This window comes from Xenopus laevis, chromosome 8S (assembly GCF_017654675.1).
Source record: "Xenopus laevis strain J_2021 chromosome 8S, Xenopus_laevis_v10.1, whole genome shotgun sequence".
NCBI classification, from domain to species: domain Eukaryota; kingdom Metazoa; phylum Chordata; class Amphibia; order Anura; family Pipidae; genus Xenopus; species Xenopus laevis.
The window spans coordinates 1,294,212-1,438,390 of NC_054386.1; the positions used below are offsets into that span (position 1 = coordinate 1,294,212).

General features: G+C 39.3%; 1 protein-coding gene across 5 annotated transcripts; it reads left to right on the forward strand.

The window, feature by feature from the left end:
- The first annotated feature begins 39,705 nt into the window (after nt 1–39,705).
- On the forward strand, nt 39,706–99,539 carry nova1.S (neuro-oncological ventral antigen 1 S homeolog). Of its 5 annotated transcripts, none has more exons than XM_018232194.2 (5): nt 40,360–40,772; nt 42,528–42,671; nt 88,556–88,722; nt 89,581–89,652; nt 95,391–99,539. In XM_018232194.2, exons 1-5 carry the CDS (start codon nt 40,634–40,636, stop codon nt 96,396–96,398), a joined length of 1,530 nt encoding a protein of 509 aa, XP_018087683.1. In that variant the 5' UTR covers nt 40,360–40,633; the 3' UTR covers nt 96,399–99,539. The 5 variants fall into 5 exon arrangements, with proteins under 5 accessions (XP_041430336.1, XP_018087683.1, XP_018087685.1 ...); XM_018232196.2 differs by lacking the exon at nt 40,360–40,772 and adding an exon at nt 41,410–41,506; XM_018232195.2 differs by lacking the exon at nt 40,360–40,772 and adding an exon at nt 41,518–41,665.
- Nucleotides 99,540–144,179: the final 44,640 nt, after the last annotated feature.

The following is a 144,179-nucleotide window of genomic DNA, read 5'->3' on the forward strand; positions in this document are numbered from 1 at the left end:
CAACAAGTTTTTTTAAACTTGGATTATTTTGATTAAATGCGGTCTATGGGGTCTGACCTTCCATTAATTTGGACTTTCTGAATAAAGGGTTTCCATACAACAGATCCCAAACCTGTATTTAAATCTGTTCATGATCATTTCTGGCGGAGAAGCCACATGATGTGGAAGTAGGAGAGACATAGTAGAAGGGTTAAAGCTGTATCCGAGAAAGCAACTGGAGATTAGAATTTTGCAGCGTTTATGGATATATTATAAAAGAAATCAATGACCCAAAAAATATGATACCCCTTCTGACTTTTTCATGCCTTAATGGAATTTACTGCTGCCTCAACTCCCAAGCATTTTTTGCAGCACTTTCTTTACAAATGCTCACGTTTCAAGTGAAAAGAGGCAGCGGATTTCTATTTCATTAAATGTCATTAAATTATCTTCTATAATTGTTTAATCATTTGATGTGTGTTCATTCTCCTGTGAGGTAATTAAACCTAATAAAGTTGGTGCAAATCTTAGATATTGTGTACGGGGAAATATAATCTTTCTCTTCCATTCCTTTTTCCTCTGCCTGTGTGTGTTTATATCTGTGCCATCCAAGAGTATTTGGAGCCAAGCAAAGCTGGTGCACAATAGACTATGAGAATGGTTTTCAGACCGTTGTACAACACAATACTCTGCCTAAAGGTGGCCATACATGGGCCAATAAAAGCTGCCGACAGACCGAGTTGAAAAAAGGAAGGTACACTGCATCTTTAAAGTAGGGATGCACCGAATTCATATTTTGGATTCGGACGAACCCCCAAATCCTTCGCGAGAGATTCGGCCGATTACCGAACTGAATCCTAATTTGCATATGCAAATTTGGGGTGGGAATGGGAAAACATTTTTTACTTCCTTGTTTTGTGACAAAAAGTCATGTGATTTCCCTCCCATTGCATATGTAAATTAGGTTTTGGTTCGGCCAGGCAGAAGGATTCACCCAAATCCGAATCCTGATGAAAAAGGTTGAATGCTTGCCGAATCCTGGATTCTGTGCATCTTTACTTTAAATTGAATCGACTGCTTAACCAAAGAGTAGAAATGGAAATGTATAACAAACACATCCACAGGCTGATCAGATCAAATACCAATCGCTCATACAGCTTTTTTTTTTCTTTAGTTATTTGGCCTTAGATGAAATAGAAATGAAATGTATTTCCCCCATAGGAATTCAGTCTGGTTCAATATTTGTTGTTGAAAACCAGAAATGATTGAATCTGATTCATTTTTTGGGACCTCCATTAAAAATGTCTTGTTACATCCATTCTGTCATCTTAACACCAACAGGGAATCAAAAATAAAACAAGGCCTTCGGAGAGAAACTTGGGATGCATCAGTTAAGCCTTGCTGTATTATTTCCATACTATGTTTTAAAGGGCAAGTACTTTGCGTTAACTTTTACTATCTTACAGGTGGACCTTCTTTTTTAAGTATATTTTTATCTGGTTATCAATGATACCCTTTAAAGGGTCATCTACATTTCATTATACCATAGTTAAATGCCTACCCCACCATCATTTATGTTTCCTATGGATTTGCCCAATGTGAATATTAAAGGCATCATTTACTTTAAAACATATGATGTATAATAGTCATACCGATCTGCAATTCATGTTTGTGTTTTTTTGAAGTTTTGGATTGTTTTGTTCTGCAACTCTCCAATTGGTTGCTAGCATCCCATTTAGATTAACAATCGGGCAGTATTTTGAACAACTTAGAAAAAGAAAAGCTGACATCTGCAATAGAAGGATAAGAAAACCTAACAATTATAACAATTATAATAAAAGTGTAGAATAGCAGACCAACACTTTTTGTTCTCCAAGTCAGTGACTTTTTGGCGCTGGCCAATTTATCACATCCCAAAATTTAAAGGTGAAATACCCCTGCATTTTTAACATCAATAGATTATGAAACAAGGCTGCCCGTGCAATCTTAGTTAAAATAGATTCTTAAAAGGATGAAACTGCTGCCAAAAGTTTCAAATTTGGTAGAACCTCTCTGCCTTATTTCTATTTACACATCAGTCTTTCTACAAAAATTGTAGAAATTTAGTCAAATTGTAGTCAACCATTCCTTAAATTTAGAAGTGATTATCCACCAGGAGCAAGATCCAAGGGGTTCATCAAGCTCTTGGATGTTGCTTCCAGTGGCCTCAAAACAGGTGTTTATTTTTTAATTACTGGCTTGGAGGCAAGTTTTGGTGCAAAAAAACCCCAGATGTACTGCCAAACAGAGTCTCCTGTAGGCTGACAGTCTATATAGGATCTACTAATTGTCAATCACAGCCGATAATTGGCACCCCCAGGACCTTTTCTTGAGCTGATCTCCAACTTTTGTTACATTAAATGTGGCTAATGAGTAAAAAAGTTTGGGGACCCCTGGTTTAATGACTTCACAATAATATGATATATATACACAAGCATACCATTATCTAGAGTGACCAGTTGTTACTAGACATTTTTCTTAACTGATAAGGGATCAGATAAGCTCTATGCAAAGTGATTAATTGCATTAGCCCGTATCTGTGAGTGGGATATACACTCAGATGGCATCATCCATAACGCCATGGTCTTCTCGCATTTGTATTTAATGAGGGTAGGGGGTCTCCAAACCAAAGAGTGAATCATTTTTCATATGTTCTCAAAGACTTTTATGGCTGCCTCCTTTGTGCCCTTCTGTGTACATCTCTTAAGGCAACCATACATGAGTTAATTGGAGGCCTCTTTATCAACAGTCTCATTTTATTGATTTAAGAGGTTTTAGAAACCACATCCAATGAAATTCATTGAAAGATCCAAACTGAAAAAGCACAAACAGGAAAAGTCTCAGAAAAATCCCAAAAACATTGACCTTTCCAACTTGTTGCACCATAACTCAGACTTTTTCGTAGTGTCACACAACAGCCAGTGTCAAAACACCGTGAAAACCTTTACATCCACGCATCAAAGAAAGATCTTCCAGTTTTAAAAGGGGCATCTGCTACTGGTTTTAGCTGGAGTATTTTCAGATTCGAAATTGTCGCGAATTTTGTCACATAATAAATAACTTTTTCTGATTTTTTTGTCAAAAAGTCCGACCCGAAAAAGATGCGGTTTAATAAATCATCCCCTATGGATTCTTTAAAGGAAAAATAACATGAAAAAATAAAGGTGCTGAAAAGTAATACAAATATAATGCAGTGTTGCCCTGCACCAGTAAAACTGGTGTTTTTGTTTCAGAAACTTTTCTATAGTTTATATAAACAAGCTGCTGTGTAGCAATGGGGGCAGCCATTCAAAGGAGAAAAGGCTCAGGTTACACAGCAGATAGCAGATAAGCTCTGTAGAACATCATGTTATCTGTTATCCACTATTTAACCTGTGCCATATATCCTTTTTCAATTTCTGCCATTGTTACACAGAAACTTGTTTATATAAACTATAGTAGAGTTTCCGAAGAAAACACATCAGTTTTACCAGTGCAGCGCAGTGTCATTACTTTAAAACACTTCCATTTTTTGGTGTTACTGTTCCTTTAACTGATTGGCCCATTGCTCTTTCTGTTGTTCCAGTCATTCATGCAAAGTGTCCAAATGATCTGAAGCTTCTCTTCAGTTCCTTATCCACCAATCCTCATTCACTGTCCAACCTGGTGCCTCGGCACATGAACAACCCTCTAAACTTGACCCATATCCATAGCACATAAATGCACAGATATATAAATAATATAGTGCATAAAGTACCCCCTCTTGTAAAATATAAGGATATTATAAGTTACCGAGGCGTTTCATGACCATATAAAAACACAAGGCCGAGTGTTTTTATACAGGTCATGGAACTCCGAGGTAACTTCTAATATCCTCATATTTTACAACTGGGGGTACTTTATTTATTATAATACACAAATTTTAGTGAGTCATGTGACAGAAATTACATCACTACTCACCGTTTATAACTGATGACATCATTACTCACCGTTTATAAGGATATAATTTACAAGATATTCATGGCTTTTGTGTATTATATAGTGAATAAAGTACCCCCTCTTGTAAAATATAAGGATATTATTAGTTACCGAGGAGTTTCATGACCATATAAAAACACGAGGCCGAAGGCCGAGTGTTTTTATACAGGTCATGGAACTCCAAGGTAACTTCTAATATCCTCATATTTTACAACTGGGGGTACTTTATTTATTATAATACACAAATTTTAGTGAGTCATGTGACAGAAATGACATCTCACTACTCACCGTTTATAACTGATGACATCACTACTCACCGTTTATAAGGATATAATTTACAGGATATTCATGGCTTTTGTGTATTATATACACATATACTCTCACCTGAAGTCTTTAGTACACAAACCATTGTGAGGCGTATAGAGGCTCTTTAATGCTGACTAGTCTGTACCTCCACTGTAATCGGCTGCAATATCTTATGGTTATGTGGATGTAGGAATAAATGTCAACAGCAAGGTTTATAAAAATAAATGTAAAACCCTGTACGTTTCCCACCACTGCAAGAGCTCATTCAGCATTACAAATACAGAACAACGATAAGATGTTTTCTATGTTTTTATATGAAAGTGCTTCCTGCATACTTAGCAGTCCCTATAAAGCAAGTCTCACCAACACCCGGATCCCTTGTGTTCTTCTTATCTAGAAGAGAAAAACATTTCACTTTGAAAAGGAATTGTCAGGATTCTGCTCTCATTTCAGTAAGGAGTGTGGAGAATAGTGTCTCACGCATATAAACACTTACATTCTGCTAAAACAAAATGAATTAGTTACGTTTGAGACAGGCTCATCCAGCAGAATGGAGAAGCCTCAACTGACATTTTATATGACCTAGCAGTGCAATAGCTTTTGTTATTAGAGCTGGGGGACATGTAGCAAGACAATACCAATGATAAAATTGTTACAATAAAATAAATACAAGTATACCTGCAAGCTAATGTGCATAGATCCTATCCTGCTTGCTACTTCTAACCACTCTTTGTCATTCCCATGGTGCAGTGTTGGTCTCCAAGTAGTCTTCTTTCATACTCTGAATATAGAAAAACAAAACCTTCTTTAGGACATTGTCCACAATGAAACAGTCAGATCAATATAAGGTTACCAACAAGTAGAACAGACCTTTGTAGCAGATCTCCAACTGATGACAGCTAATCCCCGCCCCAAGATCAATTCTTTCTGTACATACATATCAACGCCTCTTCCAGTATGTCCCACTACAGTGTTGAAAAAAAGGACAACAAAATTAAAGAATAAGTACCAATTTAAAAATGCTTCTACTGCCAAACCATGTGCTATAAAGCATTGTTGTAAAGTGAGTTAATATAGTTACCTTTTTAAAAGTGATTTGACATGGTTGAATAATTTTGGTGGAACATTAAAGGGCACCGATCATAGTAAATGTGTTTCTCCCACTGGAGGAGCAGGCAAATGGAGTGTATAGTCCGTGTATAGTCCGGTTGGGGGAAACAATACTATATTTGGCAGGTATTCCCCTAGTAAGCCATGCCATTGCATTAAGCGGGAATTCCCAGTTCAGGCAACCATGTTAGATCATGTGTATAATAAGCACGTCCTCCAGCATGATGCACATGCATGTGACATATGTTCAGGGAAGCAGTTGACCAATCCTATGTCATTGGCAGTTGGTTGGGAAACTTCATTATGAGCATGCATGGATTTAGAAAGGTCTAAAGTGTTGTAAATGTTACATGGGCAGTATACCCCCCTTTTTCAATATCAGCTCTATGAAAAGGAGCTAAAGTATCTAAGTAAAGTATCTAAGATACTTTAGCATGTTGATTTAATTATGAAATATGTATGGTTTCTTGCACAAATCCGGGCAAAATGTGAAACTAAAGTCTATTCTATTTCCAGGATTGTACAACCTGACACTGAGGGAAGAGAGGGGTTTCTTTAAACCAATAGGCAAAAAACACAAGTACTATCCACTGAACTAATGTTGAAAAGAGGGTTGTAAGTTGAAATGAAAGCATTCAATACAGGGATTGTTTTATGTTCTCTAATGAGTTTAAATAGTAAGCAGCATCACATTTTTAAGACGTTCTACAGTTTTATCACATTAGAACATTCCTCTTTATAAGTTGTTCCTTGAATTTTAAGAACTTCAGAGAACTTCTTCTCTTCTTCACTTCTGCTGTATGATCCATATGCAGGCCCGACGGAGAAATAATCTTACTTGGAGTTATAACATGGATATATAACGCAGCTTGGAGAAATAATGTGGTTGGAGACATAACATAGCTTTGAAGAATAATGTGGTTGGAGATATAACGTAGCTTGAAAAAATAATGTGGTTGGAGATATAACGTAGCTTGGAGAAATAATATTGATGGAGATATAACGTAGCTTGGAGAAATAATGTGGTTGGAGATTTAGGGGCAGATTTACCTAGGGTCGAATATCGAGGGTTAATTAACCCTCAATATTCGACTGCCGAATTGAAATCCTTCGGCTTCGAATATCGAAGTCGAAGGATTTAGCGCTATTCCTACGATCGGAAGATCAAAGGAATAATCGTTCGATCGAACGATTAAATCCTTCGAATTGAACGATTCGAAGGATTTTAATCCATCGATCGAAGGATATTCCTTCGATCAGAAAATTGTTAGGAAGCCTATGGGGACCCTCCCCATAGACTAACATTGGCCTCGGTAGGTTTTAGGTGGCGAACTAGGGGGTTGAAGAATTTTTTAAAGAGACAGTACTTGACTATCGAATGGTCGAATAGTCGAACGATTTTTAGTTCGAATCATTCGATTCAAAGTCGTAGTAGTAGTCGAAAGTCGTAGTAGCCAATTCGATGGACGAAGTAGCCATATTCGACCATTCGAAATTCGAAGTATTTTTTCTTCTATTCCTTCACTCTAGCTAAGTAAATGGGCCCCATAATGTAGCTTGGAAAAATATTTGGTTGGAGATATAACGTAGCTTGGAGAAATACTGTAATATCGATGGAGATATAATGTAGCTTGGAGATATAATGTGGTTGGAGATATAATGTATCTTGGAGGAATAATATCAATGGAGATATAACGTAGCTTGGAGAAATAATGTGGTTGGAGATATAATGTAGCTTGGAGAAAAAACGTGGTTGGAGATATAACGTAGCTTGGACAAATAATTTGGTTGGAGATATAATGTATCTTGGAGGAATAATGTGAATGGAGATATAACGTAGCTTGACAAATAATTTGGTTGGAGATATAACATAACTTGGAGAAATACTGTAACTTCTAAAGAGACAAAATGACATCTTTCATGTGAAAAGATGATTCAACAGATCTTAGGTGGAAAATAGACTTGCCAATATAATGCATAATGCCAATACAAAGGTTATATGGTTTTACTGGGTAATCATTATCCAACTTGATATAAAAAGGGAGGCTTTGCCCACTTACCAGAAGAGATCTGCAGTCCCTAGGAGTATAGATACTGATTCTTTTAAGTATGATTTCATAAAAGACTGCATAACCAATGTAACTCCCTAGGGTGCCATTCTTCCTTTCAACAAAGAAAGGAGAAGTCCCTGTAGGAGACAATGAAAAGGCAGATAAATATCCCTTTGTAGTTTGCATATAGCATCATACTCAGGGTTGGATAAAGAGGTAGACTTGGCTAGTGGGAGGGGACGTTCCAAAGAACATTATTTTATTGTATTGTATTTATTTATACACACATCACCATGAGCAGTGCCCCCGTGCTTTACAGAATGTAAGGGTAAGGCCAGACGTGGCGTTTTTGCGGCATTTTTACGTTGCGTTTTTAAATAAGAACAGCCAGGCGTAAATACACTACTGAAACCACACGCGACCGTCAACATGCGTTTTTCAGCACATACGAATATTTTCCCAACATGCACTTCTCATTGTTCTCATTGAATTTGGACGCCATATTTAAAATACGTTGCGTATTTACGTACAGTGTGGTTTCAAACATGCAGATCCCATAGAGTCTATTGATTTGGTAGTTTCTTGACGTATTGGCGTTTCTGCTAAAAAACGCCAATACTGGCAACCTGTGGCGGATTTCAGCTTGAAAGCGCCCTGTGTGAATTGCCATAGTGCGTTTTCCATTAGTTTCAGTGGTAGTGCAGTTTATGCGTATTTACGCCTGGCTGTTTATTTTTAAAAACGCAACGTAAAAACGCCGCAAAAACACCACGTCTGGCCTTGCCCTAAAAGGAAACAAGGGCAGTGTGAGAACAAATGAAACAGTGAGAATACATAAGAGTTCTAGGGCTTTCAAAAAACAGAATGAGGTTACAGCCCGAAGCAAAATATGAGGAGAGGAATAGTGATGTAGTTATAAGGAGAATTTGATAAAAACAACTATTTTGTTCAACCTATGGAAGCTGGAGTTGGATTTGGGGCAGCCATCAGAAATCTTGGGGGTCCATGCAAGTTTATTGTCAGTGGTCCCCCATGAACATATGCGGGTAGAACCAAGATATTTGGCCTTGTTCTTTTGTGCACAAAACAAAGGATCAGCTCGCAGTTATGGGGGTTTTGCTGGGACAAAATGTTGAAGTTGGTGGAGCTTTTTTCAACCACAGCTACATACTCCAACTTACAAATCAATAGTATGGCAAAGAATATAGCAGAGCTATTCCATGACACAAAGCCAGAAATAATTGTCCCATATTGCATACAGTACCTCCTGACATTTGAAAAAATGAAAAGAAGGACAAAAAGATCTGGTGCACATAGTACGGCAATGCCCATTTGATTATGCCCATTTTATGGCCACACCCCCTAATTACCATGTCTATTTAACCAAATCTGGCAGGTTATGAAAGTTTGAACACATTTCTGGGAGTTTTTAGGGCCATGTTTTATGTGTTATAATAGTTTTGCTAATGAAGCTGAAATTGCCCTTTAAGCTATGAGTCTCAGTTCCCCCAAGAGACCTGCTTATCTTAAATAGCTACAATTGTATCTTTGCTTATCTTAAATTGTTAAAAATGTATCTAAGTGCAGCTGCTGAGTGTTCTGGCTCTGTCAAAAATCCTCTTATTTTAATAAAGTTTCAGAAACTTTGTATCTTTTTCCGGCATCGGTGCAAGAGATCAAAGAGAAACTCTGGACTTTTTATTAAAATGCCGCAACTGCGGACTGAGCTGTCAAAATCAGTTGGGAGGTATATTGTGTACAACAAAGTGATTTTAAATTCCCTGGGAACTATTTCTCACAGTACATATTACCTGGGTGACCATGGGGTGGGATTTGGTTACATTTATGCAAAATTATTTGCAGGTTTGTTTGATGATGGATTCACCGGTAGTGATGAATAGCTGTGAGCAAACCTAGCCTTCTATTAATGCTTCCTCTACCGCATCTCAAAATACTCAAAATACATTCAGATAACTTTAACCAAGTCTACATTATTTTAACTTGAGACTCATTTTGACCTATTAAGGGGGTTATTTATTAAAGTCCGATTTTTTGTGGTCTGAATTTTAAAGGGGAAAACCAATTTTTTCGTAGAAAAAAAAAAAAAATTCTTGATTTATTAAACCCCAATGGTGTTAAAAGTCAGAATAAAAAAAGTACTCCTCCTCAGACCTGCCGAGTTCATGTAGAAGTCAATGGCAAATGTCCCATAGATATCCTGATCTGTGCTGAGTTTCATTCAATAATATGAAGATTTTGTGGTTTTCGGGCATCAAATTTAAAAAAAGTTGTAGTTTTATGCGACAAATCTGAAAAATTTGTATTATTCTGTGTTTTTTATTTTTTTTGCGTTTTTATAGTTTTTTTGCCCGCACACGAAATTTTGGGAAAAATCTATTGATAAATAGGGTGGGAAGTCCGTGCGGATTTGGTCGGAGTCGTTTTCATAAAATCATGAGAACTTTTAGGATTTTGATAAACAACCCCCTAAGTGTTATACCATGATGTCACAATTCTAATTTAAAAATTACCTGGCACTCCGTGCAGAGATCAACGGTCCTGGGGGGGTGCAAGTGAGCAAAAAGGGGCACACGCCAGCATTTATGTCCCTATGGTTCCCCTTATATATCTGCATAAATAAGATATAATCAGTCCTGTTTCTCTAATAACTTAATATTGCTAAAGCAACCCTGGGGAGATAAGAAAAGATGAATGGATCCTATCATCATATGCAGCACCTTCCCAATGTTTCATAGAAACAATTTGGTATATGTTTTATTTACAGTATAGAGTGCTATTGCAATATAACAGTGGTCTTTTACAAACATTCAAATATTCAAATATATAGTGAATAAAGGATATAATAAGTTACCGAGGAGTTTCATGACCATATAAAAGGATGAGGCCGAAGGCCGAGTGTTTTTATACAGGTCATGGAACTCTGAGGTAACTTCTAATATCCTCATATTTTGCAACTGGAGGTACTTTATTTATTATAATACACAAGTTTCAGTGAGTCATGTGACTGAAATGACATCAGAACTCACCGTTTATAACTGATGACATCAGAACTCACCGTTTATAAGGATATAATTTACAGGATATTCATGGCTTTTGTGTATTATATGCTTATCACCTACAGATTGCTTTGCTGCAAGATAACAAAGAGGTTTCAGGCCACTGACTCTGTAGGATAAAAATAGGAACAGAAATATTGTGACCGGCAGCAATTTGCCAATGGCACCAACTTTGGTGTATAAGGTCCCCCTGTACCAAACACCTGCCTTGGCTATCAGGTAAATATACAGTTGCCAGTTGCCTCACACACAAAAAGAAAGTAAGCCTGTGTCCCGGTTGCCCATTGTCCCAACCCTCAACCACAATTTACTAACCAGCAGTAATCTTTGCTGTATCAATTGCAAGATTTGGGGTGGGGTCTTGCCTTATAAAACACATTTTTGCACTTCTAGTAAATTACCCTGTTGGATTCATTTTTTTTGGTGATGAGGAAAAAGTATCGAGGAAAAAAAATAAAAGGCATCAACAAAGACCCCGGGCATGGGGGTTGCCCCTTACTTCTCATACACAGAGGCTTGAAAAATAAAAGTCAACTGCGTTTTTTCCCCAATGATACTTTTACTTAACCACGTACAAGCAAACACAAATATTTTTTATAGTGACAATAGAATCTCAATAATGGTATCTCTATAATAGTGTCTTAAAAGGCCAAATATTTCTGGGATTCGTTTACTGTAAGTCAGGGGTCACCAACCTTTTTTTTACCCGTGAGCCACATTCAAACTTGAAAAGAGTTGGGGAGCAACACAAGCATTAAAATCATTCCTGGAGGTGCCAAATAAGCGCTGTAATTGGCTATTAGTAGCCCCTATGTGGACTGGCAGCCTACGGGAGACTCTGTTTGGCAGTACATCTGTTTTTTATACAACAAAAACTTGTCTCCAGTCCAAGAATTCAAAAATAATCACCAGCTTTGAGGCCACTGGAAGCAATGTATAAGGGGTTGGTGAGCAACTTGTTACTTACGAGCCATTGATTGGGGAATCATTGGTTTAAGTCATCCCTGTCCTAAGAAGACATTCTCAGGTTGTTGCCTTCTTGTGATTTTTTTTTGTGTAATATTTTCAGTGAGCATCTGCCTGAAAGAAAAAGATTTACTATTCCTATTCTTAATTTTATCCTGTATTTATAAAGCACCAACAATTACCATGGCATCGTACAATAAATGGGTGTATACAATGAACATACAGATTACATACAAAAAAAGTCAACGGATAACTGATATAAGAAGTAAATAGAGAGCTTACAATCTCTTTGGTAACCGGAACATTATATTCTCCATAACATGAGAGTGAAAAGCTTCCAAAGAGAAATATCTCAATAAGCATTTGTGGAAGGATTTATTTTCCTCTACTTCTAATTAGGAGCGTGCCAAGATTGCCCAGCTCCCCTTGCCAGTAAATCACTTTACAAATAACATGGAAGGAAGGTCACCCCAAGAAAAGAAATTCTATTGATTTTATAAATAAAAAGAACTAGATGTACAAATTAATAGAATAAAAAAACCAATACTCATCATGAAAAAATATCAGTTGCCTTCACTTTCCACATGGTTAAGTAAATGGCAGACGGGCTCCTTAATGAAGAATTCCTATTGATATGGCAGATGGGCTTAACAGAGAGCACAATGAGACTCAATGGCAGTGAAAGGGTTTCCTTTTCTGCAAGTGTCATAAAAAAAAAAGCAAAAGTCCATGGTATTCACTGAGCCAGCACAATTGGGGAGTTTTATCCTCAGTAATGATTTTGTTTTATGACGTCTCCTGTAGCATTTCTATAGCAGCTGTCATTAACCTCCATATTTATGGTTCCCACAATGGCTGGGCTCTTGGCTTTCCTTGCCCATATCATTGCAGCGTGGATACTTTATCATAGAGATGGACTTTATATCAGAGAAAGTGTATGGAGGAGGGGAGCAGCAAAGGAATTTGGAGGTTGATCAGTCAATAATAAGGTGGGGTGAGAAACAGTAAAATAATAAGAATAAAAAGACAGATGGAAGAGCAACTGGAATGGTGAGTGCAGGAAATATTGGAAAGAAAGGACCAGGCTGCAGAAAGATGATGATAAAAGTGGATTGGGTGGAACAGAAGGAAATCTACAATGGACACTAGGGAACAAACTGAAGGTTAAATGATAATTGAAGCAGCTCGGTGCATACGTAGCCGCCGCACTGAAGAACCATATTAGATTGATGGTCTTTTGTTTTGGTGTATTCTCTACGGCAGGGCGCTCAATCTCCCGGGTCTGCTAAGGAGAATGCAACACTCGGAACCTCCATAGCTTGATTACGGGTAATGATCTCTGCGCCCGCCAGCGAAATGGTTGGCACCAATGCATGTCACGTAACATTACATATAGTCTTTAAATACACCGCACTGTATGCCAGAGAACTTTCCAGGCTCCATTTATTTTCTCTGAGCACTCATATACAGTATATATAGGCTGTTATTAAATGACATGAAAGTGATTACAGCTCTTCAAGCAGTCGACCAGAATATTACCTTTCATCACCACCTCCTCGCAATTTGTTTAAATAAACCCTCTTCAGATTTGCGGCCACTGAAACGGCACTTGTGGGTACAGCGCAAAGCCGCTTTTCACTCGTCAGCTTTAAAGAACCTATTTTTCTGTAAATTATTTAAAAAAAATCTAATATGAAACAAGATGTGCAGCATCTATACCATACTTACATTTTTGGAATATAAAACAACACAGTTTAGTTACGGTAGTTACATCTAGAGAGTCTACAAATTCACTTGCTGTGTAATAGCGCTCCATGAAGAAACTGGAAACCCGCTATCCAGACAGATCAGAATTACAGAAAAGCCATCTCCCACAGAGTCTATTTTAAGTAAATATTTATAACTAAAGAAGTAGGTAGAAATGTTGTACATGATGTTTTGGGCTTTTGTATCAGCCCAAGGCAACCACAGCCCTTTAGCAGTAAAGATCTGTGTCTCTATAGCAAAATTTTAACATTTTTGCCAAAATTTCGCCAAATGCATTGGGTGGTTTTTTAACAACGGTTTTTCTTGCACCAAATGCATTGGATTCAACAGGTATTTTTTTTACTGTGCCAAATGCATTGGAGTCAATAGGTGTTTTTTCCTTGCACCAAATGTTTAATGGACATTTTTCTTCTGTTTCTTTTCTCCTGCCAAATACATTGCTATCCGTGGGTGTTATTTCTTGGTGTTTTTCACACCTACTGGCCCTAGAATTTCACCAAAACCCAAATCTGAATCTGTATCAGGCGGGAAAAATATTGCTCATCCTTAGTAGTGAGCAAAGAGCACTTTGATGACGTCAGCAGTCTTGTACTCAGCTCCAAGTTAGATCTAGATCCAGGTTCTCAAAATAGAAGTTCTATATTTCAGGACAAAGACCAGCATCATGTCATCATTTGAGGTCTGGGGGCAAGGGGAACTCCAATTATTTGTTGGGGGGAAGAAGGGGGCTTCAGATTCCATCTATGCACTTCTAGGGGTCTGTTTATTAAAAGTTGAGTTTTGTTTTCTCTTCAAGAGAAACTCTAGTTTTTTAGATTTATTATGCCCCAAAGCAGCAAAAAATCTGAATCCGAAAATACTCCAGCTAAAGCCTGCCCAATTAATGTAAAAGTCAATGCCAGAGGTCCCTTTAACCATTTCAAAATTGTAAATGCCTTTATGATTTTTGGGGTGCTTGACACTGGTTTTCGATCAAAAACTCGATAAATTTGAGGTATTAGATGGTTTTAAGCCTATAAACCTGATAAGTTTGAGGTATTTAAGTCTTGAATTCGAAGATATTCATTAAAAACTTTTTTTTTTAAGTTTTTTTTTCAATCATACTAATTATTACAAGGATTAGGATACAAGGCCTATCAAACATGGTGGGAAAGGGGGTGATAAGGCACACATAGGGATTTACAGATACTATTATTTTTTATGTTCCAATGGCCCCAATGACCAGTTCTGTAGCAAGCTGCACCCACTGATGCACTATGCACGTGCTGGCGAGGTACAATGGGCACATTTGTCCCAATCCACTGCTAAAAAATTGCAGGATGTTCTGTAGAAAATGATCCCCAAGGAAACACATACACCCAGTTCAAGTGATCCAAGATGCCAGACCATGTCCTACTGGAAGAGGGCCTTGTAGACGCTACCACCTTACCTCCATAATAACTTTATCATCTATATATGTATGTTGTACATTTACTGCTTTATGAGTGTTTTATTTTAAGAACTAACAGCTCAATAAATACATTTCACGTCTGGTAATTTCTAATTCTAGTCGTCTTTCCTGCCTGCATCGGATACCTTCTTTAAGGTAATTATGAAACTCTCTTCTGCTTCCCACTGATTAGAAATCAGCAGTCTGTTGATAGTTTATGGCTGTGTTGTCCCCATGGAGGATTGCTGACAATGCTCTCCTTCTTCATCCTTATACTTGATATATTTTGGCCTTGATCTCATTTGTAATTAGAGTTTCATTATCCGTTTTTCCAGTTGATTGCTATTAAAAAAAAAAGACGATTCGTTGCATTTCTTCAGGGCTTTGAGAATGATTCAGCCTTCGGTCCAGATTCTTATCATAGTGATTTTGTTGCTTCTTTATCAGTCCAGCTTTTCTTATATACAGTTTGCATTGGCTCTACAAGCTTAATCAACAGTTCCAACCATATTGTATACTATAGAATTCCAATTTTTGCCACAGAATATTTTAAACTGGAATTATTTTGTTAGACGCTTAGTATAAAGTAATCACAATTTTCTAAGCAGCAAAAAGTATTTTCAGCCAGGAAACTACAGGTAGCTCCAGCGGGGAAGCTTCTAGAAGGGATAAGAGGAGTTAACATATGGAATACATTTTTCAATCAGATTATTATAAGTCCGTGCCAACATGGTTATAAGTAAAATGGCTCTTGGCAGAAAAATGTAATAGTCTTAATAGGGGGTGAGTTGAAACTTGGCCCTTATTTTGCTGAAGCATTTGATACAGTATTATATTAGACACTACTTAGGAAATTCTAGACAGTAGTAAAATACAGATGGAGAAGCAGCAATGCATTTGGATCGACATGGTGTTTCATGACAGCCGTGTTTTTTCAGTGCAGTAAATGGTATTAATCTGAAAGGTGCTGCACCCTACTGTCACTCTGATGTTTTCTCCATCTGTGCTTGGATACAAAAACAAGCTGGAAGATCAAGTATTAATTATTATTATTTTATTATTAACATGTATTTATATAGCGCCTACATATTGCGTAGCACTGTAAAGTAAATGTGATTATACAACTAAATCACATGAAATATATACATAGAACATATGGAGTAACAAACATCACAATCAATACCAGTACAAAAGGTGAGGAAGGCCCTATGCAGAAAGAGCTTACACTCTAAAGGGAGGGGAGTAATACACAAGGTGTGGGAGTGGGCAAGATCAAATTAAGTGGGTGAGAAATGTGGTACTGTATGTGGTGTTGCATTTGGTAGTTAAGCAGAGTGAGGGGAGGCTTAGAAGAAGAAGAAGTGCATTTTAAGAGATTTCTTGAAAGCAGAAAGGTTGGGAGAAAGTCGGACAGACCGTGGGAGAGAGTTCCAGAGGAGGGGTGCAGCCCTTGCAAAGTCTTGAATGTGAGCATGTGAGGAGGTAATGAGAGAAGAGTTGAGTAGCAGGTCAGTAGAGGAGCGTAGTAAGCGGTTGGGTGAGTATATAGAGATGAGTTCAGAGATGTAGGGTGGGGCAGAGTTATGAAGTGCTTTGAATGTCAGGGTCATTAATTTGGAATTTGATTCTGAAAGATAACGGAAGCCAGTGCAGGGATTGACAGAATGGCGAGGCAGAGGAGGAGCGGTTGCTGAGGTGTATGAGCCTCGCAGCAGTGTTCATTATGGACTGGAGAGGTGACAGTCTCTGGAGGGGGAGGCCAATTGAAAGAGAGTTACTGTAGTCTAGACGCGATATGATGAGAGTGAATAAGAATTTTGGCAGCATCTTAGGTGATAAATGATCGTATTTTGGAAATGTTCCTTAGGTGGAAGTGACATGATTTAATAAGTGACTGGATATGAGGAGTGAATGACAGGGCAGAATCTAGGATAACCCCAAGGCACCGGGCCTGGGGAGAGGGGGTGATAGTGGAATTGTTAACTATGATGGATACTTCCGGGATGTTACTGGTGTTAGTTGGAGGAAAGAGAACCATTTCCGTTTTAGAGAGGTTTAATTTAAGGTAGCGTTGCGACATCCAGGTAGAGATAGCGGACAGGCAGGAGGAGACGCGAGTTAGCAGTTCTGGGTTGAGATCAGGAGATGAGAGATAGATCTGAGTATCGTCAGCATAGAGGTGGTAGTGGAAACCATACGAATTGATTAATTTGCCGAGGGAGGAAGTATAGAGGGAGAATAGTAATGGTCCCAGGACAGAGCCTTGAGGAACCCCAACAGAAAGAGGTATGATAATGGTGCTGATACAGAGAAGAGCCTCTAGCTGGAAAAGAGCTGCTACTGAAGTTCCTTCCTGGAGACACATCTTTTCATTTGAGTATAAATAATGTTTATCCTTACATTTAACCTTTTTTGATGCAGAGTCCCATAACCGTAAAATCTACACCCCCTGCATGATGGTATTTTCATGCCTGAAGTATATATTTTATGGTGGGCATGGCCAGACTGGGAGTAAAAAGCAGCCCTGTCAAAAAAAAAATCAAAAACAGCCTACATATAAATTTGTGACATTGGCGGCCAGCCCCCTCCTCAAGTTAAAAAAAACATTGGTGGTCAGGAGCCCCCAATAAATGGAAAAAAAAATATTGTTGGCCACAGTTCCCCATTAAAGTAAACAAACATTGGTGGTCAGGGCTCTCCCCCTATAAAAGCTTAAAAAAAATACTGTGGCCAGGGATTTAAGAAAAAAAAAAGAAGACGATTGGTGTTCAGTGGAAACTTCTTCTGCCTAGGAGACAGTGGCTTCTTCATTCTCCGTGGCTTTAGTTCCCATTCGGCCACTTCCGATTCAGCTCCGGTTCGGCTTCAGCCCCATTCTGCTTCAGCTTCACTTCCCGCCGCATAAATGCAGCAGCCCAATTGGGCATTTGCCCGAATGGCCCGACTGCCAGTCGAGACATGATGGCGGCTGATATATGTAGTGAGTAAACTTCTCCAGTCTTTCTAGCCTCTAATTATTAATCCCTATTTTTTACCAATGCCTACCTGTGTTGTTGGCAATTGTACTGCATTCTTTTAGCAACATATGACTTAAAATAAACACATGACCATTGAAGAACATCTGTGCCCAGAATGAAGGCATTAAGCAACAACTAGATGGACCCCTATAGGCAACCATTTCTCATGGTGGATGTGTGGAAAGGGAAAGTATAACTTAAAACTCTCCTGACCTCACAATTTGGGTTTGGGTTTAATAAAAGTCATATATGCAGGTCATATAGGAGGTTCTTGTGGTAACTTCATTATTGTTCAGTCTGTTTTGTATATGAACATTATTCAAAAAATCTCATCAGTCTAACTATGCAGTATGCACCTTAGGTGTAAACAAATTTGCCTTCTGATGAGGCAGCAAACCAAACTTTTACTAAAGCTGACCATACGGGCAGAGATCTGCTCATTTGAAACCTATATAAAACCTGGCTTACTGCTAGTAGTCCTCCAGAGCAGGGGTGATCCTGGCCCTTTTACCACCGTTCTAAAAAATTATTTTGACGCCCATTGACTTCAATTCATTTCACAGATTCGCCCATCTCTACTCCTCATTCCTTCTGCTGTTACATACAGTATAAGTGCAACAAAGGGGGTGAATCTGTGCACATTTTTTCTTCTATTTTTAGTTTTTTGTTGAAAATCCTTAACCTTCTAAAAATTGATACAAAAATATTTCCTGATTTTACAGACAATATGTTTAAAAAAAAACACCACCTACCACCACTATCAGACTTATTTTGTATTCTTTTTGGGGGTAACAAGGCCGTAAATCAGGGTGACAGCTTAATAGATGGACTGTTCAACGGACACAGCATCGGTGTGACGCACATACGGCACAAAAAAAATCACATTTTTGTGTTTCCGATAGTAGAATATTTAAGAGAAACGCACAACGCCATGTATGTTGCAGGTGGGGAGCTTACATCTTTTATTTAAAGTGACCACCTGTGCATCAACGTTTCGGGGGGGGAATTAACTCTACCTTCGTCAACCCTTCGATTAACCCTCCCTGAAGAGAGGGTTAATTCCCCCCCCAAAACGTTGATGCACAGGTGCAGTGGTGGGCCAAGCCGACCGGGCGCCCTAGGCGACCCGGGCGGCCACCGCACTCCCCTCCATGCTCTCCTCCGTGCTCCCCTCCGCGAACGCTCGCGCGGACGTGCACGCTCCTGAACACATTGTGCGCACACATGCGCACAACGCCGGAGGGGAGAGTGTTACAGCGCTGGAGGGGATGGAGGCAGGGAGGCAGAGCAAAGCGACCGAAGGGAGTGGTGAGAGGCAAGGAAAGTGACTGAGGGGAGGGAGGCGGGGAAAGTGACTGGGGAGACTGGGTAAAGCGCTTGAGGGGAGGGAGGTGGGGAGGAGCGCTGGAGGATTGGGAGGAGCAGCGAACATGGACCCTTTCGTTGCGCCCTAGGCAGGTGCCTCTTCTGCGTACCCCTAGTTCAGGCCCTGCACAGGTGGTCACTTTGGGGTAAGCTCCCCACCTGCAACATACATGGCGTTGTGTATTTCTCTTAAATCTTCTACATTATACTGACGAGTGCCGACCATCTAGAGAGATCAGCACCACCAGGGCAGGAAACATTGTGGGAAGGTTCATCTACACACTGTGTTTCCGATAGGCCAATGCCCTGACATGTTGATGACCTGCCTGTATATTTGTTATGTTGAATAACATCAACCAGACTATGGTTTCACAGCTGTTCACTGAAGGCTTCCAGGGAATGAATTAGCCACACATACAATGCATTGTTCATGTAAGGTACCAAACGAATGTCCCATGTATGAATGGATGAGACAGTAAGTTAATAAGTTATCTGACTCCACCTGCAGCCTCATATTGTTGGCACCTACTTTTATCTAACAGCAGCATACACATATTATACTGTATAGTACAGTTATGGGATCTGTTATCTGGAAACCCATTATCCAGAAAGCTCCGAATTATGTAAAGATCATCTCCCATAGCAGCGTCGGACTGGAGGGCCCTGGGCCCACCTCCCCAGACATAACGTGCCCGCTCGCGCACCATGGGCCAGGGAGGGAGGTCAGAAGCCCCTTCCAGTTTCTGTGCAAAGACCGGGTCGGTTCCTACCGGGTGTTTTCCCGGAGTCCAACTGGCCCAGTCCATCATAGACTCAATTTTATCTCAATATTCCAAACTTTAAAAAATGATTCCCTTTTTCTCAGTTGTAATAAAACATTACCTTTTAATTGATCCCAACTAAGATATAATGAATCCTTACTGGAGGCAAAGCCAGTCTGTTGGATTTATTTAATGTTTACATGATTTTCTAGTAGACTTAAGGTATTAAGATCCAAATTATGGAAAGAGCCATTATCCAGAAAGCTCCAGGTCCCAAACATTCTGGATAATGGTTCCCATACCTGTATAATCCTAACTGGAAATTCTAAAGGATGTTAGAGGTCACAAGTTCTGCAACGGGCATAATTCCGCCTCCGGTCTTGTCTGTTTATAGTCACGGAATTCCTATAACATCCATTCCCTTTGCAGTACTTTATGCCACATAAATTGCGCACAGCAATGTCAATTAATAGAACAGAGCCGTTGGTAAATGCATTTTAAGCAGCTACACTGAACCTGAATTAGGAAACGCTGGTTCAATTTATTGTGTAACTTTATTTGCCTTGAGCCCCAGGCATCGAAAATTAGAATGCAAACTCCATGGAGCCGTAACTTATAGAAAATATCTTTCAGAGGAATATTGGCTGAAGCAGCCTCCCTCCTCGCCCTTGTTTTACTCTACGTTGTTACTCTACTTTTCCTAGACTCCATTAAAGCACCCCAAACTCTCTGACCCTTTAGATAAGTGAGTTCAGGGACCACTTTTCATTATTTGCAGGTTGTGAAAATTCATTTTCTATCGCCCAGTCTTTGTCCCTTTATAAAGCTGCACTTTCTGCCAAGGCTCTAGTGATACACAACCCTATTAAGCCGCAGGCAAGCAAAAAAAATATGATTTTACATTCCAGCAACTGATTAGGATTTTTTTATGGGAGGGTGGGCTTCTATACAGACACGACAGTGGGTTTTCTCTGCTTTAATGACTGATCTAAATTGGAAGTTGGAGATAAAAAGAAGTTCTTTAGTGATGCCTCAGTTGCCGTTGATTGCTCTGAGCAATTTCCAAGCTATTCAAGGGAAAGAATATCCAGTGTCATTGTAGATGGGGCAGCAGGGGTGGAGAGAAGAGAGCAGGATTAGAAGAGACACCACCTGAGATAATAGAGGAAAGGTACACGTTACCTATGACTGTGATAATGGAGCTTCAGCTTGGGGGTGTGAGACTCTCTGAATGTATGGGCTAGGCCTGACTAGCAAGTCAAATAGAATTTCTAGGAAGAATAACACTGACTAGTGCAGTAGATACAGGACTTGTTTACTAAAGCATTTAACCAGTGGAAAACCAGAGCATTAGACCATGTAACGGAGCAATCTCTGTCTCTGGAGCTTGAAGAGCAGCATTTTTGTACAGGGTCCCTTATCATTCCTTATTTTTGGTCGCTATGCAATGCATTTTGGGATGCACCAAATCCACTATTTTGTACATATGCAAATTAGGTGTGGGAAGGGTGAACCATTTTTTTTACTTCGTTGTTTTGCAAAAAAAAGTCATGCAATTTCCCTCGCCACACCAAATTTGCATATGCAAATTAGGATTCGGATTTGGCTGGGCAGAAGGATTCGGCACAATCCAAATCCTGCTGAAAAAGGCCAAATCCTGGCCGAATCCCAGATTCGGTGCATCCCTAAATGCATTGCTAAGTTACTATTCCTAGTTAAAATAACAGAAGTTCATTTTAATCTAACTATTACCTCCAAATTAAAAAATCTGATCATGAATGAATAATATATGTAACCGCCAGACAAAAGGGCTTCTACCCTAAAGTGATGACAATCTCTGAAGTTATATACTGGCTCTTTGAAATCATAAAAACGTAGAAACTCGTCCTCAGCTGAAAGACATAACAATTAGGGACACATTTACTTAGCTCGAGTGAATGAATAGAAGAAAAAATACTTTGAATTTCGAAAGTTTTTTTTTGGCTACTTCGACCATCGAATTGGCTACTTCGACCTTCCACTACGACTTCGAATTGAACGATTCGAACTAAAAATCGTTCGACTATTCGACCATTCGATAGTCGAAGTACTGTCTCTTTAAAAAAAACTTTAACCCCCTTGGTTATTAGAAGAAAAGATGCTTCATCTTCCGGTAAAAAAATTAAATATATTTTTCACAGTGAGACAAAAGATGTTCTGGAAATGTTCTCACTTGTAAAGTTGCACTTCCAGATATAATGAAAGTTTCAAGGGTCTACGTGTCTCTTTAGCAAATGAGTTGAGTTAAATCATATATAACAGAATGTATCAAGGTACTGATCCAGTTCCATTCTGCAGTGAGTAAACAATTATTTTCCCATCCCAATGGTACAACTAGACAGAGTTGTAGGTTCTAATGAATGTTATCAGAACAGAACTCAGTGCTTGGTGTACTGTTTCATGGATAGACGGACATACACAGTAATAATATTTGGTAGATCCACCACTTCTTAGTCTTAGTGGGGTTGTTGTTCTATAGTTCCATCCCTGTCCACTTAGTTAAGTTCACTATTTTCTTAGATAAAGCCTGATCTTAAGTACAGGGACATGGAGCTTCCTATTCCCAAAGTTACTGGCCATTGTACTTATAGGCAGGGTCGGAATGGGCTGGTAGGACAATGGGAAAAAACTTGTTGGGCCCCTGGCTCTTGTAGGGCCCACCGGCCCAAATCTGCACCCAGATCTGGTGGCTTCTTTACTTCAAAAAGCATAGTGTGTGCTTGAGAACGTGTGCACTCATGATGGGCCCCGGGCCCCCCAGCCGACCCTGCTTATAAGAAGGAACAAATCAACTTAGTAGTAACTAGGTAGGTGCAAGTGAACTTGTATGGTAAGGGTCTGAAATAATTGACAATAACTAAGTGGCAGCAAGACAATTGGCGTGGTAGAGGTCTGAATTAAGTAACCGCCAGTAACTAGGTAGGAGCAAGTGAACTTGTATGGTGAGGGTCTGAAAAAATTAATTTACAGTAACTAAGTGGCAGCAAAACAATTGGCATGGTAGAGGTCTGAATTAATTAACTGGCAGTAACTAGGTAAGAGCAAGTCAACTTGCATGGTAGAGATCTGAATTAAATACCCAACAGTAACTAGGTAGCGGCAAGACAATTTGCATGGTAGAGGTCTGAATTAATTAACTGGTAGTAACTAGGTAGGTGCAAGTCAACTTGCTTGGTGGAGGTTTGAATTAATTAATCGACAGTAACTAAGTAGCAGCAAGACAATTGGCATGGTAAAGGGTCTGAACTAATGAACTTGCATTAATGAGGTAGGAGCAAGTCAACTGGCATAGTAAAAGTCTATAGACAAACTATCAGGTAAAGAGGGGTCAGTAGAATCTTTTGGGCGATCTTTTGGGGAATTATTGAATAAATTGGAGTAGACTAAAAGACGAAACATAACAAGGGCTGAAAACTGATGTGAACTGGTTAGAGCCTGCCGGCTGGATGGTAGTACAGGTTGAGGAGAGGGAACTGACAGTTAGACAGGAATCTACAGGGACTACTTTTCAATTTAACAAAACTGAATGGATACTGGATAGATATATATGATAGGCTGGGACAGGATAGTATGTATAGAAGTTGGAATAAGGTCACTGATACAGGTATTGGACCTTTTATCCAGAATGCTTAGGACTTGGGGTTTTCCGGATAAGGGGGTCTTACTGTAATTTGGATCTTCATACTACTAAAATATAACAGAAACATTAATCAAAACCAATATAATTATTTTGCCTCCAGTAAGGATTAATTATATCTTGAGAACAAGTACAACAAACTGTTTTAATATTACAGAGAAAAAGGAAATACAGGTATGGGACATGCTGTCCAGAATGCTCGTGACCTGGAGTTTTCCAGCTAACGGATCTTTCCGTAATTTGGATCTTCATATATATAGTCTACTAGAAGATCGTGTAAACAATACATAAAGCCAATAGGCTGGTTTTGCCTCCAATAAGGATTGATTAAATCTTACTTTGGATTAAGTACAAGCTACTGTTGTATTATTACACAGAAAAAAGGAAATCATTTTTAAAAAATGTAATTATTTAGATGAAATGGAGTCTATGGGTGACATCCTTTCCGTAATTCTGAGCTTTCTGGATAATGGGCTTCCATATAATTGATTCTATAGCTGGAATTTAAATTTTTTTAAATTGTTTTATGAAAATGGAGTCTATGGGGATGGCCTTCCCGTAATTCCGAGCTTTCTGGATAATGGGTTTCTGGATAACAAATCCCATGCCTGAACCACAAAGACAGCTGTCTGGCTTATTTCAAGCCAAAGACTAAGGGGGAATTCACAAAAGTGTCGGTAAAATAAGTAACCCCAGAAGTGGCGGTCGACAAATTTGTAAAATGTCGTACGAACGGCAAATTCACAAAGGCAGATGTTACCGTCTCTGAATGTCTCGTAAGTCCGACAATTTTCTAAAATCTCGTATATCTTTTCATCGTACAAACGACATTTACCAAGACTTTTTAAACGACAATTTGTCTGACATTTTCATTTTGGAGAGCCTAAAGTGTCTGAAAAATTGTCGGTAAAAAAAATGAGTTTACGAGTAATTCATAAAAATGACGGGAAAAGTGGCGCTGAAAAAACCACGCCCACTTTTAACGACACTAATTCAAAAGTGTCGCACATGTTGGAAAACTGGCGGAGAAATGCTCTGTGAATTTGTCGGCTGTCGCTACGACACTTTCTACGACATTTTAAAGACATTTTTTCGTTCCTGACACTTTTGTGAATTCCCCCCTAAGAGTCAGTCCCATAAGAAAACAGAAAGCAACACAACAGAGACATCTATGTATCTGATCAAGAGTCTCCTGTGTTGTGTAAGTCCCTTTAGAGATATCATAGGGAAAGGGAAGAACTTTTCCAAGCTGCTATTACAGGACAAATAATAGGGGCCAGCCCTCCACTTAAAGGAGAAGGAAAAAGGCTAAAATGAAGTAAAGGTCTATATAAATACACCAGTAAAGCCTCAAAGTAATGCTGCTCAGAAGAAAACATCACATTTCTTTCCTTTTATTGTGTACTCATGGGCTTCTGTATCAGACTTCCTGTTTTCAGCTTAAACCTCCAGGGCTTGGGCTTGAGCATGCTCAGTTTGCTCCTCTCCCCCTCCCTGCTGTAATCTGAGCCCAGAGCTATGAGTGAGCAGGGAAACGCAGGCAGGAAATGATGTCACACCAAGAAAATATGGCAACTGTTATCCTAAACAAACAGAAAGCTTCTAGAGCTGTTTACTCAGGTATGGTAAAGCATTCTACAGAATAAATAGTGCTATAGCTTGTACTATTGTGGCTAATCTATTGGAAATAATCTGCTGTGATAGTTTTCCTTCCCCTTTAAACATCCCTGTATAAAGAGAAAACTTTAGAGTTAGCATTTAGGATTGCTGTAAAATGCTGTTTAATGCACAAGCAACATGTACTTCAGCCGTCATTTGCCTTTAATAATCATGTAGTGAATCTTAATTTTATGAAGCCCTTTCCAAGACACCCTAAATAAAATAAAATAAAATGCAGCTTCAAAAAACGATAAAATTCAAATGCAGATTAACTCCGACTGCATCGGGACATTTAATGTAGCTAAAAACACCAGGATATAGTCCATAAAAAGTGAATTTAACGTTAAATGGGTTCCTGTGTAATTTGCAGAAGGCGACTCTGGTTTATAGTAAGGAGAAAGTGAATAACTCAGCAAAAAGATATCAACAAAAAGATAAAAGATAGAAGAAGAAATTACTAGGTCATCAAAAAGATAATGAAGTTGGAGAGAAGCAGAAAATATATGAGGCAGCACCCAGACTGGTTGAGCAAGAGGAGGAGGCCTTAACATTGGGAGGTACAGAGACACTGTGGGGCAGATTCACTAACTTCGAGTGAAGGATTCGAAGTTAAAAAACTTCGAATTTCTAAGTTTTTTTTGGGCTACTTCGACCACCGAATGGGCTACTTCGACCACCGAATGGGCTACTTCGACCTTCGACTATGACTTCGAATCGAAGGATTCGAACTAAAAATCGTTCGACTATTCGACCATTCGATAGTCGAAGTACTGTCTCTTTAAAAAAAACTTCGACCCCCTAGTTCGCCATCTAAAAGCTACCGAAAAGGTCCCCATAGGCTTGCCTAAGTTTTTTTGATCGAAGGATATTCCTTCGATCGTTGGATTTAAATCCTTCGAATCGTTCGATTCGAAGGATTTAATCGTTCGATCAAGGAATAATCCTTCGATCGTTCGATCGAACTATCTGCGCTAAATCCTTCGACTTCGATATTCGAAGTCGAAGGATTTTAATTCCTAGTCGAATATCGAGGGTTAATTAACCCTCGATATTCGACCCTTAGTGAATCAGCCCCTGTATGTTTGATGGCGGTGGGTGCAACTTTGGTTTTCGTTTACTTGCAGGTCTGCTGGCTGGGTATTAGTTATTTTGCTCCCATGTAAAGTGGAGCAGGTTTATCAAAATATACGTTTAGAGTCCACTAAGAAAAATTCTGCCAAGCCACTTTTTATTCATCAAACGGTGACTTTTATTCCTTATTTCGGAATTGTGTTATGAATATGCTTTTCATTTATCGAAAGCCAAGAAATCCAAATAACAAAGGCAGAACTGTAAATGGTACTTGAAACGAATGCAAGATAGAAGGCTTTTACTATCTACATGTATCCGGAATCCAGAAACCCGTTATCCAGAAATTACGGGCCCCTATTTTAATCATATAATTTAATTTTTAATGATCATTTAATTTTAAATGATTTCCTTTTTCTGTGTAATAATAAAACAGTCGCTTGTACTTTGTTCCATCTAAGATATAAATAATCCTTATTGGACGCAAAACCAGCCGATTGATATTATTTAATATTTAGGGGCAGATTTATCAAAGGTCAAAGTGAAAATTCGAATTTCAAGCTAATTTTTGTGTACTTCGACTAGGGAATAGTCCAAATTCGATTTGAACTTGCAAAAAATTCGAAAATCTAAATTTATCATGTACTTATTCGACTTCGACCATTCACCATCGAAAACCAGCCGTATTGCTCTTTTAGCCTATGGGGAGCACCTATTTGGAGTCAATTGATGGACTTTGAAAAATCTAATTTTTTGGGGGGAAAACTTCAAATCGAATTTGATCAAATGCGCTATTCCTTCGATTCGAACAAATTCAAATTCAGCCAAATACGGACCTATTCAATTGAAAACGGACCTATTCGACCCAAAAAAAACTTTGACTTAATTTCGGTTGGTCTTTTTGAATTTCAAAGTTTTTTCAATTCGAAATTCGACCCTTGATAAATATGCCCCTTAATTTTATTTTGTACAATTAGAGGCATATATATCGAGGGTCGAATTTCGAATTGAAAAAACTTTGAAATTCAAATTCAAAAATTCAAAATTAGGTCAAAGTTTTTTTGGTCGACTAGGTCAGTTTTCAATCGAATAGGTCCATATTCGGCCAAATTCGAATCATACGAATCAAAGGAATAGCACATTCGATAATAAATATCGCTATTGGAATTTTTCAATTTTTTTTTCAAATTCGAATTGAATTTGGACTATTCCCTAGTCGAAGTACACAAAAAATTGCTCGAAATTCAAATTTTTTTCGTTTGAAAATGAAAATTTGAACATCTGCCCCTTAAGGTATGGAGATCCAAATTATGGAAAGATCCCTTATGTGGAAAACCCTATGTCCCAAGTATTCTGGATAACAGGTCCCATACCTGTTTTTAACTAGGATATTTTCCAGTAAATCATACAGGCATAGGTTAGGAGACATTTGTATGACTTGAAGGGATCCTGTCATCAGAAAACATGTTTTTTTCAAAACACATCAGTTAATAGTGCTGCTCCAGCAGAATTCTGCACTGAAATCCATTTCTCAAAAGAGCAGATTTTTTTATATTCAATTTTGAAATCTGACATGGGGCTAGACATTTTGTCAATTTCCCAGCTGCCCCGGTCATGTGACTTGTTCCTGCACTTTAGGAGAAAAACACCTCCTAAGGTACAGAAGGGGTTAAAGAATAGTATTATTTTAGACTTAATTCAGCCAATGTGGTTCTTTAATGTAGTTTTCGGAGGCGAAAAAAAGGTTATTACTGTAGTTCTTAATCTACGAGCCTGAGACGCATGAGCTGCAGCATGTGGAAACTCTCACTGAGCTCAGAACTGAATCCTGCCATACCAACTAAAATTTTATTCATTTTGGTAAATGACTGAACTGTAACTGAACCATAAGTGTATAAGTGCCCCTGCCAAGAGACAGTTAAAAAACCTAGATGCAGCTGCAGCACATGGAGATGTAATTAGATTTACGTATGGAGTCATCAGTCAGGCACTGCATGTGTCCTACTTCTTACACACGCATGTTTGACACGCGTGTGAGATACAGGTTTAAGTGCACCATAACTAGGGTTGCCACTTGTTTGGTTTTGACACAAAAAATTTGGTTTTTCTAAGGCCTGTTCGGGTCTCAAATTTATGTTCGGTTTTCAGCCTTATGAAAACTAAACAATAATCTGGCCAAATGAAAACCAATTAAGCGCCAAGATACTCACCTTGATGTGGCTGAGTTATTCTGAAGTGCAGTTAATTTCTTGTTATTTTAAGAAACAGAAATAAGCATATCAATCAAAAATAAGAAATGTTTTTTTTTTTTAAATGAGCATTTCTGTATTTCTGAGCTTTCTGGATAACTGATTTCTGTATACTAGATCCCATACCTGTAGTTAAAGGATTGGTCTTAAGGTGGCCATAGACGCAGAGATAATATCGTACGAACCAAATTTTCGTACGATATTTGTTGTGTGTATGGTGGGAAAAGAGCTGCCGGTCAACAGAAGACTTGGATATTGGTTGGCTCGTCCATCGGCTGGACGGAAAATTTTGATCGCACACCTTTGAAGGGACCCAAACATGGGCCATTGTTAGTGCTGAATCATCAGATACAGGTAGAATTGTATTGTTTCTATATGTATATCTGACCATTCAGCTCTACACGTGTGTATTGAAACGAACCATCTTTACTGGAAATCTCTTTTCTAAGAAAGATCGTAATTGTTATGTCTATGGCCTCGTTACCTCATGAGGCAGAATAGATAGAGGTAGGGTTTCCAGCCGTGTATAGGGTTGACACCAGGGGCGTAACTATAGAGGAAGCAGACCCTGCGGCTGCAGGGGGTGCAGGAGGTATAGGGGCCCCACGAGGCCCTAATTCATATACAATTTCAATAAATATTGGAGAAACAAGTCAACCTCTAAACATTTTGGGGGCCTGAAAAATAATTTGCTGTGGGGCCCAGTAATATCTAGTTACGCCACTGGTTGACACCTTTTCTCGAAAAAAATACCGGCATTCCTATATATTTATCTTTATACCCTATTATTAACATTGGGATCATATCACTGACCTTCCTATATATTTAGCTTTATTCCCTATTAATAACATTGGGATCACTGACCTTCCTATATATTTATCTTTATTCCCTATTAATAACATTGGGATCACTGACCTTCCTATATATTTATCTTTATTCCCTATTAATAACATTGGGATCACTGACCTTCCTATATATTTATCTTTATTCCCTATTAATAACATTGGGATCACTGACCTTCCTATATATTTATCTTTATTCCTATTAATAACATTGGGATCACTGACCTTCCTATATATTTATCTTTATTCCCTATTAGTAACATTGGGATCACTGACCTTCCTATATATTTATCTTTATACCCTATTATTAACATTGGGATCATATCACTGACCTTCCTATATATTTATCTTTATTCCCTATTAATAACATTGGGATCACTGACCTTCCTATATATTTATCTTTATTCCCTATTAATAACATTGGGATCACTGACCTTCCTATATATTTATCTTTATTCCCTATTAATAACATTGGGATCACTGACCTTCCTATATATTTATCTTTATTCCCTATTAATAACATTGAGATCACTGACCTTCCTATATATTTATCTTTATTGCCTATTAATAACATTGAGATCACTGACCTTCCTATATATTTATCTTTATTCCCTATTAATAACATTGGGATCACTGACCTTCCTATATATTTATCTTTATTCCCTATTAATAACATTGGGATCACTGACCTTCCTATATATTTATCTTTATTCCCTATTAATAACATTGGGATCACTGACCTTCCTATATATTTATCTTTATTCCCTATTAATAACATTGGGATCACTGACCTTCCTATATATTTATCTTTATTCCCTATTAATAACATTGGGTTCAACCATCATTTTTACCGGCCAGGCCATTAAAGGAGAAGGAAAGGTAATTTTTTAAATCTATCTTTAAATGTTGCTTGGGTGCTCCTCTCCTGACCCGCATTACTTTCGCTGCCCAATTCATTCTCATTCACTCACACCGTCCTGTTGAAGTTTCTGACGCTTCTAAACTTTGCATCCGCCATGTTAGCCGAGTGCCCATAGGGTTGCCACCTTTTAAAAAAATCTCTACCGGCTGGTGGAGGGGGCGGGAATAAAAGGGTGGGCCCTGGCTGCAAAGGGGCGGGTCACGACAATTAAGGGGGTGGATCCATGGCGCGTGAATGGCTGGGCTGGTCGTGACGTCAAAGGGGGCGTGGCCACAGCATGCGTTTGGACTCAAGCCATCAGCAAAAAGGTAAGTTTTTACTAGGCTGGGTGCAAGCCACGGGCATTTGTTTGATGTATTACAAATTTACCGGCAGCTACATTGCCGGTAAATTTGTAATACCAGCCCCGGCCTTGGCTGGTGTTTTACCGGCTAGGCCGGTAAAATACCGGCCAGGTGGCAACACTAAGTGCACGTCGTGTCCTGTGTATCCCTGTCTGAACTGCCCATGTGCTAAATTGAGTCCATCCCCATGAACTCTTGTGTCACTTATACAAGTAAAGCCACAAACAGCCTCTCTTTGCTGCGTCTCTCTACCCAGTGAAATCTTTGAAATGTTCTGACATAAGTCAGCGCAAGCTATGCCAGCCAAGGAACGATCGCGTTGCTATAGCAACCGGTAGCGACTGTTCCCATTGGCCACCTGACCGCAGAGGCGCCGTTCGCATGGGGGAAGAAAAGTATATTGTACACATGCGCAGGGCTTGTCAAATTCTTACTGCGCATGTGCGAGCCCTATTAGATCAGATTTGGATAGCGAGAGGGACGGATTTTATTTTCTATGCACCTTACAAAAATTTTGACAACGATATTGGCTTACAGAAAGAGGGGAAAACGTAAAGAGCAAGGAATCCTGTAAGTATCTCTCCATTTTGTGGGCAATCCATACCTCCCAACTGTCCCTTTTTCGGAGGGACAGTCCCTCTTTTGACAGCTCAACCCGCAGTCCCTCATTTGTACTGGAAAGTCCCTCTTTTCTCTGCACTGAACAGCCAGAAAAAGAAACAAAGTTTCTCACTTAATTGGCTTTTAGCAGAGAGCCCAGAACAGCTAACAGGTGCAAATAAGGGACTTTGTAACAAATTTGAGACACAAAAACACAGTTTAGATAAGGAGAAATATTTTCAAACTTTCATAACCTGCCAAATTTTGTACAATGAGCATGGTAATCAGAGGGTGTGGCCACAGAAAGGGGTGTGGTCAAAAGATGTAGCTGCGCTACGTGCGGAAAAATTTGTTGTCCCTCTTTTTACTTCCAAAATGTTGGGAGGTATCACAACTTTATTTGTATTTTATCTATCATTTATTAAATAAAACAGGCTACACTGTATTTTCTCGAGTTTGTGTTGAAAAGGGAATAGAACCGAGGTTTCCATTTATAGCTATATTGTAGACCAAACTTTTTGTTTGTTGTGTAAACGTGTAATAATGTAAAATATATCACGTGACCATGGGATTTCCTGTCTCGCTTTACGGCGGCAGCCCTAGAAGGAAGGCGAGAGTCACGTGACGCAGAGAACGATCCTCTGTGCGAATGAAGGCTCCAGACTGAGTCGGCAGCATATTGTCTGCTTTATGGGCCGCGAGGAATTATAAGAAGTCGCGCGGTTTAAAATTCACTGGATCCAACTTCTCTTTCAATAAGACAATCCCCTCCCTGTTTGTTGGTCTTGTTTACTTTCTCTCAATCGCCCATTCAGGCTGCAGAGCCAAGCCCCGCCCAGTCGCTTTGAATTGGTTGCTGTACATGTGACAACTTCTGACCAATTGAGTGAGCCGGGCTCGAGAGCTGAATGTGCGCGTTGAATGTGGTGAAGCTGCAGATACTGTGACTAACAGGGCGCTCAGTAGTTCCTGTGGGACTTTACTTCTAGTGCTGAGACATGAGGAGAAACATTTGCTTTACTAAAACTGAACTTTATAACCCGCAACGTATTGTGGCTCCTGACTGAGGCTCCTCTGTGGATCCGCTAGTGAGTTTGTGACGTAATAGTCTGTTAGTTTGTGACGTAATAGCGTATTGGTCATTTGCGCCCATTAACAGCAACGACACCCCAACTTCAACACGTGTTTGTGGGGAGCCCCGTGACACAGAGAAGGTTCATTGTCTTCAGGTGAAATAACAGACAAAATACAGTCTAAACTCAAACTCTTGTTTATATTAAAGGGATACTGTCATGGGAAAAATTGTTTTTTTTTTTTTTTTTTACAAAACCCATCAGTTAATAGTGCTGCTCCAGCAGAATTCTGCACTGAAATCCATTTCTCAAAAGAGCAAACAGATTTTTTTATATTCAATTTTGAAATCTGACATGGGGCTAGACATATTGTCAATTTCCCAGCTGCCCCCAGTCATGTGACTTGTGCTCTGATAAACTTCAATCACTCTTTACTGCTGTACTGCAAGTTGGAGTGATATCACCCCCTCCCTTTCCCCCCCAGCAGCCAAATAAAAGAACAATGGGAAGGTAACCAGATAGCAGCTCCCTAACACAAGATAACAGCTGCCTGGTAGATCTAAGAACAACACTCAATAGTAAAATCCAGGTCCCACTGAGACACATTCAGTTACATTGAGTAGGAGAAACAACAGCCTGCCAGAAAGCATTTTGAATAAACTTTGCGAATAAAAATTATTTGTAAGGCTTTTATTGCAGTGTGAATCTTAATTGCACATTGCAAACATTTAAAACTTGCTCTGATGTTTGGTTAGATATTTTGTAGCAAAAAATGGTTTGCTATTGCGAAATTTGGAAACACTACGAACGTTCGCAAAAGCAATTTGGTTGCAAGCTTTGCAAGGAAGTTTTTGAGGTCTTTAAAGTGGACCTGTCACCCAGACATAAAAAGCTGTATAATAAAAGTCCTTTTCAAATTAAACATGAAATCCAAATTCTTTTTTTTATTAAAGCATTCATAGCTTTTGTAAACTCGTTTAAAAATCTCAGCTGTCAATCAAATATTGCCTGCCCCTCCTCTATGCCTAGGCAATTACTTTCACTTTCCATTCAGCACTTCCTACATGTCACTGCTCTCCCCACATTCCCCCCAATCTCTTCACCATTTAATTGTGTAGCCAGGACATGGGGATGGACATCAGGTCCCCCATTCTGGTGCACAAACAAGATTCTGAGATGATACAAGGCTTGTCTTAATAATATTGTCCACAAAATGGCTCCTGTCTGCTTGTTATAGTTATGAATTCCCAGACTGATGGAAACAAGTTTTAAATAATATATACAATGTAATTAAAGTTCATTTTGCTTGACTGACATGATAAAATAGGATTTGGAATACTTTTTTGGGTGACTTTAATCAGTCAAAAATGGCGCAAACATGGTCGCTAACATTCGCAACGGTGCATAACCATGTACTTACCGACACTTTTGTGAATGTCAGTATAGCTGACATACACAAGTTGGGTTATTTAGTAAACTCCGAATTCCAAAACCCCCCAAAAAATTGTTTTTTTAAGTATAAAATCCGAATTTTTAGGGATTAATTATACCCCAAGGATGGAAAAAGTCTGAATCTGAAAATTCGGCATCTCAGAACTGCAGAGGTTGCATATAACTCAATCGGTGAAGTCCCAAAGATATCTTGATCTGTGCTGGGTTTCGTGCAATAATCCAAAGATTTTGTGGTTTTTGGGCAAAAATCTGAAAAAAACCTGAGTTTTCCGGAGAAAAGCCAAAAAATTTGTACGATTCACAATTTTTTCGGGTTTTTTTCCAACACAGAATTGTGAGGCTAAAGAGTTAAAGAGCAACTAGCAAAACTTGGCACTGTGCCCAGGTGGCAACTGTAGGATTAGCCCATACGTCTCCCAACTGTTACTGCTCTTCCATGTTGTTTTAACTCTTGCCTAGAGGGATGTTCTACTTCTACTTCTACTCCACAGAAATGGAAAGATCTGGGCTATTAATATGGGGAGTAGCCTGACAAAGCCACTGCACCTAATAATATGGAGAAATACTGCAAGAGCTATTTATCTGTCACAAAATCCATTACAAACATGTTGAGACAACAGTGGTGCACACCTTTACACCTTTACACAGGGCAGGTGGTAAGGACAGTGGCCCCGTACAGCCTATGCTGCTCCATAACTTGCACATCTGAATGACTGAATATAAGTTAGGGGACTGGAGGGTCCCAGATAATCATGCACACGTGCCTCCTGCATTTTCAGTCAATTACCACATGTAATATGTTTTACATGTGGAAATTCAACTGCCTAAAAAGGAATGCCCTTGCACTTCTGCCTGGGGGCATAACCTACCTCCCAACTGTCCCATTTTTTCGCTGGACAGTTTCGATTTTGACAGCTCCGTCCGCTAGAGTCCTGCAGCGGGTCGGGTTCCCGCGGGTTACCCGCAAAAACCTGCGGTACCCTGCGGGTTGCATTTAGAAGTTCCAGGTGCGGGTATACCCGCGGGTCGGCGGTTCTGCGGGTTGCAGGTCGGGCCGCGGGTCTTCTCAATATCGATATTCACTCCTTTCTTCTGGTCATGTCTACTTCCGATGACGTCACTTCCGGTTTACAATGACAGCACTTCCTGATTCTTGATGGTCAGCGGGTCGCGGGTCCGGGTTGCGGATAAGGTACTTGCGGGTAGGGTCAGGTAGCGGGTCCAAGCGGGTGAGAATGCAGGTTACGGGTCTGGGTTGCGGGTACGGGTCGGGTTCGGGTCCCAAAAAATGGACCCGCGCAGGACTCTACCATCCGCAGTCCCGGATTCTTACTGAAATGTCCCGACTTTCTCTTTGATGTCCTGCACTGAACAGCCAGTAAAAGATACAAAGTTTCTAAAACTTAATTAGCTTTTGTCAGAGAGCCCAGAATATGTGGCAGGTGCATTCGATACTTTTGTTACCATTTAAGATAAGCAAAGAAACATTTGTAACAAGATAAGCAGGTCTCTTGGGGGAAGTGTGACTTGCAGCTTAAAGGGCAATTCACCTTCATTAGCAAAACTGTAATACCACATAAAGACCACAGAAAATTGTTCAAACTTTAATAACCTGCCAAATTTTGTAAAATGGACATGGTAATTATGGGCCATAAAATTGGCGTGGTGAAAAGCCTTCTCCGCGCGCAGCTAAACTTTTTTACACTCTATTTTCAAAATGTTGGGAGGTATGGAAAAGTAAATGACCCCTATTGCCCTTCTTACATTAAATGACTAGTGATGGGCGAATTTGCAGAAAGGTCGGAAAAATTTGCGAAACTGAGAAAAATTCTCGAAACGCGTTGAAGTCAATGGGTGTCAAAATCATTTTGACTTGAGCAATAATTTTGACGTGAGCTACAATTTATATACGTGGGATTACTTGGTCCAAATTGATTAAAGTCAATAGGCGTCCGAATCAATTTGACAGCCGACAATTTTTATACACGTGACAATTTTAATGAACGGCACTTTTTTTTTGTCATAGATTTTTCACCAGTGAATTTTTGTCACTGTTTTGCAGCGTAATGGGGAAATTCACAGTGAATCCGTGACTATAAATGACCCATAACAGCTTTATTAGTACAGGCAGAAATTTCACCAATTTATGACAGCAGCTCCGTGAGGTTAAAAAAAATACACACTCATGATTTGACAGTCCATTGGTTACATGGGGGCAAATTCACTAAGATTCGTAGTTGCGCCAGGCGTAACTTCGCCACACTTCGCCAGGCGTAGTTTCGCCAGCGCTTCGCAAATTCACTAAAATCCGAAGTTGCGCTCAGGGGTAGCGTAAGGTTGCGAAGTTGCGCTAGTGTTGATTCGCTAAGTAAAGCGAAGTTACCCTAGCGAATGCTAATTTGCATACGGCGCGAAATTCAAATTTCAATGGAGGAATACGTATCAGCACTACAAATGGCTAGAAAACCTTCAAATCATCAAATAAAAATGTTATTTTGCCCTACACATGTGCCCACTGTCTAGGTAAGTTGCCATGAGTCAGGAAATGTAGGGGGGAAGGAGGGGAGCCCCAAAAAAAATTTCGATCTTTTTCAGCCTATCACCCATAATGTAGAAAACACGCCAGCGTTTTTTGGGACTTACAAAAATTTTTGACTTTTTTTGAAACAATCCCTATCTACTCTATTGCGCTTCGCCTGGTCTGAGGTGGCGAAGGAAGTCTAGCGTAAAAGGTAGCGTTCAGTACACTGTGCGCGTTAGTGAATTTGCGTAGTTACGTCGCTAGCGAAACTTCGCCAGGCGTAAGGGTGCGAAGTAACACTAGCGAAACTACGCCAGCGTTCGTTAGTGAATTTGCGCAGTAACGAAAATGACAAACGCTAGCGAAGTAACGTTAGCGTTCGGCGCTTCGGCGCTTAGTGAATTTGCCCCATAGTGTGACAAATCTTGACCCGTCTATACACAGATTGGTCAGTAACCAGTTTGCCATTGCCAGCCTGTAACACAACAGGTTAGGTTGTCTCTTGTGGCCAAGGCCTTCAATCATCATCGCAAGTTTGGTTAACCCATGTTGCTTTGCCTATAGGGTACTGAATCTTTTTATTTACAGCAGTGGGCCGACTACTGAAGAGTAAGAGAGCCCTTATGGAGGCAATGGCATGGCAACTATTAGCATCTGAAATACTAGTACTGCAGCTAGGCAAAGGCATTTGGCAGTGAACTTGTTAACTAGCTGCTAATGGAAGTGCCTCTTTGAAAGGGGTTATGTGCAATCCCCATAACACTGGAACCTATAAATAATCTAGTAGGTCATAGTGCATTGGCCTGGAAATAATAGTTGCCAAAAGAAATGTATTTGGGTTCTGGGCAGGATGGAAGCCCATGATATAAAGGATTTTACAATAGTGGTGCCACATTGTCTCTGTAAATACATTCAGTCTGAGGTTTTATTTGTGTAGCCCATGGTGGGTGCAAAGCACGGGACGTAAGATTCATGACATGCAGGTTGGGTGCTAGTTCTAGGTGCAAGTACCTCTTGGCCCGGTGGCCACTAGTCATGGGATTCACCATGGAAACAAATTAGTGTGTATTTTATGCAAACTGTGGTGCACATTTTTTACACTGTATTGTTTGTGATCAAAGCATTGGCTTCCAGTTCACTTGTGGCTTTTGATACAGCGGCTAATGAAACTATTGGTATTGCTTCTAGAGATCCAGGCTGGTGCTAATTCTACTTCTTTTACTTTTACCACAGATTGCAAGGAGTGTAAATGCTGTTGCTAATTATTACTTTGCACTTGTAAATGAGCCTCAAATGTACTGTATTCCTCTAAATTGTCCTGTCTTTTGTTCTGAAAGGGGTTGTTCCCCTTTCAAACACTTTTTACAGTTCAGTTGGTTTCAGATTGTTCACCAGAAATAAAGACTTTTTCCAATTACTTTCTATTTTCTATTTGTGACCGTTTTTCTAATATTGAAGTGTAAAGTTTCTTTTTTAACCATCTAAAGCAGCTCTGTGGGGGTCGCCGACCCTGTAAACAGTTCTTAATGGATACATTTAGTGGATACATTTCTTATCCTTGTCCCCGATGAGCAGAATCTCTGGTTTTCATTACAGGCAGTTGTTAGAATTGATACAATAGTTGCTAATATTCCCCAGACACTGCTGAGAAATGTATCAACTAAATGTATCAACTAAATGTAACAAATTGTAACAGTTCAGATGCACCTGGATCACTGAGCTGCCAGGATCAAACCCCAGAGACAGGGAAATTCAACTTTAAACTTAAAGGGATACTGTCATGGGAACATTTTTTTTTTTCAAAACACATCAGTTAACAGAGCTGCTCCAGCAGAATTCTGCACTTAAATCCATTTCTCAAAAGAGCAAAACAGATTTTTTTTATATTCAATTTTGAAATCTGACATGGGGCTAGACATATTGTCAATTTCCCAGCTGCCCCAAGTCATGTAACTTGTGCTCTGATAAACTTCAATCACTCTTTACTGCTATACTGCAAGTTGGAGTGATATCACCCTCTCCCTTTTTCCCCCCAGCAGCCAAACAAAAGAACAATGGGAAGGTAACCAGATAGCAGCTCCCTAACACAAGATAGCAACTGCCTGGTAGATCTAAGAACAGCACTCAATAGTAAAATCCAGGTCCCACTGAGACACATTCAGTTACATTGAGAAGTAAAAACAGCAGCCTGCCAGAAAGCATTTCTCTCCTAAAGTGCAGGCACAAGTCACATGACTGAGGGCAGCTGGGAAATTGACAAAATGTCTAGCCCCATGTCAGATTTCAAAATTAAATATAAAAAAATCTGTTTGCTCTTTTGAGAAATGGATTTCAGTGCAGAATTCTGCTTGAGCAGCACTATTAACTGATGCGTTTTGAAAAAAAACATGTTTTCCGATGACAGGATCCCTTTAAATTTTGGGCAATCGCTAAAATATAAAAGATGGAAAGCAATTGAAAAAAGTCTTTGTTTATGGTGAACAATCTGAAAACAACTGAACTGAAATGAGTTCTTGGATGGTGAACAACCCCTTTAAAGGACCAGTAACATCAACATTTTTGTAAAAAAAATTTGTTAGAATACATCAAAAAAAAAACGAAACATAAAGACAAATTTAAACTTTCAAATTGCAAAGTCTTTATTAAGAAATAACTTACCGAAACTCCACTTGTGATGCTCTTCAGAAAGTGATTGGATGATCCATCATGCGGCGCTCGATTTCTCCTGCCTGCCTTCCTTATAGGAGATAGCCAGGGAGGAGAAATCGAGCACTGCACAATGGATTATCGATGTGTCGCCTTTTCTGAAGAGGAGTTTCGCTAAGTTATTTCTTAATAAAGACTTTGTGATTTGAAAGTTTATTTGTCTTCTTGTTTTTTATAATGTATTCTAACTAATTAAAAAAAAATTGATGTTACTGGTCTTTTAAGGGAACTTGAATACCAGGCAATAAAGTAAAGCAATTTGGTTTTGCTCAAGGCAGAAATGAACCTTTCCTCAGATTCAGCATCGATGTAACAAAGAGCCAATCAGCAGTTGCAGCAGGTACATGGGTGCCACACATATAAAATGATTTCATTCAGTACCAGTGTGGCCCTCTTGCTGCAAGATACAAGTGGAATATCTGATATTTCAGCATCACACAAATCCATAAAAATGGGCAGACACATAATTCGGAGCAGACGTCCCCTGTTCATTGTGAAACGGTTATTTATTCAAGCAGGTGACTGTTGTAAATGATGGTTGGATTAATAATGCATAATCCCATCGACGTACCTTTAGGTGAAGCAGGAGTTTGGGAATAACAGATCTGCTTCTCACTTGCTTTATTTATTTTTTTATTTTTTTATTTTTAACAACCCCTCTTTGAAAGCGTGTGCGTTATTTATAGTCATTAGAATACACCAGGGTGCAAGAGAAATATAAAATGTAATTTCCCAGTGAGCTGATAGTACAGGTTTGGTGCAACACTAGTGACCTATATATCAGGTAGAGTATGTGTGTGGGGATGTAGTAGAGCAGCAGAAATCCTTTCTACAGACACAGAGACAGGAGGAGAGGAGAGTGGAGCAGCAGCAGCAGCAGAAATCCTTTCTATAGACACAGAGACAGACAGTTGAGAGGCAGGAGAGAAGAGGAGAGTGGAGCAGCAGCAGAAATCCTTGCTATACACACAGAGACAGTTGAGTTGCAGGAGAGGAGAGTGGAGCAGCAGAAATCCTTGCTATAGACAGAGACAGTTGAGTTGCAGGAGAGGAGAGTGGAGCAGCAGAAGTCACAAGAGAATCAGTGTGAGGAGCATCAGGCAGGGGGATTATAAGGAAACAAAAGAGAGAAGAGGGGGAGGAGACAGCAAGGAACCAAGTCAGAGACTGCAATCGGCACTGCTCCCCTCACACACTCATACACATCTCTCTCTCACTCTTTTCTTTTCCTCCTCGGCCTTCTTCATCCTCCCTTCCTCCTCATCACTGCTCCCTCCCCTCTTCTCTGTGTCTTCCCATCCCAGTCTCCTGCTTTATTTTCCGCCTGCCATTTCTGCACTCCTCCCCCTCTCCTCTCTCTCTCTCTCTCGCTCTCTCTCTCTCTCTCTCTCTCTCTCTCTCTCTCTCTCTCTCTCTCTCTGTCTCCCTCTCTCTCTGTCTCTCTCTCTCCATCCCTTCCTCCCCCTCCTGGCTTGTCTTTTATTTATTTATTTTGGGCTGCTCTCCTGTCTCTCCCTCTTTCTCTGTTTTCCCTTTCTGCCTTGTATTGCTGTGTCTGTATTTTTTGAGGTGCATCTGGGGGCTCCCTTTTGCAGTGCTTGTAGTGCAGGTAGTGGGGTCCCCCCCTCACTCTCCTCCTGCCTCAGGCTGTACCCCCATCCTTGCCCCACAGTGTCCCCCTGTGCTCTCAGCCTGCAATGATGATGGCAGCAATTCCCATCCAGCAAAACGGGACCCACATCGGTGTCCCCATAGATCTTGATCCCCCAGACTCCAGGAAGAGACCCCTGGAAGCACCCCCGGAAGCTGGAAGCACAAAGAGAACCAATACTGGAGGTAAGTGCACTGTCTGTGAGCCTTTCCTTTCTCTATTACTAGAATACTTGTCTCCCCTGCACGTATATACATGTACTGGCCTTGTACTCTGCACTGCCTATTGTAATCTATGGCCAAAATGGCGTCTTCATCTCGTATTATTCTACTGATTTTATGGTTCTCATCCTCATCCTTAGTGGTGCTTTCATTGCAATACAGCTGCTCTTGCTGCTCTATCTCCCCATAAGGGATAACGGGTGCAAAGAGACATGGTTTCCTTTTAATCAACTGGGATCAGTGGTATTGGGAAAGATGCTGGGGAAAGAGGTCCATTTGTGATTGGGGTGGCACCCCATTGCTGATGAAGATGCATTCAGTAGTACTCTTATAACTGAGGGGTTAAACCCCAGTGCTGAAGGTGCATAGAGGAGGCAGGGAGCAGAGCAGTGGCTGCACATGACAGTTGCTGCACATGACAGTGGATGTATATGACAGTGGCTGCACCTCTCAGTCCCCCTCTTATTGTCCTTTCCTATGTAACAAGTCTAACGATTGCCGCTCTGCACAGCCCAGATTTTGGAGCAATACTCTGTGTCTCTTTTTTATTCACCATCATCATCATCATCATCAATTGTGAGCTGGGGGAGGGGGGAGAGAGTGAGAGGCTGGGGGGTGCTTCTTCTGCGTCCTGGTGATGTGTCCCAGCATCTTCACGTCCATTTCTATTGGAGGCATAACAATGCAACGATGCAGAGGTGAATGCATTTGCTGAGGATTTGCAAGGAGGATCAGTGGGTTTTTTTTTTCTTGGCTTGGATGTTTGCTACCAGCACAGGAACCACAAATGGACCTGCACGTTTATCATAAACTGTACAGGGATATATATTTTCTGGAACATGTTGAGGTTATGCAAAGTCAGTGACTTGTTATCTATTAAACACACCCCACATGCTACATTTTCTCCTCATCTCATTCAGCGTGCAGCCATTATAGCGCTCACCGCTGTTCATATGTAAATTCTGCATTGGTTATTTTTGGGGGCTTGACATTTTTTTTTTTTTTAAGTGTCTTGGCTACGCATTGCCTTTTGCTTGATGACCTGCACACACACACACACACACACATACATACACCCAAAACTAACAGTGGCTTAAGCTTTAGATCAGTTAGAAATAAAGGGGGGCGAAATCTTCTTAAACTGCTTGAATTAATAAGCTTATAGGAGGATCACGAGAGATTGAAAGGAGCTAAGGAAATACATTGGGATTAGTAGGGGAAGTGATTCCACGTTACACTGAGGGTTTTTTTTTTCTTCTTCTTGGCAACCGCTTAATGGTTACAAATTAAACATGCTGCTCAGAGGTGAGACTTCGTAATAGGTTGGATGTAACACACATTGCCCGTCTGATATTCCATCTTCACCTGCATTCTCCATATTCCTTCACTTCACATCTCAAACGTGTCCTTCTGTTTGCCTAGCGTGTGCATTCAGCCAATGTTACATTGGGATTCTTATTAGCTGCTTATTTCTTTTATTCTTTGCTAGTTTTTTCATGACATTATCAATAAAAAAAGGGGCAAAACAATGAATGAAATGATTGCTTTAATATGAAAGTATCGTGTTACTATAGGTAAAATTTCGTACTACTATTATTTAAGGGTTCTAGAAAGATATCGATTTATTTGGATATTGAGGAACATCTATGAACTGAGCTTTATTTTTGTTTTCCCTTTTTAATGCTAACTGTTGATCTGCTTTTTTTTTCCTTTCTGCAGAAGACGGACAGTTTTTCCTGAAGGTCCTCATTCCTAGCTACGCTGCTGGATCTATCATAGGCAAGGGAGGGCAAACCATCGTCCAGTTGCAGAAGGAGACTGGGGCTACCATCAAGCTGTCCAAATCCAAAGATTTTTACCCAGGTAAGAGCCAAACTACTTGTACCTGTGCAGAGCAGATCATATTCATTGTATCATATTCTACATACTGTGTTTGTGTATAAATGTACACCATGTTGAACACATGAACATAAATGTAGACATATATATATATTATATATATATATATTTTTTTTATAGCAATCTCTATATATACTGCACATGGATTGCAGGTTACATACAAGGTCTCTTCCCCTTTGGTATTTTGGGAGTATAAGGAGGGAGTAGGTGGGGGGGGGTTCTCAATTAGAGGATAGCTGTGGGGGTGGATGCATATGGGAATCACGCAAGTTTGGTGGCAGCTTATTTTACTGCAGGGAAATGTATTTCCTTGCAGGTAATGAGAAAATATATTGAGTTTGCATGAAAATGCAGCAGAATTATTAAATACTCATTGCTTATTGAGTCAAATTGGCAGTCGGAACCACTTCTATGGCTGCATGTTTTAAAGTGTCCAAGATTCCCCAAGTTTCTATATTACTTAGGTTTTTTAGAAAAAGATTCATAGCTTGTTGTAGAATGTAGTCACTCTTACATGAGTTCATCCGGGGACTAGTCCCATTGCCATTTTGGAATCGGGAAGGAATTTTTTCTGAAGCAAATTGGAGAGGATTCAGATGGGTTTTTTTGCCTTCCTCTGGATCAACTGGCAGTTAGGCAGGTTAAAAAAAAGTCAAAAGGTTAAACTTGATGGACGTGTGTCTTTTTCAACCTAACTTACCATGTTACTGTGTTCTAGAGATGTTTTTATAGAATTTGTTTTGAGAATATATTTGTATGTTCTGCTTGAAACAGAATTTGGTGTTGTAGCATGTAGAGAGGGTTCATACTTGTGATGAGCTGCTGAAGTCATGGTGTCACCCTGTAGATTATAGTGACAAAGCTCATTAGATGCAGAGCCAGGCAACAAGGCAATAGGCCGAATTTAAATAGGGCAGAGCCATTTTTTTCTCGGTCCAAAGCTTGAAGACATATGTAAAAACCTAAGAACTTTAAATAATTGAATATTTTAATGTGATCTGAAGATTCCTCTGTTGGTTATCAAAATGTTTTCCTGATTTGGAAGAAAAAGAAATGTCTTATCTATATTCCACTTATATCTGGTATAGTGACAGTGTTTTACTATTCTTCTACTATTCTTACACTATTCATCTTCTATTCTTACTACTGAGACGTATGCGCTGCAATTTCAACTTCCTTATCACAATTACTGACAATCATTTCCCTATGAAAACTATGAGCAGCTCTTACGCCTCTTAATTTGCAATTTTCCGCCAATGAAATCAGCATGTGGGTAATTCAGCTTTTTTGCCTTCATTTTTGCGTGTGCCGCAATGATTTCTTTTAACCCCTTTGCTGCAGAATCGCACCTGGAAATATAGTAATTCTTTGTACGCATTGTAGATGGCTGTTATCTTGTTATTTGTTATGCAAAATGAACCTGCTGTTGGCACAGGATTTTGGGTCATTTGTTGCACTGTTTGCTTGATCTATGGCAGGCTGAACATTTGATAGATCTAAATATTGTATCTTAGTGCTCTAAGATTATACATGTGTAAATAAATCATTTAGCAACCTACTTTTTAGCTCCACAGATTTTTTTCGGAAGAAGATCATTATTAAAACATTGGCTAAAATAGCTTTAAATAAAATAGAGGGGTGGTTATAATAAGGTAATCGATCTGGCAGGGAACTGCTCAGTCAAATTGGATTTGCTGAAAATGAAATAGCATTTTATACATAATACCATCAGATGTGCTGAGGAATTGGAGGAAGCTGCCATTGACACACGCTAGCCCAAATTGCTCATTGAAAGTCTTTTATTGGTTGTGCTTATGTTGTTTAGTTCTGGAGAGGTTATTGAATCCTGACACATTTCAGTGTCTCTGTGCTGCTTACTACGGCTCAGTCTATAGTGTTTAACATGAAATAAATACATATAACTATATGTCTAAATACATATACCGATTTCTTTCAAATCTTTAATCAAAAAGCACTTTACATTTATATATGTGGAGGCATTGAGAAGCCACTGTGAGGTAGCCCAGCCCTCGTCAGTTAGAAAAAACTGTCAGATTATTAATTTCATGGTTTTCTGATGGTGTGTGCGATCACTGGCTCTGTAACACATAAATGCCTGACGAGTCAATATACAAATCTTAATGAGCAGGAGCCATTTGACATGACTTGGGCTTTGGGGCTTAAATGTAAAGTAGCCAATGCACCAACAATTGTCAGTCTCTAAAAGTCCATTCTATTTATTTTCTACTGTTTTATTCTAATAGGGAGGTAAAGGATTGGGGACATTGTATTGTAAAGTGTTGGCAAGATCAGTATTTAATTAAGGCCCAAACACTACACAACAGAATGAAAATTCTCCGAAATCCATTGTAACAAAAGACTACACTGTTAGTCCTTTAATGTCGTGCGTATTTTACTTTAGCTCTAGCATTTTATTTTCAGAATTTGTAACCATTTTTTCTAAAAATGGAAGAATTTCTGGGGATCTTAAAATGAACTCCCACCACTGCCTAGTGCAGAGCAATTACTTCTAAGGGTGAATGGGTTGAACGATACTATATCAAAGGAATCTTTGTGCACTTTGTTTTAGGAATGCACCGAATCCAGGATTCAATTCGGGATTCTGCCAGGATTCGGTCTTTTTCAGCAGGATGCGGATTCAGCCGAACCAAATCCGAATCCTAATTTACATATGCAAATTAGGGTTGGGGAGGGAAATTGTGTGACTTTTAGTCACAAAACAAGGAAATAAAAAAAAAATCCCCTTCTCACCCCTAATTTGCATATGCAAATTAGGATTCAGTTCGGTATTTAGGGGAATCTTTTGCGAAGGATTCGGGGGTTCGGCCGAATCCAAAATAGTGTATTCATTGCATCTCTACTTTGTTTGAGGTGACACAGACTTAATACAACCATGCTCAGTTAATGGAATTCAAGTAGTTAGTGCAATAATATTTCCTTTATATACAAGAAGCCCCTACATTTATATAGTGAATGCTTAGAGAACTAAGCGAGAAAAAAATTCTAATATTGAAATTTATCATGTACTGTCTCTTTAAAAATTTGACGGCGACCATTCGCCATCTAAAACCTGCCGAATTGCTGTTTTAACCTATGGGGGACCTCCTAGAACCTGTTTGTAGTCAATTCTGGGAAAAACTTTGAATCAAACGCGCTACTCCTTTGATTCGTACAATTCGAAAAAACTTCGACTTAATTTCAGTTGGTCTTTTTGAATTTGAATTTCGAAGTTTTTTCAATTAAAAATTAAAGATCAAGGTATAAAAGATCCAAACAATGGAAAGATCCATTATCGAGAAAACCTCAGGTACTGAACATTCTGGATAACAGGTTATACATACCTGTATATCAAGCATTCTGGATAACAGGTCCCATACCTGTATATCCATCTTTTTATGCTGACAACTGGCTAATTTAATTCTGGCTTATTCTGAATTTTTCAGTGGGGCCCTGTGTTTTTATATACAGTTGTCAACTCTGGTGAGGAAGGTTTAAATTTGTCCCATGTTTCCCATGGCACCTCAGTCTTTAATATTTTATGATATATGTTCGACATGAAGTGAAGATATGAGACATAGGGGCAGATTTATCAAGGGTCGAATTGAAAATTAAAATTTTTATCTTAGGGAAAGATTTATCAAAGTTTTTTTGAACTCCCATAACTTTAAAATTCAAATAAAAAAAAATTATTAAAAAGTCTGAGGTTTTTTTTGCGGGTGAATAGGCTGTGTCGATCGTTCGTATCGAAGTAAGATCAAATTCGATCCAAAGTATTTTTTTTAGTCCACCAATTGACTCCAAATAGGTTCTAGGAGGTCCCCCATATAGTCCAAATTGAATTTGGACTATTCCCTAGTCAATGTACACAAAAATAGCTGGAAATTTGAATTCTTTACTTCGAATTTTCAATTCGACTCTTCATAAATCTGCCCCTTAGGGGCACATTTACCTAGGGTCAAATATCAATATTCGACCGTCAAAGTAAAATCCTTCAACTTCGAATATCGAATTTGCGCTATTCCTACGATCGAACGATTCAAAGGATTTTAATCCATCCTTCGATGGAAGGATATCCCTTCGCTCAGGAAATTGTTAGGAAGCCTATGGGGACCTTCTCGATAGACTAACATTGGCCTCGGTAGGTTTTAGGTGGCGAACTAGGGGGGTCGAAGAATTTTTTAAAGAGACAGTACTTCAACTATCGAATGGTCGAATAGTCTAACTATTTTTAGTTCGAAACGTTTGATTTGAAGTCGAAGGTCGAAGTAGCCATATTCGACCATTTGAAATTCAAAGTTTTTTTCCTCTATTCCTTCACTCAAACTAAGTAAATGGGCCCCCAAGTGTAATTCGACTAGGGAATAGTCCAAATTCAGTTTGAGTTTAAAATTTTTTAGAATTTTGAAATAGATCATGTACTGTCCCTTTAAGAATTTGAATTTGACTATTCACTGTCTAAAACCTGCCGAATTGGTGTTCTAGCCTATGGGGGACCTCCTACAATCAAATTGGAGTCATTTGGTGGACTTTTGAAAAAAAAAAATTTTTAATTCCAATTCTATTCTAGTTTGCAGGTCGATCGTATTTACCTGAATGTAAAAAATTTGATTTTTTTTTTTATGATACTTGATTAGTCATTTTATTTTCGAATTTCGAGTTTATGGAAGTTGATGTGAGTTTTTAGAAACTCTCATGAACTCGAAATCCGACCCTTAATAAATATGCCCCATAATATCTGCCCTACATGGGACCCTGGTCAGCGACTTTTTCTATAAGGGGTGTGATATTGCCAGAGACATTATGGGGCAGATTTATGACTATGTGACATTAGAGCTCACCACAAACAAAACCGACCGCTTTCAATTCATTCCTATGGGATTTTTAGAAGTGTATCAATGAGTGAAAGCATTTGATAAATACGTTTCTAAAAAAATCCTATAAGAATGAATAGAAAGTGGGCGATTTTGTTTGTGGTGAGCTCTAATGTCACATTGTAATAAATCTGCCCCTGACTATGTTATAGGTGTGGGACAATGAAAACGTTTTATTATTTTAAGATTTAAGATCATTTCTATATATTGATGTTTCGTCCTAATGAACATTTTCCCAAAATGTATTTATCCATTTATGTGGGTTGTGCTGAAAACGATTGTACAGACATATCGTTTTCTTTCTGCTTCTTTAGTGGCTTTATTTTAAGTCACAAACGCATAAAATAATAATAATTAATAATATACTAGTATACAAGCCCAGAAATAAAATGCCCATTGCTGTTGTTTTTTTTAGTGTATACATTTTTTCAACAGATCACTGTTTTGTCTGTGTTGGATTAAGCCACATGAACAACCAGAAGCAGGTTAACAATCAAGTTGCACAACAGTTTGCAGCCGTGTAGCATACACCATTGAAAACTATGAATCCTATTTTTAGTCTACTTTGATCACTTGTGCGGCTTGGAATAAAGATCAGATGATGATCTGCTGATATAATGGAAGGGAAGGAGGTGTAGATAATATTTATTTCAGTGCATTTTCACAACATACAGTAAGGGGCCCATTCACTAAGTTCGAGTGAAGGAATAGAATAAAAAATACTTAGAATTTCGAAGTGTTTTTTTGGCTACTTCGACCATCGAATGGGCTACTTCGACCTTTGACTACGACTTTGAATCGAATGATTCCAACTAAAAATCATTCGAATATTCAATAATCAAAGTACTGTCTCTTTAAAAATTTCTTCGACCCCCTAGTTCGCCACCTAAAACCTACCGAGGCCAATGTTAGCCTATGGGGAAGGTCCGCATAGGCTTTCCAAGTTTTTTCTGATCAAAGGATAATCCTTCGATCGATGGATTAAAAATCCTTTGAATCGTTCAATTCAAAGGATTTAATCATTCGATCGAACGAATTGCGCAAAATCCTTCGACTTCGATTTTCATATATTTTTATTCGCCAGTCGAATATCGAGGGTTAATTAACCCTCGATATTCGACCCTTAATACATCTGCCCCTTTATCTATGTTTTATTCTGATTTCTTTCTGAACTCAGCTTGGGCAGTGAATATATATATATATATGTAAGGGAATTAAGATTTCAGTAAATTCAGGAACATTTTTGAAATCTACATTTAAATGAATAGTTTCAGAATGTGGATAGTATATGAGAAGATAGAGAGGTCCTTTCCCTTCGTATGTCTGCAGAATTATGTTGATTCCATCAGAGTTCCAAACCAGCTCTCATGATCAGTGATGGGCGAATTTGTCCCGTTTCGCTTCACAAATTTCCTGCAAGATTTGGGAAACAACAAAAGATTTGCGAAACGCGGATTTCGACGCCCGCATTAAAGTCAATGTGTGTCCGAATAATGTTGACACGATCGACTATTCCAACGGGCGCCAACATTTTTTTGATGCTGAAAAATTTTCGCCACAGTTTTGCAAATTTATTCGCCAGTGCGAAATGCGGAAGTTTGCTGCAAATTACTTACTATTCATTATACTGGCTTGTTATAAGGCACCTGTCTGTCTAATCGAAGATGTCTTAAATTCACTACATATGGCATGTCTTCCAGGGCCCTTGTACAGGTATGGGACCTGTTATCCAGAATGCTTGGGACCTGGGACTTTCCGGATAATGGATCTTTCCATAATTTGGATCTTTATTCCTTAAGTCTACTACAAAAGCATATAATCATTAAGGGTAGAACTACACAGGCATTTTTCGGTGCGCGTCCATCCGTTCAGACACAACACATCGGATGCGCTGAATCTAATGTAAGTGATACACATGTCGCACGTACAAGCTCACTGCATCCGACATGACACCACTGTAGAATGGGAACGCTGCATGATGCAATCAGCTTGTACGTGCGACACTTGTATTACTTACATTTGATTTGACGCATCCGATGTCACATCTGCGCTTCCTCGCATCAGAAAAAATGGACGCGCACTGAAAACCGCCAGTGTAGTTCTACCCGAAATAAAGCCAGTAGGCTGGTTTTGCTTCCAATAAGGATTAATTATATCCTTATATTATTACACAGAAAAAGGAAATCAGTTTTAAAGATTTCGATTATTTGGATAAAATGGAGTCTATGGAAGACTTTCCATAATTCTGAGCTTTCTGGATTACGGGTTTCCAGATAACAGATCCTATACCTGTACAGGTATAAGAAATAAAGCAATATTATCTGATGCCTTTTAATTAGAATAACATAGTGTAAATATGGGATCAGGGGTGAACATCGCATGGAATCGACGCACAGAATACCTTATTCCGAAGACATTTGTTAGTCCAGGGAAAAAAATGCTTACGGTATCTGATTCAGGGCGATGTCTACAGGCTGTGTGCACCACTCTAATATAATCTTTCTATCTGTATAGCCCAGGTATGTACTACACAGAATATTTATCAATCCTGAACATACGGATTCCGCATTAATACACTATACTGTTGCAGAAACTGAGAGCCAGAGTAGGCGGCGCACGAGATTTTTTATACATAATATCTCTTTTTTTTGCATAGCTGGAAATGATATCAGTTTCTGAGGCACCTTAGTGTCTAAATTACCACAGGTATGAGGTCTGTTATTTGGAATGTTTCGGACATGGGGTTTTCCAGATAAGGAGTCTTGCCTTAATTTGGAGCACTTAATGCTACTAAAACATGGAAACATTCAATGGCATCGGCTGAATACCCAACCAAATCTTAATCCTAATTTTTAAAAATTTGGATTATTTGATTATAATGGAGTCTATGGGAGAAGTTAATTCTGTAATTCGGAACTTTCTGGATAACGAGTTTCCGAATAACAGATCCCATACCTCTATTTGATTTAGGCGCAAGTGTTGCATAACAATTGTTTTATGATGCTTCATGACAAGCAAATATGACAACAAAACCAACCCTTATTTGAAATAAATAATGAGATAGAGGGTGATCATTCTAGTTAGAAAATGTATGCAATAATTTCATGATTTATACAGAACAGCTATTTATTATTTATTTATTATACAGAACAGCTATTTATTATCTATTTATTATACAGAACAGCTATTTATTATTTATTTATTATACAGAACAGCTATTTATTATCTATTTATTATATAGAACAGCTATTTATTATCTATTTATTATATAGAACAGCTATTTATTATGTATTTATTATACAGAACAGCTATTTATTATACAGAACAACAGTTATTTATTTATTATACAGATCAGCTATTTATTATGTATTTATTATACAGAACAGTGATTTATTATTTATTTATTATAAAGAACAACAGCTTTTTATTATGTATTTATAATATAGAACAGATATTTATTATTTATTTATTTATTATACAGAACAGCTATTTATTATATAGAACAGCTATTTATTATATATTTATTATATAGAACAGCTATTTATTATATATTTATTATATAGAACAGCTATTTATTATATATTTATTATATAGAACAGCTATTTTTTTCCCAGTAAAGACATTTTAATTCAGCAATAGATAGGTTGTTAAAACCTTATAGATAGATATACATTTATATAAGTTTTTTTAAAGGAATTTCAATCCACGTCTTAAACATAGTAACATAGTAAATTCAACCTTTTTTTTTTTAAATCTTACTAACTGCCAGTTGATCCAGAGGAAGGCAAAAAACCTTCCTCTGTTGATATTTTGTAACCACATAAAAAAAAAGAAAATCTCACATAACTCTTGTTTTTTTCAAACTACTGTGATTTTCATCACAAGTTCCCGAAACTGCCATTTTTTTTCATTGACAAATAAAAAGAGCAACTTTTTGAAAAATATATTAAACAAGGATCACTGTTATAACTCACAGGCCTGTAGGGTTATTTTTGAGTTGATATTTTGCGCTGCTAAGTCCCACTAAAGCTATCATATGGTATTGTGTATATATATATATATATATATATATATATATATATATATATATATATATATATATATATATTTGTGTGGAGACCATAGAAGTGCTAGCTGTGAGCGTGATTAGGAGATCACTGTTATTTTACTTTACACTACAAATCAGTGGGAATGTGACGTTCCAATGGGCTTCCCTGCTTTTCTGTGAGCACATTAGAGTTTGTTTGCTTTGCAGCGATTTATGTCCGGATTGGATTCTGTTTATTTGTCAGGGAATTATATGAAGTAAACTGTGGTTAGAAAGCTCAAGATGACCTCAGAGAAAAGCTGTTAAGGATGAATTCATTTTACAAGTGCCTCTTCTAATGCCTGACATGTGAAAGTATCCCACTACAGACGTCCTATTTGTTTTCTGGTACAGATATAGGATCTATTATCCAGAAAACTTCAGAAATATGGCATTACAATTTCATATAGGGGGTTATTTATCAAGCTCCGAATAGCCGAACCTCTAATAATTCGTAGTTTTCGGAGCAAAAAAAAAAAACAAAAAAACTATAAATTATTTGAGATTTATTAAAGTCCGATGGTGTAAAAACTCCGAATCCAAAACCCCGGCATCTAAAAGCTCTCGAGGTCCTGTAGAAGTCAACAGAGAAGGTCCTGGTGTCTGCGATGATGTCTGTACTGATATCCGATGATTTCAGGGATTCAGAGCAAAAAGCTTCAAAAACTCCAAGAAATTTGTAGTTTTTGGGGAAAACTACAAACAACTCTTTTTTGGCTTTTTTCTTCATAAATGATGTCCATTCAAGAAGTTGCTTGGAGTTGGATATTCGAAATACTGGGATAAATTTGGACCTTGATAAATAACCTCCATTGTGTTTTATTTTACACAAGCACTTCTTTATTACTTTAGGATTATCTAATAAGTAATTAAAAAAAAGAACTGGACTACATTTTGAATTACTTATATTAGATATACCATGAGCTGGATGAATGAAAATCTTCATAGTCATACTTTAGGATTACTTTTTTCTCTATAATAATAAAACAGTACATTATACATGATGATAACGAAGATGCATGAATCCCATTATTATTATTATTTTAATATTTACACGTTTCTTAGTTGCCTTAATGCACAGTGATCAACATTATGGAAAGACCATGTATCTAGCAAAGCCCAGGTCCAAAACATTCCAGATATTGGATCCCATTCATCTATATACCATCCATTTTTGATGGATTTCCATCCAAATCCAAAATGGGCATCACAAAATAATAAGGTTCTCGTGTTTGATGTCTCTGCTGTTGATTTTCAGCCTTAGGTTCAAATTGTAGACAACAATGATTACTTATATCTCGTGTGCACACCTGCAGTTCATGTGCACTAAAGAAATCAATATTACCCTTCTGAATCCTGGTGTATGTGCGGAGGAGAAGTATTTTTCCAATGGTCTACAATAAATTAAAAGGATGTGGACATGTGGAAATGCAAAGTATGTCATATTTTGGCTGGTCCCTCTCCCATTCCCACACACTAGGGTCAGTTTTATGAGGAGCCGATGAGTGTGCCTGTTTGCTTTTAGAGTGTAGGTCCTAGGAGATCTGGGGTAACCATTGCACCAATGTTCTCCATTTCAGCACAGAACCACCATAGTTTGATGGTGCACCTACACCTGTTTAACTCAAACAGCATTCTTCTGACATTAGAAGGCTGGGAATTTTATCCCAACAATATCTGGAGGGCCAAAAGCTCATTTGAACAGGGCTCAATCTATTCTGGTTTCACTTTAACGGTTTGCTTTATCGTTCCCCATACATTTCCCATAATTCACTCTAATAATAACAATGAAATAACCCTACAAACCGAGTATATGAAGCCAATTGAGTTAGAAACGTTGTTTCTTTTTCTGGCTGTTCAGTGCAGAGAAAAATGGGACTTTCCAGTACAAACGAGGGACTGTGGCTTGAGCTGTCAAAAGAGGGACTGTCCCTCTAAAAATGGGACAGTTGGGAGGTATGTTTACTACCCAATGGCACATACTACTAAAAAAAAGTATATTATTATGAAAATGTTAATGAAAAGATATACCCAGTCAAAAAGAATAAGAAAAGGGGACAAGACAAAGCAATTCACCCTATTGACACCAAAGTTTATTTCATGAAAACAAATCTAATTTGCCTTGGTCTTAGCAGGAGCTGGGTGCAAATGCTCTGGGCTCTCTTGTTGCAGCACAGGCCACTTAGTTCTTTTCCTGTAACTAATCCCACTGGAAGTAAATATGGGTCAGCAAAATATTGCAGGTAGTTCCATGGTGGGAACATAACCACATAAATCTCTAGTTTCACTAGATTGGGTTTAATTATTCTGATCTAAAGGGCAGGAAGAGCAAAACGGAATAGATTGGAAGAGTAGCAGATTCTTTCTGTGCTGTGTTCCTTGTCTCCATTATCCGCATTGCAATGACATCATGTCACATTTACATACGTACAGGCTTGCCCGCAGATCTTGCACTCACACAAGCAGGCTTCCTTACTTCATAACGGTGTCTTACAAATACCAGGGGGCCCATTTACTTAGCTCGAGTGAAGGAATAGAATAAAAAAAACTTCCAATTTCGAATGATTTTTTTGGCTACTTCGAACATCAAATTGGCTACTTCGACCTTCGACTACGACTTCGAATCGAACGATTCAAACTAAAAATCAGTTGACTATTCAACCATTCGATAGTCCAAGTACTGTCTCTTTAAAAAAACTTCAACCCCCTACTTCGCCACCTAAAACCTACCGAAGTGCAATGTTAGGGGGAAGGTCCCCATAGGCTTTCTAATGTTTTTTAGGTCGAAGAGAAATTGTTCGATCGATGGATTAAAATTCTTTGAATCGAACGATTCGAAGGATTTAATCGTTCGATCGATTGATTTTTCTTTCAATCGTTCAATCGAACTATTTGCGGTAAATCCTTCGACTTCGATATTCGAAGTCGAAGGATTTATATTCGGCAGTCGAATATCGAGGGTTAATTAACCCTCGATATTCGACCCTATGTAAATCTGCCCCCAAGTGTCAGGATTTTCTCACAGGGACCACATACATTTTATGGTTTTAATTTAAGTAAAATCCGCTGTGCTAATTCTTCTATAAAATGCTGAATAATCAAGGCCCATTCTCCACATACGCTAGTGAAAAAATAAACAGAGCTAACTCGCTTACAAAACATACATGATATGAATGAAGGAATTTATATTCCGAGACAGTGAAACGTCAGCTGCTTGTATATACCTGCTCTGTCACTTTCTGTAATGTCCTCTTTTGTGAAACTGTGTCCCATGAAATCAATACTGGCTTATTATCTTTAAACAATGCAGGATTTAGTGTATATCTTTAATAACAAGAATATGTTTTCCAGACAGTGAACCATAGGCTGAAACCTAGGCACAAAACGCGTTAGGCTAATGTATGTCGTAATAAAGGTTTTTAAAGTGTTAATTAGTACTTGGGCTACTTCTTCATCTAACAGCAGGTCCCTCCCGATTTTTTGTTTGACTTATTCCACTAAACGATGGATAACCTGGGGGGTTTCTGTGATGTGACCACTGTGTATAACTTTTTGATTTAATTGGACTAAAAGATTTCTTTTGCTTTAAAAGTAGAACTACACACCACAGGAAAATTGCATATTTAATACATTCACCTTATCCACGAAAATAAAGATCTACTTCTGTAATGGCAACTGAAAGGCAGCAGAAGACATGACCAGAAAACCAAATATTGTGCAAACCAGCCTTGTGAAGATTTGGCTGAATGGTTTAGGTATGGGATCTGTTATCTGAAAACCAGTTTTCCAGAAAGGTCGTCTCCCATAGACTCCATTTTATCCAAATAATCCAAAAATTTTAAACTGATTTCCTATTTCTGTGTAATAATAAAACAGTCACTTGTACTTGATCCCAACTAAGATATAATTAATCCTTATTGGAAGCAAAACCAGCCTATTGGCTTTATTTCATGTTCATATGATTTTCTAGTAGACTTAAGGCATGAAGATTCAAATTAGAGAAAAAGCCCCAGGTCCCCACCATTCTGGATAACAGGTCCCTTACCTGTACATGCCCTCAAGCCAATAAAGTGATTTGATGGGTACAATTAAGGAGGAAAAAAAGGTCTTGTCACCCTAAGGGTAAGGCCACACGAGGAGATTCGGGGAGATTAGTCGCCTGGCGACTAATCGCCTCGTCTTTTGCGCGACTATCTCCCCGGGCCATTATAGAAAACGCATCGCCGCGTGTGCATTAGCGCAGGCGACTTTGCGTTGCAGCCTATGGGGAAAAACGCTGAGGCAGTTCGGGGAGATAGTCGCTCAAAGACGAGGCGATTAGTCGCCAGGCGACAAAATCTCCCCGAATCTCTTCGTGTGGACTAGCCCTAAAATGTTGTTTTGTATAAATGATCATATACAGATGACTGATAAATTGGCTACAGACAAGCAATCTCTGCAATTACCAAAACACAAAATGGTGATTAAATGGTATGCATTATGATCAAATGCATTGTTATGATAGCTTTATTATAAGCACCAAGCATTATGGGGGTTATGCAAAAATCCCAAGAAATGTGTGATTTTTTTTTATACAAATTTAATATGAATTTTTCAGAATTAATTGAACCCCCGAGGATTGAAAAGTCAGAATCAGAAAATCTCAGACCTGTCAAGGTTGCATAAGAGTCAATGGGAGAAGTCCCAATGGTTTTTTTTATGTGCGGTGGGTTTTCGATCAATAGCCCAAAGTTTTCGGCATTTTTGGGCAGAAAAGCATAAGAAAGCAGAGTTTTCGGGTGAAAAATCCCAAAAATTTTTTGAAAATCAGTTTTTCAGAGTTTGTAGCAGAATATGTGTCCACATTGAAAACCTCTACACACATGAGATTGTATTTTTGCTTTTGCCAGATTATAGAAGTCGTTAATCAACAATAGATTGATCCTTTGTGGTCTAGATTGTTAATCCATCATCCATAATCTGTCTTCTGCTCTGCACTGTGTTACTATAGGCAGAGCTTAATGGTATGGCCTCTTACCACTGAGAAATGATACAATGGATCATGCACATTTATCTTCATTTATCTGAAAAGGGAGATTTAAAAGCTGATGTGGGTAATGAATGCATTGCTCTGCAGGACAGATTTTTTGTAGTCACCTTTACTTTGAACTCATCTCAGTCTGAAGCTAAGAAGTCAAGCCGCGCAGTTGTAGGAGTTAAAGGGAAGTCTGTGATACTTAAAGCCTTGCCATGATTAAGGGAATGTTAAACCCCCCATTTAAAAGTGAGAATATCCATGTAATCTGGCAATTTGGGCCTCTCAGAGGGTGAGTTACCACCTAATTATTTGCTCAATCACGTGCCAACAAGGAGAGACATTCTGTGGATGTCAATGACTTGGAGTCTTTGCTGCAGCAGTTCCAAAAACTGCGCGGGAGAGAGGCAGCAACATCAGATAGAATGTCGGCCTTTTAATGGAACTATCATTGGCTCACAATTCCAGTGGCTCTCTACTATTGCTTTTTAAATATTATAGGGCTCTCCCATCACTCTCCCATCAAAGGGTGAAGTGACTAACGTGGGCGAAAAATGACGTCATTTTAGTACTTCACCGATTTCCTAATGGCCGCTGGCATAAATTCGCTAGCGAAGGAGATAGACTCTAACGGTACTTTGCTCCCTAAAGCCTGGCGAATTTGCGCTCTGGCGAATGGACGTAACTACGCATATTCACTAAGATGCAGATTTTACTGAACGTTACCGCTTGCGCCAGACTTGCCTTCTCCACCTCAGACCAGGTGAAGTGCAATAGAGTAGATTTTTTGGGGGGTAACGGCATTCCCCCTGCATTTCCTAACATATGGCACATAAACTATACACTGGGCTCATGTGTAGGGCAATATAACAACTTTATTTTATTTTATTAAGGTTTCCTGGACTTGTGTAGTGTAATGTATTTGCTGCAACATATACGTCCATTCAACTTTAACTTCCCGTCATATGCAAATTAGGCAACGATAGCGCAACTTTGAAAGCGTTTGGCGCCCTGGATGCAACTTTGGATTTTAGTGAATTAGCGTTGTCCTGGCGAATCTACGCCTGGTGAAGTGTTGCGCTGTGAGCGAAGCTGTCGCTGGCGAATTTCTAGAGGTTAGTGAATTTGCCCCTTTATCTCCTGCTGCAAACACCTTCTCTAAATTACCGCTTAACAAGTCAGGATATGGTCTATCCAGTTAAGGACAGAAGAATCAATTACTGAGTCACCAGTGGCCTCCCATGCACTAAAATGTATATATTTTTATTTTTAAACCCACACCTTTTAGGATGGTCTTTAAGGCCAGGATTTAAACACCTTTTCACGCTAATGTCAGGGGCGCGCCGCCAATGAGGCGAGCTGAGACGCTCGCCTCAGGCGGCAACGCCGAAGCGGTTTCCAGGGGTGGCAAAAAGCCGCTCCTGCACCTTTAAGAGCCGAATTTCCGGTTTTTAAACCGGAAATTCGGCTTTACTAATGCGAGAGAGCGCAATTGCGCTCTCCGCATTAGTGTTCCTGCCTCCCCTCCCGACAAGTAAGTCAGCGAGGGGGGGCGGCATTGCAGGAGCCGCCTCAGGCGGCGCTTAGGTCTGAATCGGCGCTGGCTAATGTCATATGTTCCATGTGGCCTTTATCATCCATTCCTTATTCTCCTTGTGACCTTTCCCGTGTCTTTATCAAACAACTTTACTGTAACTGCTCCCCTTTAAATCTCCTCTGCTCTTCTGTAATTATCTCTGACTGAATAACAACTGATTTAGGAGCAGAAGACTCAGTTGTGGATCTGGTGCTGATTCTTATTTGTAGTGAATATACAGTATATATATATATATATATATATATATATATATATATATATATATATATATATATATATATATATATATATAGAGATAGATAGATAGATAGATAGATAGATAGATAGATAGATAAATGTGTGTGGCTGTAGAGGCATTACGAGCATGAGGTGTCGTTTCCTCATGAAACCTGATGACGGGTGGCCCCAAGTTTGGAAGGTGTGGGCTCCAACGTTGGCTGTGAGATTCATTTCTGGCTTTTTGTACAAAGGATAAGGGGGGCTATAAGGGGTAGCTGGGGATGGGGGGTGGGGTACAGGGAACAGATAGTGACGGCGAGCACCAGCTGGGGGATCAGAAATGAAAATAAGCCGTGTGTGAGTTGTATTAATGTGTAGTCAGAATGCACAATAGCGACTGTGGATCAAGGTCAGCTTGTCAGTAATATAGTGCTCCACAATCCTCACTTAGTACTAGTGCACATTGCTTCTAATCTGTAGTGTGAGCTGGAAATGTAATGATAGAACTATATATTTGCTACATGCTCATTACTGTGTGTAGACTCGTGTTCTGTCCTCCTGATATGCAGTTTCACACATTCTTTCCTTGCAATATGCAGTGGAATCCCTCAAGGCAATGTATTTGGGTTGTCACTTTACCCTTTCCAAAGCTGACATGTAGAATTCCTATCCCGTTCACTTAGAAGCAGGCTGCAGTGTTTCTTGATTGCGGATCAGCCTTTTTACTGTACAGAAAGAATCTCCCATGTATGGTACAAATCAGCAAGAATTCAGCAACCCACCTTTTAGTAATATGGGTATCATTGAATTCATCAATTGAAAGAATAAAATAGAGGTCCAGGCACCAGTGGAAAACTAATAGCCAAAGCTACTACTTCTGGCTTCTCCAGTATCCGCACTAACTATGCTACTTTGGTTGACGCTACTTTGGTTGACCGATACATTTTGTATAACATTATTGATCATTTCTCTCTGGGTTATTCCTGATGTGTCCAGTTGCTGCTGTGTGCAATGTATGGCTTATTAGTCACCCCCACTATTAGAAAAACGCATCATTGCTTGAGTCCTCCAACAAACATATGTACAGAATGCATATTAGGGCATCGTCAGGGGAAATGTATCCCCTCTATGCGATCTCCTATGCTAGAGGAATGCAACGTCGCCTGCTTCTACACTCACCCCTCCTCAAAGCAGACGTCACAACTCACTCCTCCCTTCTCAGCCGTCAGGTCCTGCTCCTCACTCCTTCCTCCTCAGCCATCCGTCCTGGGTCCTCGCTCCTCCCTCCTCAGCCATCCGTCCTGGGTCCTAGCTTCATGCTCCTCAGCCGTCAGCTGTAACTGGAATTTGATTGCTGCAATTAAAAAACCTAAAACGCCTATTGGCTAAAAGGAATGGCAAGAACAAGTAACTATAATCAGGGTGCAGGGCTGAATATGCGCACCCTGAGGAGTGAGGAGCAAGAGCTGACGACTGAGGAGGGAGAAGCTAGGACCCAGAATGGATGGCTGAGGAGGGAGGAGCGAGGACCCAGGACTGATGGCTGAGGAGGGAGGAGTGAGGCGCAAGAGCTGACGGCTGAGAGAGGGACATCAACCTCGGTGAATGGGTAAAAAAGCATGCCATGTTGCATTCCTCTTGCATAGGACAGCGCATGCAGGACAACGATTTCCCCTGACGATGCGTTCTGTACACATGACCTAAAGGTAGTCTCCTTCATTCCATGATGGACAGATGTAGGAGAGTCAATAGTGAATCTAACAAGAATTGCATTAATATCGACTTCTAAACATTCTACATCTGATTAATGCTGCCCACAGTGATCCCTTCCATTTTTCCTCCCTGGAGATCCCTCCTATATTATTTAGGCATCTTCAAACAGCCCACAAAAATCTACTTGAATGAATGGAGTGTTTTTTGTTTGTTGTTCTATTAATCCAGAGGAGCCCAAACATCTCAGAAACTCTTTGGCTTGTATTCAAATCTCAAACACTATTTTAGCAGTTGGCCTTTAATATAATCTATATATATATAGGCAGCTAGCGAAGCCTCATTTTAATGAAGCCTTCGTATGATCCGTAAATATGGTTCTTATGGAAATGTAACGGCAAGTGACACATCCACAGACGGGGGCAGTGAGGCCACATGAGAGACGCAATGTGTGTTGTTTCGTATGAAACAAGAAATGTGCTTTATACTGGAACTAATGAGGAGAGTTGGGTGTAGGGAGGAGGAAGGCAAATAACCTTCTGTCAGATGGAGATGGAATATATGACTTTCATCCTTGTGCAGCTTTCCACGCAAAGTGCGTCACGCTACATCTTCCCATTTGCAGCAAAGATATTTGTGTCATTTCAAAAATGAGCCTCTTACCTTTCAGAAAATCTGTGCAGAGCCCAAGTGACTTGTACAAAGCTCCGAGTGCATCGCTGCATGTGTTTTATTTCTCTTTTTCCTTTTACCCTTTCTTTTCACCCACCCACACTCATTTTCTAAAGAACCAGTAATGTAAACAAAAAATAAACATTCGTTTTAGTCCTGTAATCTATTTAAACCCCCATCTGGCCTGTGGTACATTTAGTGGGTTTTGGGCAATTAAAACAAAGGCTTAAAAAAATCCCAAAGGTCACTATGTGAATGGCATAAAAAAGACCATTTCAGCTATTTTTATAGTTAAAAATAACACACAATTTACACGATTTACACACAGACATATACAGGTATGGGATCAGTTATCCGGAAACCTGTTATGCAGAAAGCTCTGAATTAAAGAATGGTCGTCTTTCCTAGATTCCATTTTATCCAAATAATCCAAAATTTTAAAAAATTATTTCCCTTTTCTGTGTAATAATAAAACAGTCGCTTGTACTTGATCCCAACTAAGATATAATTAATCCTTATTGGAAGCAAAACCAGCCTATTGGCTTTATTTAATATTTAAATGATTTTCTCGTAGATATAAGGTATAAAGATCCATATTATGGAAAGATCAGTTATCTGGAAGACGCCATGTCCCGAGCATTCTGTATAACAGGTCCAATACCTGTATGTACATATATATATATATCACATATATATATATGTGACTGTGCAAACGCTACTCTTGCTCACATTAAAGGAGAAATAGACCCTTATAATTAATATGGTTAAAAATTTCCTATTTTATACAGTGAACTTATTGCATGAGGCTAAAGTTTGAGCTTGTCAATAGCAGCAATGATCCAGGACTTCAAACTTGTCACAGGGGGTCACCATCTTGGAAAGTGTCTGTGACACTCACATGCTCAGTGGGCTCTGATTGGCTGTTGAGAAGCTAAGCTTAGGGCTCGTCACTAATTATCCAGCAGAAAATGAGCTTCCCTGGCTGTAATATAAGCTGATGCTACAGGGCTGATTAGCAGTACAGGTAAGGGATCTGTTATCCGCAAACCCATTATCCAGAAAGCTCTGAATTACGGAAACACCCATAGACTCCATTTTATCCAAATAATCCAATTTTTTTTTTAAAAAAACTATTTCCTTTTTCTGTGTAATAATAAAACAGTAGCTTGTAATTAATCCCAACTAAGATATAATTAATCCTTATTAGAGGCAAAATCAGCCTATTGGGTTTATTTAATGTTTACATGATTTTCTAATAGATATAAGGTATGAAGATTCATACCCCAGGTACCGAGCATTCTGGATAACAGGTCCCATACCTGTATATATGACTGGTTTATAAGGATGAGATGGTTTGCTGAAAATGAAAATAATGTTTCTAATTAAAGGGCTTCTGTCATGATTTTTATGGTGTAGTTTTTATTTCTAAATGACACTGTTTACACTGCAAATAATTGACTGTACAATATAAAATGTCATTCCTGAAGCAGCAAGTGTATTTAGTTGTAATATTGGTGTGTAGGTGCATCTCAGCTCATTTTGCCTGGTCATGTGATTTCAGAAAGAGCCAGCACTTTAGGATGGAACTGCTTTCTGGCAGCCTGTTGTTTCTCCTACTCAATGTAACTGAATGTGTCTCAGTGCGACCTGGATTTTACTATTGAGTGCTGTACTTAGATCTACCAGGCAGCTGTTATCTTGTGTTAGGGAACTGCTATCTGGTTACCTTCCCATTGTTCTGTTGTTAGGCTGCTGGGGGTGATATCACTCCAACTTGCTGTACAGCAGTAAAGAGTGACTGAAGTTTATCAGAGCACAAGTCACATGACTGGGGGCAGCTGGGAAACTGTCAATATGTCTAGCCCCATGTCAGATTTCAAAATAAAATATAAAAAAATCTGTTTGATCTTTTGAGAAACAAATTTCAGTGCAGAATTCTGCTGGAGCAGCACTATTAACTGATGTGTTTTGAAAAAAAAAAAACATTTTTTCCCATGAAAGAATCCCTTTAAGATTCTACATGTTTATATTGAGGTAGTAGGGCCCAGATTTGCTTTTCAGAGTGTATGAGATGCAGAGATTCATATACAAAGCTTGTAGTCTCCAGCATAATCTGTCACTTTCGGATTCTGTCCTCTCTATATATTTATAACGGCAGAGAAAGGGTTATGTTTTTTACTCTCTCATTAAGACAATCACCACTAACCAGAATGTTAAATAAAGGAAGCGGTTTGGGAAGGAAATAATCAGTTTGTCTGTCTCAGCCATTGTGGTGTGTGTGTGTCTCTTTAATGGTGGGGTTTTCTGTGTTTGGGGTTGTGACTGTATAGCCCACATAATACATGCAGGGAGCTATGCCAGTTTTTCGCTAGTCCTCTTTTGCTCAGTTGTTTAACTTCAACTCCCAACATGCCACAATAGCCAAAATGTTCTGGAATAATGGCTAGCAGGAGTTTAGAAACACCATATTTTACACATACTGTAGAGTTTGCTATTGTAACCCATTGGGCAAACACATAAGTCAGCTCAACCTAATACACAGATTTGTTATTGGCCATAGTGCTGACAATTATATCCCACAACTGCCTGTTTCACATTCCTTCCCTAATTCTACACAAGTCCCCTGTTTAGTTCAGTTGTCTGACCTTGTCTTTCCACAAACTCATTCACATCGTGCTGATCCGATCGTGGGCCCAACATTTGGATCATAATGCCGGCAATACGGGGTGGTTGGATCACAGGACAAACATACGCAACTGAGGTCCGACCGGATTTTTACCCCTGCCCGATCGACTTTCAGCCAGAAATCAATCGGGGAAGCCCATCGGAGGGCCCCACACACGGGCCAATAAGCTGCTGATTCTGTTGTCAGCTTTGATCGGCCCGTGTACGGCCAGCTTTAGACTGATGAGGAATTCCGTTTTTAAAATAAAAATAAGGACTAGTTTATTATCACCCTAATGACATTATTTCCGCAGTGGATAATGGAGAGTGTAGTGGCTAATACACAAAACTGGTGTCATTTAACTCCCATAGTAGTTACCCATAACACCCAAACAACATGTCGTTTTTATCAGTCAAATGCAGTAAAACAAAAAAAGAGAAACAATTCTGTTCCAGAGTCAAATTTATACCTGTTTTGTGAATGATCCCTAGAGCTTACATTTCACTACTGCTAGAGACTGTGCTACTAATGGAATAGAGAATAATGGCAGCAGCCCATTAGCAAATGCACACAGCTTGTTACACTGGCATTCATTTATTAAACAGATACCACAACTTTTGGCTTTAATTGCTTTGTTTCTAACCTGTGTTCTAGTTGGATTTCCCAGCATGCTGCATTTTTTAGAAGCGCTTTTTTTTTGCGGTCTTTCTTGAAATATGCACCACTGCGATGCATCTGTGGTTTGTTTCAGGCGCAGATCCTTTATAGAAATTGCCACACAAGCCCCTATTTAATGTTAGCACTGTGTGCAGGACTTGCTCATTTAAGATCGTTAGCGCTATAGTAGTAATTGCTCAATTAGCTCCAAGTTTATTTTTTTCCTTGGCTCATTGGAGACTAGAAATAAATAAAAAAAATCCCACCAACACTTAGCGCAATGCAGTTAATTAGCTCTTTGTGGAGCCAACTGCTCGTTTTGCAAAGGGTGGTCTGTAAATATTGAGTTTTCCCACCAGAGTCTTCCCCTGTAGCCTGACTATAGTATATAGATCAAATGATTGTGCCTAGGGAGAGAAATGTGTTTGCAGCTTGTTTAGATGTTTTCTGGGATTTTGTTCCTTCTCTCAAACCCTCACTCATTCCAGTGCCGAAACTCCATCTGCTGTGTGACGAATCAAATGTTTGGTTTTGACACAATACTTAATAAATACACACAAACCTCACAGTCCTGCCAGCAATCGCTCTTTCATCTCATTCTGTATCGGAAGCTTATAGCCCTTTTACTTGCTAATTAACAGGGCCCAATTAAGAGCAGAGCTGTGGATATGCAAAGTGATACACATACAGTAGCCATGAGTCTGTCGCATAGACTCTAATGTTTCCAGATAAAGTGGAGGTGTCATTTTAACACCAACAGTTGTGGACTACAACTCCCAGAATTCTTTGATAGGAAATAGCTGAAAAGCTCTAATTCCCAGGTATTGTAGTTTGGATACGTTTAACCCATAATAATATGGTTTATGTTGGTGCCAAAAAATCTATATGGCTACTACTACAAAACTAATTAGTAATTCATAATCAAATATTATTAAAGTTAATGATGGGGAATATACTCACAATTCACCCCAGTCCCTAGGGTGTAAGTCCAAGTCAACATTTCAAAAAAGAAAAATGTGAGTGTCCCCCAAAATAATGACTCAATCAATTAAAAAAATTAAAAATGTATTAGGACATCAGAGCAAGACCTAACGCGTTTCGTGCCTGCTGGGGCACTTACTCATAGGTACTCATGGGTACTACTACAAAACGAATTAGTAATTCATAATCAAATATTATTAAAGTTAATCATGGGGAATATACTCACAATTCACCCCAGTCCTAGGGTGTAAGTCCAAGTCAACATTTCAAAAAAGAAAAATGTGAGTGTCCCCCAAAATAATGAATCAATCAATTAAAAAAAATGAAAAATGTATTAGGACATCAGAGCAAGACCTAACGCGTTTCGTGCCTGCTGGGGCACTTACTCATAGGTACTCATGGGTACTACTACAAAACTAATTAGTAATTCATAATCAAATATTATTAAAGTTAATCACGGGGAATACACTCACAATTCACCCCAGTCCCTAGGGTGTAAGTCCAAGTCAACATTTCAAAAGAGAAAAATGTGAGTGTCCCCCAAAATAATGAATCAATCAAATAAAAAAATGAAAAAAAAATTAGGACATCAGAGCAAGACCTAACGCGTTTCGTGCCTGCTGGGGCACTTACTCATAGGTTCTCTTGAACGTTTAACCCATTCAAATGAAATGTGTGACCCATTTAACCCTTATAAATGTCTGGACTCCTATAGAATTCTCTATATAATATGAATGCTGGGTAGGTGCTTTGGTGCTCCATATAAGTGCAAGGTGAAAAGGGATGGGCGAATATTTTCACCGTGGAAATGATGCCTATAGACTGGTATGGCGTCATGCATCAAAAGAAAAATGTCCAAAAAATTTCGCCGCACATCAAAAAAATTTGACACCCATAGTCTATAATCGGCATAATCGGCGTCTGTGACATTTCGTCGGCAGCGTATTTTTGGCGAAATGGGTCAAATACGCCCAAGCCTAGCGTGCACCTTTTATGAATAGTCAGTCCAGGCTCGCTTTTGCATCCATTATAGTAATTTGCATTTTCACATTTTCCAAGTTTACCTGAATTCATTGTGAATAACACCTTTATTCAACACCTTCAGAATGATGAGGATTTATTATACGAATATCCTAGATTCAAAGGAAATGTGTGTTTTGTGTTGGAAACAGAACGTCAATTGAGACACAAGGAATGGCTTTGGAGATTTAATTGGGTACAGTAGTGAGGTGGGTTTGAGTCGTTTCTCCTTGAGTTTCTGTAAAGGTCACATTGGTCGTCACATTGGAGTTTGTTATGGTAATGAGGAGCTGGAGGAGAATTCTGGGGGCATTATATAGAGATTTATGGCTGCAAGATACACACAGATATTTTATTGGGCTATAAAAGACTATTGTGTATCTGTCCTGTCTCCTGGTGGGATTCACATTAAGGGGCAGATTCATTAAGGGTCGAATTTCGAAGTTAAAAATACTTCGAAATTCGACCCTCGAATTGAAATCCTTCGACTTCGAATATCGAAGTTGAAGGATTTAGCGCTAAACGTTCGTTCGATCGATCGAAGGATTTTAATCGAATCGAATCGAACGATTCGAAGGATTTTAATCCAACGATCGAAGGAAAATCCTTCGATCAAAAAAAGGTTAGCAAACCTATGGGGACCTTCCCCATAGGCTAACATTGACTTCGGTAGGTTTTATCTGCCGAAGTAGGGGGTCGAAGTTTTTTTTAAAGGGAAAGTACTTCGACTATCGACTATCGAATGGTCGAATAGTCGAACGATTTTTCGTTCGAATCGAAGTCGAAGGTCGTAGTCGAAGGTCGAAGTACCCAAAAAATACTTCGAAATTCGAAGTATTTTTCATTCGAATCCTTCACTCGAGCTTAGTGAATGGGCCCCTAAGTGTAGGAGTGGGGTTCAACAAAGAGCCACCTGCTCCCAGCATGCACCATCATACCCCTAGTTCAGTAATAGGCAAATACATTATAGGAATGCTGAGCAAGTGCCTACGTATATCCTCTTAACTCTAGGCTGATCCAATGGTAGATATGCTGCATTGGGCTTACAACTCTCATCAACTCAACCAGCTAAATCTAATATATCTAGTAAATGTATCTGGCTGAGGATGATGGGAGTTGGAAGGTCAATGCAGATGTTACTTACTTACCTAGCCTGGTTGGTTAAAGGGGATGTTAACCTTCCAAAAACTTTTTTTGATCTCAGGTTGTTCCCCAGAAATAAATACTTTTTTCAATTACTTTCCATTATTTCTTTTTTACCGTTTTTTTCAAAATCTAAGTTTAAAGTTGAATGTTCCTGTCTCTGGTGTTTGAGTCTGGCAGCTCAGTAATTCGGGTGCAGACTCTGAACTGTTACAATTTGCAACATTTAGTTGATACATTTAGTTGATACGATTAGTTGATACATTTAGTTGATACAATTAGTTGATACATTGAGTTGATCCATTTCTCAGCAGCATCTCTGGAATATCAGCAACTATTGTATCAATTCTAACAGCTGCCTGTAATGAAACTCAGGGATTCTGCTCAGCAGGGACAAAGATAGCAAATGTATCAACTGTATTAGAACAGTTTACAGGGTCGGCGACCCCCCCACCCAGAGCTGCTTTAGATGAAAAATGATATTTTAAACTTAAATATTAGAAAAACGGTGACACATAAAAAATAGAAAGTAATTGGAAAAAGTCTTTATTTCTGGTGATCTGTCTGAAACCAACTACGTGTTTGAAGGTGAACAACCCCTTTAAAGAAATATTACTCTCCTCTAGGTAAAGCTTTGAATAAAGTGTAATGGCATGTGGGAGCTAATTACCAGCACGGGAAATGTTTTTGATGAATTGTCCTCCGAGCGCTGACAGGCTGAAAGGACACTCAGTATCTCTGGCAGTAACTCACTAAAGAATTATACTGATTTAATTTCATTTATTTGCTGCAGAAACCTTCCAAGGACATCTTTTTGATTAAATTGATCAGGCCACATGAATATTTATAGGTATTTTCGTAAAAGCCATGTCATGAAAGTGACCCCCCTCTGAGAATTCTCTATGACATTTCTGGCTCAGCTCAGTCCTGGAATGAGGTCACTGCAATTATATTGTATCACAAAAGGATTGAATTAAAGAAGTACTTTATGAAATGCAGACAGGGGACTATTTCCTCTGCTTGTCACATTCATGACTTTTTATTCAAGTTACATCATTTTAACAACATGTATCATTCTTAAAAGGGGTTGTTCACCTTTAAATTAACCGTTAGTAAGATGTAGAGAGGGTTATTCTGAGACATTTTGCTATTGGTTTTCATTTTTTATTATTTGTGGTTTTTGAGTTATTTAGCTTTTTATTCAGCAGCTCTCCAGTTTGCAGTTTCAGCCACCTGGTTGCTAGGGTCCAAGTTACCCTACCAACCATGCATTGATTTGAATAAGAGACTGGAATATGAATAGGAGAGGCCTGAATCGAAAGAGGAACAATAAGAAGTAAAAATAACATTGAATTTGTAGCTTTACAGAGCATTTGTTTTTGGATGGGGTCATTGACCCCCATCTGAAAGCTGGAAAGAGTCAGAAGAAGAATAACTCAAAAACTATAAAAAAATAAACAATGAAGACCAACTGAAAAGTTGCTTAGAATTAGTCATTCTATAACATACTAAAAGCTAACTTAAAGGATTTGTGTCTGTTCTATGGCTGGGAATGTTTTTAGCAAAGATAAATATGTGATCCAGTTGTAGATTGCCCTTCCTTGAGAGATAAATTGCTGGCCCAATAGAACACTGAAAATCTACAAAAGTGTCCTTAACCTTAATCTGTGCACATGGAAAAAAAACATATTAGTATTAGGTTATTTAGCACTGACACAGGCTATTCTGGTGCAGTCATGTGATATAGGTCTAAAATACTTTATCATGAATGATTTGTATATATTATTGAATGGAAGAGGAGACCGTTCAAACCATAGAACATGTTCTTTGAATAGTTGCATCCATGCACCCAATGCAGCCTGATAGAAGGGGCTGGGGTAGTTACCCAAATATATTCTGTTATACACAATAGACACAGCTTTTCAGCAGTTAGTATTTATAGCAGTGAGAATCATGAAAACAAAATTCTGATTGGTTGCTTTGGGTTGCCCAGTTTTGTGAATTCCAAAGCAGTGAAGCACACTTCTACTTCAGTTCCAATTCACCGTTGCTCCACTCCAGTCGTTAAAGAATTTCAGGATATCCCTATGTGATCACTGGCTTATTTATTAGCAGATGAGTCATTCTGGCAGGCCCACCTGCTCTCATGTGAAGATATAATGGAAACCTGGAACAGAACAGGACTGGAGGTGGATGGGTTAGTGTATTACTAGATCTTTTATAAAAAGGAAGGGCTAAATGGGGGTAAAAAAAAAAAAGTATTATTTGTGAGTTTATCAAGTGTAGTGATGGATGACGTTGTTTTATATAAGAACTGTATAACCACATTACACAATTCACTAGTCCTTCATGCTATGACTGGGTTGGTGGAGAAGTTGGTCCTGTTTACACTGGGGCTTCCATGAGCAGTTTTGGAAAGGAGCACTGCTGGGATTTTAAGTAAGATGAAAGGGGGCAGCTTACATGAATGTCTTTATGAACTCGGATATATTGATGACACCATTGACATATTGATGACACCATTGACATATTGATGACACCATTGATATATTGATGACACCATTGACATATTGATGACACCATTGACATATTGATGACACCATTGACATATTGATGACACCATTGACATATTGATGACACCATTGACATATTGATGACACCATTGACATATTGATGACACCATTGATATATTGAAGACACCATTGACATATTGATGACACCATTGACATATTGAAGACACCATTGACATATTGATGACACCATTGACATATTGATGACACCATTGATATATTGAAGACACCATTGATGCCAACAAGCTATAAAGTCAATGGGTCCATTCAGCAACAAGAGCAACTCCATAGTGTGCTGGTGTGGGGTCACTGTTCTGCCACTGACAAACTCAGGTTATATCACTGAAACGCTCTAAAAGTTGGTAGCATAAACCCTGTAGCTTAACTAATAGGAAACTAATAGGAAATAGCCATTGTGACATGTGCATTTATTGATTCAGTTAAATGGGAAAGCTCATATTTCCATGGCACACACTAGGGTCAATAAGGGTGAACAACAGGAGTATGGCACAACTGTGTGCTTGGAATACCTCCCTCTTCATATGACAATAGGTTTTAACCCTTGTGCTACAAACAATAATAATACGTATATATATAATATATATAATACAGCTAATAAAAGAACAGGATGTTGTATTGTGTCTCTTCCAATGGCCATGCAGGGAAAATTGTACATAAGAGACACAGGGAATTTACAAAGGACCCGTAACAAATAAGCATAAACATTGACCCAACTTCTTCTGTGTAAGACTATGGGGGGAATTCACAAAAGTGTTGGGAACGAAAAAATGTCTTTAAAATGTCGTAGAAAGTGTCATAGCGACAGCCGACAAATTAGTGTCATTAAAAGTGGGCGTGGTTTTTTCGGCGCCACTTTTCCCGACATTTTTATGAATTACTCGTAAACTCATTTTTTTTTTACCGACAATTTTTCAGACACTTTCTCCAAAATGAAAATGTCGGTCAAATTGTCTTTTGAAAAGTCTTGGTAAATGTCTTTTGTACGATGAAAAGATATACGACATTTTAGAAAATTGTCGAACTTACGAGACATTCAGAGATGGTAACATCTGCCTTTGTGAATTTGCCGTTCGTACGACATTTTATAAATTTGTCGACCGCCACTTCTTGGTTACTTATTTTACCGACACTTTTGTGAATTCCCCCCTATGTGTTGTTCCTTTTTAATGTTGCTTTTTGTGAAAGATTTGTTTCAAGGGATTGGTAGAAGTCACAGTCATTGTATGAACCCACATGTACACATTGTACTTTTTCTGAATTGAACGGTGGATTATAGAAGAGATACATTTGTTTCATGTATCAACTTTTCTTTCCTAGCAGTTTGGAATATGGGGAAGGATTGAAAGAAAGGCTAACGGCACTAAAGCAATGGCGGCATGTGTGTGCCATAGATATGCTGGTCTAGAACATTTCATGAAGCCTGCTGGGTGTAACCTATAAAGACAATAATAGTAATAATAGTCCTGTATGTTGATAGCTAATGCTTGGCACAGTGTGGGACTTCTTGCACTTGGGTCACGCGAGGCAATGCCGACTGGCCTCCATACACTGCAACTGTCACATCCAGAGGAAGGGCCGAGCGACGATAAAAGAAAACAATCAGTTCTAATACAGAACAGGCAGATGTTTGTACCATTGCATAAGAACTGGCAGATGTGTGTCACTGACAGAATATGTCATTCCATAACCCTTTCAGGACCACATTCCCTACATAATACACTACATACAGTTACCAGGACCTGGATTTTTGTTCATGAACAGAACCTGCTGCAGAACCAACACCACCTCTTCAAAACCTCTCCCCGGGCAGTTGAATTATACCCTATCACCTCCCCAGCAGCTTAAAGGCTATAAATGTTGTTGTCACAATGCTTGTGTGTACCACTCAATAGACTTCAGTACTGTATGTTTTCTATAGAGCCTCCAAGTGCACAACAGAGTGTCTTCTTCCTATCCACATGGTCACTGGTACTTACTCATTACTCAGAACTCTACCAACCACTCTCAGGTACTATGTGGCTTTGTCTGTCATGTGTAAGTTCATTACACAACAGGTGCACAAGCACAGCCGCCTAATATAAAGAGACACATTCAAATCTTCAGTGTAAACAAATGACAGCAGCATTTTGGCAAGTGTGTATCCCCAGGCTGCAGTCACGGAGCTGTTTGTGTCCTGTGTCGGAGCAAAGGGCTGTTCCCTCATTTCCTTGGCTCAGACATTGTTGTTTTCCAGGCCCCTTTCCCTGAATCCACCACCCCCCAAATTGCTAGTGCCAAAAAATCTTTGGTTCCTGATCCTGTCTCTCTCTTTCTTCATCTCGACAACTGCTTCCTCCCCCAGTCTCTCTCTCTCTCTCTCTTTCTCTCTCTCTCTCTCTGTATATCTCTCTTTCTCTCTCACTATCACTCTTTCTCTCTCTCCCTCTCTCTTTATATCTCTTTCTCTCACTATCTCTCTCTCTCACTATCTCTCTCTCTCTCTCTCTCTCTCCCTCTTTCTATCTCTTATCTCTCTCTTTCTCTCTCTCTCCCCCCCTCTCTCTGTATCTCTCTCTCTCTCTCTCTCTCTCTCTCTCTCTCTGTATCTGTATCTCTCTCTGTATCTGTATCTCTCTCTTTCTATCTATCTCTATCTCTCTGTATCTCTCTCTCTCTCTTTCTATCTCTCTCTCTCTGTATCTCTCTCTCTGTATCTCTCTCTCTCTCTCTCTGTATCTCTCTCTGTATCTCTCTCTCTCTTTCTATCTATCTCTCTGTATCTCTCTCTCTCTCTCTCTGTATCTCTCTCTCTTTCTCTCTTTCTCTCCCTCTCTCTTTCTCCCCCCCCCCCTCTCTCCTCTGCGTTTAGTACTTTTACTGCTGTGTTTGTTCTTACTCAGACTCTTTATCTCATTACTTTCTCCATGGAGGCCATTTGCTTGAAAAGGCATTACACCCCCAAATCTATCTAAGGCTGAAATGGAAAATGTAACCATATACATACAGACAGAAGTGCACTTAAAGGGGTACCACAGCTTAAAATTATGATTTATTATAAAGGTAACTGGGGTTCTAAGTCAGTTTAGGAGTCTGGGTGCTGTATATCCCTGTACTTACTACTTGCCTATAGCACAGGACACAGAACTGCACTGCTCACTACCCTACTACAGGGTGCAGATTCCATGGCCCCAGGCACAGCAGGTAAGTGCTTGGACCATTGCACCAGTTAGTGCTCATGCACGTGTCTCTGAGCAGTGGTAAACAAGCCCTCTATTATTTTTTTGAATTAACAATGTTTGTTGTCCTGCTGCCTGGCCAACAGTTATGTGGTTTCTGGGGCCTAGCAAGCAGGCAGCAATTGGTCATTCCAATGGAAAATCAATAGCAGAGGGGCTCACCGTGGATATAAGAAAATCTTTACTACTCCAGAACCTACATATAAATGTTTAGGAGTTCCTCATCATATTCCAGCTAGGTTTTAAAAGGGCATTGCTATTTATTGGGGTAAATATTTAGATATAAGTACACCAGATAAGTACATTAGAATTAGTGTTTACTCGTGTTTATGAATCTGACATGGGTTAACACTGAGTAACACTAACACTGAGTAAACAGCTGCACAGTGTGTGTTTCTACAGCACTGATGGGGTTAAGGGTGGAAGAGAATGGTTTGCCTGTAGGGATCTGTATTTTGGCTATAATCTTCTCTGCGTGACCTCCTCCAATCCCCTCCTACGATTGTGTTTGGACTCCATGTCCATTTCCCAGCATCCTTCATTCTCATGGGTTCTGACATCATGCGGAAAGTATTCTCTATTTATCTTCTACTGAGATTACAATTGAAAAAATAAAAGTAATAATCCATCAGAGCCCACCATCCCATCCAAAGCAAGTGCATAGCACCATTGTCCTACTAATAGACAGGTGGCTGCTAAATTCTTACTGAACTACAACTCCCAGAATCCTTGCTAACCAAAAGCAGTTCAGCATTCCAAGAGTTGCAATTCAGCAAATTCTGGAGAGACACAGGTTGCAGATAAACAAAGGGTGATTTTACAGGGATCAGTCATATGGGCAGCAGGGATTATTGTAGAGAAATGGTACGTTAAGTAGCAATAGTGATTTGAAACAGTCAGGGCCAATAAAAAGAGCACAATTAGGTTTATATTAAACAGTAGTGGGGCCTCATGTTGGAATGATCTCATTAGTAACCTGTTTGGAAGTAAAACATATAATGGTCATTAAGTAACAGTCGTTAACAGATATTTCCACTATATATTGTAGCGATATGCAGATTTACTGATGATGCTGAACAGCAGTTTTTACCCGAAGCCTTATTTACTAGATACAGTATGCAGGGCAGAATGCAAGAGCAAATAAATGGGCATAAACATCTTGCTTTTTGCAGTTTGCCTGTTTGTACCCATAGGCACATGCGTTCTTGAATGGAACCTTGGACAACCACTATCTTGCACATTAATATATGATGGAGCTGAATACTTACAGTCTGCCTTTTGCAGGAGTTAAGTACAGGGGGGCGTTGCACCAAACTAAGCAGCAGCCCACATCACACTGAGCATGTGCACAGTCTTGGTCTTGCAAAGATGTATAACAAAGTTACAAGATGGCAGCCCCCTGTGGCCAACTTTGAAAACATAAATCATTTGTTTGATTAGGCTTGTGGTGCAGTAAGTTTATGTTTAGTATACAAAATACAGCATTTCTGGCCTTCTTCTATTTTACACTTTACTTCCCCTTTAAGGAAACATCATTGAATGGGCCCTTCCAAACTTTGTCCCTGCGCAGAATAAAAGCCAAATTACTAGAAGAACGAAGATGGGTTTTAGAAATGGTATTTATCAATAGAGTCTCACAAGAAGCTTTATTGCTGGATTAGCATGGGTATAACATGGGTATATTATGGGTATATTATGGGTATATCGGTTTCCCTTGATTATCTCTTTCTGTATCAGATACATATTATATTGTCTGACAAAGTTCCTCAAGTACAAACGCCTTGTGACTTGTCTGGGATCTTTAATTCACTCACTTACATGTTTCTCACTGTCAGTTTTCCAGCCACTCCTGTAATAATAAGTAGAATTTGCTGCACAAATCATGGAAACCAACCAGAAAGTTATTTATAGATCCCGAGTCTCCGGGGGACCAGGCCAATTTAGCCTCTCAGTGAAAATAGTCGAGGCGGGGGGGGCTCTTCTTAAATGTCTGAGCGTTTCCCTGAATATTTAGGCCAGAGGCAGAATGTCATCTAATCTAAAAAGTGGCTGCACATCTTCTTCTTCCTCTACCGGTACAGTCTGCACCGCACACTTTGCTCAACTCCCTTTCTATATTAGAAATTTCCTATAAAACAGAGGCCAGAAAAAGCCCTAATTAAATCCACTCTCTTGTTTAAATTTCTATGTAAATAAGTTACAGGTATGTAGCTGCCCTGGGTATGTGGGTTATTAAGTCAAATAATCAGTATAGATTCTCATTCACAGAACCAAAATAAAATCAGTGAATTTGTCTCTGCCTGGATGGAAATATTTTTTAAATATTTTTATTTATCTCTCTCTCTCTCTCTCTCTCTCTCTCTCTCTCTCTATATATATACACATATATATATAAAATAGGATTCCCCACCAAATGCTCTAAAAAAAACCCTCAAAACATTTCAATATTCTGATTTGTTTTTAATATTCCACTTGTGGCATGGCTAAATCATTCCTAAACCTATAGCCTGGCCATCATATGGAAGGTATAAAAAGGACCAGGCTTCTCTTATATCTGACAGCTGTGTTGCACGGTAAGGCCCCAGGGGTTTAAATTGGCCAGAGGATATGTTAGCTCCTCAGAGCATCCAGTATGGCAGCTCTAATATATATATATATATATATAATAATCTACCCTGCCTATTATAAAATATAAGGATATTATAAGTCACCAAGAAGTTGGCTTATCATATGAGGTGACTTCTAATATTATATTTTACAAAAGGGGTACATTATTTATTATAATGCCATTGTTTTAGCAAGTCATGTGACGTACATAACATCACTAAGCACAAATTATAACTGATAACTGACTTTCTTACAGTGTTGAGGTCCTATGTTTTATCTGCAAGGAGTTCTCCTTGAGTCTGCATGTGTTTTCTCCAAAACTCCAAAAACATAGAGGTAGTGAATTAGCTTCTAATAAAATTGGTCATAATGTATGTATGTGATAGGGACCCTACACTGATACAGGGACCAATGGAATGAATGATGAATTAGTGAGTATGTGATGTTTAGTCTAGCACTGGTGAATATGTCAGTGCCATATAAATAATAATAACAATTGAGCACTCTATTCAAAGATTCCTCTTAAACTATGTTTATTATAAATTATACGAAGATAAATCTTATAGAAACCATCTTTGTATACCTCATAACTCATTATATTGTGAGGAGCTACAGTTAGAGGCTACTAACACTAGTTGGTAAGAGATTAATCCCTGGTGAGCAGGTATGTGATCTACAGTTTTTTGGATATATTTCTTTAAAAAGGTGACTTTTCTATTGAGATAAAAAAAAACGAACTGAATTGAAACAGAGAAGTCTTCATAATAATAAGAAGAAGAGAGTTTTACAGTGCAGGAAGATGAGATAAAAGGTTTTGAGATGTAAAAAAGTTGTTGAGGTTGATGGTGAAATGATGGGGTGTCCATTAGTCCTTCCTTAGATATAACTCAGAAATAAGTGTTGTGATGCCTGGAAGACTCTAAGAAGTGTTTTCCCGTTTGGCCATGGAAACATTTCATAACCTCTTTTTGAGTTAAGAAAAACTAAGAGGCCAACATGGCTACCAACATCAAAAAAAATCACAGGATGACTGATCATCTCCACATCTACCTTAGCCCAGTGGCAAGCAATAAACTTGAAATGAACTACCAATCTGTACACTCCTGAGATAAAGCAACAATATCAGATCTCCAAATCCTTCTCCGGAATTCTGTGGCTGACTGGGAAATAGGACAGAATGTAGGGCACTTCTAATCTGAGAGGAAAAGCTTGCAGAGAGGAGCTGAGAGACACTAGGGGGGTCATAACAGACAGATGGAGGCTAGAGAAAACTCTCAGACAGTAAGGTTAGGCTCAATGGCACTCTTGTTTATCATTAGAGACAGATTGAGGTAACATTATAAGCTTGACTACACTAGGAAAGGGCATATTAACCTGAGCACTAAAGTCATTTCAGTGGGTAATGTTCTAATGGCATTTCTTAAGTAAAAATTGTAGTGGCCTCCACAGCTTCTGTCGGTGGGCAATGTCCTAAAATCACCTTATCAATGAATTGTAGTGACCCCAGGACTGGACAGGCATTCTGTAGATTCTGGAAAATGCCAACGGGCAGCTCTTAGATGCCACAGACAGTCATTAGTCATTGGGCTCATGGGGAGGCTGTATGGGCCTCTAGGTACTTGAAATGGAGGGCCTAATTTTAATCACAGTTAACATCTTTGTGACCCTTACAGTTTCTGCCTGTGGGAATGAACCTTTTGCCTAAACTATGAATTGTAGTGACCCCTCAGCTTATTTGTGTTCTTTGGCCCAAAGCAGAGCAGGTATAATGCGACCTACAGGTATAATGAGATAAATCAGTTACCACTATGGGATGGTCTCTGTTAAATGATGGAAGGTTTAATGCAGTGGGACAGCAGAGAAATTGCAGCTACATGCATATAAAATTATAAATGGCTAACTCCAAAGTTTAACTCTCCAAATTATGGCTTATCTACCTACAGTTGGCTGCTCCCCAATACATTTGCCCATGTGCTGAGGGTAACACTTCAAGAACAACGTGTAGGCGCTGAGGCTAATATTTCAAGAATAATCAATGAGTGCTGAGGGTAATACTTTTAAGAACAACCAATAGGTGCTGAGGGTCAAAATAATTCAAGAACAACCAGTGGGCCACAGGATGGACAACATCTCATGCCTAGATCTCCAAACTGAAATGAATGAATGAATATACTTTTAGGGAAATTCAAATTCAATTTGGTGTAGATGCTTATTTGCATTTCTGGATTCTCATGGAATTATAGACGCAGAACTGTTATGACAATATTTTTATACTTCTGTAACATGACCATGTTTTTAACAAGATTGGCTTGAACCCAGGAACTCTGAAGACCCCCTTGTCTCATGTTAAACGTACAAACAGGGATAGGGGTGAAATTTAAAACCACCGTTTGTATTGCTGTCGATCTGCCGTATACAGATACCGTTTGTAGATGCCTTTTAAATCCTAATGACAGTTTCTTAAATTAGCCCATGTGACGTTATGTCTGTTATTGTACAATCTGCCGTCGCACAGTTGACTTCCTGGAGGAAGGCGGCAGTTTATAGAATTACTATAACTCACTACAGACACAGAGCCAGAATAATGATACAAAGTGAACGCTTTTCCCCAATGGTTTCCCCGTCACAGGACATACCATCAATTACAATATAGTAGGGATGCACCGAATCCACTATTTTAGATTCAGCCGAACCCCCGAATCCTTCTCGAAAGATTCGGCCGATTACTGAACCTAATCCTAATTTGCATATGCAAATTAAGGTTGGGAAGGGGAATCCTGCAGAATCCTACCTTTTTCAGATGGATTCGCCAAATTTGGATTTGGCGAATCCTTCTGAAAAAGGCAGGATTCTGCCTTTTTCAGAAGGATTCGCCAAATCCAAATCCTGCTGAAAAAGGCAGAATCCTGGGCGAAATCCAAAACAAATCCTGGATTCGTTGCATCCCTATTACAGAGTATAGATTTGCGCCCCAATCCTTCGACTCAAGTAGGAAACTCCTTCGCAGTTGTGTCCAAAGATGGAAGATCCTGCACTGAAACATGCAGTGACGCTTTTTCTTTGCTGTACAACCTTGAGAAATGAATCCCTGGGAATCTGCTGAGACAGAATCTACCCAAGAAGAGCAGTTTTAACCTCTTAAAGACTCCCTCTTCATTACGGTATGTAGGAACTATATGTAAGACGTGCCCTAGTGCTACGTACTTACTGTTGGACTGCAAATGGATTTCAGAGATTTCAGTGCATTTGCAGCACAAAGCGCCCCTGCAGTTAGGCCTTATCATAGCTCAGGGGCTCCGGCGCTGGAGGAGTTAAACCTAAGACAATCTAATTGCGATGTTTCATTAGAAGAGCGTCTCAGCCGCTCCAAGCTTTTGTGTTTTATTAATTGGAAAATTGATCTGGTTAAACCCTGGGGAGGGATTCAAGCACTTACCCTCAAAGTGCTCAACCACTGCTTAGGGCTGCGTAACCTCATTGCACTTGTTGTGTGCGCAACCAATTTGTTTTATCTTTCAGCAGCTGTTGTGATGCACCATAGGCACCAGCTACAGATTACCCACCGCTCTGACTTTCTGTTGAATGCAGTTAAATGAATATGTGTGTATATTTAGGACACTGGTCGCATTTATTTTCACCAGGGCTTGGCTGCATTTGGCCTTTGCTTCATATAAGCCTGCTACAGCTGGATGCATAGTTTTGGGACATGTATAATGGAACAAGCAGGGCTGGTCGGCAGATCACATACTGATGCCGGTTTCAGTGCAGTTAACACATTTTTTGTGGATAAAGTAAAATGGTAGTGCATTTACCCAGATTTCACTGAGATCAGGCAGCAGCTAATGCAGTATATCAGCTCGGCTCGGCCTTATGGATTTAATAAATATTCATTCAGGGGGTAAAACCAATACATAAGCATCCCTCCTATATATATATATATATATATATATATATATATATATATATATATATAGCTATCTATATCTATACATTCAATCTACTTTATTTGTCATTGTGATTGAAATTAGTGTTTGTCCACTTCTGAGTTGCTACAGTAATGCAAATGCAACGTAGTGCAGTCAAGACCCCGATACCCACAATGTTGTGCATGTCGCCTGCGTTAAAGAAAAAAAACCCTGAAATGCGGCGAATTTAACATTTGTGCCTGGCGAATAAATGCGACCATCGCTAGTTAGGAGGAGTAACTAGATATAACTGGGACAACAAGGCAGCAAATTCTTTTGTAGGCCCTCAAAATGTCTAGAAGTTGACCTGTTTTACCAATATTTATTGAGATTGTTTATTAATTAAGGCCTTGTGGGTCCCCTATAACTCATGGGGCCCCCTTAAGCCGCAGGGTCTGATTCCTCTATAGTTCCACCCCTGGGTCTGTTAATCATCTGGCTACTGGTGCATGTTTTCAATAGTCAGAACCGGTAATGCAAAGAATAGAAAAAACTCTCCTTTCTGTGGCAATTGTATTTCTTAATGTGACCAGTGGTAACAGTTTATTAATATCACTATTATCGTTATGTCTTCTAGAATAGTTTTGTCACGAGTTTCCCTTTAAGTTGCAAATAAATGCCTCATTAAATAGGATTAAAATGGAAGATTTCCATGTATACACAATGAAATGCTAATTACTTATAGGCGAAACAGTTCCGCATTTAAATGATTCCATATACAGTTATTTTGCTCTAATAAAAGGAAATATCTTTATTTCTAATGAATTTTCAAAAGTGCATGTTAAAGTGAGCTCAGTGTGAAGGGATCAGAGGTCAGTGAGGGTCTATTTGTCCCACCACAGAGGGGCTGAAAAATCAGTAAATATCTGACTGAGATAAGGAGCAGCCCCGCATTTTAATAACTGTGAGGATTACTTAGGAAAGAACAGCCGCCTCTCATCTCTCCGCAGCTTTAACTAAGGCCCCTGAAACTCCCCTTCTCTTACATTCCTTAGCAGACTACAGAACCTACAGATATAGGATGGAACAAGCAAAGCTCAGAGCTGCACACTAAGGGCTCTAACAAACAAACGTTTTTAGCTGCGCTCCCCTGCGTTCCAGTTTCATGCGTTCAACTGCAGGGGAGCACAGGAGTAGACGCACTGAAAAAAGGAAAAATGCAACATGCTGCATCCCAACCTGCAACTGTGTGAGTCCAGCCCATTGAAAAGAATTCAGTGCATCTATTCCTGTGCTCCCCTGCGGCTGAAACCGGAATGCACCCCCTTACCCCCAATTCAGTCAACAAGTGCTCATCAATTATGTGCGTAAGTGTGTCTGTGTGTGTCAGTATGGGGGTCAGTGCTTTCATTATCTCCTGTGTAGGATAAATGCGTTGAGGCACATTTATCAAGGGTTGAATTTCGAGGGTTAATAAACCCTCAAATTCGACCCTCAAAGTTAAATCCTTCAACTTCAAATATCGTATTCGAAGGATTTAGCGCAAATCCTTCGATCGGTTGACCGAAGTAAAAATCGTTCGATCGAACGATAAAATCATTCGAATCGAACGATTTTAGGCGATTGATCGAAGGATTTTTCTTCGATTAAAGAAAATAAAACTTAGAAAAGTGCTGGGGAAGGTCCCCATAGGCTAACATTGCACCTCGGTAGGTTTAAAGTGGCGAAATATGAAGTTGAAGTTTTTTTTAAAGAAACAGTACTTCGATTATCGAATGGTCGAATAGTCGAACGATTTTTAGTTCGAATCGTTCGAGTTGAAGGTCGTAGTAGCCAATTCGATGGTCGAAGTACCCAAAAAAATACTTTGAAGTTTTTTTCATTCGAATCCTTCACTCAAGCTTAGTTAATGTGCCCCATTGTGTATCCCAGCTAGAGGTGGGAAGAAACTCTAAATAAAACATTCTTACAGTAGGGTTACACTTGGACAACATGTGTTTCCCCCTAGAGTAGACAGAAAACATTAGTAGAACTTCAACACAAGGTTCAGTTCCAATGTTTCACCTGGGAAAACTGGAATTGTCTTTTTGTCATTTGATATATAGATATATAGAAATATACTGTATGTTCTAAGAGCACATGTAGCACCTTGAGACCTGCCAAAGCTTTTACCTATAACATGTTATCTGGATATATTGGGATTCAGTGGGGTATGTTCAGTCTGTATCCTCCTCTTCCAGCGAGACCCCATAAAAAAGCCAGTCAATGGGTGCAGCTTATATAGGTGAAAGATCTAGGGGCACATTTACTTAGCTCGAGTGAAGGATTAGAATGAAAAATACTTCAAAGTATTTTTTTGGCTACTTCGACCATCGAATTGGCTACTTCGACTTCGACTTCAAATCGAATGATTCGAACTAAAAATCGTTCGACCATTCGAAAGTCGAAGTACTGTCTCTTTAAAAAAAACTTCGACCACCTACTTCGCCACCTAAAACCTACCGAGCACCAATGTTAGCCTATGGGGAAGGTCCCTATAGGCTTTCCTAGCATTTTTTGATCAAAGGAAAATCGTTCGATCGGTGAATTAAAATCCTTCGAATAGTTCAATTCGAAGGATTTAATAGTTCGATCGAGCGATTTTTCTTCGATCGTTCAATGTTAGCCTATGGGGACCTTCCCCAGCACTTTTCTAAGTTTTATTTATCAAAATCCCAAAAATTCTGATCATTTTCTGACGAAATCCGCTCACATTTTTTTACCCTTATTTATCAATACATTTTCCCTACGGGTAAAAACTTGATAAAATTGTCACCAAATTGAAATCATACAAATTTTTTTGATTTGACACCTGAAAACTCCGATTTTTTTCGGATTATTTCCAGAAAACCGCCACATTTTTGGATTATTGCACAAAACCCAGCGCAGATCAGGATATCTTCAGAACTTCTCCCTTATTGATTTCTACATGAACTCAGCAGGTCTGATTTGGAGTACTTTTTTCTTCGGACTTTTACCACCCTCGGGGTTTAATAAAAAAAAAATTTCATGAAAAATTCTGATTTTATAGTAAAATTTGGACTTTAATAAATAACCCCCAAAGAGTTGCTTCCCTCTGCTGCTGCAAAATTGCAATGATGTGAAACAGTGAAAAATTTGCGAAATGCATTGAAGTCAATGGGCGTCAAAAATTTTGACGCACGTCAATTTCGACACGAGCGACAATTTTTATATGTAACTATTTTGGTCCAAATGCATTAAAGTCAATGAGCGTCCGAATCATTTTAAAACACGACAATTTTTATTTGGTTGCGGCCGATTTTTCGCCGGTGAATCTTCGCCGCTGTTAATTTGCTTGCGGTGAAACGTGGAAATTTGCAGGGAAATCATGACTACCGAATTTATTCGCCTATCACCACCCATCACAGTATCAATATTAATATATAGTTTATCAGAATCAGATTAATCACTGCCAAATACATACTTGATACAACAGGAATAAAGGTGACTCCAAAAGAAACAGTTAAACAGTTAGAGCAAATTAAATGAGCTTAAAAAGGTTTTTTTTGGTCCTGTGCCACAAATCTAAGATCAAGGTATCGAATTCAATCATCTGTAATCATCTGTAAGTGGCTATATTTGGAATTAGCCACGTGGAATTTTTATGAATTGACGTCAATTAAAGTCAAATTGGTGAAACGCGCACATTTGCAGCGATTTTGCGCCTGGTGAATAAATTTGCCCATCACTATACTGTATATCCAGATGTCTTAATGCTGCGCAGCTGTTATTCACGTACATTATTCTCTTTCTTTATGACACTGGGCTGTGACCTAAGGGCAGAGACACATACTGCGATTCGGGGAGATTAGTCGCCCGGCAACAAATTTCCTCTTCTTCGTGCGACTATTCTCCCTGAACTTCCTTCCCCCTGCCTTCTTGCTGACTAGAATATAAATCACCAGCGGGATGGCACTCGGAGTGCTTCGTTTTCCGAAGTCGCCCAAGCTTTCCACATGAGGCAACTTCGGGTGACTCCGGAAAACGAAGCGCACCGATTTCCATCCCCCCGGCAATTTAGGAGGCATTTCGGGGAGATTAGCTGCTCTAAAGAAGAGGAGATTTGTCTCCGGCCGACTTATCTCCCCGAATCTGCCCGTGTGTCTCTGCCCTAAATAGTCATATGAGCAGTATCATGGAAAATATTTTGTCTTGTCCATTGAGTTTTATTGGTTTTGCCAAGATCATTTAATTGGCTATTGCAGTGATTGTATAAGGCCCTTCTACCCTTGGCTACTTCGACCTTCGACTACGACTTCGAATCGAATGATGCGAACTAAAAATCGTTAGACCATTCGATAATCGAAGTACTGTCTCTTTAAAAAAAACTTCGACCACCTACTTCACCACCTAAAACCCTTCTCATGCCCCTGCCTAAAGCTGAGCCCCTACATACATACTCCATAGGTTTAAAATCAATCCCCTGCCCTCCAAATAAACCACGGTTGCTTTAGTAGTGTGCCGCATTTATATACAGGTCAGGGGACCACAAATTGACTCAAGGAGCCTGACCTAATTCCTAGGAAGCAGAGGGGAGGCGTCTGTGGATAAATCTATATAAAATGTCCCAGGCAGTTAGGAGACATGGCTCCTGGGAATAATACAGCCCGGTCTTGTCTAACTCTGCTTTCCTTTGATATCATCCTGCATTTTGTATGATGGGAAATAAATAAAATAAAAAAAACCTTTTGCCTCAATGTAAAATGATTCAGTTGCTCCAATTTCCGTCTCACAATCATAGACAGATACGTCGTTTAGTTACTGGAGGTTCTGACTGAATCCCCAACGACCCGACTGAGCCCTGTCAGCGCAAAGAATTAGATCATTAATATTTTAACTTGAAAATCCCAACACTAAACCCAACACATACACTATAATAAATGTGATATTTATCATATACAATGCATGGGACCAGGAGTTATTTCTGTGATGAGGAGCCTTAAAGGGAATGTCAGCCCAAAAAATATTTCTTTTCCCAATAAAAGAAAACATAATTCCAAGCAACTTTGCAGTATACATTCATTGCCATTTTTCTATGGTTTCAAGTTATTTGTATACGTTTTGCTACTGAAAGCCAGTGTTTGTCCCTTTCTATTCTCTGTACAAGTATTATTTCCTTTTTCTGTGTAATAATAAAACAGTCGCTTGTATTTGATCCCAACTAAGATATAATTAATCCTTATTGGAGGCAAAACTATTGGCTTTATTTAATGTTTATGTGATTTTAAGTAGACTTAAGGTATGAAGTTCCATTATCCAAAAAACCCCAAGTCCTCAGCATTCCTGATAACAGGTCTCATACCCATAATGCATTTATATATATATATATATATGTGTGTACTCTTTCAAATTTAATATTTGCATAATGTGGAATTTCAAAATATTTCTACAAATAAGAATTTGCAGTTGTAATGTTTTATATTAGAGACAGCAAGGCATTTCCATGTAAACTGTATTTATGTTAATTTAGACAAAATATTTTTCGGAACACTTGCCCTTTTAATTTTCTTTTTTTAATCCGGATTAGCTTTCCCATTAGTCAAAAATAAAGGAAGAAGGCGCACACCCTTTTAAATTAAATTACAGGGTGCTAATCCATAGGTGACTCCCCATAAGGGTCTCCATGTAATATGTAACTGCTGCAAGGAATGGATAGCACACCCGATTTGAAAAAGCCAAAATTAATTTATTACAAAAAAGAAAAAAATCTAACAGAAAAAAATACACAAAACAAAAACATAATGAGCCCAACGCGTTTCGACCTTAAGGGTCTTCATCAGGGGCACAAAAATTAACAGAAAATCAAAAAGGCAGCTTTCCCATTAGAACCTTCTGAATACAGCTGAGAAGATCAAATACATCCACTGTCTCCCTCTACTGTTAAATAGATCACATTGCCCTTTAAAAAGCCAGATAGGAATATATTGAGGAGAAAAAAGGAAAACGAAATAGACGCAGTTGAGAGCAAAACATCCGCTGCTTTGTGTTAAATGCATGTCAGGTATTGGCAGAGCTTACACTCTTCACCCCAAATTTGAATTAACCTTAAGGGGCTGTTGGACTGCCCTTAGTGTTTTGCTGTAATCAAGAGATTTACTACCAGAGCTCAGTACATGGATTAATTCATCTTTTATAAAGCAGTAATATATATCCCAGCAGTTTCCCTTAATCTGTGTCCCTGCTTTTATGTCTAGTCAATGCTTAATCCTAAAACCAATCCCCCTCGGATCTGGGATTAGAGAGTCATTTGGCAGATTATAACAGCAGGAGGTAAAAGAAAAAGGGGGTTTAAACCGCAGAACTTTAACTCTATGGATTCATGATAAAAGCACAATAAAATGGCAATTTCTGAAAGCAAAATATGTAATTCCGCATCTTTGGATGTTTTACATTGGTACCAATGAAGGAGGAATCTTACTCGCCATTCGTATGGGATTTTTCTGCTTTCCTTTGAATAGTATTTTATTCTGTGGAATTAGAATGGGTACATAGGCCTGGGATGATGAGGAGTAGATGAAAATTTGCAAATTTCCAGCAAAAAACGCGAAACGGCGAAAATTTGTGAAAAATCGTGAAATCAGAAAGTTCACGTAAAAATCGAACGTTTTCACGAAAAAATAGAGGAATTCGAACATTTTCACGAAAAAATCTAGCAATTCGAACGTTTTCACAAAAAAATTGAGCGATTCATACATTTTGACGCCGGCGAATTTTCGCAGGAGATTCGCGAATTTATTCGCTGGTGTCGAAACATGGAAATTCGCAGCGAATTCGTGCCAGGCAAATATTCACCCATCACTAATGATGAGTGCGATAAATGATTGTTTTCATGAAAAAATAGTGCCATTCAGACGTTTTCACTAAAAAAAATCGAGCAATTCGATGGTTTTCACTTAAAAATCGAACATTTTTGCACTGCCGGGTGATGCTGATTCAGTTAATGACTATAAGAGGGACTTGGATGATTTCTTTTCTCTGACTTCTCTGACTTTGCGCATCTTTGATATCAATATGAGACTAACACATATGTTGCATTTACTTATATATTCCATGCTCAAAGCCAGGGGCGTAACTACAGAGGAAGCAGACCCAGTGGTTGCAGGGGGACCAGGCAGTATAGGGGCCCCATGAGGCCCTCATTCATATACAATTTCAATAAATATTGGTCAAACAGGTCAATCTCTAGACATTTTGGGGGCTGAAAAATAATTTGCTGTGGGGCCCAGTAATATCTAGTTATGCCACTGGTCAAAGCTCATGTGTTTTGGTTCCGCAGGGGGCCCGAAAACTGTTAGTATGGGTGGGTGGCATATTATACTTCAATGTAATTCCCAGTCCCGTGGGGACGACACAAAAAAGCAGTCATAGGATTTAGTCTGCACAAAATAACATATTTGGATGGGAAGGCACATCAGAGTAAGTGGTAACTTTGACAAGTAATCAACAATGTCCATCTGCTTCTATAACATTGTACTAAACTCTCTATAATTAAATTCAGAACTTTATTCTAACTGCCTGAGACTCTATGTTTCCTCAAGGCCACTACTTTTGTTTGCAGGGGCCACTAAGGATATAAAGTCTGTTGTAAATACTCTAGAGACCAGTTTGTGCTTTAGTCTTTCTCACTACTAAGAATGGTCCTTACAACCCCACGTCCATGAGGCCTTAACGATCCAATCAGGATATTAGATCTAATTCCCCAAAGCAAACTTTTACTTTCCACAGAGTTTGTTTGACTTTAGAGGGCTGGTCTGCAACAAATAGTCACACAGCAGTAATTATCCACTCCAATTAGCACGTTATATTCCTTGCTATATATTGCAATTAGGACGTTCACTCTTATAGTTATTAAGGTTAACGAGGTATTGATGATTTGTTTTTTGTGTATTCACAAATGAACTGCATTATAATTATAAATATAATTCTGCCACTCGTAGGAGAGCTCTTCTGGGATCACATAGAGTGCAAAAGATGAAGGCTTTAATATTAACTACAAGTCTATCAATTTACTGCTTATTGTTGTTCCATCTACTTTTAATTACCTGCTAAATGTAAAAAGGCATCTGCTCTCTGCATATATAGTTAATTTGGGCCAAGAACTGGCCATCAAATAGACATGAATCTATACATTAATAATCCTAAGCAACACTAACTGTATCTCAGGGGCGTAACTACACAGGAAGCAGCAGGGGGTCCCATGAGACCCTAAATAATGAGCAATTTCAACATATATTGGTAAAAAAGGCCCCCCCCTCCCAGAGCTGCTTTAGAAGGTGAAAAATTAAATTTTAATCTTCAATATTAGAAAAACAGTCAGAAATAGAAAATAGAAAGTCATTGGAAAAAGTCTTTATTTCTGGTGAACAATCTGAAACCAACTGAACTGAAAATTTTTTTTGAAGGGGAACAACTCCTTTAAAGTGACCACCTGAAGTCATTGTTATCCTTTCTGTATCCTTCGCTCTGACTTACAGTTCCCATTAGGTAACATAATACAGAGACAATAGCAGTGACGAGGAAGCAAAGCTTTTCCAGTTGGCTTGGAAACAAATGTTAGTCCTTATGCTCCTTAAATTGGGTCCATAGGGCTCAAATTTCCTCCTAGAGCAATTCGCCGTTAAAATGCAATTTTTGAAAAAACTGAAGAAAAAAAAATGTAAAAAATTGAAAAGTGCTGAAGCTGAATCCTCCACTTGATATGGGTCCATTTTAAAAAGCCGCTGGTTTGGCTAATTGAATTTATAGTTTGTGTAGTTTTTTATGATATGAGAGCAAAGACTCACTCAGTCTCCAACTTATTCCGTCCTTTTCAGGAACCACAGAGCGAGTCTGTCTGATTCAAGGCACCGTCGAAGCTCTCAATGCCGTCCATGGATTCATTGCAGAGAAAATACGAGAGATGCCACAGAATGTGGCCAAGACTGAACCCGTCAGCATCCTGCAGCCACAAACTACAGTCAACCCTGACCGAATCAAACAGGTTTGTGTGACCTGGTCCATGTATGTTACTGTTTATAACTCTATAGTAACTGATCCAACTGCCAATAGGGAATTGTATAAGCCCCAATTTTTTCTTGGTGCCAAGACCTTGCAATCCAATGTTTGTATTTATAGCCAGTAAATTAGTCTACACATCCTGCCACAATCAGACTGGTGACCAGTAGTAACGTCAACCTACAATTTAGACTGCAAATTATTTTCTTATTTTAAGGCTCTATGAGCCAAATTTTAGCAAAGCAAAAAATGAAGCAATAGCAAAGTTGCCCATTTTCAATGTAACTGCAAAAGCCCACTGATTCCTATAGGAAATGTTCTGATATCGACGGACTCATTCGCTGCTTTTGCTTTGTGCAGACGCACTTATATTGTGTGACCAGACAAAGGTTCTGGTCACACAATATAAACTTTATTATATCAACTTTGCTATTGCTTTTGTGTTTAATATGAAACAATGGGGTGTTCCATAGATTAAGGTTTGCCCTTGTGTGATAAAGATATGTAATTTTCCTTGTGACGTGGGCTATTCTCAGGATTGTATTTGATTTTGTTTCTTTTGTTTTTTGTTTTGTTCTTTTTTTTTTTATATTTCCCCACTGAAACCTGTTTTATTTTCTATCACTAATCCAAACTCATCCATCCTCCTCTCCACCTTTGCTGTTCCCAGGAATGCTTTACTCCTTTATTTTAACCTATTTTCCCCCTTTTTGGTTGAAATCTCTTCAGTGCCAGATAGGTCTGCTGATTTATAGTTGACCTGCAGTCTGTTTCTGGCAATGAAAGAGTGAATTCATTTCTCAAGCTGACTGGATTCTGCTTCTCACCCTGCTTTGTTCTGCAGACATTGTCATCATTACCACCAGCCACCAAGTCCTCTCCATCTGACCCCATGACCATCTCCAGAGCCAGCCAGGTACTGTACCATTCTCATTGTGCCATGTTACTCCACATAGGGCACTGAAGCTTCATCCACATGCCAGGGGTCTTTCTCACTGGTGGGGGGTTGGGATAGAATCCTGAACATAGATTCACATAGATGTACCTTTGATGGACAGTCTTTACATAATCAATATGCATGCATGCACTAAATCTAAATGTGCCCTTAAATAAAATGCTGTGTGTGTGTGTGTGTGTGTGTGTGTGTAGTGGTGGGGAGGGTTGAAAAGTTTGAAGTTTAGAACACTGGGTAGGTGCTTGGCAATTAGCATCCTGGTGCTAAAATAGAGTACAGAGTTGTTGAGAAAACTACTACATATTCTAAATACAGATTAGGGAATTATAATGGCAAAGTATTGCCCCTGCCCATTCACCCTAGCGATGCACTAACACTTATAGAGATGCACTAACACTTGTAGAGATGCAACAACACTTGTAGAGATGCACTAACACTTGTAGAGATGCACTAACACTTGTAGAGGTGCACTAACACTTGTAGAGATGCACTAACACTTGTAGCGTTGCACTAACACTTGTAGTGATGCACTAACACTTGTAGTGATGCACTAACACTTGTAGAGATGCATTAACACTTGTAGAGATGCACTAACACTTGTAGCGATGCACTAACACTTGTAGAGATGCACTAACACTTGTAGTAATGCATTAACACTTGTAGTGATGCACTAAGACTTTTCGAGATGCAGTAACACTTGTAGTGATGCATTAACACTTGTAGTGATGCACTAAGACTTGTAGAGATGCACTAACACTTGTAGTGATGCACTAAGACTTGTAGAGATGCAGCAACACTTGTAGTGATGCATTAACACTTGTAGTGATGCACTAAGACTTGAAGAGATGCAGTAACACTTGTAGTGATGCATTAACACTTGTAGCGATGCACTAACACTTGTAGAGATGCACTAACACTTGTAGTGATGCATTAACACTTGTAGTGATGCAGTAAGACTTGTAGAGATGCAGTAACACTTGTAGTGATGCATTAACACTTGTAGTGATGCACTAAGACTTGTAGAGATACACTAACACTTGTAGTGATGCACTAAGACTTGTAGTGATGCACTAACACTCGTACAGATGCAATAAGACTTGTAGAGATGCCAACTAACCACATGTCACTCCAATCTGTTATAGCACTCATTATTTTAGATAAGATGTAAGTTAGTAACTGAGGGATATGCCAAACAGCTGTATGATGTTTTTTATGACATATGAACAATCATCAGTCAGATATCAGTAGGAGTGGGGGTGGGGGAATACTTAAACCAGTAGGCGGCCAACTAAGGTCAGAGTGTGACCAAGTCAACAGTTGACAGTATATTTAAATGGGAACTGTCGCAAAAATGAAAAATTAATACAAGCTTCAGCATACTAAAATAAGAAAACTTTGTAAATACAATCAATTAAATATTGAATTGATTGTATTTACAAAGTTTCTTATTTCAGTATGAAGAAGCTTATATTAAATTTTAATTTTTTCGCAATAGGAGCAATAAACATTATGTATGACTTTTCTTGAGTAAATGTTAATGTTACTACTCTACCTAAGCGATGCTTTGTTTGGAGGTTATTGCTTAATAAGTCAGAGCAAGCATTCCGCCATTTCTTAAAATTTGCCCAATGGAGGTCATTATTTTATTCAAGGATTCCACTGAACTTAAATCTGCAGAAGAATAAAGCTGCTTGTGCCAGATAACAAATTAGAATATGTTTTCCCTGAGCATTTGTATTTAAACAAAGGGACAGTTAATCCTATTATAAAGGAGTTACATGTTCCCTTTAAACACATATTATCCTCATCTTTTTGTGCATTTGCAAGTACAAAGCTGTGCATAATGGAAGAGGAGTTATATGGCATTGTGGGAGAGGAAGCTTTGCATTTCCAGTAAAATCCAGCCAAAAGGGCATCTCTAGCAGGAGGAGCTTTACATAAATGCACAAAGAGACAGAATGCAAAGAAAGCCAAAGAATGGGAAAGCTTTCACCCTAAGGAGCAATTGTGCCTGCCAAGAACATCTCCCCCAATATACTGCTTCATGCCTGATTAAAGACAAGGTCCCAGGGGCTGAAATTAGGTCACCCTATTCCAGAGCTGGAGGTCAATGAAATCACCCAGAATACATAAATCATCATTTAAGACTTCTGGGAATTTACAGAGATGCCAGCATGTAAAAACAAGGTTCTACATAAGATAAAGTAAGACGGTCAAAAGACAATTTATTTATAGAAAGCAATTTCAAGTTCTCTCTTTCATGTGAACTTTTTCTCTTTCTTCTGCCTCTTTCAGCCACAATTGCCCCTTTGTGTAGTAGACAATATCACATATGATATGCTCACAAAATTGTATTTTTCAATTCTTGTAATTCATATAGTAAATGCTTTAATAGTACACTCCCTCAGCTTATTATTCCACCGCATTAATGGTGAAAGGCTTAAGCTTTCCACGTCACTGGTGCTCCTTTAGGGCCCTTACTCACGGGCGTTTGAAGCTGCGTTCCGGTTTTATGCGTTCAGCCGCAGGGGAGCGCAGGAGTAGCCGCGATGAATTCTTTTCAATACGGCTGTACTCACACAGACGCATGTAAGAGCCGAACGCAGGAAAAATGCAACATGCTGCATCCCAACCTGTGTTCGACGCTTAAATGCGTCTGTATAATTACAGCCGCATTGAAAAGAATTCATTGTGTCTACTCCTGCGCTCCCATGCGGCTGAACACATTACGCAGGCGAGCGCAGCTTCAAACGCCTGTGAGTAAGGGCCCTTACAATCACTGGGCTCACTTGATTGCTGTAGCAGAGATTAAAGATGGCCATATAGTTGCCAATGTCAACTGCAAACTCAGCCACCTTAGATCATGTCACCAGCTTGTTGCACCAAATATGAGGCCCAAACAATGACCTGCCCTGGATCTGGAGGAAAGCTGTCAGGGAGGTAGAGCAGTTTATGAGGTCCACTCCTGAAGTTTGCGCATAGGACCCTGTTGTGAGCCAGTCATTCCCACATGATTGGCTGATTGAACAGATTGATATTTTCTTTTGGTTTGTTATTATCTTTAAATGTTTTAAATAGATTTAAAACATGGTGCTCTTTAAGATGGCTGCTCCACATTACAGAAGAACCCCTTATTTAAAAAACCACAAGTCTAAGCATTCCAGGTTATAGATCTAAACCTGCAAACCTTACATTTGTTTTGGTAAGCAGCTCACCTGATGGAATTTAAATTGCTGTTGGGTTGCAGGGATCAAGTCTAGCAAACAGCCAGTACAGTGAACATCTCAATAGCTGTGAAACACCCAAGAGGAAGAGGGGACATTGGGCATAAAACAAATCAAGATGGCAAGTGTGCTGGTAACGCTTTATATCGGTTTTGAACAAGACTTCAGCCATTGATGTTCAACAGCAGCTAAAAGTCTTGGGGGCAAATTCACTAAGATTCGTAGTTGCGCCAGGTGTAACTTCGCTGCACTTCGCCACACTTCGCCAGGCGTAGTTTCGCCAGCGCTTCGCAAATTCACTAAAATCCAAAGTTGCGCTCAGGGGAAGCGTAAGGTTGCGAAGTTGTGCTAGCGTTGATTCGCTAAGCGAAGCGAAGTTACGCTAGCGATGGTTAATTTGCATACGGCACCAAATTCGCATTTCAATGGAGGGATATGTAGCATCACTACACAAGCCTGGGAAACCTTCAAAACATCAAATAAAATGTTTATTTTGCCCTACACATGGGCCCACTGTATAGTTAAGGTGCCATGAGTTAGGAAATGTAGGGGGGATGGAGGGGAGCCCCAAAAAATTTTTCGATCTTTTTCAGCCTATCACCCATAATATAGAAAAAACGCCAGCTTTTTTTTGGGACTTAGAAAATTTTTTAACTTTTTTTGAAGAAATCACTATCTACTCTATTGCGCTTCGCCTGGTCTGAGGTGGTGAAGGAAGTCTGGCGTAAAAGGTAGCGTTCAGAACTATGCGCGCGTTAGTAAATTTGCCTAGTTACGTCCGTTGCGCAAATTCGCCAGGCTTAAGGGTGCGAAGTTACACTAGTGAATTTACGCCTGCGTCCGTTAGTGAATTTGCGAATTAACGAAAATGGCCAACGCTAGCGAATTGACGCTAGTGTTAGGCGCTTCGGCGCTTAGTGAATTTGCCCGTTAGGCTGGATAGTTCTGCTTTACATAAATTGTGATACCCCCAAAACCTGTTTTGTTCTGCACCTCATAACAGTTCTCATATATTCTGGATGAAAGCATCATTGCATAGTTTGAGGTCATATTATTTACCATAAATTGTTTTTATTGTTTTTGTTCTTGGCAAAGTACCTGGTCCCTGATACCGTTACACCTTCCATCTGGATCATCTGTTATAAACCCTGCCTGTAGCAAAGATATATTCCCCTCATCCCCCCATCACATTGAGGGGACAAACTGATAACCAGGCAGAGCTAATTAGATCAATTATTTCATTACAATGTTTCATTACAGTCAATTACTCTCAGTGCTCTTTGCTCCTGCCAGTGAGTTTGTCATTTACGGGGTGTTCTTCTGCCTGCAAGCAACTGTCAGGAGCAGTTATCAGTGCCCACAGCTCCCACTGTGGTGATTAGGGTGGAGGGTGGAAATCGACATTTAACCCACATAAAAATGGAAAATAAGGGTGCAGTATTCACCAGCATCAAAATAATGATACATTAAGTTCAACTTTAAAGTGTGCCACTTCTTTCTCTGCAGTGTCAGGATTTACAGTAGTCACCCACCATCCTCAATATCCACACTTTTTTATTATTTTCATTACATAGTACAGGTATAGGATTTGTTATCTGGAAATCCATTATCCAGAAATCTCAGAATTAAGCAAAGGCCATCTCCCATAGAGGTAAATTTATCAAAGAGTGAAGTTCCGCCACTAGAGTGAAATTCCGCAGCTCTCCATTCATTTCTATGGGATTTTGAAAGGCGTATTTCTCAATGGGTGAAAGTCAAAGTTCACCCTTTGATAAATACGCCTATAAAAATCCCATAGAAATGAATGGAGAGTGGCGGAATTTCACTCTAGTGGCGGAACTTCACTATTAACTTCAATCTTTGATAAATATACCCTCTTGACTCCACTTTATCCAAATAATACAAATTTCCAGTCACTTGTACTTGATCCCAACTAAGATATAATTAATCCTTATTGGAAGCAGAACCAGCATCCCGAGCATTCTGGTTAACAGGTCCCATACCTGTAATATATGTGAAATGTAATCATAATAGGGAAAATAACTATACCAGCCTATCACATGTTTGCTTGCATTATCCTAATTGCACCTGACCAGTAAAAACTTGATACTGATTGGTATATATGGGTCAAGACATGGACTGAGTTTGTCCCTATTACTTTCAACTCCATCACAATTTCACAAAGTTGCTTATATTTGGCAGGCAGGGCCTTGGGGAGTGTGTGTTTCAGTGTATTTGGTATTTAGGCAGCATGGTATTGATATGTAAACGAAGGGTTACAAAATTTTCCCTACTATAAACAATTGACTATGGAAAACATAGAAACATCCCATTATTTTAGAGTGCAGCATGTTTAATGTTCCTCATTAGACACTAACACATAACATTCAGCTTGGTTTGTTTTAATATTCATGTGGTTTCCATCTGTCTTTCTCTTTCTTTTGGTTTGTTCCGTTCATCTCTGTTTGACCTCAGGTGAAGATCATTGTTCCGAACAGCACAGCCGGTCTGATTATTGGAAAAGGTGGAGCCACTGTGAAGGCTGTAATGGAGCAATCGGGCGCCTGGGTACAACTTTCCCAAAAGCCCGATGGCATCAACCTGCAGGAACGGGTAGTGACTGTGAGCGGGGAACCTGAGCAGAACCGCAAGGCAGTAGAGCTGATTGTGCAGAAGATTCAAGAAGACCCACAGAGTGGAAGTTGCTTGAACATCAGTTATGCCAATGTTACCGGACCTGTAGCCAATTCGAACCCAACAGGATCTCCATATGCCAATACTGCTGAGGTCCTCCCTACGGCTGCTGCAGCTGCAGGGCTTCTTGGACATGCCAACCTTGCTGGGGTGGCAGCATTTCCAACCGTTCTCTCTGGTTTCAATGGCAATGATCTAGTTGCCATCACATCAGCCCTTAACACTTTGGCCAGTTATGGCTACAACCTCAACACTCTAGGTTTAGGATTGAGTCAAGCAGCGGCCACAGGAGCACTTGCAGCTGCTGCTGCCAGCGCTAATCCTGCTGCAGCTGCAGCAGCAAATCTAATAGCTACATATGCAAGTGAAGCAACGGTAGGGGGTGGACCAGCAGGGGGAGCGGCGGGGACCTTTGCTCTGGGAAGCCTAGCTGCTGCCACTGCAGCTTCCAATGGATATTTTGGGGCTGCGTCCCCCCTAGCTGCTAGTGCCATCCTGGGGACTGAGAAGTCAACGGACGGCTCAAAGGACGTAGTAGAAATTGCAGTCCCAGAAAATCTGGTAGGGGCCATTCTTGGCAAAGGAGGAAAGACATTGGTGGAGTACCAGGAGTTGACTGGCGCTAGGATACAGATTTCCAAAAAGGGGGAATTTGTCCCCGGCACCAGAAACCGAAAAGTAACCATTACAGGCACCCCCGCTGCAACACAAGCCGCACAGTATCTAATCACGCAACGAGTCACTTACGAGCAAGGTGTCCGGGCAGCCAACCCACAGAAAGTGGCTTAAACGCCCTCCACCCACCCCAGCCCCTCACCCTTACCTGGATGTTAACTTAATTGTCCCCCTCCCCTTCTTCTTTTCATGGATGTACTGTATTTTTGCAGGAGCGATTTATATTTTATTTGAATTTTCCTTTTGGTTTTCATTTTGTTACTGGCAGGGGAAGTGCGCGTCGGGTTATTAATATATTATTATGCAAATGAACGCAACAGTGTTGACAAAGCGCATCTGTAAATAATACATGTTCTGCGGATGTTTCAGAGAGGGATTTTTTTTAGTGTTTTTTTAAATTTTTTTAATTTTAATTTTTTTTTTTATTTGAAGATTTTTGACAAGTTATCTCTCTCTCTTGTGTAGGTTTTATTGTTTACGCGTCAAAAGAACGTTTTTTGAAGCCTGCCATTTTACCAGCATCGTTGTAGTCGAACATGAACTGAATGTAAACATGAAGTGGCGCGTAGGTTTTTTTTTTAACCCTGTCGGTGCTGAAGAGTCCAGTAGTACATTGCAGAGCCACGTGTTACTGGTCCCATCAGAGCCACAAGGTAATCAGTATTAGTCCTAGGTGACACTCTAACTGAACTACTGTATTGCTGGGAAACAGCAGGGGAATTGGGTGGGGGAGATACCTATTAAAAAAGGGAGTAAGGAAAAATCAAAAGCACTGTCCAACTTCACTCTCACGTCCTGCCCGGGGGCGGCAGGTCACGAGGGGTGGGGGGGAAGTTTTGGAATAATAATAAAAAAAAGAAAAAATAGTTTTAAATTAAAACAAAAAATATATATATATATATATATTATCAAAAAGCAATATAGTTGCAAAAAAAAGCACTGTAAAATATATATTAAAATGGTTAAAACTGTGGAAAAAAGAACCTTTTTGATAAGTTTACAGATCAGTGTCTTCATAACAACCTGTATAATGATGAATATTCCGGCTGGCCAGCCTACAGATATATCATTTTATAATCCGCGGATCCCACCTGGGTTACCTCTTCTGATGGGTGGCATCTGATTTTTGCATGAAATTGTGTGAATTTTAAGTTTTCTCCTTCATTGGGTTTTCCTTTTGCTTAAATCCTTAAGATATCCAGTCTCGGGCCCCTTGTAGTTTCAAGATTGTTTTATGCCACCTTTGATTTCCCTTCTTCTTCTTCTTCTTCACTCTGTTGATGTGGCCTTCATCGTTGTCTGGAGAAAGAAACCAGTTTTCACAATGTGAAGATGGCTCCCGTAACTTACAAGGGCAAGCCAATAGCTTTTGAGATGGCATTCCAATAGAGTTTCCAGGTGATGTACATGTGAGTGTTCGTGCTCATTTTCTTAAATTTTTTACTTTAAGCCACTTTATCTCATGTGTTCTGTAAATAAGTACACATCAGAAATACTTTCTACCACTGCCACCAGTAATGTACATTTCTGCCAAAGTCTTCACTTCAGCTATGAGTTTCAAGCCTCGTTCCCAGTGAAGACTACTATCAGGGTGAAGAAGCAAGTAGCAGCTGTAGTTCCATTTAATGGTTTCATTTTTGGGTCAACTTGACCCGGCTGCAGTGTCTGGCCAGCCATGCACCAGTTGATCCATTAACATCCTCCCCTTTAGACATAGAGCTGTGCTGTGAGCGTATTGGATATTTTCTAAGCCAAACTACGCACATACACAAAATTAAAGTGCCAACTGTTAACTGATGAGGTTTCATTATGTGCAACGACTTAGCGAGGGCGTTGCCTTTTAAAATGCTTCTGATGTATAATTTTAACACTAGCGATCTCTTAGTGTTGTCAATGTAGATTTTACTGTGAACAGTATCTGTGATTTTTAGCTGTTTTTGATCTCTCCGGGGCAAGGCTAAAGCAGCCGCCGCAGGCTCCGATAGTCGTTTACCTGCATGTTCTTTTTCCGTGGGGCATCTTTATGTCGGCTTCAGTCAGTACTTCCCTGCATGCTCGTTTAGCTGAGGTAGAGTTCATTTCCGGCGTGTGTCTACCTGTCGCAGCGCAGGTTCCTCCAAAGGCCATTCTTTTCTTTTACTTTTAGAATAAGCACTTTTTATGTTTTCCTTCATTTTTGTTCTCCAATTGTCACCACCTCCATGTTTCCGAGTGCCAACTAGCCAGATCATCATGTTAACCTCTGCATTTGGGCCACCTCAAGCCACTGAAAACGTGGCTGTTCATAAACCCAGCATCTTCTCATGCTATGCATGCAGTCGTAAAAAAAAATTCAATGGACAAGAGAGTCATTTAAAAAAAAAACACAAAAAAACATAAAAAAATAGTAAATAATAATACTAAAAAAACTAAAATGCTGGCTACCTCTGGATCATCAGGCTGAGAAACCCCAAACAACAGTTTTCCTTCCATGTCAACTTCAACCCATTGATAACGTCCATCATAACCAACTCAGTGACATTTTTTGCTGCTCCTCTTGTGCAACCAATAACTGAACAATGATTGTGATGTCCTCTCGTCTGGCTTCTCGTCCAGCATTTCTCTTTCTGAACTGTGATCCTTTATTATAATTTCGTTCTCTTTACCTTTTATTCTGTTCATCGAAACTTAAAAAATGACCTACATTACCATGTTAGTTTGACAACCATGTCCCGTTTTGGTGGACACCTGGAATTTTGGAGAAATGATTTACCAACTCCCGTTCTTTCCCACATTTCCTTCATTTCCCACCCTCCTTCCCTAGTTTCCCTCATTCTTCCTTTTTCCCTGTTGTAGCCCGCTGTTCTAAACGTTTCCGCTGTAGGATGGGGCCTGTTATGCATTGCTGCGTTCAACCGTGGAATGCGTAGTAGACCTGTCCAACTGGAAGGCCCTCCAATCTGATGATCAACTCAATGATTCTGTTATCTCTTCTTTTCCTTCCATTTTCACTTTCTCTTTGATTACAGAAAACCATTTTCAAGAAGAGAAAACTGATATATATTAAAAAAGGAATGATACTGCTTGTTTTTTTTTTTCTTTTCTTCTAAAAGTGGAAAGAGCAATTCTGTCGTACAACTGTGTTTTAATTGGTAATGGTTATTTATCGTTAATAGTCTCTGTAAGTTTTTATGACAATACAGTGTAACTAGTGGTTAGCCGATGATGCGAATATATTTACTCATATCATTATAAATGTGCTTTGTTCATCCTGTACCATCACTGTCTCCCGTCTCATTATTTTTCCTTGCATGTCACTAGTTTCAATTCATTTATAATACATTAACAGTGAATAATACCTGTCAGATTTATTTTCCCCACTGTCCTGGTGTGAGCAGGCGCACCAACACAAAGCTCCAGCTCATCAGCTTTTCATGTGCCGATTTCTTCCTTTTAAAATGAACCTGCTGCATTAGAGACAATTGCCACCCTCAGTGCTGTCAGTTTAGTTATCGCTAGTTCCCGGCTCTGCTGATGGTTAGCAAGTCACCACACACAATCTCCATGAGTCCTTGTCTATCTAAAGTTGTCTTCTGTTCTCTACAGAGAAAAAGACTATTATTATAGCTCCTCTGTACTGTGCAGCATATTCATTTTCTAATTAAAAAAGGCAGTGCAACTTTATCCTGAAACAGGAGATGCTGCTTCACAGGTGGTTTCAGAGGAGTTGCTTCGTTTTTTATGCAGTGGAAAAACCCAAGCAGCTCCTCCAAACCTGACTTTGTCTTCTTACCAATCTTCTCGGGGAGCCATACATTCCACTGACAAAAAAAGGCTAGTACCCTCAAGGTTTACACCAAGAGCTGGTGGGGATCCTCAAAATCAGCCTCCTACGGGTTTACGTAGCATGGCTGTTGATATGTTGTACAACGCCTGACATTAAGTCTAAGTATAAAATGACAGGGTACAATGGGTTTCCCATCTCAAGGAACTAGTACGTCCGTCTACAGTAGTTGGCAGAAGAGCATGTAAAGGGCATTAAGGGTAAGAGAGTAGAATTAATATTTACAGGAATTATTTTTCTTTACTACTAAATCTTATACATTTAAATTTTTATAGCTTTATACGGGATCTACTGGCTTCTGCTGTACACGGTACAAAGATGTTCTGTATAGTGATGGGTGAATTTATTCGCCATGCCGAATTTGCAGCAAATTCCCATGATTCGCCGCCGGCAGATAAATTCGCGAAACCCCAACGAAAATTCAACGGCGTCCAAAAACAGTCGTCGGCGTCGAAAACTAGATGCTGGCGCCGTTTTCTGGCGAAACGCCCCAAATTCGCTCCATCACTAGTTCTGTAGAAACACAAAAATGTGGTTGTGAAGGTTGTTGGTCCATAATTGGCCCTAATATGTAGGGGAGGGGAGAAGTAGCAACAACATCTGTACAGTACTTCCAACTAAAGGCATAATTAAATACTAGGGTTTGCAAAAAAAGGGCAGTTGCTTTACCTTATAACAATAAATATCAAGGCTATTCAAACACAGATCAAAGCCAGACAGATCCCCAATAGCATTAACCTTAATACTGAAGCCAGCTATATATATAGCAGGCACATGCAGTCATTACACCTCCACTTATCCAATGCATTGTTGGAGGTAGGTAGATTATACAACATCAATTATTTTTTTACAATATAAAATATAATTGTATAATCTCTTAGATGTATAGTGTGAAGGCCTTATTGCCCTTTGAAGGCCGTACTCCATATCAACAGCAAAAGAACCTCTAGCTCAGAAGGTTCTTCAAAACATTCCATTGAAGTGAGAGGTCCATCTTTAGGTTATGGTTATTTCATTGGATCCATTACCTCCTGCTCAGTCCAGAAAGCCTGGCAGAAAACACCGCTCTTCAAACTTCTCCACGAAAAGGGGTTGGTTCACTGGAAAAGGTTTCCTCTCATTCCGACTCATAACCAGCACCACGTCACAAAATGGATAAACTACACAAGAAATTGCTTTTGTCTTGTAAAAGAATGGCCAACCCATCCATGTCTTGACACTGTGCTTCCTTACAGCATCACCATTAACTCAGCTTCACTCATAGATTCTTCGCACTCAGCACCTCCTGTACAATCTTATCTTACCCCCTCCATCCCTCAGCACAATAGTATGGAAGTGATGCAAAGTTCCACTGTTCACCAATCACATTCTCCAGTAAAGAGCCATAAAGAATCCTGTAGTTGTTAATATTTCGAAGCAGTCTGGGTTTTGGTAGACCCATCTTTATTGTGGGTTCTTAAGAGGAAACGAGATACTTTTGTTATTAGTGCAATATTTTATTGGAACAACAGGAATTTTTCCATAACTACTGTGAATGAGTCATTTCATCGTAGCAGGCCACCTTTGCTTTTTTTTAATATTCTGGTGTACTGAACTACAAGAACCAATGTTATTATAAGATATAGATGCCATACATTAAAGCCTTAATTTGTGACACTAGAAAGAAGAAGAAGAAACTATAGTTAGTGTTGGTCCTATTATTGTTTTACCTTAAGGCTTGCTTTGGCACATTATTTCTGTCCAAGCATTAGCTCCAAGATATGGACCTTCAGGATTGACTTAGCATTGCCATGGATACAGAGACCTTGCTGGTCCACTCAGCTGTCCTTTGGAATACTTAATTCTCCCTTTATGCAAAAAAATAAAAATCAACTTATTTCAGACCCAGATTGACATGAAAATAATGCTTTCTGCAGCACAACAGAGGACCTCAGTTACAAGATCATCCAGTTCAGAAGAGCTTATTGTTGATTTGCGATTCCTTTTGGCTGTTGTTGAAGTTGTATTCATATTGCACAGAGCAGCCTTTATGCCCGAGACTACAACTGTGTAGCGATAGATTCCAGTAAAGAGGTTACAACCTCAGGCTTGAATTAAAGTACACAGAATTCTTGTGAAATTATTTGACGCGATCATTTGAGGCTGGAATATTATGCACATTTTTCAATTCAAAGATTACCCTTATCCATGAACTTTAATGGTTAGCATGAGTGAATCATCGACTTGGAGTGATTTAGTGCCTCACTTGGTGCACAAATTTGGTCAAGGACGATGGTGAGGGGCTCAGGAGCCTGTTTTTGATGGATGTTCTGGTATATAGTAAAAGGCACTCTTAATAGATTGCCAAGTAATATCCATAGGACCAGTATAAAGAATGGGTAATTGAAGGAACCAGTCACACTACATACCAGAAGGTGATCGAGTTTTTTGTGTATGCCTTGTTCCTGAATTGATTGAGGCTTCTTCACTGCAATTATATAAAATAAAGTATACAACCAAAGCACAATGAATATATAGCTAGGATATAATTGCAACTAAAGCCTTTATTCCTGGGCAATGAGGTGCATCAGGGGAAAACACACACACATGTATATTGTCTATTTGAAGGGGTCACTTTGCTGTCTATTCTCTTTATGGACAGAGACCCAACTAAATGCATTTGATTTCCCTGCTTTGTTGAGAGTGGGGGAGGGAGCTCTTAAGATGAAGAACGGCACGTTTCCCGGTGACTCCTTAATGGCTTTCTCTTTTCAGGGACACTTTCAATCAATATTTCATTTACTTTGCTGTGATTGAATGGGCATTGGGCAGCACAATACCCTTCTCAGTTTTAACTATTTCACTCACACTGCACAGCTCTCGGCCTTCTATCAAACACTTGGGTTATTTAGAAAAGTCTGTATGCCAAAAACTCAAAAAATCCAGTTTTTTTAAACTATAAAATCCAAATTTTTGGTGGGAAAAAATCTTGAATTTTTTCGAGATTATAGAAAAAGTCAGAATCCAAAAATCTAGCATGTCAGAGCTACTGAGGTTGTATATAAGTCAATGGGAGAAGTCCCTATCCTTTTTTGACATTTCTGTGGTCTGTGCTGGAATTAGCCAAAAATCCAACTATTTCGGGCAAAAATCGAGCAATTCGTTAAAAAACTAGAAATAAATTGTACGATTCAGATATTTGCTTGATTTTTTCGTGGTTGTCCCCTATCGGATTTAATTGTGCTTTTTTATTAATAAATAGGGTCAAATTTTAGTTTGGTCAGACTTTTTTTTACTAAAATCAGATTTTGATAAATATGTCCTTTACTGTTATAACACAGCTTACAACACTCAAGGGGCACTCGGAGAACAGCTCCTTATATGTGAGTGCTGAACCTGGGCTTAGGGAATGGGATCTTGAAGGTCAAACTGTGGGTTCTATTCCTGCCTCAAGCATAGGGTGACCACAGTATATCCCTCAGTTGGGGCAACAGTATCACTTAATATGGAAGACATAACTTTATTGTGTCAGCTCACTGAGCAGTGGTCTGTAAATGAAGTTCAAGCCATTCCTATAAGTATAACTATTAATTACAATAAGTCAATTCTGAAGGGGGTGACAGTTTTCTGTAACCTTAATTCAGGGTAAAGAACCTGAAATTCCATTCCACGTCTCACTTCACTTTCTTCACTCCTTCCTTTCACTGCTCTTCTTTTCCAAAATTGGAATGGGATAAAATGTGCTCTCCAGGCCTTAAGTAGGTTCACGGGACTTTTCAAGGAAACCAAGTAATAGAAACCAATAAATCCTCCAGGTTGGCCAGTCTGCAGATGTTTTTGTTTTACTTTTTGTCTCATAGTTATTAATATTCCATCCATTCCAGTTCATGGGAGGAGCTGAACTCATGGTTTAATGTCCACATATAAACATTTGTCTATTTTCTCAAAGCTTATAAGTGTCTGTGGAACTTACATCAAGGATAAGACTTATCTCTGATAATAACTTAAATTGCCCTTATGATTAATAGTCAAGCCATTGAGTGTCAGAGGAATGTACAACACGTTGTATTGCATGGACTCATCCCAACAGAAGGGCTATAGCCTCGTTTTTTTCTCTTCCCACAAACCTGTTTCTCATTGCATCTGTAATGAACGGTTATTAAACGCTACCATGCCCAAATATCCTCAGCGTATCCTAAAATATTTCATCCCATCACAGTGGCTAACACACAGTCGCCAAAAACTTTTTCAATTTTTTCCTCTCTCTCTTATTTTTTCTCTTGATATATTTATATTTAAAATATATAACAATGAATATATTCCGGTCTCGCTTTCTAAGAAAGTGCTCAGGATGTTTACGTTAAAGAATGTTTTGATATGGTGCTATCGGAAAAGTGCAAAAGAAAAATCAATGAAGAAGTCTCGAAACAGAAAAAAAAAAATTATAATGATAATAATCCCACTCATTTTCTTTTGTGTACCACTTTGAATGTATGAGAAATATTTTTCTACTTGAAAACAAAAAATAAACTGTGTGAAAGCATTAAAACGGGTACATTTAAGTAATTTGGATGTCTAGTTTAAGGCCGTCTGTGTGACAGTTGCTGAACTGGGAACTAAAACTTGAATGAATCCAAAGTTCACTTTTACATTGTTCTACATAGAAACCAATTTCATTATAACTCATTGAAACGAGAGAGGTCCGAGAGAAATTGCATGGCCTCTACGAAGGGCAAAGTAGTTCCTAAAAAGTAACATTTTGGCTGCCCTCATGGATTATGGACTTGGGTTATACTACTAGGTTTTTGGGAGGCAAGTAGCCAAAAACAGACACAACTATCAGTCTTAAACTAGAATAAAACATACACCTTAGTGTAGGCGTTCCAGGAAGCCAAAGAATATAATGGAAAAGCCTCCATGGCCACCAGATAGACCCATTATAGAGCATTTTGGTTTATTTGTTTACTTTAATCCAGCAAGTCTGCTCTGACACTAAAGAGGCTGCCAATAATGGAGTTTAGGAGAGACGCCATTTTTACAGAATCAATGAAGTCATAAATATTGAAAATAGTTTCTCAAAACACCAACATTAAAATCTCATATTAGAAAATAATTAAAGGGTTGTCAACGTTTAGTATGATGTAGAAAGGGATATTCCGAGACAATTTGCAGTTGGTTTTCATTTTTTATCATTTGTGGGTTTTGAGTTCTTTAGAACAGCTCTCCAGTTTGCAATTTCAGCAGTCTGGTTGCTACGGTTCAAATTATCCTAGCAACCATGTATTGATTTGAATTTGAAGTGATTGGAATGTGAATAAGAGAGGACCTGAATAAAAAGAGGAGTAATAAAAAGTAACAATAACAATACATTTGTAGCCTTATTTGTTTTTATGTGACGCCAGTGAGCCCCATTTGAAAACTGAAGAAGAAGGCAAATTTCACAGACTATAAAAAATAAAGGGCAATTGAAAAGTTGCTTAGAATTAGCCATTCTATAACATACTTAAAAGTGAACCACCCATTAACCACCCCAATGATCCTCAGTACCGGAGTTCAGCAAACTTCTTGACCACAGAAGGGAAAAATGGTAAGTTTTGCAGATATTTTACAAAAATAAGGATAAAAACTGGGGTCTTTGTAAGTGCAGTGTTCCACCCCAAAATTCTACCCCAGAGGCTTGAGACAGAAAGGCAATGCTAGAGAAACCTGAAAGGAAGAGTCTTCTCCTGATATCTTATGTTTCCAGTAATTCTGTTAATGTGGGACAGAATCATTATCCAGTATATATGCCCTAAAAAAAAAAAAATTACTAAAAAATACAAATTTTTATTGGAAAAGAAAATCTTGAATTTTTCAACATCCTGAGGAAAAAGTCAGGATCTGAAAATACTCCATCTCAGACCTGCCGTGGTTGTCAATGGGAGAGGTCCCTATCCTATTTGGAAGTTTCTGTGGTCTACTCTGGAATTAGCCTGAAAATCCAACTATTTTGTGCTTTTCGGGCAAAAATTCTGACTTTTTGAAAAAAAAAAAACTATACAATTGGGATTATCACTCGATTTTATTGAGTATTTACCAGATCCGAAAAAAATAGTGCTTTTTTAATAATAAATAATGGCCAATAGTGGATTCTAGTTTGGTTTTTATTTTAAATACAGGTATGGGACCTGTTATCCAGAATCCTCGGGACCTGGGGTTTTCCGGATAATGGATCTTTCCGTAATTTGGGTCTTCATACCTTAAGTCTACTAGAAATTCATAAAATAAACCCAATAGGCTGGTTTTGCTTCCAATAAGGATCAATTATATCTGAGTTGGGATCAAGTACAAGCGACTGTTTTATTATTACACAGAAGAAGGAAATAATTTTTAAAAATTTGGATTATTTGGATAAAATGGAGTCTATGGGAGACAGCCATTCCGTAATTCAGAGTTTCCAGATAAGGGATCCTATACCTGTACTCAGAAAAAGTCATATTTTGATAAACAAGGCCTGTAAAACCTAACAAAATTGTTTGAGGTTTAATGAGAAGGCCGCTGTAAGGTAAGATATAAAACAAGTCCTTGTTAGTGGAGCAGTGAAATGTAACAATTGTTTTGTAGGATAATTTGGTAGAGTGAGCAATGGCAGCTTGGAGTATGGGTGCAAGTAGCGAGTAACAATGAAAGTACCGCAGTGTTCTCGAGACATACACAGGTGATAGATGGAAATCTACATAGAAAAGAACAAGAGGCCCCTTTAGACTCGAAAAGGAATTGAACTTGGCACATGAGCCTATGATTAAGTGTCCCTGGACGACATGAAACGCATAAGGCTGTTTCATTTTAAACATAATGCCAAATAAAACTTTGAATTAATTGAACTTTGGGTCACTGGGTTTTACTATATGGTGTTCCGAATTGATGCCTGTCTACTATTGAATTGACTTATTCCCCCTTGCTGAAGGTCTGGGACGTGAGAACCCGGACCCAGCATGGAAAGCGGTAAGATTATCCTATAGATTCAGGCTTCTTGTAGTTATAAAAAGAATTCATTGAAGTGACTTTCATTTTAATATAACTTTCCTGAACAATGTGATAAATCCCGTACAAGAGATCAATGCAAATATGTAGATTATTATACACACTCATACAATGCTTTCCACGTTGTGGATCTATTATCCCCATTATCGTATGTCGGGAAGCTGCTGCTCTTGGGACTCTATAAAAAGCTCTTGGAAAGCTTCTTCAGCCGACAGGCCTCTACTTGCTCTACAATAAACTCAATAGGTTTTACTGAACATTTATTAAGAAAATCCTGAAATTCCCCTGTGTAGCCTTTAGTTAATTGTCAACTTATGACTATGAAGATTTTCATTCATCCAGGTCATGGTATATCTAGTATAGGTCAATCTAAAAACACTGGACTTGCTGAGTAATCAATGAAGATGTTTCACTACTCATCCGAGCAGCTTCTTCAGTTCAACTGACTGGTGTGGGAAGTTCTCGGCATATAAACTCTTCCACTAGTAACACCTCTTTCTAGGAGTTGCATGACACATTGGAGAATCCTATCACAGTAACTACACAGAATCTACACCTCTGTGAATTTCTTCAGATGTCACCTCTTTGAAGAGTTACAATGGGCCATTGTGATTGGATTGGTGGAAGACTTTATATGACGAGAACTTCCCACACCAGTCAGTTGTACTGAAGAAGCTGCTCGGATGAGTAGTGAAACGTCTTCAATAATCACTCAGCAAGTCCAGTTTTTTAGATTTACCTATACTAGGTATCCCCCAACTTACCCCTAGTTATTTAAGACTGGAAAAGGGGAAACAGGTCCATATCTATTTGTAAGTGATAGCGCAGTAGTAGTGAGTGAGTCCATCTGGCTCCAGCACCAGGGACAGAAAAGGTCATTTTGATGCACTGCTGGATTATTACATGACATTATTACATTATTACATTACATTATTACATTCCCAAACTGTGGGGCTGACTCAGCTAGGGGGGGGGGGGCATGGAGCAGGGGCCCAGTGTGAGCATTATAAAAGATGAGATATGGGGTAAAGGTTTATTTGCTATCAAATATTCTAAAAAGTTGGGCATACAAGGAGGATGTGCATTTATGTTTGAGATAACAATGCTGGATTCAAACAATCAATAATTAAATATTTGAATACAATGTTAAAGTGGATTGGGGATATAAGATATAAGTTATGCATCGAATGTGAACCCGATTCGTTCTTACACTGTCCAGAGGCTGCTCTGCAGTAGAAATAACACTTTGCATCGCAAGTCAAGATGATCATTTTACAGTTGTGCTACAGAAGCTTCAACCCAGAAGTCATTTTATTTGGACTTCCCTTATTCTAATAGAAAGGACTGCGATCAACGCCACTCTAGTGCCAATGAGAAGTGTTACACTAGCACACAAACAACTCATACAACGATATCATCGTCCGTAAAGAAATGGTGGACTCAATAGACTTCAACTATAGAGAAAGTTAAGTCTTGAGAAAGGTCCCAGGCAGGACTGAAATGCAGATTTTTTTGACAGTACATAACAAATTGTACAATAACACAACAGACGTAATAGATCTCATTCATGGCCACAATTGTAGTTGGCTCAGTTGTTAATTTAAGATAATTTATGCCATTCATTAATGGTATCGCTTCGAAAAGCTGCTTTATGTTCCACATAACGTTGCCACCTGTCTGGTTTTGACCCAGACAGCCTGGTTTTTGAAGAGACCTTCTGGTTCAAAACCTCCCACCTGGTTTGTACCAGTGAATCAAAAGGGGCATATTAATCAAGGGTCGAATTTTGAATTGAAAAAACGTCAAAATTCAAATTCAAAAAATTCGAAGTTTTTTTGGTCTAATAGGTCTGTTTTCGGCTGAATTCAAAATGTACGAATTGAAGGAACAGCGCATTCGATCGAATTCGATTCTAAGTTTTCCCCCAGAAAAAAACTTTGATTTTTCAAAGTCCACCAATTGACTCCAAATAGGTTCTAGGAGGTCCCACATAGGCTAAAACAGCAATTCGGCAGGTTTTAGATGGCGAATGGGCGAAGTCGAATTTTTAAAGAGACAGTTCATGAAAAATTTCTAATTTTTTGCAAATTGGAGGTTATGCACTTTTGCAAAAATAATATAAATGCAAGTTCTACACTAAATGGCAGTGTGTTGGGAGTTTCCTTAAATGAGAAGGATCTTGGGGTCTTTGTAGATAACAAGTTGTCTAATTCTGGGCAGTGTCATTCTGTGGCTACTAAAGCAAATAAAGTTCTTGTATAAAAAAGGGCATTAACTCAAGGGATGAAACATAATTGTGTCTCTTTATAGGTCCCTGGTGAGGCCTCATCTGGAGTATGGGGGCAGTTTTGGACTCCAGTCCTTAAGAGGGATATAAATGAGCTGGAGAGAGTGCAGAGACTAAGTGCAACTAAACTGGTTAGAGGGAGGGAAGAGTTAAATTATGAGGGGAGACTGACAAGGTTGGGGTTGTTTTCTCTGGGGGAAAAAAGGCGCTTGTGAGGGGACATGATTAGACTTTACAAGTACATTAGAGGACATTATAGACAAATAGCAGGGGACCTTTTTACCCATAAAGAGAATCACGTACCAGAGGCCTCCCCTTCAGACTAGAGGAAAAGAAGTTTCATTTAAAGGAACAGAGTAGGGGGTTCATCACAGTGAGGACAGTGAGGTTGGGGAATGCACTGCCGGGTGATGTTGTGGTTGACACTGTGTGTTAATGTGACAAAGATTTAACAAAAGAAATGGCTGCTGCAGTAACGCAGTAACACTGTACCAAATGGCAGCTGAGTGCACTAATATAATTATATTTACACTTATGAGTCACATTAATTCGATTACCGAGACAGCAATCACTATGTGCTACACTAATGTAATTACACTGACTACATTAGTGTAACACATTAATAGTAATTACATCAGTTGCCACCCTGGTGTGATACGGGGTCATTTCTATTAAGCACTGGGGCCCGTGCCGCACACAATCCGGAGACCTCAAAGATCGAACCTTGGTTGTGTGTTGTGAAAGCAGATAACGTGTCAAGCAAAGGAGATACCACGACAATCAAACATCACAAGGAGCACACGTGGTATTTCAGCTTGTGTTGTAGTTAATAGAATAGTTAGGCTTCTAACTGCAAACAAACTCCAGTGCACTGCATAGAGTAGTACAGGGAAAAATCCTACACCATTTCTTGTATCACTATGCAGGGACAGGCATAACATATGTGGGGCTGCATAGGGGTCCTGTCAATCAGGGGGTCCTCAGGAAGACACTGCCTAGTTTTCACCAAAGAAGAAGAGGCCAAACACTAATTCAGCACAGGGACCCTAGGGTGTCTTTGTCAAACACTGTGTCTATTTGTTAATAAACTGTATTTAAAATGGAAGGAATTGATTTGAAGACCTAAAAGGACGAGTCTTACCAGTAAGTGGGTGAAGTTTGGGTGGACTGGGTATGACTTGGGTATTTCTATCTCAATATACTGCATTTATAGCAAGTCTATGGAGTACCTGTGCCACAGAAATGCCTCCAGCTGTACCGCCCTGCTCTAATGGAAGAGTCGTCTCTGGCAAATATATATCATTTCATGTAAAATGGTAGAATTTTGGCTAGACTTGGTTAAATATTATGTTCTAGGCGGAATATATATTTTTTGGGCAGCAGATTTAATGAAGCAATACTGACTTGCAAGACTACTTTTAAGACCCCCAGGATAAATTGCTTTATTGAGCCCACATCACTATTGCCTCGGAGTATTTATATTTCAATAATGGGGCTCATCTACAGGCTCCGAATAGCGCAGCGCCCTCCCTGTGTTACTTACAACCAATGTTTGCCAGAAGGTGGTACGAAAGTGCAACTAGAGACCTAATTGGACTAAGAACTTGTCTTTTTGGCCTCATACTAAATTCTTAGAGGGCCGGTAACACCAAAAAAAGAGTTTTTAAAATATATTACCTGTTATGTTAAAACTGTGTATTTGCCTCTACTGTAATTGGAACCTTGTAATCATGGGGGGCAGCCATTAAAGTTGGAGTTTGACTGTAGGGAACATATTCACAAAGCAGGTAACACACAAGCTTTGCAGAACACAAAGGGGTATATTTATCAAAGAGTGAAGTTCCGCCACTAGAGTGAAATTCCGCCACTCTCCATTCATTTCTATGGGATTTTTATAGGCGTATTTATCAAAGGGTGAACTTTCACTTTCACCCATTGATAAATACGCCTTTCAAAATCCCATAGAAATGAATGGAGAGCTGCGGAATTTCACTCTAGTGGCGGAACTTCACTCTTTGATAAATTTACCCCAATGACTTTAGTTTTCACACTGGAAGATAAACAGGGATAAAATATAATCCATAAATCTCTACAAAAAAAAAAAACTTTTCTCATGCCGTGGAGCAATTTATCTGTAGGGCCTGAATAAACAGATACAAACTTTGAAATTTTTGAAATATTTTGACTTCATGGCATTAGCAGACTTTTGATTCTCAAGGGCAAGTTCCCCGTGTTTCTGTCCCTGAGTGATGTAGTGGCTTTGCATTCTGCACCCCTAAAGAGAATTTGTATTTTCCTGCAGCTGCAAGTGGCAGAGGTATTGATTATTGATGTGACAGAACTGTAAGAACATGTAGAACAGTTATATTTAGCAACTGCTATTTCTGTCTTCCTATGCCATTGCCAGTGATGGAGATGGAAAAGAGGGGGCCCCTTTCTATGCAGAGAGACGACATATTATGAATCTCTAGTAGCCCTCCACCACTACTCCATTTCAACTACAGATGAAGATCTCCAGGCTGAACAATTTTTGTACTTCTATATATCCATATGTTCCTCCAAGCTGCTCCTCTAATCCTGAAACCAAGGCCTCAGGATTAGACCTACCCTAAAAACCTACCCTACCCTAAAAACAGGTCCTTATCATTCCTTATATTAGAAACAGAGTAACAGCATTAGATCACATTAAAACTGTAAAGTCCATTAAAATCTTCTAAAAGTTTTACAGAATGGTTTCTATTAAAAGTTCCTAATAATGAGAAAATAAAATGATATACGTCTAATACTGGTCTCCGGTATACAGGTACTTCTAGGTTGTACAGTAAGGATCCATAATTGCATTGTGTTCTGCTCTGTGTTGTGTTGGGGTGGAACCTGCACAGAAAAACATGAATGTGCAACTGAGTTCAGATCATAGTCTGTTCCACCACGTTGACCCCTTACAGAGCATAAATCATATCCGTGCATGAAAATGTACCATAGAGCTAAATATGTGTAGTTCTATAGATACCTGAGGGTATCATTTCCAGCAGCTCTCAATGGTAGCATACTGCTTCATGCAACTCCTCATCTCAACTGGGCTCTTGCACCAGTAGTAAAGGAAGGGTCTACAGGTTGACCTATAGGTCTAGACATTGACTTTCACAAAGAAACTTGAGCATCAATGATTCTTAACCAAGTATTAGTTTTACTGAACAAAGAACAGAAGGTACTTCCTTTGTACACAAAATGTTTTTGGCATAAAATCACATCACCAAGTACAACTCACACCACAAATGTCTGCACCCAGTGTATCAGGACCCTTGACAGGGTGCTCTATGGGTATTCATTTTCTGTCCCGACGTCCTATCCATTTGGACCCTTGCAGTCCAGCGGGTGTTGCATATGAAACTAACCCACACTTTCCTTGGTGGAGCACAAAGCTATGTGCCACTTTCTTCACCTCATTCATGGAGTCCTTTATCCCCAAAGGCTTGTTTTTTCTTCTTACTGAGGCCTTCTGCTGTAGGCTCCCCAGCAAAGTCCAAAGAGTCCAAAACCATGTGCCCCTTCCCCTAGTCTAGGGAACCAGAACTATATTTACTATTACTTGGCCAATGGAAATACGTTGCTCCCCCAGGGCATTGGCTACTTTTCCTCATAGTAGGGGTGTTCACTAGCGATGAGCGAATCTGTTTCACAAATTTGTGAAACACATTGAAGTCAATAGGTGTCAACATTTTTTACACGCTGCAATTTTTTCTCACTTCCAAATGCATTAAGGTCAATGGGCGTTTTTCTTCTGGCAACTTTTTTGTCTCGGCGTCCATTTTTTTTATTTGGCGACTTTTTTTGGTGCAGTGAAATTTCTGCCGGTGGATGATGGTTGCAATTTCACTGCGAAATTTGCAGATGGTGAAGTGCGGGATTTCACCACGAATCCGTCCCCGACGAAAAAAATTCTCATCATTAGTGTTAACTCCTTCACAACCCAGCATTTGAATAAAAAGAAACAGAATAACTACACAATAAAGCCTACACACAATTGTTGCAATAATAGGTTTACAATGAAACATAAGCTTAACATGTAATGATTTCATGGTTCATACCGTATCTATGACTTATTTTTATTGTTACATAAAAGGAATGGAGGTTTTCCAAGACATTATTTTGATGGTGACTGTACCAGGGCTGCAGTGATATCATCTAAAGTGTCACAATACAAAGTGTTCTCTCTGGCCAATATCTGCAGCATCTTTGGTTGTGTAAACTGACTTTATGTTCCACCATGTTCCACCCCAGACAGCCGCCAATATTCCAACCACTGATATGATTCCTTGATCAAACTCAATTGATTTCTCATCATAAAATGCCCAGCCGATCTGCAATTTATCATTATTCCATTAACTGTTGCTGGAAACCCCAATGCCTGTAGGAAACCAATAGCTTTAATAACTCTTTAAATTAAAACCTGCAATATCTCAGAAGCAGCATTTCAACGGTGCCCTCTCCTGATTACTATTCTATTCATATGGGACAGGTACAGTCGTGCAGTGAAGTAAAGAGGTGGTGACCTGCTTTTCATTAGCAGACCATCTTTTTCAAATAGAAGACAGAATGAACAATGCAAAACACAAGCAAACGCTACAATACAATAAGTTTGCTTAAAAAATGAAGCTTGGACAGTTCATCTGCAACACAATGATCCCAAACTAGAGACCAACGTAACACATTGTGGCTCAAAAACAAAAAGGTAAATGTCCTTCAATGGTCCAATGGACGCTAATCTCAATCTAAATGAAAACACTGACATTATTTGAAAATTGGATAGAAAAATCTTCTTTGTGTGTAAGACAAGGGTAAAACATGTATGGTTTGCTTTCTTTATATATCTTGGGTTTATCTTCACTTGGCTGATGATCAGCACCATCGGTGGAGCCACCAGGGTTTGTTCAGGAATTTGAGAAAGTCAATTTGTAATTGTTGGAAAGGCGAAAGAAGCATAAGGGTTTGTTAACTAGAGATTTTGCATCACACCTGGATTATCAAATACGTTCTCCCCAAAGACAAAAATAATTAGATGTCATAAAACTGCAGAATTAAATAAAAGAGACCAAGTGGCATTCCACCCGGATTGGTAAGTGTAGTCAAACTGATCAGGGAAACCAACTGGCTCCTTTAGCTTTGGCTGCAGAATTTGGCTGCAGAATAACAATCCTTTTAGCCAAAGATCAAAGCTCTAACATTTGTGCCTTCGTACAGAATTGAGATTAGTCAGAAATCAAGCACAGATGGAGGTCCCAAAAGATTTCTCCGGATGATCATAGGCCGGACATTACAAACTGGATCCCTAGGTTTTGAATTTCATCAAATCAAAATAACAGAAACTCTTTTGCCAAAAGAGTCCACCAACTTTCAAGGCACTTCATCAAGTTTATCTGGGATATCTGGAGAAATCACTTAGGGGGTTATTTATTGAAGTCCGATTTTTTTCTGTTTGGACTTTTCAAGGGAAAAAAACCACAATTTTATTTATATAAAACCCTTCTTGTGATTTATGATGGTCTTAAAAGTCCGAATAAAAAAGTACTCCAACACCGACCTGCCAAGTTCATGTAGAAGTCAATGGCAGATGTCCCGTTGATATCCTGATCTGCACTAGGTCTCATTCAATATTCTGAAGATTTAGTGGTTTTCGGCTTCAAATCCAAAAAAGTTGCAGGTTTCGTGAATCAAAAAAGTCACAGTTTTTGTCCACAAATCTGAAAAATTCATACATTTGGATTTTTTCTTGATTTTATAAATTTTTGGTCGGAGTCGTTTTCAGAAAATAGTGAGAACTTTCTGGATTTCTATACGTTTTTGTTTAGATTGTTTTGATGTTTAGATGAGCCACATGACTTTTCTTAACTATTTTAGGATTTTCTGTGGGTATGATACAAATTCCTGGGGCTCCTTTATGCTCAGGTTTTTGTATAATTCACTTGATTCAGAACTGATGCTAAAAAGTCTGATACTTGAAATAAGAGGAAGAAAGGCTCAGCTTTTTTTTTTAAGTTTGATCGGCATTTGTAGCTGTTTTGGGCACCTTTAAGGTAGTGCCAAGTATAAATGGACTCTTCTGTCTGGTGCCTGGTTCCTTTCCTTGTTGTTATATGTAAAGGAGCAATGGGTTTGGTAAAAATCCGCCACTCGTCAGGATAAGTCCATAGGCAAGTAAAATTAAATTTTCATGCTTAATAACATGTAACTGTGAGAGAAGATTTGGGGCTAAATCTATTCTGTGAAGGTAAAGTTCATTTCTAGATGAAAAGCACAGGACAAGTATTTCAGTATAACAGACATGAATCCTGCTGCTTTGTACAATATTGGGTTTAATCCAACAGGAGACCTTATCCGCCTTAACAGCGGTGCATCCGTCTCCATCTAAAGACCCAAGACTCCCTTCTCATCATTTTAGTGATATCTTTATCCAATTAGATTTAGGAAGAGAGAGGAAAAGGAGTGGGATATTAAAAGCTAAGCATCATCTAAGCAAGACATGAGTAAAATGTGATCCTTTCAGTATATGACTTCATAACCAAATTCCATGCTCAGCACCTAACTCACTAAGATGTCAGAAAGGACCAGTGAACAGTGAATTAAAGGTTGGGCCTGTGACCACTTTGGTTAAAATGTTAGAATCTGAGCCATTAAATATGTGAGAGCTGTTGCTTTACATGAGGACACACACAGCAATGGCTGTGCTCTAAACTTTGTGCCAGATTAAATACCAGATTAAATGCCAGAAGGTACTGTAATCTTGTACAACAAGGGTTCATTCCGGGGGATGTCCATGTACCTCTTGGCCCTCTGAATGAAGCTCTGTGGGCACCACTATTTTCAAAGCAAGGGCTAATAGTGCAAAAATATATTGTGGGTGGCCTGTTCCATCTTTCTCTCTGTTCTAGAAAGCTAAAGCCGAGATTGATACAACAGATACAGACTCTCGCTCTATTCCTCTGTACTTTATGTTACTTTATTTCTCCTGACCATGAAATGAACCTCTGCTTCTTGACACAAACATTCAATTTGAGTGAAATCAGTTTGTAGTTGTTACCTGGAGCCCGATGCAGAGTCTGCGTCATGAATCTCTCCATGGCAACGTGGATTCTTAATCCCCATGAATAAAGGCTTCTCACCTTAATTTACAATGTGAAGTAGTGTCCCTAGGAATAGACACCCACAACACAGGGAACTGTTCCACCTGTAAATCCTTAGCTGCTACAGTATTTGTCTACATATTTGTCTACAAGTGTATTGCATTGTTATTATTGTTATTGCATCTATCTATCTATCTATCTATCTATCTATCTATCTATCTATCTATCTATCTATCCATCTCTCTATTATCTATCTATCTATCTATCTATCTATCTATCTATCTATCTATCTATCTATCTATTATCTATCTATCATTTATCATCTATCTATCATTTATTGTATCTAATACATCTATCTACCTACATATCTACCTACCCACCTACTCAGTAGTCTAAGGAGCTTTTGTATCTTATTTCCATATTTATTATCACCTTTTCATACTTTGGGATTTGGGGAGTCTAAATACAGTAACAATGCCTTAAAGTCAATGCCGTGTGACAGTTGGTTTTTGCAATATAAATGATTAATCCTAATCACATCCCTATTTGCTGCACATTTACTGGCCCATCACTAACTAGTTGACTGTAGGGCTTGAGGTTGTTGTATGTAAGAGGGGATGATGGGCTTATTTTTGCCTGCCAAATAATTGCTCTCTCCACACTCCGAATTATACCGGCTGTGTGATTGGCTCCTAGTGTTGTGTGAACGTACATATGTAAGCTTCACTGAGACAGGACCAGGTGAGCAATGAGTCAATAGTAGGACATTCCTGATTTATCAACCACTAGAGCCTCTTTTCAGTGGTTACTTATACTCTGTGGGTGTCAGTGATCCCACTAATAACCGCTCCTTGTGGTAGAGACACAGGCTCCCATGAACCACACGATTACCAACAATAACGCCTTGAATCTCCATCCCGCCACCATATCTCACTCTCTGTCAGCTGATCCTATACCATGAATTACACCTGCACTGGCCCTTATCTGGATACAAGTCCTTTGGCCATGGTAGTCTACCCAGTAGGGAGCAATGTAACACAGGCATGGTCTGTAATTACCATATCAACTATATTAGATCCACTCTCTTCTATCCAACTCTATTCTATTCTGCCCTATGTGCTGGGTCCTCCCTGCTGTATGCCAAGGCTTTGCCAACTGTATAGTAATGGTGCGGCAATGCACTTCTGATCCACCCAGTAGTTCACTGCACCTAAACACTACATTTATGTTTCCATTAACAAGTACATTGGTACTGTAGGCATGATGGCTTATAGCTATATTAGCCCTCTTACCTGCAATGTATGCGTCTGTATGTGTAAAGGCACTGAGATTTTTAGGGCATGTTGTTACTCAGCCTCTCTGTGTCGCTCTCAGTTGAAAACACAGGGCACAATGGCACCATTTGTTTCTTGGTTACTCCTTTTTATTATTATTATTAACATGTATATATATAGCGCCAACATATTGCGTAGCACTGTAAAGTAAATGTGATTATACAACTAAATCACATGAATTCTATACATAGAACATATGGAGTTACATACATCACAACCAATACCGGTACAAAAGGTGAGGAAGGCCCTATGCAAAAGAGCTTACACTCTAAAGGGAAGGGAGTAATACACAAGGTGTGGGAGTGGACAAGATTGAATTTAAGTGGGTGAGAAATGTGGTATTGTATGTGGTGTTGCGTTTGGTAGTTAAGCAGAGTGAGGGGAGGCTTCTCGAAAGAAGTGCGTTTTCAGAGATTTCTTGAAAGCAGAAAGGTTGGGAGAAAGTGGGACAGACGGTGGGAGAGCGTTCCAGAGGAGGGGTGCAGCCCTTGCAAAGTCTTGAATGCGAGCATGTGAGGAGGTAATGAGAGAAGAGTTGAGTAGCAGGTCAGTAGAGGAGCGTAGTAAGCGTTTGGGTGAGTATATAGAGATGGGTTCAGAGATGTAGGGTGGGGCAGAGTTATGAAGTGCTTTGAAAGTCAGTGTCATTAATTTGAATTTAATTCTGAAAGGTAACGGAAGCCAGTGCAGGGATTGAATGGCGAGGCAGAGGAGGAGCGGTTGCTGAGGTGTATGAGCCTCGCAGCAGTGTTCATTATGGACTGGAGAGGTCCTTTGTACCTGATATATGGCAGGTATTGGCGCTGGCGCATGGGCCCACTAGATAAAGTGTTTAACACCAGGTAAAGCCCCAGTGTCTGCCATAGGTAGCCATTAATGTACCCACTGTGCATGCCAACTACTCTGCAAGCTCTTGGAATAGAAGTTTGTTATAGAGGTCCCAGTGCAGTAATATTGGGCATTTAAAACATAGAATGGAATCTAGATGGGGATAATATAACTGGAATCCTGTATTTAGGAGACAAAGGAGATTGATGTCTATAAATGATAGTTCTGCCACCCACACTCCAGTGCCAATGCCCCTGAATTATATGTATATGATGTATATGTATATGATGTATATGATGTGTATGATGTATATGATGTATATGATGTATATGATGTATATGATGTATATGTATATGATGTATATGATGTATATGATGTATATGATGTATATGATGTATATGATGTATATGATGTGTATGTATATGATGTATATGTATATGATGTATATGATGTATATGATGTATATGATGTATATAATGTATATGATGTATATGATGTATATGATGTGTATGTATATGATGTATATGTATATGATGTATATGATGTATATGATGTATATGTATATGATGTATATGATGTATATGATGTATATGATGTATATGATGTATATGATGTATATGTATATGATGTATATGATGTATATGATGTATATGATGTATATGATGTATATGATGTATATGATGTATATGATGTATATGATGTATATGATGTGTATGTATATGATGTATATGTATATGATGTATATGATGTATATGATGTATATGTATATGATGTATATGATGTATATGATGTATATGATGTATATGATGTATATGATGTATATGATGTATATGATGTATATGATGTATATGATGTATATGATGTATATGATGTATATGTATATGATGTATATGATGTATATGATGTATATGATGTATATGTATTGGTATATGATGCCCTGTGTATGAGCAACAGTTCTGTTTTCCCTGTAATATGGAATATGTGGGTACGGCTCAGCTCCAGACCTCTTGTCCTTTGTTAACGGCAGATAATTGTAGGTTTTGTTGCTGTGTTTTATAAGCACTGAGTCATGTCCTTGCTGTGATTAATTACTCCTTCCAATCAGAATGTCATTAGCACAGTTTCTTATGGCTGGGTAAGAAAAAAAAGAGAAAGAGAAAAGGGGCCTGGAAAAGATGAGAAGAAGAAAAGGGGCTGAATATTTATTTATTTGTACCGACAGTGCAGTAGATAAAGCTGGCACTCAGCACTTACAGGGTTATTTCAGTACTTCCGCTGAAGGTTGATTACTATCAATTAGCAAGAACTTATTATACTCCAGTTGTCATGGAGGCACCTGTATATAATAAATGTGCATAAAATAAATACCCACAGAAACCAGATATTTAATCAGATAACACCAGTGTGATGAAGTGTATTTACATCCAATCAGCACCTGATAGGTCTCCTTTAAAGGGATACTGTCATGGGAAAACATGTTTTTTTTGCAAAACACATCAGTTAATAGTGCTGCTCCAGCAGAATTCTGCACTGAAATCCATTTCTCAAAAGAGCAAACAGATTTTTTTATATTCAATTTTGAAATCTGACATGGGGCTCGACATATTGTCAATTTCCCAGCTGCCCCAGGTGATGTGACTTGTGCTCTGATAAACTTCAATCACTCTTTACTGCTGTACTGCAAGTTGGACTGATATCACCCCCTCCTTTCCCCCCCAGCAGCCAAACAAAAGAACAATGGGAAGGTAACCAGATAGCAGCTCCCTAACACAAGATAACAGCTGCCTGGTAGATCTAAGAACAACACTCAATAGTAAAATCCAGGTCCCACTGAGACACATTCAGTTTCATTGAGTAGGAAAAACAACAGGCTGCCAGAAAGCAGTTCCATCCTAAAGTGCTGGCTCTTTCTGAAATCACATGACCAGGCAAAATGAGCTGAGATGCACCTACACACCAATATTACAACTAAATACACTTGCTGCTTCAGGAATGACATTTTATATTGTACAGTCAATTATTTGCAGTGTAAACAGTGTCATTTAGAAATAAAAACGACATCATAAAACCATGAGAGAATCCATTTAAGTATGGAGGCTCTGTGCCAGACAGAAGCAAGCGATGGTGACATTTCTGCTTGAGCCATGATGATATAGCGCCTTTCATTTAAGAAAAATCTATAGCTCAGAGCTCCATTCTCTGCTTAATGGAATTCCTGGTCACCTTCAGCTAATGAGGTATGAAATGTCAGTGCTAATATGATTATTATAAGAAAGGAAAGTGTGCCAAAGTGCTAAATGAAACAACCAGCAACATAAAAACCCTACAGCTAGTGTTGATGGAACAAACATGCTACGATGGGAAATCAAAAAAATATCATTGTTAGAGAGGGAAGGACATTAGATGGGTTTTAGAGGGTCAGCCTTAGTTCGGGGGGGGGCCCAGGACACAACTTTGGGGACTTATTACAGTACAACTGAAATTCTGCAAGACTGATATACAGTGTTAGCAGCACAATATTGCTCTACTGTCACCATCTTTCTCTACTGTCACCAGCTCCCAACCCTCTTGCTACAAGATGCATCACACATTACTCTAGACCAGGGGTTCACTTTGCATGTTGCATGAATAGTCTGTTTGTTTTAGGTAAACCACGAGCAAAAGCCATTATTTGCCTATACACGGAGTCACATGATCTGTGTGGAATCATGGGGCCACAGATAAATAGGTTTGATATTCTATGTTTTCCCCACTTTTGCCTTTGCTCCAGACTCCAGTTCACCATTCAATAACTATTAGATGTTGTGTGAGCTCTATGGGCTGCAGCCATGGAACATACAGAACAAGCGGCTCAATTCTCTATTGTCCTATATATATATATATATATATATATATATATATATATATATATATATATATATATATATATATATATATATATATATATATATATATATATATAACCAAGCTTATTTGTGAATTGTATGTTTTATGTTTTAATGGCTAAATGTTCTCATTCCAGGTGACACTGAGCAGATGATTCTGTTTTCATTCTGATCTGATCATTGTGCTGTAGAGCCTACACCATTTGTCTGAATTTACTCTCTCTAATAACATTGCTGTTAGGAGTTGATACTCTGCTCTCCCTGTATTTCGAGGAGTGAAGCTCAATCTCCATTCAGACAACCTTTTAATCCAGTCATCCGCCCACCACTGCCATAATTGCCTGCAGTCGGACTAGATCTATTGCAAATTCCAAGTGCCATCTAATGGCGGGCAAAGGGCAGCTGGTTTCAGAGTAAGGGCACGTTTTCTCTTTTTGCAACCCAGATCCAGTATACTGTCGCTTCTAGAGATGTAGCCACTCAGGAGAGGCAAATAAGACTCAGTCTAGTATAGGGAACATGCCCAATGTGAAGGGCGAACTGAAAGTTCACCAGAGGAGAAGTCTAAAAATTCTGTGAAAATGCAGAGAGTTCTGAAATTTGTCTGTGATAAAAAAACAAGTTTGCATTTTCCTGAACATTTCACCTTATAAGACTGTTTTCTGCCAGACTGGAAGGGTTACAGGGTTTTCTTTCATAACCTTATAATCAACGATTTCTTTAATGTGATATATAGATGCCTGCTGTAATCACTGTATAAATGTTTTATATTCCATTAAGCACAAAATGTACTCCATAGAGTTCTACTTATATGTCTTATATTACTCAGGAAAGAGCAGTTGTAAAGGAATTGTTAGAGTAAGTCCTTTCCTACAGTAGATGAGCAGGTACAGGACTAACATGTCAGACTGGGACGTCAGGACACTGAGAAAATCCCTGGTGTTCCTTAGTCTTCACTGGCCTCACCATCCCAGACCTGCACCATCCCCTCTCCCCTAATAACAGCCACATGGATAACAGTAAGTAAATGTATGTGGCAGTGAGCTGGGTGGGGTGGGGAAGCTCAATGTCAGACACCAGGTTCCTCGTTGCATGAAGTGCCCTTCAAGCTCCCAGTGGGCTCCAACGTCCCAGTCCAACCCTGAACATAGGGACAAAATTGCACCAGGACGGTTAACCATAGCAGCCAATCAGTAATTCGTTTTGATCAATCTACTGCAAGTTAGAAAATATAAGCAATGACCCAAAGGCTTATTTATGAATGGTAAGTGAGTGAGAAAAAAGCAGGTACAGGGTGGCACCCATTAAAACACCTTTCAAATTGGACTCGGGCAAACTGTGCCTATTTTGATGCTGGAGGTGGCATTGTGCCCAGGTACCATGTTCCTAACACCAGTCTTGTCCAGGAGAGAGATACAAGGCTCACTTTATTATGAGTTGTACCTGTAGGCATTCCATGCATTTGAAGGTTACAACCTCATCCTAACCATGCGCCCGTCCTTCCCTTACAGGTGACCATTTGCTCATAAATTACTGACCAGACTCCAGTATCTGGATACACAGAGTTTGGCACCGGATTGCAGTCAGCGCAGAGGAGCTTTCCCATGGGTCTTCAGCATTGGAGGGGAGAGAAAAGAAAAAATGCTGCAAAAATCACAAAAGACGTATTGTGTAATATATGTTAGATATTTGACCACATACATGGGGGGGAGGAACCTGCAGTCCCCCAGCTGATTGACATAACTGTTTTCCCCTTAAACTGGAGTCTAGCCTCCCTGCATCACCCGCATGAAGTCATTAAAGGAAAAGTATAACCACAAAATAAATACTTAAGCAACAGATAGTTTATATCAAATTAAATGACATATTAAAGAATCTTATCAAACTGTTATATATATATTTAAGTGAATATTTACCTTTTACATCTCTTGCCTTGAACCACCATTTTGTGATTGTCTGTGTGCTGCATCAGAGATCACCTGACCAGAAATACTGCAGCTCTAACTGTAGCAGGAAAAGATCACCTGACCAGAAATACTGCAACTCTAACTGTAACAGGAAGAGATCACTTGACCAGAAATGATGCAGCTCTAACTGTAACAGGAAGAGATCACCTGACCAGAAATACCGCAGCTCTAACTGTAGCAGGAAAAGATCACCTGACCAGAAATACCGCAACTCTAACTGTAACAGGAAGAGATCACCTGACCAGAAATACTGCAGCTCTAACTGTAACAGGAAGAGATCACCTGACCAGAAATACTGCAGCTCTAACTGTAACAGGAAGAGATCACCCGACCAGAAATACTGCAGCTCTAACTGTAACAGGAAGAGATCACCTGACCAGAAATACTGCAGCTCTAACTGTAACAGAAAGAGATCACCCGACCAGAAATACTGCAGCTCTAACTGTAACAGGAAGAGATCACCTGACCAGAAATACTGCAGCTCTCACTGTAACAGGAAGAGATCACCTGACCAGAAATACTTCAGCTCTAACTGTAACAGGAAGAGATCACCTGACCAGAAATAGTGCAGCTCTAACTGTAACAGGAAGAGATCACCTGACCAGAAATACTGCAGCTCTAACTGTAACAGGAAGAGATCACCTGACCAGAAATACTGCAGCTCTAACTGTAGCAGGAAGAGATCACCTGACCAGAAATACTGCAGCTCTAACTCTAACAGGAAGAGATCACCTGACCAGAAATACTGCAGCTCTAACTCTAACAGGAAGAGATCACCTGACCAGAAATACTGCAGCTCTAACTTTAACAGGAAGAGATCACCTGACCAGAAATACTACAGCTCTAACTGTAACAGGAAGAGATCACCTGACCAGAAATATTGCAGCTCTAACTGTAACAGGAAGAGATCACCTGACCAGAAATACTGCAGCTCTAACTGTAACAGGAAGAGATCACCTGACCAGAAATACTGCAGCTCTAACTGTAACAGGAAGAGATCACCTGACCAGAAATACTGCAGCTCTAACTGTAACAGGAAGAAGGGTGGAAGCACAAGACACACCTCTGTTTGTTAATTGGATCATGTGACCTAACATGTATGGTATGTTTGTGTGCACCATGAATCGTAGGATCCCAGGGGGTAGCCCTTATTTTTAAAATGGCAGCTTTCTATTTATGATTACCCAATGGCACATACTACTAAAAAAGCATAGTTTTATGAAAATGGTTTATTTACATGAAGCAAGGCTTTACATATGAGCTGTTACATGCAATATCCTTTTATAGAGACCTACATTGTTTGGGGGACATAGTTTGGGGGACAAGTCCAGCCCCAAGGTCACACGGAAAGGCCAACCTGGGGCACCACTTTTCATCACGTATAGACTATGAGCAGGAAAATGTGTGCGTACATGAACAAAAGAAAAGCAGCTGTGGTTTCCATGGCAACAGTTGCCCTAGTCATATAAGCTTGCATGCTGCTGCATCCTCTGCTGCAACTCTTTCTGTATAAGGGGTTATACCCACTGGCAGATGTACAATATGCCCCCAGCTTGTTACATGCAGCAATCAGATCTTTGCTCTTCCCTATCAGACTGCAGAAGAGCAGCAGAGGCAAGCGGGTGACTGGTTGCCATGGGTTACAGGACCAGGAAACATTTATAAGAGTGTCACTGAATAAACCCCCCACTTTGATTAACACAAGTGACAGATGTTCTTACACAGTTACAAGCCGTGCCGCACACGAACATTCTGAGACAAAAAGTGTCACAATCAAAAAGGCCCATTGCTGGGGAGCATGAATAATTGAAGACGCATCACTAAATAATTTAATGGCAAAGTCAAGCATCGTTTTCTTTTATATTCAGAACCACCTACGCTGCAGTTTCTCCTTCATTGTCCGACATGAGCCCTGATCGGACCACGAATAAAATTGACTATCGAAGCAGTGTTAGCATTGTGTTCATGGCGGTACAGGTATGGGAGATCCATTATCCGGAAACCAGTTATCCAGAAAGCTCCGACTTATGGGAATCTCCCATAGACTAAATGTTTATGAAATAATTCACATCTTTTAAAAGTAATTTCCTTTTCCACTTTAATAATAAAACAGAACCTTGTCCTTCATCCCAAATAGGATATCATTAATTCTTACAATCCTTTTTGGTTTTATCAATGTTTAAATGATTTTCTATTAGACTAAGGCGATCCTCAATTCGGAAGATTCCTTATGCAGAAATCCCCAGGTCCATAGACTTTACAATTAATTAATTAATTAATTAATTAAGATCTTTCCTCTTTCCTGAAAAAGATGTCTCCACGGAAGATGGTTGGTTCCAATACACACGTGTAGAGCTGAATGGTCAGATATACAATAGAAACAATAGAATTCTACCTGGATCTGATGATTCAGCACTAACATTGGGCGATGTCTTCAAAGGTGACAATCTGAATGGAACACGCACTCCTTGAGCCAAGCTCCAGCTAAAACAAAGGTCCTAACACGTTTTGTATCTAGAGATATGTAATCAAAATCAAAATTCTCAGACCAGTCTGATCAACGAGCCGACCTGTATCGGAGTTTTCTGCCAATATTTTTCGGCTCGTCTCCCACCAAACACACGCCGAATATCGCACTAAAATTATCAGTGTATCTATGACCACCTTTAGGAATAATAGATGCTTTTGGAATAATAGATGCTATACCTGTATTGTGAGTCGAAGGAATGTGCCACCTCTAGTTTACCCAACCCTTACCCAACCCTAAATCCAACCCCTGACTGATCAGAGAACTTAACCATTTATCAGTGGCAGATTGAACTGGGGGATTGGAACGAGCCAAGGTTACAAGTCCCATCAGCAGTGACTAATGTTCTGGTTCTGGTTGGGTGCCCACTCATTCAGGTCTCTTCTGGAAGCACAAGGTGACGGAGACACATTCACAGCTCGAGGTGACCTTTTTTTTCCCTCTACTGTAAAACATCATACAGAGAATGCAGTGCCTCAGTCACATCTATAAAGGGTAAATCACATTGAAATTGCTTTTGTGTGTGTCTCCTTGGAACAGGTGAGGGATTGTTTCAGCTGGTGACTGCTCCACTCACTACTTTATGCTCCATCCCTGCTGGCACAAACCTCTGAGCTCCACACAAGCGTCTGATGGGTTGGGGTTGGGGGGAGAGAAATGCTGCGGGGAGAGGACGTGCGGAGCATATTCCCGAGCTGCTCGTTACTACAAGCGCATGGCAGGAGCTTGGAATCATTAAATACTTTGGACGTGGTTTGGATTCAAACAGAATTCGTTGCAGAGCAAATACAGCCCACGGCTTGTGAGAACTGCAAATAATAAACAGCGGAGCCTGAGGAAGGAAATTCAAACAATGGATATAAAGGGCCAACTGACTACAGAAGCTTTGGAGGCAGACTGAGCCATTGTTATTTATTTGCTTAGTCTTATTACTGATCTTTAATGATCTTATACCTGGCTGTAAACAGCTGGTTCTATACGTTCAATGTTATACTCACACACATAGCATATAGAGGTATGGGATATATCAGTGATCCCCAATTTTTTTTGACGTCGGCGAATTTTCGCGGGCGTTTGACGAATTTATACGCTAGCGGCGAATCTCGCAAATTCAAAATCAAAATCTCGAAAGTTCATTTACCTTATATCAGTGATCCCCAACCAGTAACCCGTGAGTAACATGTTACTCACCAACCCCTTGGATGTTGCTCTTATTACTCACACACATATAGAAGTATGGGATAAATTATTTGGAGACCTATTATCCAGAAAGTAGTGATGGGCGGATTTACGGCGTTTTGCCGAAAAATTTGTGAAATTCGCAAAACGGTGAAAAGTTCACAAAATGGCGCAGGCATCTCGTTTTTTAACGCTGGCGTACATTTTTTTCCGACTCCGGCGACAATTATTTTTTTTTACGTCGCCAAATTTTCGCGGCCGTTTTCACATTTATTCGCTAGCGGCGAATCTCGCAAATTCGCTGCGAATTCGGCCATCACTACCAGAAAGTTCATTTACCTTATATCAGTGAACCCCAACCAGTAACCCGTGAGTAACATGTTACTCACAAACCCCTTAGATGTTGCTCTTAGTGGCCAGGTGCACTGCCAAACAAAGTCTCCTATTGGCTGCCAGTCCACATAGGGGCTACCAAATAGCCAATCACAGCCCTTATTTGGCATGACTCCAGGAACATTGTTCATGCTTGTGTTGCTCCCCAACTCTTTTTACATCTGAATGTTGCTCATGGGTGAAAAATTTGGGGACATCTGCGTAATTCTGTGTAATAATAAAACAGTAGATTGTATTTGGTCCCAACCAAGATATAATTAATCCTTATTGGAGGCAAAACAATCCTCAAATAATAAAAATGATTTTTTAGCAGACTTAAAGGACCAGTAACAGCAAAAATTTCCTAAAAAAAAATTTTGTTTTAGTATTCTACGAAAAAGAGAGGCCAACACATATTAACCGTTAAAATCGCTAAGTCTTTATTAAGAAATAACTTACCAAAACTCCGCTTGCGCTCCTCTTCAGAAATGGCGACAGGGCGACGATCCATCGTGCGGCTCTCAATCCTATAAGGAAGTCAGCGAGGAGAAATCGAGCGCCATTCAATGGATCGTCGATCGCCTTTTCCTGAAGAGGAGCTTCGAAAAATTTCTGAATAAAGACTTAGCGACTTTAAAGTTTAATATGTGTTAGCATACTAGCATACTAACGAATTTTTAAAATATTTTTACTGGTCCTTTAAGGTATTTTTTACAGAAAGATCCCAGGTCCCAAGCATTTTGGATACCAGTCCAATACCCGTACACATAACAAAAGGGGCAATGTGAACAGCAGATAAAATGATCCCACCTGGTTTGTCAGCGCAAGGGATAAAGAGCAACCGGTACCTTGACCAATTCTGCGTCTCAATGTTCCAAGATGATTCAAATTCTCACTTGGCTTCAGATCAGAAAAATCTTTTAAATGACAGATTGTGCCCCCCATACACAGTTCCCTGTACTATTATATCTATACTATTCGACCTATACTTATTTTTGAATTTTTGTTCTATAGAAGTCCGCGGGAGTTGTGCTGATCCTATTGGATCTCTCTAAATCAATTTGGGCATTTCGAACATTTCGGATTTTTTTTTGTCCGAAAAACTGTTATTTTTAAAGGTATTCATATTTTTTTGTCCAGAATGTTCATCGTCATTTTTATATATGCTTTTTAAATTCAGATATTTTAATAAATTCCATGGCACTTCTGGTTTTAGAGAAAGTGAGTTTTAGTCGCGGTTTCAAAAACCTCTAAAGCCACTAAAATGAGACTATTAACAAACAGGCCTCCACGTATTCCCCAAACAGAAAAAAAAAGTTCTGGCTAAATAAAATACATGGAGAAAGTGTATTAATATTTCTAATATTGCAAATTTTGTTTTAGGGGAAAAAAACTATATGGGATGTGTAATATAGCCAATGGTGTTTTTCCCGTGTTGCTTTTTTTCTGACGCGCGTCTTTTTATTTTGACGCACAGCGCCATACAAGTCTATAGGCAAAACAACATCCCTAGCCAATAATCAATCAAATAAATACATGACAACTATATTTCTTATGCCCACTGATTATTTGTAATCATGTCCTGTGTTTAATAAAATCTCAGTGTTACAAACAGTGCAGAATTACCGAGGTTATCCAAAAAGCAAAGCTGCAAGTCAGACATGTTGATATTATAAGTTCCTACAATATATCCGGGTCTGGATAAGATCAGTGTGTGAGCACATTAATAGCCTCTCCTTAGCAGCACAATAATATAAAATATATCAGCTTGGATCAACTTCAAATCTATATGAAAATGAGTTTCCCTGGGAGCTTCCGTGCCTTGGAGTATTGAAGAGCCGGTATTACCATTATGGAGAGCCTTTCAAAGGTTTTTTTTTCTACATGGCAAAGAAATCTGCAGATATGTCTATGGAGAAATGACTTTTTACAAATGGGACCTTGTATTTCTCCTTATTTACCCACTCGATTCAATGTTGATAAATGTAAAGTCCTGCACCTGGGATGTAACAATATCCACTTCTACCCTTAATGGGACTGCACTAGGCAAATCCATAATGGAGACGGAGCTTGGAGTCCTTGTAGATGATAAACTTGTCTGTAGCAAGTAATGTCAGCAAAGCAAGATGCCTCATAGGCTGACCTTCTACCAGAGACATTTTTCATTTTTATTTCCCGTGTGCCAATGACTTTTTACCCAAAGAAACTGTTTCAAATTTAAAAAAACATCATCTCCTCAAATGTGCTCTTTTGGGTTTAATGATAGAATGTCTTGTTGTATTCCTTGGTCTAATGACCAAATGTGGACAATCTGACTAATTGAACTTGTCAACAAATGACCAGCATGTGGCCAGTATAGTTTGACATATGCAAGGCCAATTTGACCTGTAAAAGCAATGTTCAACTTTTAGTGGAGTAGATCTTACTGGAGGCCTGCTGGATGTGGCCCTCAAAGAGAGGCTCACAACATAGTCAATGTCTGTAAAGTCGTATAATAATCTGGCCCCTAAACATGTAAAATAGTGGATTATTCACCGTAGCAGTGTATATGATGGACAGTAGGCAACAAGCCATTGTGTTTTTTTTAATGGGACTGCACTAGGCAAATCCATAATGGAGACGGAGCTTGGAGTCCTTGTAGATAATAAACTTGTCTGTAGCAAGCAATGCCAGTCAGCAGCATCATAATGATGATTTAAGGGTGCAGGTAATGATCGCCATGCTATTGTTTCCACGATAGTACAAAACCCATAAAGGCAAAATAAATTTAGCAAATGCATTCCCAAGCTTTCTTCCCCCCAAAACAACTGTAAAAATATCAGTGTTCATCAACAGACCCCACCATCGCAAAGCAGAAATAGGCTTGATCTTTTTGCATCTCTTTATGCTTGGAACTGGGCTTTGAGATGACAAAAGTGTGACAAATTAACCAATTCAACTTTCTTTTTTTTCCCTTTGTACTAAAGGAGTCACAGGTTCTGCCTAAGCATAGAATTTTCATCAGTGACTGTTTCTGAAGGACCCCATTATAAGCAGTCAGGGTTTACATCCAGGTATTCACAGCGAGGTGTGAGGCTTGAGCTGAGGGAAGTGGAGGAAAGCTGCCAGCAATGTCTGATTTACAAGAGTCATTTACCTTGAGATAAATTATGTTCATTTTTATGGATTCATCAGTTGAGGTAGGGGTGGGGGGTGGGAGAGAGAGATGGAGATGAGATGAATGACTTTGTAAAGGACGGGAGGAAATGGTGGAAGCGGCTCACACAGATTCGCATGGGAGAAAATCAGGGAGATGCATAATATATGCTCAAGACAAAGTGAGGGAAAGATTTGTTCTGTGGCAGATGAAGTATAACGGAATACAAACAAGATACAATACGATGGTACATTTGGTGACTTGTCAACATTACTAATATACAACTGACCAAGTGTTCATGCCTCAGCACTCAAAGCAAGATGCCTCATAGGCTGACCTTCTACCAGAGACATTTTTCATTTTTATTTACCCGTGTGCCAATGACTTACCCAAAGAAACTGTTTCAAATTTAAAAAAAACATCATCTCCTCAAATGTGCTCTTTTGGGTTTAATGATAGAATGTCTTGTTGTATTCCTTGGTCTAATGACCAAATGTGGACAATCTGACTAATTGAACTTGTCAACAAATGACCAGCATGTGGCCAGTATAGTTTGACATATGCAAGGCCAATTTGACCTGTAAAAGGAATGTTCAACTTTTAGTGGAGTAGATCTTACTGGAGGCCTGCTGGATGTGGCCCTCAAAGAGAGGCTCACAACATAGTCAATGTCTGTAAAGTCGTATAATAATCTGGCCCCTAAACAATGTAAAATACTGGATTATTGACCGTAGCAGTGTATTTGATGGACAGTAGGCAACTAGCCATTGGTTGTTAGAGTTCCATGTATCCTAGCAACCAGGCAAAGGCTTATATACAGTAGATGGATGATGAATGGGAGACGACTGAGAAATAATAAATGTATTAAAAGCAGCAAAAATAATGGAGCTGCAGAATAAAGTTGATTAATACTTGAACTTTCCCTTTTTGATGACTTTTTTGGCACCTGGCAAGTCCTCCAATAACTGATGCCTTGCTAATACCGTTTCACACATTTATACCGAATCAAACGCTGCACTCCTAAAACATTTGCTTCCATACTAACATAGAGTTTTGCTGTAGGCCAGATTGAGTTTTGTGCAGGAGGATTAATTTCAAGGCATAGATTTGCTGGTCTCTACTGTATTGTGACGACTGCCTTCATGTGTTGTGTTATATCTGTATCAGTCTAGCAGAAGAAATGCACTAGTTTGCTGAGCTGCTCTCCCTTCAGGACATTATCAGTTACAGCTCCTGCTTCTCTTCTAATAAAGCAGTTGTGGTTAAGTCTATAGGCACAAAAAGAAATGTAAAAGACTGTTTGCTCAGAAATGTTCTCATTTTCATGTACAGTTTGTGATAGAAAGTGCAGTCATGATATTTCTGCCAGTTTTGGGACATCTGCCCTGAATAATATTCTTCTTTAGGGCAATGGACCATGCTCTTGGAGGAGTAAAGCTACCCAGAGGCAGATATTTCTGATAATTTAGGGGACATCCCCCCTGGAAAATGTTCCTGTGTAGGTCAGGGTGACAATCCATGCTGATAGTCCTGCCAGTTTGGCAAAGCGTTTTCTTCTGAAGATAAAGGCCAAAGCCCATGCTTTTCAGTGTGCAAAGCTCCCCAGAACAGTTATTCTGCCAGTGTGGGGGACATTTTTCCCTGAAGCATTTTCCTGGGGGCATCTCCCCAAAATAATAGATTTTCCTCTAAAGGAACGGGCCGGAGTCCATGCTTCTCAGTGAGTAAAGCTCTCAATTTTGTTCTGAAGTTAAGGGGTATAGTCCAAGCTTCCCAAAGGCCAAAGTATGCCATATAACAATATAATTGCTACCCTAGAACAAATAACACGGTGGAGACTTCTGTAATCTCATACCTCTCACTACAATTTTAACTTGTTGAAGTCCCTCTTTCATACCCTATAATGGAGGTATCACTTATATGTTTCCTCCGCAGTAAATCCCTCCAACGAGACGATAGAGGAGGTGCTTGACATGGAATTATATGGCATGGTTTACAAATTCATTTATACAATGGTTGCATTTGCAATTTAATTGTATTCTGATGGAATTATTGGCACCAGAACAGCATTGCTCTTGAAATTACATTATTTGCACTCAATCTTGCACCCTGGGGTAATGCAAATCACCCCTATAGCATTTTGTTCCGAATTTAATGTTAAATGAGCTCTTTTTGATGATGGTGGTAGTGTGGTACTTCATGCTGGATTAGAAATAAAGCAGGTGGTAAGGAAAGGGTTCCTTTGCACCCAGGTATGGAGCAGGATGGGGATGCCTATGTGCCCCCCATGATTATATTGCTGGCAAAAGCAGGGAGATATGCATTCATCTGGAAACTTCAGGTCCTTGCATTCCATCCTTGAGCACCAGGACCTGTGCTGACAGACACTAAGGGACAGGGTGCAAAGTAAAATAAAACACGGTGGCTTGTACCTGTCGTTTGTACGATTCACTGGCATTGGTAAATGTGCCCTTGTATCTCTTAGACAAAGCAATGGTTCTCAAGAATTCCTGATACCCATATTAATATGTGTAAATGAGCCAGTATACGGGTAGAGCAGGATAAGTGAAGCATCTGGCACCACACACCTACTCTCATGAATTGTGTTCTGTTGTGTAAGGTGAGCACCGCCTGCTTTCTGTCTGATTGTCAGTTCCCATGCCTGTTTAGCGATAAATCTGGCATGGTGAGGCCATGGAGTTGGAAGAATCCAGACTAAAATCAGGGCAGCATAGAGAAAAAACTGTCCTACAATTATACATACCAGTAAGAGACACATATTGTATATAATATATGTAGAGCAACAAAAAAATGTTCACGAAAAAGATCATTTTGGAAAGAAATGAAATGAGCAAGCCATTAATCAGTAGTAGGTGATCTTATGGGAGGTGTGCAGGACATGAGGAGACATAATAAGGCAAAATAATGAGAACTCAGTTTCCCTCATTTTCTTCCCAACCTTCTCCTTTGTTGATTATCTTGTAAGAATAAAAACCATGCATCCCCTCTATCACCTAAGAAACACTGGAGGCAATGTAATTGCACAAGGACAGGACCTTTAATAATGTATGGATAATGTATGGATAATGTATGGATAATGTATGGATAATCAGGCTTTCCAGCAGCTTCTACTCGCATTGCCCAAGCTCCAGAGCGGGGGTGGCAAAGTCGCTTTCTGCTTTCATGTGCAGAATTCTGGGTACACATTACTTATTCTCTCTCATTTCTCTTCCCTCTCCAGCTCTTCTCTCTCGGCACTGTGTATTTTCCAGTTCAGTCCCACGTGTTATCATCTTCTTCCTATTTCCTTTATGAGATATTTTCCTTTCTGCTGTTTTAATTACCCTCAGTCACGCTTTTAGTTTTAAAAAATGCATTTGCATCCCATAGCTTCTATTTCTGGTGCATGTTTAACCCCTTTACACATGGGTGCCATAGAAAGTATTACAGCGTAGAGTAACAGAACCAATATGTACTTAATAGGCAGGTGACCTTTTTTCTCCTTGATGATGAGTTGGATACTTACTAAAGTCATGGCTGTTTTAGAGGTAGAAGTGGGTGGCAGTCAACTCATTTTAGATGTAGCCTCCCAATTCAGAAGCACCGTTGTATGGTTATTGTATAGAAACTATTAGAATTAGAAACTCTGTACATTGATAGAGAAGTATTTGTGAGATTATTTACAGATAGTAGATATCAACAAGGGTTTGGACTAAAGGTACAGGTCATGCACCTCAGGACTCTGTATTGGGCAAGTTTTATTTATCAATGCTCTTGTTGGCCATAGTTTTTTGAATTTGCAAAGAAATCTGTCAGTCCTCTTTTAGGTCATAATGATCTTCCCAGTACAAGGTTCACCAACATCGCAAATAGTGTATAAAATAGGATTACGTGTCTTTCACTAATGTGAAGTGGACTGTTATGCAAGGTTCATATGATTGGAAGAGCCTGATTTACGCTTGGTTCATTTGGATGGCAACCTCTCCCAAACTGTGGATCTACCCATGAATGAACAAGTTGAGTTTTTACTCAAAGAAGGACGCCTTTGAGTCCATGGGATTTAGTTACCAGTGTACCAAATAAAAATGATCAGATAAGCTCTACTTCAAAAGCAGTTTTACATGCATGCAAAAAAAAGGGTTCTAAATAATAAAGATATTTAAGAAATATCATAAACTGTTTGTACAAGTGAAAAGAATACACATTCAGATATCCAAATAGTGATTGGGCTACAGAGAAATCTGCTTGTCTGATCGGGGTCACTTTGGAATAAAAATGGATGGGACCCCTATAGAACTGAACTTGATGCACGTAAGCCATTCCTATTGGCCAGTCATGGACATGGGACAGAGAACAAACAGCAACTGAGTCACCCATGGATGAACATATTGCATGGATCCAAAATTTAGGTTGAATATAAGGGAGGAAAGTGACTTTGAATTTCAGTTAAGCCTATTACTCAGTAACTGTTTGGTCATATAAAAATCAGTTGGGGCACTTGGGATCAATCCACTGCTATAGGAGACATTCACAGTTAAAATGGAAGAAGTAAAGTCATTTAAATGATAATGTGAACTAAGCCTTTTCTTTATGTTCTTTTAGTTTTAGACTTCAATGTATGTATGTGTCAATAATGTGATCGATACCCAAAAGTAAATTTGAAATTGTTTCCACATCTGAGATATTAGTTGTGAGTAAAGTAATTTCTTTCGGCATTTTATTTCTGAAGTTGTATGTTCCTATAGTTACCTCTTTTTTCAACTGAAAATTGGGACAAAGCAGAATATAAGGCTATATGCAAACTGGTATCATTTGAGTCCCTTGCTTATAAGCCTAATTTACTGTACATTTTCATAGACAATAGTCAACGATGTCTACCTGCCCTCAGTTTCATGGGTCATCAGCCCAAGAAAGTAGTTGCTTGGATTCTCTTCTGGAAGTCTTGGGACTTCAACAATGACATATTGACCTTGTTGGTGGGATTACCCTTTCCAGAAACAGTGCGAGGAAGCTACACAATGAATTCAGATTTTTACAGTTCTATTCTGAGAGACACAAACCCTTAGGCTTTGTTCACAATTTTGCAGAGTGAACAAATCTATGGAATTATACATTGTAAGGGCAGGTTTGTAATTAATTGACTACAACCAAACAATTCTCAGGCAATATTGCTCTCTGTCAAACCAGACATACTAAGGATCAGTTATACACTGTACACAAAGGCTACCATCACCCTGGATCAGCAGCACATCAACTTAATGGTGTCTATGGAGAATGCTTCTGCTGAAGCAATATGTCTTCAGTCATGCTCATGCTCAAATACATATAGAATACCTATCTCCCCAGGTTATCTGCTTGAAGTAGAAAGACAACAAATCCACATTAGAATGACATACTGGGACAATGTATGTTGACCACTATTTTAGTGACTTGGCTTTTAATTACGAATAGTATAGATACCCCGAAGTGATTGTCAGCAGCTGATATATACATATTCTATATGCCTTTTAGAATCATGAACATAATAAATTTGCAGATCTGTGAGCTAGATGCCGAGAAACTTTAGATGAATGCTTCTTTGACTTTATTGCACTGGTGATGGAGAAATTGAAAAGTTTCAAGAGTAATTTGCAAACACTGAACTGTAATAATGGGACCCGCTGGATTTCTAAACTTGAAACGTAAATCAACCGACATAAACAAGTTACAGTAATTACAAATAAATCTAATGAGAGCAGCTGAGGATTCAAAATAAGCTGAAATCAAATGTCATCTCTCTTGAAGGTATATTTCATGCAGCCTCACTGGGTGGCTACACAAGGACATTTTCTCTGTTTGTTGACATTACATCACGATCAAACACCCTCTGTTTATTGACTGAGCAATTAAAAAGGTACTTGTGCCTAAAAAGAACGGTCTAGATGATATTATGACATTATGTAACTATGAAGAGCTGAGATGGCACCAATTGTAGTCCCAGAGGCAAGTTTTGGTCGCAGTTTCAGAGTCTCCTGTAGGCCGCCAGTCCTCATAGGGGCTACCAAATAGCCATAACTTTTTTCATGTTTGTGTTGCTCTCTAACTTCATTTGAATGTGGCTCACAGGTAAAAAAAAAAGGTAACCAAATCAGAGATATCGAAATGTCTAGTTAATGTCTAGTTAACCTTGGCCTAGGTTACTAAACTGAAACAACTTAAATAATACACAAGACATACAGTATACTCTCATTTTAAGTAGGGTCAACATATGGGGTCATTTATTGTCTTTTACAAAAGCATTTACAAGTGTGTGTGTGCTCTAAAATGCTCTTATTGACAACATTTGAGGTATTTGCACTTAAAGAAATATTTGTTTTTATATACTGTTGATATTTGACACTGGGGAACCCTGGAGCTACCACCACCCTGGACCTAGTAGTAACTCCTGGATTCCCATAGGTGGCCAATAAATCAAATTTTGAATGCACCCTCCGGTAATTAGACAACCACCACTCTGAAAATGCTAAATTCAACTTGAACCCAAATTGTGTCCAGGTGCATTGGCAGGGGGCACCACTCAGCATGCAACCACAGTTATTGTGACCAATATTGCACTTTGCACACTGCATTTGCATTCGTAAATGACCCATGTTGCCTCTATGAATATACACATTTCAACAAAAGACTTGACATTCAGGTCCAGAGCATTTTATTGAAAAGACTAGAGCTGCTGCTAAACCTCTTGGTCAGAAGTGACATTGATTCTGCTGCTGACACTTCTGAGGTAAAAGTAAAGTTCACTCTGGAGAACCACATTTGATTCAGTGTATTTTATTTAAACACAACATGTTTCTGACAGTCATGTCCTTCATCAGGTGCTAAGGACATGTCTGTCCGAAACATGTTGTGTTTATATAAAATACACTGAATCGAATGTGGTTCTCCAGAGTGAACTTTACTTTTACCTTGGATATATTAAAACCTACCGAGCACCAATGTTAGCCTATGGTGACCTTCCCCATTAGCTTTCTAAGCAATTTCTGATTGAAGGAAAATCATTCGATCAATGGATTAAAATCCTTCGAATCGTTCGATTCGAAGGATTCAATCGTTCGATCGAATGATAATCCTTCGAATATCAAAGTCGAAGGATTTAGCGCAAATAGTGTGATCGTACGATCGAAGGATTATTCTTTCGATCGAACGATTAAATCCTTCGAATCGAACGATTTGAAGGATTTAAATCCAACGATCGAAGGAATATCCTTCGATCAAAAAAAGTTAGCCAAGCCTATGGGGACCTTCCCGAACTAGGGGGCGAACTAGGGGGTCGAAGTTTTTTTTAAAGAGACAGTACTTCGAATATCGAATGGTCGAATAGTCGAATGATTTTTACTTCGAATCCTTCGATTCGAAGTCGTAGTCGAAGGTCGAAGTAGCCCATTCGATGGTCGAAGTAGCCCAAAAAATACTTAGAAATTCGAAGTTTTTTACCTTCGAATCCTTCACTCGAAGTTAGTGAATCGGCCCCTTAAAGTATGGAGATCCAGAGAGAAAGATCACTTATCTGGAAAACCCTAGGTCCTGAGCATTCTGGATAATAGATTCATTACCTGTACTATAGTGTATTGCAGAAATCTTCCTAACCTTTTTTTTTTTCATCAAAAGTCCAAGGGTTTCCTAAACTTTTTTTAAGGAACCCAATTTTAGTCTAAAGATTCGGTATAATTAATGATCGATAATCTTTTAATTACTATAGTGTATTGCAGAAGTAAATATCATTATAATAAAGGGGACCATTGGGGCTGCATTCAAAAATGTTGGGTCCCAGCCAGTTGACTGTCGTAAAAAATGCATCATTATCTTGTCCATTTGTATTTTCATAATTATTTTAATCAAATACTCTGCTATCTGTTCAGCTCTAGGTATAATATTGCACTCACAAACTGGTTTAATCATGATACGAGCCTTCGGCTGCCAAGATGAATGTTACCGGAATGGGGAGGGGGGGAGTCAATAAAAGTTGAAATGGGAAATACTTGAGGAGTTGTTTTATTGGGTAATCGTCACCTCTGTGGAAATGCAGAGCTGGATAAATGCTGGTCTTGGATAAATGCTGGTCTTGGATAAATGCTGGTCTTGGAGTGAGCAACTTGTCAGGCCACAGAAGCCAGAGGATTTCCATAAATTGCCGGAGCAGATGGGCTCGCGAGGCACTTTGTGGAGATGAGAGAATCGCACAGACTGTAAATAAAATGTTTATTAGCAATGCTACCTGCCAAGAGACTGTTTAGGCCCTGCGCCTTCATTAAAGTCAGTCACTTAAGTCTTTTAACTTTGCTTTCAAGGTCAGACAGAAAACGACATGAGAAAATGATGCATTATTGGAACCAGAACGACACATACACACAAAAAGGAAATACAGAAAAATGGTTAAAAGAGCACATTTCTCTACATGTATTTGGCTCAGTTGTAGGGTTACCACTTGGCTGTTATGAGTAGTAAATATTCACACTATACAATACTGTTAATACAAGTATCTGATTTTCTGAGATATTGCACCAAAGTGATCCTCCAATTGTGACATCCTTAATAAATTATGTAGTCTATGTAGTTTTATACGGATAGGGATAGTCTGAAAGGTAGTATTGCAGCTGTGGTAACAATAATATGTTCACCCCCTCACAACCTCATTATTGAGCCTCCTAGAAATTTTATCCAAAAGGGATATCATCTCATAGTACTGGTTCTACAAGAGCGAAAGTAACTCAGACATTATCCTTCTTCAGGTATTGGGTCTCTTCTTGCTGTTGATTATGGCAGACTGGATAAAGTTGGTAGAAAATTAAGTTAATGAAAAAAAGAAAAGTCTTGTTATGCTGATCTGCTAAGAAAGTTACATTAATGAGCACAGAAGAGTCTTTGGATGTTTAATTCTTGTGACCGAAATGGACCCTAAAAGCCCCAGTAACACAACTCTATTCCAACTGAAAAATTATAAAGGATATTATAGATTACCTGGAAGAGTCAATACGTTTTGCCAATACAGTTATAAACTGAGGTTGGAAGAAAGGGACAAGAACAGGACCAAGGACAAAAGGACAAAAGGTGTCCAGGACTGGGCAAATATTAGGTGCTAATTTGGTCATTCTTAAATAGTAGGTACAGGACCAAAATGATTGTCTTTCCGAAGGATATTATCATAATACTGTATCTACAATCCATAGCTGGTCTTATCATCCTTCCAACTATAAAACAGGGTTAGATAATAGTTTCTCATGCATATACAGTGCAGATGTATATCTAAGTCCTCAGTTATCTCCTGCATCCTTGTACGTGGTCATAAAATTTCAATTTGACGTGTTATCCTTATAATTTACAACAGGGGATACAATATATTTACTATATCATGCTGGAGCAGTGTTATCTAAGACACTGTTAAGACGAGAAAGAAAATGTCAGTATGAAATCCCAAGCCTTCAACCACTTTCAAGTGCAAGTACAAGTGGTGCAAATCCAGTTCAAGCTTCTTTGCATATCTGTATTTGGATTGCTCGATACTGACAGGGGCTCTTCTGTGGTTTGGGGTGCCTGAGGCACGCATTTGGGATGGGGGGCTGCATCACTTGAGTGGAATGTTTTGCTCTTTAAGTGACCAGCTGTGGCTTCTTGCCTCCCCTGGATACTGACGTTTATATTTTAACTTGATAAAACAAATTTATGTTATTTACATCAATATTTTACATGTTGCCAATGACTTACAACTTTGTTCAAGTTATACTCTTGGAACTTTCCTCCCTTAGATTCAAAAAGAACAAAAGTTATTTATATATCCAAAAAATCCTTCCCTAATGATTACATATTTAGCATAGAGCATGACGTGCATTGTTCCTCTATATACTATACAGTATAAAATGTACACTGGGATCCAATGGAACAAACAACATACAGTAAATAGATTAAAAATTAAATTCAACCCCTGCAGATATAAATTTACAGCTATAAGTGTAAATGGCTTTTCCCTTTCATTCCTACGGTTGTGTAGTGTTTATTCTTGGCAATGTAAATCTCCAGATACTTACTGTGTGTATTAGCTCAGGCATCTGCTCTCCCTTCACCATTAACCCTTGAACTGTTTCCATTCAAATATATGAAAAACAAATGCCACGTCATACGGCTTCTCTTCTGGGAAGGCTTTACGCACAATTTGGAACATTGTTGGTGGAATTTCCTTCCATTCAGTCACAACAGCATTAGTGAGTTTGGGCCCTGATGGTAGGGATGAGGCCATAGTCTATGTTTCAATTCAACCCACAAGTGCTCTGTACTGGTCAGACAAGTTCTCCCCATCTCAGAAAACTCATTCTGTACCGACCTTTCTTTGTCACAGGTGTTTTACTTTACTGAAATATGAAAGCCCCATCCCTATACTGTTGCCACAAAATAGAAAGAATTGAACTGTGAAAAATACCATTGGCAAGTGCAGCCATACTGTTTGATTTCATTGCAATCAGGAGCTCTAGCCAAGACTATTATTCCTCCTCCACCAAACTTTGCCATCAGCAATATGCTTTCAGTCAGGTAATATTTTCCTGGCATCTGTCTGACTTTTATGTCATAATGACACATTTAAATTGCTCCAGAGTCAAATAGTATTGACCAATACACCACTTCAGCCAATACTTGGCATTCTACATAGTGACGTTGGGCTTGTTGCCTCTAATCACACAATATAACTCAGAGCACCCAATGAACAGTTGTTGCGCTGCCTTTGCTTGTAGAGACAGTTTGTAACTTGACAGCGGTCCAAATGTGGACATGATATTTTAGATGGAGAACTTTGAACCACCAGATTCAGGACTGCAGAGCTTGTAGAGGGGCATGAAGCCCACTGGCTTTCTCTTGGCCAGACCGTAGGTCCTGAAAGGCAGAATCATATACACTGCAATGTAGTGAGCATCACACATTTTCCTTTACAGTAATTGCCAGAAGAAGAAAAGTTGAATAAAAGTCAGTAGAGGTTCAAGTTGGGTGACACCTACTAGTATAGAATTCTGTAATGTAAAAATTAAAGGGATACTGTCATGGGAAAACAGTGCTGCTCCACTTTTATATTTAATTTTGAAATCGGACATGGGGCTAGACATATTGTCAGTTTCCCAGGTGCCCCCAGTCATGTGACTTGTGCTCTGATAAACTTCAGTCACTGTAGCATTGCAAGTTGGCGTGATATTCCCCAAGCTGCATGGAGGTGCTGTACTCATTTTCAAGTATAACAGCAATGTGCTTAAATTAATTTTCTTCATTCTATGTTCCAATGTTGATTTGTGTCAAAATGCACTTGTATATAGTTGTACCCAAAACCACCAGTCCTTCCTGCCTTCTGTTCCAAATTGAGTTCCAAGTTGAGTTCCAAATCGAGTTCCTACCGGGCCTATTATCCTATAGAATTACACCTGCAACTGCTATCAAAGGTCACTTCGCCAAGCATGACAAGAAGTTATTGATATATATGAGCTAAAATACAGTTTTTGTACATCTAGTAAAAGCCCCAATACATTAAGGGGCCCATCTTCGAATTTTGAATGTTTTTTTTGGCTACTTCAACCATCAAATAGGCTACTTTGACCTTCGACTACGACTTCAAATCGAACAATTCGAACTAAAAACCGTTCGACTATTCGACCATTCGATAGTCGAAGTACTGTCTCTTTAAAAAAAACTTCGACCCCCTATTTCGCCACCTAAAACCTACCGATGTGCCATGTTAGCCTTTGGGGAAGGTCCCCATAGGCTTTCTTATAATTTTTAAGTCAAAGAAAAATCGTTGGATCGATGGATTAAAACCCTTCAAATCAAACGATTCGAAGGATTTAATCGTTCGATCAAATGATTTTTCGTTCGTTCGTTCGAACTATCTGCGGTAAATCCTTCGAATTCGATATTCAAAGTCGAAGGATTTACATTCGGCAGTCAAATATGTAAATCTGCCCCTAAATTTGTGCATGGGTGCGTGTGCACTTTTTACATTTTATATTACATATAGGAACACAATGTTATTGTGGGTTCCCTAACATTAAGGATGATTTCAATAAAAATTCACAATAAATATCTGTAAATGATATGACTGCATAGACAAAACTCCCCTTTGTGCTGCTTTTCTGATTTCTAGACAGTCTCCCTCTGTATCTGGTGTTGTATTATCCGGCGCTGCTCAGGCGTAGCTGAAGGGGAGGCTAATGCTGTGAGAGATGAATGTCTGACGCTGCGTCACCAGCTCAAGGTGACTGTTCCCATTAATGGAAAGATAATGGATAACAGGAGAGGGACGCTGAGGTGGGAAGAACACAGGGCTGATGGTTCTGCTGCAGAGAACAATGGGAAAGCAATGGATGATTATCAGCCACTAGGGCCCCAGGTTGTTCTCATATTGAAGGGACCCATTGTGCAGGTGTCTCTGTGTACAAATAAGCTGAGAATCACATTGGGTCCAACTTCTGAGTTAGTCTCAAGGAAAATATTATCTAAATATGTCTGAATCCAAGTTTATTCCGAACAAACAATCTTTGCATGTTTCGCATAGTCAAGAAGTACCAGCATGCAGCAAATTGGATTTGTGCGTTGTTTAAATCGCTGAAATACAGATGTTTAATGATGGAGTAGAGAAGACAATCTTCAGCATTCAGTAATAAAGTCATTCTGAGGCGGCAGTTTAGAAGGTCATTCAGAAGAGAGCACGTCGCATTATTAATGAAGTCCAGTATATAATGTGTCAACTGCAAATGATCAAACTTTGTCATAGCATTACAGGGCCTGACTTGCACCCTCACACCCCCAAACTCTCTCCTTCCTATTCCTTCTCTCACCCTCTTGTTTGCGGGTCAGTGTAAAGAGACAAAGAAGTTGAGGCAGGTTCTACTGTATGAGAGTCATAGGGCTGCTTTGTTCAGGGCCCAATAAATATTCCTCACCTGCCAATTGATCATCCATTCTCCCAATCTCTAAACTGCCTTCTACTAGTACTAAAGGGCTGATGGACATATACTGTACACAGAGTTAAGGTGGCCATACACGGGCCAATAAAACCTGCCCACAGACCGAGTCGGCAGCTTATTGGCCCGTATATGGGGCCCTCCGACGGGCTCCCCCGATCGATATCTGGCCGAAAGTCAGCCAGATGTCGATCGGACAGGACTAAAAATCCCCTCGGATCACAGCTGTTAGCCATCGTTAGGATCCGATCGTTGGGCCTGTTGCCCGCGTTGCCCGCCTCAAGGTGGGCATATCGGTGAGAGATCCGCTCGTTTGGCGACATTGCACCTTTATACAGGGTAATGGCACCTTTCTTTTGTTCCAGTCTTGTGAACCAGAACAGTAGGATACATACACTATGCCATACTCTGGCTGTCTGAGGTACATTGGCATATACATTTTTCAAACCGGACCAGTCGGGGA

Coding starts and splice junctions, on each gene's coding strand:
- nova1.S (XM_018232194.2), top strand. CDS start 40,634: ATGATGATGGCAGCAATTCCCATCCAGCAAAACGGGACCCACATCGGT. Junction 42,672..88,555: donor ATCCAAAGATTTTTACCCAG/GTAAGAGCCAAA, acceptor CGTCCTTTTCAG/GAACCACAGAGCGAGTCTGT. Junction 88,723..89,580: donor ACCCTGACCGAATCAAACAG/GTTTGTGTGACC, acceptor TTTGTTCTGCAG/ACATTGTCATCATTACCACC.